This window comes from Colletes gigas, unplaced genomic scaffold (genome assembly GCF_013123115.1).
Source record: "Colletes gigas isolate AHSC1104 unplaced genomic scaffold, ASM1312311v1 Colletes_gigas_Sc00002, whole genome shotgun sequence".
Taxonomy (NCBI): Eukaryota; Metazoa; Arthropoda; class Insecta; order Hymenoptera; family Colletidae; genus Colletes; species Colletes gigas.
In genome coordinates, this window is record NW_025106631.1 from 10,997,090 (window position 1) to 11,141,268 (window position 144,179).

The 144,179-nt window shown below is 35.4% G+C and overlaps 1 protein-coding gene across 1 annotated transcript; it reads right to left on the bottom strand.

The window, feature by feature from the left end:
* Positions 1-13,675: 13,675 nt before the first annotated feature.
* Positions 13,676-16,598, bottom strand: LOC122400851. The gene is made up of 4 exons (XM_043402565.1): positions 15,224-16,598; positions 14,881-15,152; positions 14,435-14,775; positions 13,676-14,366 (listed from the first exon to the last, which is right to left on the bottom strand). The coding sequence occupies exons 1-4, from the start codon at positions 16,596-16,598 to the stop codon at positions 13,676-13,678; spliced, it is 2,679 nt and encodes an 892-aa protein (XP_043258500.1).
* Positions 16,599-144,179: the final 127,581 nt, after the last annotated feature.

Sequence of the window (144,179 nt, forward strand, 5' to 3'; positions counted from 1 at the left end):
GTTATGCCGGAAGAAGAAGGGAGATCCAGGGTTCCACGACAGAGAAAGGGTAGTTCTGGTGCCCGAAGAGCCCGAGGCCCCCCACTAATTGATTTGTGCTTCAGCAGCCCTTGCTGCCATAACCTTTCTCCGTGCCCCTTGTTTTCCCTTCCACCCCTTTACTTGGTCATCTCAAGATTCAAACGAGCGATACGTTCCATCGCTCGTTTTGCATACTTGGAGCAATTAATCGTTATAAGTATTCGATGATAATTCAAATTATTAGAAGACATTTCTAGACCCTCTTCCAGGGTCTGGACAAAAGTTTTGTATAATTGAAAATAAAGAATATCGGTAACTAAATAATATTGGTTGTACTTATATGTACATATAATTTCATTTCAAAGAAATTAATTAAATACTATAATATGCAATGTGTTTATCCACGAGTAGGCAATCTACTAGAGAATGATTCTGAATTCCAAAATAAAATGGAATTGCATTCGGGGTCTCGTGTTCGATTTATTAATTGCTGAAGATACGCTGAAGAACTGAATAACGAATACAAGTTTTAGATTCATTCGTAAGTTAACTTTCGTTTGCATTTCGCATGTAAATTCATTCGTGCCTTACAATTCGTTAACGGATTTTTTATATCGACATTCAGGCAAACGAAGCTGTGAGAAAAAAACTTCTTGACGAATAAATCTAAACGTCTTGTTCGTTACTCGCGCGTAAATATTACACAACACAGCAGCCTAAACGTGTTGAACAATGCGGTGGAGCGAGGTTCGAGATGCTGCGTAATAATATTCGTCGTTAATTATACGGACGAACGATACCTTCGAGTAGGTTGCTCGAGGTGAAAAGCCACGGACCCTTTGTCGCAGCCCCGAGCTGTCCACTTTGCTTTCGTCCGGCATTTTTCTGACTTTACGTAATATCCTGAGCGGCCTGCCTAATGCAAACAAGCTGCCGTGAAGCGTGTGCCTCCTTTGCGATAATGTGCTCCTGCGTGCAAACGTGTACGATGGCCAATGTGTGACGCGGCAGGAACCTCACGTTATTAATTGTGGTTGAATATCAAAAAGATCATAATTGCTAATTGCTAATTGTTAATCGCTGGAGAAACATTATTGTTTAGAGAAATTTATACTGGGCTTCTTGCCATTAAATGAAGCTACGATTTCGTGTTCATTTAAACACAAACATAGTGTCAACGTGGTATTACACACGTTAAGGTAATTTAGTTAGAGATGGGCCAGGTTAGTAATTCTCAAACTATTTATCAAATGTGTCGTTACGGATTTTAAAAAATTCAACAAATCAATTTCTGGGAAGTCAATAACACATACTCGCAAAAAATAGTGTTATTTTTATAAACTAAGCTTTGATAGCATGGAAATATAATTCAGAACGGTAACATTGAAAGCAGTCTTGATGGTGCCAATAGATGGCCCATGACTGGCCTAATTCTGTGTTCTTAATGACTATAAATATTTCAAGCTTTTGGTGTTTGTCATATGACTTTGGCCTTATATAAGTAATACAAATTTTAATAAAATATGTGCAATATTCATAACCAATTATTGAATTTACACGTGTTGTCCTCAATAGTGAAAATAGAAAAACAATTTTTTTCTATACAAAATTACGTGATTTGAAATCCTTTTTTGTATACATTGCTACGTTTTACTAAGATATTTTATCAGAAAGAATGACCTCATCGGTCAATTTTACTAAAAAATAATACTTTTTTAACCCTTCGACTACCAACGGAATAAATATATCAAGTGAAGCCAAAAGTGTATTTTATTTTTCCTTGAGTTTTACTTTCCATCACTATTTTGACTTTTACTTTTTAGATTTGTCCGAATTTTTTCAGCGTAAAATATTTCGTGGAATATTTCTTTGTCTCTTGATTATACTCATATGTCCCACTTCCCCATCATTCCCCTCCCATTCAAATATTTCAATGCATAAATAATTTATAATAGGCCTGCCTAATATATATATAATAAAAAGAAGCTTAAAATTAAAGAAAGAAAAATGACAGTCTAAGGATTAAATAGAAATTAATATTTGCTTAGGAATTCATAAAGGAGCAATCGATTTCTTAGGCTATGTTTTTATTTACCTTTTGCCCACGGGCTAAATAAAGTAGAAGCATGCCAACCATAGATCGATAAAAGTTGTTCATTTTTTAGCATTGTGATATAACTTCATTGGATATTTTTGATCGACAATTTGAAAATGTTAGAACTCAAGAACTGTACAGATTTTTTTTTTATATTCAGAGCAATATTCAGAGTTTTGATGTGAGTTGAACGTCTTCTACAGGATAAATGCGTAATAAATTAACTGAAACGTATCTTTAACAATAATGTCCAACATTGAGGTTATATCTGTGTAAGGGATATTACCACAAAGGGAACATTTAATAATTATTATAGGTTGCAATGATATTTTTAGTTTTTAACCAGCATGTGAGAATATTTTTATTGTGTAATATTATTATGTACATTATAATGTACTAGAAATCATTCACTTGAAATAAAAAGTGTAGACTGAGATTATAATAACGAATTCTGAGCGATAACGTACAACTCACAGCCTTAAAAGAAAACATTATTTAACAATTTGTTGCTAAGAATAATATTTTCTGAAATCTCAGGCAAATAAGATAAATTCGTCGAATTTATAATTATAGTTGAATAATCGGTTTTCGAATTTTCAAATAAAATTCGCCAATTTCATTTTTAATAATTCAGAATGAGTTGCACATTTATCCAATTTAATTGTCTTTGACAAGAGGAAATCTCAATGCCGTGGTATTTTCTGAAAAAGCGTACGATCGAGAGTTAAGGTGGAGTATACGACGAAACGTCAGAGTTCATTGAATAAGAAACGTTTACGACGTATCTAGCGCCAATACTGTAGCGTATAGTATAAATGCACGCAAGATATTTAGTCGGATATCGTGGCGCCACACCACCCAGGGGACTCCCTCATTATTTGCTGCCAGGATGAGCCTTTATTAGCAGTTATCCTGTTCAGTCTCGAATCTATACGTTCGCATATCCATAAATTCGTGTTTACGGTGACCGTATCTTATGCAAATGAGACGATTTAATCTGTCGGATATTTCAGAGTATTTTTAATAACCCTTCTTTCCCTTCTTCTTCACCTACTTCGTTCTTTCGGAGTGATCAATTAATGACGATGCATCGTCTCAGTTCTGCGATCTTGTCAGGTTTCGGAGTTTAATAATTCCACGAATACTCTTCTATCGATGCATAAAAGTCTCGAAGAAAGATTTAAATATCTGATCACGATTGAATTTTTGTTCCAACAAGTTTTTCTGTTTTCTCGTCGAATACACTACTTGTGATAATTAAAGGTTCTGCATAAACTCCCTATCAACTTATTTATAAAATATTCCACGTCGCTAAGATAAGCTACTTTCTAGAATATCTACCATGATAATCTTTCGATGACGTATTTCGTCAGAAGCTAACTAGAGGAAATGTCTATCAAATCTATTAGAAAATATAATATTATGAGTAACTTCTAAAGCATTGAATAGACTACTGTGTAGCGGAGCCATTCGAATAAGTACTTTCCCGATGGAACAATGAGGCATCTTTTCTGTATAGGAATTCTGAAGTTTATTATAGGGTTAAAATGTAATATATTATGAAGCTACACTATATTGTTGCGAGTTTCTAAAAGTAAAAAATACTCTTCTTTGTAAATCGATAGATTGAAATCTCACAACTAATGGAAGATTGGTTCTACATCGATATCTGGAAGAAATGTGAATATGGGGAGAAAGAGAATACTAAAAGAAAGCTTAATTGGTCGACAAGCTTAGGATCCTCTTAGTATTGGTAATTAGGAATAATTGTACACGTGTGGCTGGTATAAAGACAGCAATATAAGCAACGTATATAAATATCCAAATATGTGGACTTGTTGATATTTTAGAATATAAATTAAAGAATATCATTTACATAGAGAAAAAATTTAAGGAGAAAAAACACTTAACCATAAAATCTTAAATTACAAATCTGTTGTCTTTTAATTTACTAAGATAATTACACTTCCTCTTTTAGAATCATTTACAATGTTACGTCATGTTTAAAAAAGTGCAATTCTTGGTAAGCCGCCATTTAAAATGAAATTTAATATTCAGAAGAAAATAAAAATATTTGGTTTCCTCTGAAGATAATGTATATACGTGTACTAGAAGCACATATTTTCCGAACACGTAGTTACGTTGCAATTAATTTTTAGAAAACCATAAATATTTTACGTTTCCAAGTTGGTTAAACCTTTTAAGGGAGTATAAGACTCTAAAAATCGAAATATCTTTCTTCCCCATAAATGTGTAGGTTGAAGTCTTAAAAATAATATGCCAGTGGTCCCATATCGAAATTCCCATTATTAAGCAAGTTATAGCCCATTAATGCCAGCGATACACACAGTCGGGTATTACATTATGAAATTTTATACACGTTTTTCTTGAAACAATATTGTTTTATACGGTATAATATACCTATTATCTCCAAATTTTCAAAGTTCGTATCAATGTTTTTCATTTAATTCCATATCTGTTTACGGACGATTTCTTTCATTTTCAATTCCTTTCATTAGTTATTATAAGCACGAGTCATCAATTCACCACAAAATCGTACTTACATAGAAAACCAAAATTTCCAGGATTAGCCAGGCTGATAATAAGGCAATAATCGAAAGATTACGACAAAATTAAATGTTTTGTCTTATCTCTGAATCATATGTATACTTTTGTTTCTGCAACATTTCGTTTCAACATTTAATTGATTAAAATAAATAAGTTCAGAACAAAGCTCAGAAATAACACCAAATTCATTGGGATTTTCTTAATATCAAAAATAAACTGTCGATTGTCTCGAACAGCTACCCTGACTCCAAAAGTTTCACGAATTGTTACATCAATGAAGCTTGACAGATTAGCAATTTATTGATAAGCATCGTTAAGTTTCACAATCATGACAACACACTGCTCATCAAGTCTTGCATATTAAAATCAACATATGTTTACATTCACGAGATATTCGTAAAACAAATCTATTTTTTTTCGTGGTCATTCCTTCTACGAACAAATTTTAACAATATTAAATAGTATACATTTGAAAAATCGTACGTCAAGGGGTTAATCACGTGCTAAATGTTGCTATAAAGTGATCATGAAAATAAGTGTGAAAAAATTAACACGTTAACTGGTTTAGGGACAATGAAGGGAACAAAAAGATTTCTTAGTGCTTCTGTAAATCGGGTCCAAAATCATCGTGTACAGTGAATCGGCCCGGATAGAGCAGCAATTTCGCTCGATGTTTCGAGCCGGCAAAGTGCGATAATAAGCCCGCGGGCAGTCGGTGAGAATTTGCAATTCGCTCCGCTCAAATTGAATACTCCGTAGGCGGAATCTGGACTCTCCGCCGAGGGTTAACCTAAGATCAGCGATCCGTGATATAGTTGGCCTTTGTAGCCGTCTGTATAAACGCTCGTTTACTTCGTTCTACAACGAATGTCGTTTCATCGTGCTTCAGGCGCTAGGAAACGAACAATACAATCTATATTTCAGGAGAGAAAAGACGCACGCCACAGTTCAAATGATCATAGTCTGATCGACAAATATGTAACCAGGTTCATTCCTGTTATCGACAGCATAAGCACCATTGGGTGTTATTCTTTTTTTCTTTTGCAGTCTTATGCTTGAAATATTGGTTTTTGAAATTTTAACAAAGACATTTTAGTGGATTTTGTAAAGAAAACACGATGAAGCAAAGAGCAATTATTGAATATTTTTATTTTCATTCTTCGAAATTTGTTTCCTTTACAATCTACTGACAATCAGAGCATAAATGCATGTTATGCAAATTGTAAAGAAATCACTGACTAAAATGAGTATGGAGTAAAGTATCCCTTTACACTGTTCCAGGCATAGTGTATCTTTTATATGCATTGGACAATCCAAGTAAACCATGTGCTACATATTTCGTTCACTTGTTTTCATTATGCCACTTGCATGTGGTAATAATTTACTATCTCAAATTTTATTTCTTTCTCAAATATGTGCTATATGTACAACAAATTTGTGCTCATAGAAATTGTATATTAATAATTGTGTATTAATGTGTCACAAAAATGTGTCATGTTTTCAATTTTGAAGATTTTATATTACTTGAAAAGGATTGCAAAAAGCATGGACGAAACGTTCTATCGAAGACAGTATTGCTCTAAATGATCAAAGAACAATACTGTTTACATATCATTCTAGCCTTTATAGGCAAACGAACATAATATAGAAACATAATAAAAAAATAATCATTCTACATTTAAATAAAATGTTCAACTCAACTAGTAATATGAAAAATATATTTTCATATATTAATGTATCCAACATTTAATTTATATATTTAATCGTTTATCTATATATTTAGCAATCTATCACAAATTTTGAAAATTCATTTATGCTCCATAAAGATAATGAAAATTATAATATATGCCATGCATACGCAAAATACATATACAGGGTGTTCGGCCACCCCTGGGAAAAATTTTAATGGGAGATTCTAGAGGCCGAAATAAGACAAAAAATATCACATACAAGAATATCAATTTCTTTACTGAGGATTCGTTAAAAAGTTATTAAAAAATTAAATTAAAAAATTTCAAATCGTTCTGGAAAAATTATTGTCGTTTGCGGGGGTCAATTACAATAATTTTTGGTGAATAGACCTACCCCCGAAATCCTACACACTTTCTAGAAAAAAATTCAGTACGGGCGGAACTTTACACGTTAATAACTTTTTAACGAAGCTTCCGTCAACAAATTAGTATTCTTGATTTTCGTCTTATATTGGCCTCTAGAATCCTCCATTAAAATTTTTCCCAGAGGTGGCCTAACACATTGTATATTGCTCTCACAAAACAAGTTTAAAAATGTGTACTACTTTAGAAGTTTATCAATTAAAAAAGAAATATATAAATACAAAAATCGATAATTTATACGTCAAATAAGATTTGAAAACTAATTTGTTATTCCATTTTGATATCGTATTTCTTTATGGAGAATAAAATTTCACTGAATCATTAAGAACTGCTAAATATGAAACGGAACATTGATTGCAGAAATGCAAATCAAGTGCTTTGAAGTTATTTGCCCAACATTCAGTCTCTTTACCTATTACTTGCACTGTAAGATTATTCATTTAATTTCATTTATCTTTCATAGTGACACTATAACGTACTAATTAATTCTACGAGTAAGTTTATAACCACTATTCAATCCAATTTCTAAAACAGCTTTAACGTAATATTAAATTTATTATTCGTAGAAACTTATTTGCAAAAAATAATTTTAAAGTTAATCGAACGCCCATGGCGAACAATTATTAGGAACACGTTTGTAGTGCATTTATTTTATAAAAACAGAATTACTTATTTAGTCATCGGTAGAGTTATTTGGCGCGTGCAAGAGGCTCGAAATATAATTACTTCTTAATTCAAATTGTTCAATGTGTACGGGCACCTCCTTCCCCGGGAAGTATTAATTAAAACTGCTCGCCAACTGCATTTCAATGCGAGAAAACTCACTTATGCCATCGAGAGACCGCCTACCTACGATATTCTGTCAGATAAATTCTTCCTTTTTCTTCTTTCCTGCACTGATACGACGCTGCACCGTACAGAACCCATGGGTTCTAACATTTATAGCGACGTGTTGCATATAGGGAAGCTTCGTTAAATGCGGAATAGCTACTTGTCGGCGTCTCCTGTATGCTTAAGGTTATACATGAACCTTATAATGCCCTTCAACGAGGCACGTTAACGAAAGATATGGTCGCATTCCCTATCAGGGAATCTTTGGAAACCTTTTAGTATCGGCATTCCTTCGTCGGTAAACGCTGGTTCTCGTCGCGCCATGAAAAACGTCGTTACCGTCTTGGAAAACTCAATACGACAGAGTTTCTAACGCGCGGAGAAATAATTAAAGTATCGTTTGAAACGCTCGATGTTTAGGTCACATCAATTCTAACCGGAATACGCGGGAATCGAGATTCAGCTTCATAAATTTTAACGATGAGAACGCGATCCGTGGCTGCAATTGCTCTGAGAAGAGAACTCGCGCGTTTCCAACAATCAGATACAGAAACGACGTTTGATTCGTGGCTTTTAGCACCAAATGAAACTTCTCGGGTTAGATCTAGATTGGAAAGTTAAAAATAATAGAGTGCTTAGGTGCGAATCGAGGAGATATTCTCATTTGGAAAATTATCCCTTAAAAGTACAAATTATGAATTTTCTTTCTTCTTTTATGATGTTCGAGAATTATAATAAATTGACAGAATTTTTTATTACAGGATGTTCTATACCTTCTACATGAGACCCTCTTCAACTAACGACGTATAAATGTTAAAATAGAAGAATATAAAATTATAAAAACGAATCAAATATTTGAAAGTGATAAAAAATACCTATTTTTATTCTATACTTTTCTTAATGTCTAGTACTGTAAAAGTTTTAATGACTTAAATTCGAAACGTGTAAAATAGCAATTTCATACATCGATACCGAAATTTGTGTGGATTTATTCTTGTTCTTAAATATCGATAAAAAAAAAAGAAAAAAAAACATTCTATATTAATGTAGTCTTCTTAAATGATCTTAAATGGAGCCATTCGTACCTTTAAGGGCCGAATTGAGCATTAAAGTGCCATTAGAAAAGCCAACATGGCGACTCATTATCATCAGAGCTTTCACCCTTTCTTCTTCTTCTTTCCTTTTCTTTTTCAACAACTTTTTTCTTGCACTATTCACTTATGAATAATAGTTTATTAGTAATACCAACATTTCTTAAAGTACACAATTTTTATATCCTTTGTATTTTATTTCGTCAAACTGAAGGTAACTCGAAATAGAGTCAAAACGTTTCGAATTAAACTTAAATATTGCACTTAATTTTTTAAGGGTGCAGTCTTATGTGAGACCTCAACAAAATTAATTGTTTTTTATTTCATTTTTTGAAACTATATATATTTAAGAATGTACTGTTAAATTTTGAGAGATAAATGTCAAGTATTGTGGATTGTAGAATATTTTTTCGCGGTAATTACCGGAGTTATTACTTCACAACCCAGACATTACTGTTTCGAAATTCTGCTGTTTTTAAAAGTCGAAATTCTAGCGTTTGTGCCATCTGGGTGCCAATATTCTGGAAAGAATTCTCAATATATGAAGCTGGGATTGATTAGTATGATCTTGCAGACTTTAAATGCGTTTCTCTCGAAATGTTATTTTCTTAACTGGCGTAGATAAAATCTCAAAAATTATACGTTCGATTGCTTTGAAATTTTTACACGTTGTTGTACACGTTGTTTTACACATACGAATAGCTCTTACCTGTACCAAAATTATATTTTTATAATGAGTATATCGTATACTTTTATTAAAAAGTTTGCAGAAAAAATGACAAAATTTAGCAACTTTTAATTTAAGCTGTCGCCATTTTGCCATTTTCAAAATAAATGAATTATTTTGCTACGGGCGATAACAAGAAACCTACCGAATAAAAATCTTTTTGATTTTTTGATTTAGTCAACCTTGAGAGCTGCAATCACCTACGCCAGTGTTTAAGCATATGTTTACTGTGGGCGTAATAAAAACATGAAAAGTTTATTTTGTATTCCCAAAGGATAGTTAAGTAAATTGCGAAAATAAATTATAGCGTTAGATGTAACATTTAGTTAACAAAAATTAATAAAGGTGGTTAAATTTTGCAACCTACACATGAAACTGCCTCCTTAAAATTTGTTTGCGTCGAAACTGAATGAATCAGTGAAATAATTGTAATTGTTATTCTAGTGTACCCTGTGGACGCTTGCTAGCATCCCGCGAGATTGGTTGCGCGGCACCATTCATATCGTAAACTGTGATTATCGCGGGGAAGTTGAATCGCGTCAGAAAATCGGAAGATATTCCCGTAGGCCCCGTTCAATAGCCGTTCTACGGCCGCGAAGCTTTGAAGAAATAAACGACGTTACGACGATAAATTAATCTGACGCATCGTCGACGGCGCTCCGGACTCGCGGTGTACCGAATTCGCAGGCTGTTCCTCTCCCTTCAGTCCCTTCGTCCAACCACTTATCCATGATTTATTCAAATTACATCTCGACACGCGAAAAAAGGAACGTTTTTCCGCGGCATTATCTTCCGTTCTCCCCGTCTGAACACGAACGACAATCCTCCGTATCCGTGACAGGACAATATAACTATCATCTCTTTGAAGATTAACGATCTTTTCAGGTGAACCGAAGGGCGATGTTATACAGATCGACCGAACGTCTCTGTTTGCTCTGGCGTCTTTGTCTACGCGTTGTATCCATGTTATTCATCGATTAGAAACGGTTATTATTTATGTGGGAACATCAACCGGTCTTCTATCTTTCGTTTATTTCATCAACATTACTCGTTGATTTTTACATTAGAAAGATACGTTAATTTCGATGGAATTGGAAACAGGAAGACCATTTTGAAGTTAGAAATCGTTAATATCGTAATGAGTACCTACTTGAAACTGTTCAGTCAAAGTTTTAAAATTATTACAAAATATAATTCTAATTCAAGTTAGAACGCGATCGGGGCTAGATGCAGCTGAAACGTTATCTTGGAATTTTATTATGATTATAATTTGATTAATTTCACATTTTCAGGACTATCATCTGATGCGTACTAAATTTTCGTGACAATTAATTTCTACTGTTATGAAAATATGTTTCAATAAAGAAAAGAATCCCCTACGTGGACACACTTTGTTCGAATAGTAGAGCGCTCAGAAAATTAATAATAAATAATTTTCAATCGCTAACTTTCTCATACGTAGTTTAGAGTCTGTTTAGGTATACCTTTTACATACGTACCTTGTTATTATAGAAGGTGTTCGGCCACCTCTGGGAAAAATTTGAATGGAAGATTCTAGAGGCCAAAATAAGACAAAAATCAAGAATACCAATTTCTTGATTGAAGCTTCGTTAAAAAGTTATTAATGTTTAAAGTTCCATGCCGACCGGGAAATTTTTCGGCGAAATTAAACAATTTCAAATCATTCTAGAAAAATTATTTTTAGTTGCAGGGATCGATTACAATCATTTTGGTCGATAGATATACCCCCGAAATCCTACCCACTATCAAGAGAAAAATTCCTTACCGAAAATATAATCTGAGGTCTGAAATGATTCCCCGAAATTAATATAAAACATTATAACTCCTGAACGTATTGGACGATTTTAATGTTTCGAAATGCAAACAACGCATATTTTGGTGAATAATATGTATAAATTGCAAAAATATTCGAAAAGTTGAATTTTGACCTGAAAATACCCCATAAAAGTGGTCCAATTTTCAAACAGCCATAACTCCTACAATAGTGAACGTATCTCATTGAAATTTAGTAGGGGAGTAGAGTTCATGGATACCTACAAAAAAATATTTAACAACTTTTGTGTACAGCGACAACTAAATTTATTAAAAATGGAAAACGAATTTTTATGAAAAATCGACAAGGAGGTAGGTGCGTAAATTTTTTCACGAAAAAAAAATTTCAAATCGCCTGGAAAAATTATTTTCGGTTACGGGGATTAATTACAATCATTTTTTGTGAATAATCATACCCCCGAAATCCTGCACATTTTCGAGAAAAAAAATTCAGTATGGGCGGAACTGTAAACGTTAATAACTTTTTAACCAAGCCTCCACCAACAAATTGGTATTCTTGATTTTCCTCTTATTTTGGCCTCTAGAATCCCTCATTAAAATTTTTCCCAGGGGTGCCTGAACATCCTGCATAATATATTGTTTCTTTGCTGTTTTACAAGTACACGTGTTTACTTTTTGACGAATAACGAAGAGAAGCATGATTGGAAAAAGTATTGATGATGGAAAAACGCGTTTTATAACCCTCTGTTTACATTATCAATACTAAAACAAAAATTATTTTAAACGAGCATGGTGAAATTTTCTCTTTATTTTGAGCAAAATAGATTCGTGGATAATGATGGTTACTTCACATATCTTTTCAATTATACGTTATTTGTGCAAATTGTAAACAATTTTAGAGAGAGTTAAATTTAAATAAAAAAATTAGGTTAAACATATTATGTAAAGTAAATTAAATTTAATTCGTTGCACGCTTAAACCACGCGATAAATACTGTAATTAATACATTATCTTGAATTAAAATAATATTAAAGCATGTGTTACAAAATATTACGTATACGTTTCTGTTGATTTTCTCTTTTTTGTTAATTCCTAAAGAGGACAGCGCAAAGTCGGTCAAATCGACTAAACAGTGAAATAGAAACGTATCTGTCGTGTACGTCGCGACAACACTGGTATGGTTGGCTCACGACGAAGAAGTATAAGCTGGTGGGGTTTTTAAATTATTTATTGCGTGAAGTGCGATTGAACTCCACGGCGGGGAACTTTGACAATGGTTGTTTGGATCTTACTGATCTTCGGATTTTAGAAGTAATCTCTTTCGGATTTTTTAGAGTGATATCGGTCGTAGCTCGCGGGCTACCTTATATACCTAATTTTGGTGGGTGGAGACGCCGGAGTCGGAATTGAAAATTGGGAGTGGTTTATCAGGATTGGCTAGTTGGGGAAAAATGTAGGCTGGGACCTAGGAAAAGGAGTGGAGGTATGCATAGGGCTGTTTTGGAAAAGGAAAGTCGGTTAAGAGGACACCAGGGTAAGTGAAAACATGTGGGAAATATGGGTGGTCGAGCGGCGCCTCCAACCACCTAGCCGACGTTTGGCCTTGAGGGTACCACTTGCCCAGGCGACGAAAACTGCCTAATGAACAGGCGAGCAAGTGATTGGGCCCTAACACTTGGGCCTACCCTACGTATTTTATTGCGTCGCGACGGGACGCTCGAGAGTATGCGACGCAACATACCGGCCCCCTTGAACTATTTAGTTCAAAAGAGAAAAAAAAGGGAGAAGAAAAATTGATGAAAGTTTCGGTTTACGAATAGATTGTTGTAAGGTGCAAGACTTTCTAAAACAAGAGAATACCAAACTAATGTACAACCATGTATGATTATCTTAATGTTTAGCGTATTAAGTAAAACGTTAGTATATACGTATAATTAAAAACGAGCCCTTGATTCTAACAAACCTTATGCTAAATGGATTAAATTCTCTATGTTATAGCTACACGCAATGAGAAATAGTAAAATAAATAACCAAATTAGATTAACATAAACACACATGCATCCAAGATTAATAATCATACAGCTCACTTCATGATATTCATGATTGTCATACCATAGTTAAACGCGTTGTCTTTATATATTACTTATTGAATCGTTAATCGGTAAAGGACAAATTTTTTTTACAGTTCTCTTATAAACTCCGTCGGTAGTTTTTACAGTCACTACTCGCACGATTTTATCATCACCAGGGTGCAATTCACTAATTCGCCCTAATTTCCAACGCATAGGTGGCAGATTTTCCTCTTTAAGGAGCACTAACGTTCCCACCTTTAAATTGCACGATGGATTGTTACGCCATTTGGCGCGAATGTTTAGTTCATTCAAATAGTCCTTGTACCATCTGGTCCAAAAATGCTGTTTCACCAAACGGACAGTCAATTATTCGCGATGGCAGACACGTCTTGCTCCGGTAAGCCAATCAAAGACTCACCTATTAGGAAATGGGCAGGGGTAAGGGCTATGTAGTCATTGGGATCGGAAGAAATCGGTGTTATAGGGCGTGAATTTAAAATCGCTTCAATCTCTACAACATACGTATTTAACTCCTCGTAGGTAAACAGAATATCTCCTATTGTACGAAGTAGATGATACTTAAATGACTTAACGGCAGCTTCCCATAGTCCTCCATAATGAGGAGATCTTGGAGGTGAGAAATGCCATGTAATGCCCTTGTCGGTTAAATATTTGATAGCTACATGTCGATGTTCTTCGGACCTTAATAATTCTTCCATTTCGGTTAATTTATTTCTAGCCCCTACAAAATTTGTACCATTATCAGAGTAAATGGTGTGAGCATAACCGCGTCTACTAAAAAATCTTCTCAAGCTAGCAATGAACGCATCGGTTGACAAATCGCTAACAACTTCGAGGTGCATTGCCTTTGTTACGAAACATATGAAAACGGCAATCCAAACCTTTAATTTCTTTGTATTGCGGAATTTTTTCTCTTTAATATAAAATGGACCGCAAAAATCGATCCCGACGATTTGAAACGGTCTTGCTGAATTTACACGATCTTTCGGTAATTTACCCATTGAATACTCTGGTGTACTTTGCGGATTAACTCTAAAACATTTAACGCAATTTCGAATGATGTGCCTTACTGTATTTTTGCCATCAATGGGCCAGTATACCTTTGCCTCACAGCGTTTAACGTTCCCAATATACCTGCGTGCATACAGCGGTGGTGCTCGTTACGAATAATGAGATATGACACGTGATTAGACTTAGGCAGAAGAATCGGATGTTTTTGCGAATATCTAATGTTTGAATTTTGTAGGCGACCACCGACGCGAATGATACCGTGTTCGATAAAAGGAGACAGTGCATACAATTTACTGGTTTTAGAAACCATGCCCTTGGTATTTAACTCCTGAAATTCTCGCGTGAAATGAGTTCTTTGGATATTCGTAATGATACTATCCTGAGCTCTTCGAAGCTCGAAAACCGATAATGGCCCCGTATTTGACTCTAGCTTTAAGGCATTTTTACAAAAACGAAAACAATATGCTGTTACTCGCTGTACGGTTGTTAACGAGGAAAAACACTCGAAATAATTTATTTGACTTGTGCAACTAACTAGCGTAACTCGAAGCTCTTGTATATCTTTGACAGGGATTGGTATTATGGGCCACTTTGATGGCAATTCGGATAACCATACTGGACCATTTAACCAGAGATGATTTTCGAGAAATTCTAATGGTAATTGTCCGCGAGATATACAATCTGCGGGATTGTCCGATGATGCTACATGTTTCCAATCCTTCGCATTAGTACGCTCTTGTACTTTTGCAACGCGGTTCGCTATAAAGGTTTCTAGAGTGTGCGGTGGTGAATTTAACCATCCTAACACTATTGTTGAATCGGACCAAAAATGAACCGCGCTTAAGGGCCTTTTTAATGCTTCCGCGACTGCTCGATACTGAGCAATTCAGCAGCACATAATTCCAATTTTGGAATTGTGATCGTTTTTAACGGAGCTACGCGAGACTTTGCTGCTATTAGATTTGTCGTAGTGCCCTTCTTGGCATCTGTACACCTTAAATAAATACATGCTCCGTACGCAGTTTCACTTGCATCGCAAAAACCGTGTAACCGGCATTCCAGTGTGTTATTTCCGATAATTTGGCGTGGCACCACAAAATTGTTAAGTACAGGCAATTGTGACATATATATATTCCATAACGATAATATATCCGACGGAGCAGTGTTATCCCATCCTACACCGCGTTTCCACAATTCTTGCATTATTAGCTTTGCTTTTACCACCACAGGTCCAAGCAAGCCTAAAGGATCAAACAATTTAGCTATATTTGAAAAAATAGTTCGTTTCGTTATTTGCGATCCCTGATCAGTAATAGTTACTTTATAGCTAATCGAATCATCGCGTGGACGCCAATAAATGCCGAGAGTCTTTTTTACCGTTTCCATATCTAAAAATAAAAATTCTTCCGAAGCGAGCTCTTTGAAATTTGCAATTAATGAAGGTTCATTCGATGCCCATTGTCGCAAATTGAACCCTCCCGTCTTTAAGGCTTCGACTAGTTGATCACGTAGAGCTATAGCCTCGTTTAGCGTTTGTGTGCCGGTTAGAAGATCGTCCATATAAAAATCGCGTTTTATTGCGTTTGTTGCTAAGGGGAATGATTTTTCACTATCACTTGTTAGTTGATTTAGGCAACGAACTGCGAGAAATGGAGCACATGCAGTCCCATAGGTGACAGTATTTAATTGGTATGTCTTGATTGCTTCAGTAGGATTTTTCCGCCACAATATTTGATGATATATTGCATCATCTGGATGCAGTCTTATTTGCCTAAACATCTTTTCGACGTCAGCGGTTAGTACATACACGTGCGATCGAAAGCGCGTAATTAAAGCAAAAATATCTTCCTGGATTGTCGGGCCTACCATAAGCGTATCGTTCAGAGATATTCCCGTATTGGTCTTAGCGGATGCATCAAAAACTACCCGTACCTTCATTGTAAGGCTACTATCTTTGACTACTGCATGATGCGGCAAGTAGCATCCAGAATTTTTAGCTGCTACATTTGTTACTTCTGTCATATGACCTAACCTTTGATATTCCTCCAGGAAGTCTACATATTTTTCGCGTAATTCGGTATTCAATTGAAGTTTACGTTCCATCGCGTAGAATCGTTTTAGCGCACTTTCATATGAATCGCCTAGCTCGCCCCTTCTATCATTAAATGGTAATCTCACCATAAAGTGACCCGACGAATCGCGCTGGGTTGTATCTTGAAATGATAGTTCGCATAATTTCTCTTCTCGCGACATTAACCTTTTTTGAGGGATTTCCTCGAGTTCCCAAAACTTTTGAACACAGCCTTTCAAAAAGGTCTTCAAGTTTCTGCTTACGTAATTCTAACGCGTGCATTTCTAATTCTCCTGCATCCCTTACATAATTTTTTATTCGCGTAATTTGTGCCTTGAGCACCGTACGTTGCTTAGCAAGAGATTTTAAATCTAACGCCATAATTTATAGAATCGACTCTGTCCTCCTTCGGTTTCAATTGCCCCAACTGCAGGTAGAATGTTGAATTCGTCACTCGCTGGAGCCCTTTCGGTGTCCAGATGGTTCCGGGGTTGTTAGCCGGTGGTACAGGTCCGCAGGTTACAGGCCCGCCGGTTGTAGGTTCGCTGGTTGCAGGTACGCCGCTTCGCAGGAATTGTCCAACGCTGATACAGGTGTACCCGTCGACCTCGTTGTCCTCACCAATGGTTTGACAATATAATATTGCCACTTATGATTCCTCGCCAAGGAACTCCGATGAATGCTTATTGCATCCGATAAATGTCCACAGTCGTTGATATGATTCAATAAATGAGCGATCAAAATGACTGCTCTTCGATTTTTAAAATAATAGATGATTACGTTGCACTTCACTTCAGATTGTTATGTTTGATAATTGCTCTTAATTAAGCACAGTATCATAAATCACAGTACTAATTTACTGCGATCCGGCTCGAAGGACCATGTCGTGTACTACAGTATCCTTTATGTATCTTGCCCTTACGACCTATAAATCCACATGTTTTACTTAATGGCATATTACCTGCCACGGTACCAATTAGATTCCAAGAACATCGAGGCGGGTCAATTTTCCTTCGATGGCGCGATATGTAAACAACATTCGCGGAAAAAGTAAGGTCCATCGCGATATTGGAATTCCTGGTTTTAACGTTGCTTAGAATTAACATACGATAGTGGCTCGTTAACGTTCACCATCACGCCAGGTACAACCCCCTCTCCTCCCACAGTCGCGGTGCAATCTACGAAGAAACTGTAATGCAGCGGAAAGAAACTGTAGTGCGTGCTCCTTTTGCTATCGAACTGGTTTATTGATAAAGGAAAATCATAGCTTGCAGAATTTACACGAGAAGACAACTTAACGAAACAAGCGAACATATAAGTAAATAGACTGTAACAGCAGTTACGCGTGTTCTTGAACTGATATTGTATGCCGTTAGATAGAGTAACGTAAGTCCCTATCAGAAGGAAACAGAACTGCGTGAGAAGACACGTCGTTATCTCTGATATCATTCGATTCTAGGAATGACTATTATATTTACTTCGTATAGATACAGAACTTCTGAGATTGTACAGTCTCTGATTACTGTACAGAGTGCTTCAGAAATAGACGCTTAAACGTCTATTCATTCAAAAACTGATAGAAATGAACAATTTTTATTTTGGACAGAGTTTGAAAAAAATTGAAATTCTGGATTCATTTGTCATTAGGCAAAGATGGACAGAATTTTATTCAAATAATAAAATATACACTAGTTGTGTAATTAAAATTGTTATTTTTGCTAAACAAATACAAATTTTTTATCTTTTATTTGTTATTCGAAATTTTGTTCATGTTTGTCTTCAGATTTTGAAGTACTCGTCATAAAATATTAACATAAAGTACTAGATTGACGAAAAATAATTCATTAAGTATCATTATTAATAAGGTTGTTGAAAATAATAATAAAATGCATAAGGAAGTGATTCTGCAGGTGTAGGTAGTAAGCGTTGTATCGAAAAGTATGGTGTGGTTTGCGACAACGTGTAAAATCTTAAAATATAATGATATACATGTTTGTTTCATAATAATTATTACGCTTATTGTTAGCCATATTGAATCAACTTAGAAGTAGAATTAAAATTACAATGATCAATGTCTGTCGAAGCGTGAGAAATATTTTTTAAAAATTCAGATGACAGAAATATCCACAACGCGTATGGGCCAGCTGACGGAAACTGTGAGAAAATTCAGCGACTCGATCGAGCAGTCCTTAAAGACGATGTCCTACTAAAATCGCATTTACTTTGGTCTATCGTCGATTGACAATTCAAAACACTAAATATTTATCAGCCAATGGATCTAATTAAGGTGAGATTAGATGAATCGAAGAAAATTCAGAACTCAAGACAGATTGCAATATAGATACGTGAGGTTTCTTACTCAAGTATGTGGAAGATTTCCTAAGAAAATGACTAACTTTCCCTCGGTGACGGTTACAACAGTACACTTGTTCCGGATTTTCAAGCTTCTACTTTATATAATGATTGCAGATGCTGCAGATTGAAATTATTTTCGTAATTATTGTATTTGTTGAATGACTTTTAATATATCATTTCGTGTAAAATACACTGCTCTTGTATCAAGGATCTGAAACTGTAGGAATTGTATACATAAGGAAAATTTCCTCCAAGTAGTCTATTCGATTCATGTATTGTAATAGTCAATTTACTTAAATATAAGTGTGTTTTGTCTTTCGGAACAAACTGATTCTGTTGCTTAAAATCCTGAAAATCGGTAGATCGTTATTTTTTCTTAGTTAATTGGGTTTGGAAATACAACATACGCCCCATTTGAAATCAGTGCTAATAAACAGTATATCGATATCATAACGATATTTTTGATATTATCGATAGTAGCACGTCTACCCAGAACACTTCTGTTTCATTTTATTATATTTACTATATATGTATATGAGTCATGAGAAAGAGGACTCCTAAATATTTCCGTTATTTATAGTTATATCAAAAGAATTCTAAAAATAAAAGTTCATTGTTTGAAGAAATGCATTTAATGATAGAAAAAAATTTCTTTGAAAATTTTTAAAAAATGTAATCAGGTATTTTTTATTATAGTTCATTGTAACCGATATCAATACGAATTTATCGACCTAGCATACTATGACCTTGAAGTGACCTCTGAGTGTGAAATTTAAGTCTAATTAACGAAAGCATTATCATGTAAAATTACCTTATTTGAATCACACGAAATGTTCAAAATGATGACCTTCAGCACTAATACACGCGTGCAATCATTCAATAAGGCTTCGGACGTCTCTATCAATCATTTCTGACGAAATACTCGCACAAGACACAATTATTTTTCCTTTCGTGTTCGCTGGAGTGGTTAGTTCCTCGCGGTAGACATCATCTTTCAATTTTCCCCCAAGAAGAAATCAAGTGGAGTAAGATTAGCCGAACGTGCTGGTAATGATATTGGTTTGTTACGTCCAATCCAACGATTTGAACATTTAATATTCAAAAATGTACGTTTAGAAATAGTTTCCTAATAAAAATACCGAACGTGTCGTTGTAACTTAGAAAACTTTTTTAGAAAATTTCACAGTCGAATATCACCTCAAGTATGATAAATTCGTATTGATGTCGGCGTACTGTAATGAAAAATACATGATTATATTAAAAAGAAACCCTAAAAGATCAGTAAAACTTTTTTAATACACTTATAAATGAGCCGTTTATTTTGAAAGTGGCCTAACTCCATTTTTCAATTTTTTCCGGTTACCATGGTTACATGTACAACTTCATGTTATTTATCAGTAAAGCATTTCAGGTTGCTTATATTCCGAGCAAATACGATAATTCTTGACACATAAGTTTTCAGAGTTAGTTCAATAATTGAACCGTGTAGTTTGAAAGTGGCCTAACTCCATTTATACTTAAATCAAGATATTTACTATTGATAATGTCGGAAAGTAGTGATGAAGGTAATTTTAATTAATCAGTATTTACAAGTTAACCTCAGTTTTTGGACAATTGCGTTGGTTGAATAATTCTCATGGAGAATCAATAAACTGGTTAAAAATATGTTGGATGCGTTTTGTCAGAAATGAACCGTATAAAATTTTCTATAAGACATCAATGAATGAGAATGAAAATTTTAAAGTCCTGAATTTATTACCACGTCAGGGTAGACCAAGAAAGTTCGAAAATATTGTATTGACACCACTGTATAAAAATATCAGACAAATTACAACAGCAAAATTCAAGGACATAACTGACCTATTACGATATATACCACCGGAACATCATGATTTCTTCAAATCCCTTTCACACGCACAAAATGTAGATGAGTAGTAAATTGTTTTGTAATAAATTTATGTTTGTAATTTTGTACGTTATGTAGTTAAAAAATGTTTTGAATCGCATAAATTATGTTTCCGAAGTGTTTTAAAGATATGTAAAATAAATTCAGTATTGTTTTTTTCAATTTGAAGCATCTTAAATTATGTTGAATGGACTTGGGCACCTTCAAATTTTATAATGAATCCGGTTGTTAATTTTGAAAGTGGACTAACTCCATTCTTGATAAGAAAACGCATATTATTCACTTAATAATTGCCACTATTTTAATTGGAACTATAAATTTAACACCCTTAGATATACTTAAGCAGTATGACTCATTAGTATCCTATACGTATATTTTTAAATTCATTGAAACGCAAACCCTTAAATATCTCGATTTGAAGATAAATGGACTTAGGCCACTTTCAAAATAAACGGCTCAAATATCGAAAATATTTTGGGTCCTGTTTCTCGTGACCGACTGTATAGAATAAAATAACTTCGTACGATCGAGGAACGTACAACAATAAATCAGTGGAAGATGTTTAGAATAACGTCGCGAGTAAATGATAAATTAGACGCATGGTAAATTCGAATTCTGATCACGTAAAATAAAGGTTGATCACGGCGAAACGCTAACTTTGTTGGATCGTATGAAATTCCGCGGGAACTTTAAACTCCTTCAACGAATGTCAATTGGGCGAGCACCAAAATCTCCAGAGATTAGAGGAAACAATAACCGTGTCACGACTTTATTCCATTATCGTTGCTATAAATTTCCTACGCGGTAATGCGCCATTTAACGCAATTCTTCGCGTAAAAAGAAGTAGCTACATACTAATACACAATTACATCAATTTGTAACAGCAACGTACGCTTAATAACCCCCGATTGACTGTATTCCAAGTCTGACGACGCGCCATAATCGCAGAAAAAGAAGAAAAAAAGAAAAAAAAGAGTTTCGCCAACAGCCTCGCTACTCAGCCGGCTATTTTGTCCTTCCCCCATCCAGAGCAGACGCTTCCTGTTTCTCGTTTCCGTCAAATTGACGCTCTCCAGATCGAGATAATCGAAGCATCGCTCATTCGAACGCACGTATTTACGCCCGAGGGTGGATCGGGGGAGTCCCGTTGTATCTCACCGCTATTAACGCGACAATACCGGAACCAGTCCGTGATGTATCCTGTCCTTAACGCCTCTCTCTTCACCGCTCCCATTTCTTTCTGTTCCTTTCGCCTCTCTCGTGCCACCGAACAGCCTCGAGTGGCCGATGCTTTTTCTCCCGGGCAATTTATCAAGCCTCTCCGATGTTTTTGTGTCTGTCAAAGTATGGCGCTGCGTGCGTGTGCGGCCACGATGCTTCTGCGGACCCGTGTACGCACGGAAACCACGTGACACTGTCGTGGTGAAGTGCCAGCTCGACGAAAAGGGTTTCACCGCGATTCCTTCTCGCGAAGAATTACAGCGATCCGGTGCAAGCGGCGCGCTCGCAGAAGGATTTGATACATCGCTCGATGTCACGCTTCAATGTCATTGTTCGACGTCGGCTTCGAACCTGCACCTGCACCAGCTTAAAAATGGTAATCGTCGCGCTTAATTAAGATAACCGTGTTACGTACGCCGCGTTGATGGGATTCGATACCAAGATCCGAAGGTACCACTTCGATTAAACTCTCGCACCTTTCCATTTCGTGCGTTAGGACGGCACGTATCAAATGTTTTTCCGTTGTTTCAATTAGCTAGGCCCATAACATCTATATTAGTGGATTTACACTATTGTCAATTTTTTTAACAGTTGTAAAGAAGCATAAATGTTTCAATAAAATTGGTTTAAATTGCTTTAGTAAATTGCATTAGTTGTAAATATAATATTATACATTCTATTTAATATATTTATTTACCTTTATTTAATACAGCAAAAATCAACCGCCACGCATTGCTTAAAATTATATTAAAAATGCATTTTATACGATAATCGAAAACGAAATTTTCATTTTAAAAACATGACCCATGGGTAGGTTATGCTGCAGCCAGCGTTTTAAACAATAACTTCTATTTTTTGTTGTTCAGATTTGCATTTATAGGTATGTACATAAATAGGAAATAATGAAGGAAAAATTATTTGGCTCCAGTTTCAGAAATGTAATGTATGATTTATTTAATTCCAGTACAGCAAATTAAACTATGCGTATGTTAACACTCTATAACTCAAATTATGTTTGCTATCTGAAACAAATTATACAATATGATCATTAATAAATACTAATAACGAGATATATTGGAAGGTAAATTTCAGTAAACATAAATTTTCAACTATACTCATCACCCTAGTGTGAGATATTGCTAAATAGTTGTTTTATACTGATTGTTTGAAGGTCATACCATTGTGTTAATATTTTATTTTAAATACATTAACAATAGGATTAAATCAGACTTGAAAAATATTAATAATGGGTATATGAATTTAGGGTCATGTTGGGTTATAGAAGATTGAAATAAAACATTTTTTTGTCATTTGTAATGAAGCGATATCTAGACTTTTAAAATTGAAGATCTGACGAAAAACACTATCAATACAAGTTATAAATACACATGCATGAACTTTAGGTAACGCGTTTTCATTTTTCAAACTTTCAAACGTGTGGTTAATACGTTGCATCAATTTATTCCGATTTTAAAGCTCTACGCTATACAATTTTTTTTTTACATAATCTCACAAATAAAAATCAAAGGCTGTAAGGTCAGATGATCTTGGAGGCCAGGTAATTCTTACTGTTTAACCCACGTGGGGACCCATTTCTATATTTTCTTCAACAATTGTTCCAACTTCCTAATATCATTCTTGAGGAAGTATGCATTACACGGTGACATAATTTCACGATGAAAATTTCGATGGTGAGTACAGTCGAAAAATGTTTACTGAAATTTATCTTCCAATATATCTTGTTATTAGCATTTATCAATGATCATATTGTATAATTTTTTTCAGATTGCAAATATAATTTGGGTTATAGAGGGTTAATATACGCATAGTTTAATTAACTGTACTCGAATTAAATAAATCATACATTGCATTTTTGAAACTGGAGCCAAATAATTTTTCCTTCGCTATTTCCTACTTTAATATATGCCAATAAATGATACAAATCTGAACAACAAAGAATAGAAATTATTGTTTAAAACGCTGGCTACAGCATAACCTGGCGATGGGTCATGTTTCTTTAAAGAAAAGTTCGTTTTCGATTATCGTATAAAATGTATTTTTCTTCACAACCAATGATATGTTTCAACATTTCTGTAATTACTCTAATAGAGTATTTAGTTCTTTATTGTTCTTCCTGTAAAATAGTCATGACGGACTGGCGACCAGTGGGCCACCGTTGGCCCTTTCCCGCCATTCGCGTAACATCCCACTCGAACGCATACATCCTCGCCACATTCATACTTTGCACCATGCTATCACTCTCATCGCTTGCGTTCTTGATAGTGGGGGAATTGACTAGTTGAAGCGACAGTCGTGTGCCCCACAACGGGGAGGAAATTTGTCAGGTCTGGCTGCAAATTAACGACAACACTTCCAATTTCAATGCCGACTTCCTTGCCTCTAATCATTTTTCTGCTCGTGATACTTCACATTTGATATTCCATTATTGTGATTTTTGCTTTGTGCCTATGCAACTTAGCCTGCTGACTTTTCCCCAAGTCTTTTAATTCAATCCATTTCAGAAATACACAATATAATAGAAAACAATAGTTAGATCCGTAGAAATGAAACGAAAGTAAACGGTGAAGTTATAAAGTTAAAATATCATAAACATTGTTCCGTGGTATGCAAATTTATTATTTGAAGCTGTGTAAAAACCAAAACCATGCAAAATGTATATAAAAATTAACATACAGTGAAATTATTAAAAAATATAATTCTATGAAAATATTAGATTCTATAGATTGAAGTACAAATGGAGTAGGTGTATCCAAACTTTTGGCAATTAGTATACATACATATAATACAAATACAAATAATTTGTATTTCAATAAGAACTTTATTCAAAACATCCAAGAAACACAAAATTACTATAGTTACGTGTACATAATACTCCGAGAAATTTTCCTTATTGTTCGGAAACCTAAACCAGTACACAGTGAGTGTCATCAGTAGGGAGCAGCTTCCTCTAAGTAATTTATATATTTTCTTTCATCCGATATTTGTCATCAAAGAGTGGCCATTAGTAGAAGAGCGTAACAGAAGAAAGATCTTTCGAAGACACAGCAGGAGGCATTAGACCATGGCTCCCATTAGCTCGACTGGGTTTTTCTTCCGAAAAGAAATTAATGGCTGATCTTCGCGCTATGTGTGGAGGCATCGAAGACTGAAATTTATTACTACAAGTTTTACTTTCATTAGTAATCTAGCATGAATCGATATTAACATTTACCTAAAAAATATAAATACGAAGACAAATTTATCCTTTAACACGCGAAGAAAGTAAATTTACAAATTAATAAACCTTTAATATAATTTTTCAAGAGAACGATTGAATTGTGGCATGAAGTTCTTTTGAGACTTTTGTTCCTTTCTGTTATTAGCATAGGGTGTAATCGTACAAAGTTTGACCTTGAGAAAGTCGGTCAAAGAAAAATCTCCACTGATCCAGAAGTGTAGAATCACACTGTGGTGGTCATGATGTAAATTTTGACACCCTGTACATTTCCGTTCAAAAGTTTCAAGACAATTGTTTTTTGACAAAGCTCTAATATTTGCCGTAAATTATAAATTTCCACCTACCTCTAGAATTAGCTATTTGATAAAAGATTAATGTAATAATTTAATTAGTAACAAGTCGTTACAATTGTCGCAAGACAGTTGAGCGGTAGTGTTCGTAATATGAGTAAAATAAGACACTAAAATTTGCTTCCAGTTGGCCACTATTGTAACATCTTTTCCTTGACGATAAATTTATACCAAAGTCTCCACAAATAGGAGACTGTTCTAAAGATTAATCATGTCTAAGGTAGAATCTACTGAAGAAGCTTTATTAAAGAGTCTGGCTAGCAGATTCGGGACGAAACACAGTAATATTGCTCCTCATAACCAACAAGGACTACCAAATAGTCTTTTCTGGCCAGTAACGATTGTTATTTGCGACGAGCAGCGACGAAAATTTATGAAAAGTGTAATTATTTCTCTTATCAGATAAAAGATCATTTTGAAAATAAGAGTATAATAAAATAATGGACAGAAAACAAGAAATTCTTGTATAACACAATACTTATAATAATTGTTTACTTTATGATCCATCTGTGGAATTCAGTTTCCTGGCAAAACACCAATTTATTATAATCTTTTGAAAGAAAAATTGCGGCTGAAATTACTCTACCAGTGTTGTAATTCGAGTTAAAACGATTTTCTTGATTTTTGTAACTTAATTTGGTTACAACGTAAGTTTATGTTTTCTGGAAAAAATTAATAGAAAGTTTCAAACTATCATTTGAGACGAAGAAGGTAACAAGTATGTAAATCATTAAACCGTATTTAAAATTATTTGAAAGATTATTTAAAGTTGTTGCGTGTGGCTGCATGTTCGTCATTAACCATACTTTAGGTACTGGAACGAATGATGAATAAGTCAAAATATAAACAGTTATAGAAACTTAGATTGAAAATAAGAAAATGTTTGCGCATCAAAGTTTATGCAACGGTATTTTTCAAGAGAAAGGGCTAAATTAGTTTGGCGTGGGAACTCGTCCAATTTGAACCCCATAGAAAATCTTTAGGGTATATGTAAGGCTAGATTTCTTAAAATAAATTGTATCGTCAAGAAATAAATGATAAAAGCAATAAAGTTGTAGTTTCACGACTAGCAAATATTAGCAAATTATCAGAAATTAATTGATTCCATGGCGAAACGTGTACAAAAATTCATTGATATCAGAGAACATATTTCTTATTAAAATTCGCACAATCCTGTAGATGTAATTTATAAATAGAGTAAGGAGTAATGATCCAAGAATCCTTGGGGTACATCAGATTTGGCATCTATTTTACAGGAGCAACAATCATAAATCAATTTATTCGAACACGGTTGTATATCGCAAGACTGTAACAGCTGATCGTCTAATGGAATTGACACGACGCGCAAAGTGAACGCGTCCATGGCAATAATTCGCTTAATCGTATTGTACGAACCATTTATTTGTTCGAGCGGACAATTTATTTTTAGTGCACGGGCCGCGACTTTTATTAAATGATCAATCAAACTACGTCGTGGCAAGAAACGTCGCGGTATAAACGTCGGTGTTAAGCGCTATACCTTGAAGCTATAGTGGCTGATAGTCGTTCGCACTCGCGGTTGGGAACCACGTGAGTGGCACGTGACTAAGAGGATGTAGCAATTATATCTTGACTGCATCCTCTCCCCAGTCTTCACTCTCTCCGCCACAATCGCCTCCTTCTTCTCAGTCCTCTCATTCTGCTTCAGCGTCTCCCTCAGACGCGGGCCGCCTTCGTAACGCAACAATTAACGTGGCTTCGTGATATCAAAAATGACCCTTCCTCGAATCCGAAAACCGGCGGCCTCCCGTCAAAGGCGGCTGCAATAAATTCTTATTGCCGTTCATCGGGATATTTACGGTTCCCCGAACGCCGACATCCTTCACACTCTTATTATTTCATCGTCCGATTTCATCTATCGATGGCTGTCGTGTGGGTCGGCCCTGTTCGTGCATCAATTCGTGACTTCGTACATTTTTCAGCCACCATCCTTCTGGGAAATGTACACGCTTCGTTGCACGACATTTATGGAACTGGATTTGTGGCTGCCTCTAGAACTGTCGAATAATTGAAGTCAACTGAAAATGGTAGGTTGGTGAAAAAGTAATCCATTATTTTCATGTTCAAATATGTACCGTTTTGTTCTATAATTTGTTGCCATTCGATTTCGTTCCGTTTGGCCAAGACTTCGCAGGTAGAAATTCGATCCATCATTTTTTTTGCGTCAATTCGTGTGGCACCCAAACACCGGGCTTCTTTTTTAATCCAGTTTTATGCAAATGGTTTAAAAACTGTTTTGTGGTTGATCTTTAGCTCCTGGGCGATGCTACAACTGCTAACATGTCGGTCTACTTCGATCATTTCCATGATTTTATCGACATTTTCGATGACGGACCTACTTGTGAGAGGTGCATCTTTAACGAATTTTCTCTTTGTTAACTCTCTTTGTTTTCTCTTTGTTAACTTCCATCTTTTACACCCTATAACTCACAACTGAATCAACCAATCAGAAAACCTTAAAAGAATTTTTTTAGTACAGAATGTCACTTTACCAATGACCACAAGTCTTAATTTATTTGGTCAATACTTTACGAGAGTATATCACTGCAACCATCTAGGTGAAAAATAATGGATTTCTTTTTCCCCAACCTAATAGTAGAGTGAAAGAATTAGACAAACCAGGAGTTTTCTACTAAGTTACTGTAAAAAAGAATAGTCAGCCGCCATTGCTTCCATATTCTTGTATTTACAAAAGCAATTTTGATCAAATTTATAGGTTTTATTTGATTTCGTTGATCAGTTAAATTTAATTTTCTTTCATGAAATGAATATATTTCCAGTAATCTCAGCTGATATTAATAAAAAATTCAAGTTATTTTTACTTTCTTGCTGCAACTCACGGATCACCTGACGAAGTGCACGTTTCATTTTTAATAGAATATTTCCTTTTCATAATTAAAAAATACTTATTCGACGTTTAACTGGGTAATCGGAGAATATTGTTGTGATATTGTATCGTGTACAGCAGGTTTAAATTAGGCCCGCGAATAATAAGTCAACGGCAGCGATACCAATACGAGAAATTGGAGCGGGCCTAGACGAAACGTGTTTATTGTATGTGCGTATGAATGGAGAATTCGGAGCAAGAAACGGATGTACGACGAGTGTGAGCGATAAGTAGCACAGAAAAATATATCTTATAGAAATCGATATACATCGGAGTTATTTTCATCATTATACCTTGCCGGTGACCAAAATACAACGTGATTCGTAAAATATGCCAGGAAGAACAAGGAATATACTTCCGAAAAGGACATACCTCCGATTTTTTTTATACTCTGGATTCTTACGTATTTTGACGTGCTGATTACGAGTATGATAGTGTAAACTGGCGCAAATTTTATTTTCATAGCGGAAACCATGAAAAACCATAAAAATCATAGTTTTTTATTTACTTCCGTAAATAATGGGAATTTTGAAAAATACTTTAGATAAAAGTTGTAGACTTTATCAAAATACACATTTTATGTACTATTGATTTTTGTCATAAAGACAATAGTTTTTGAGAAAAACGATATTAAATGTTCGAAACTTCATATAACTCATCCAACACAAATCAAGTTTTATTGTTAATTTCATAAGTTAATACTCGAAAGGGATACAGCATAGTTAGTCTCTCGCCCACGTGTTTTCTGAATCATTGGATTTTTAACTTTCCACGCGTAGCGAGATCCACCCTCTGCAGGAAGCTTCATCCCCAAAAGGAATAATCCAGATCTAACCCAAATCTAAACCTGAACCTAAACTTAAACATTAAATTAAACGACTGTACGTTATAGAAGAAATGAAACAATCTCATATAAACTGAAAAATAAACCTGTTTGTTCTAAGAAACGAAAACAAAGCAATTAAAACAATATCATGAAAACTAAAAAATAAATGTCACTTGCCCCCCCCCGGGTGTATGTTCTATTCTACATAGATATTTTTTATACTTCTTTTGTTAACAACTCTTTATCGAACAATGACCGCCGATTAAGTTATAAGGAAAAGTTACTCAGAGTCATGTCTCTGATAACATATGTAAAGAACATTGCAATCGAGGGTGGCTCTGTATAAATGAATAATTACCTATCATTTTTCTCAGATAGTATTATCTTTATGACAAAAATCAATAGAGCATATAATATGTATTTTGATGAGGTCTACAACTTTTATCTGAAATATTTTTCAAGATTCTCATTATTTACGAAAGTAAATAAAAAAAGTATGATTTGTATGGGTTTTTCATGGTTTCCGATATGAAAATAAAATTTTCATTATCATACTCGCAATCAGCTCATCAAAGTACGTAAGAATCCAGAATAGAAAAAATATCGGAGGTATGTCCTTTTCGGAAGTACACCCAGAACGAGAAACCTAGAAATCCGAGCGTGTTGCTGTAAACGAATTGCGAGCAGAGTCAAACATGGATCAAAATGCAACATTTTCACCAAGATAACTGTCCGTAGGATCTCCATCAAGCACGTGATAGCCGCACGCACACGTAAACGCACGTCTGACATGGTACAGCAGCCACCTCCTTCTATAACCCGTGCGCACGTCGACTATAATTATCCTCAGGTAATCACGACCCACACCACTGTCTTCCAACGGCCGCTTACCGCAGTCCGGCCACCGTATTCCGCAAAATTAGTATTTCCATTCCCCGTAGAAGAGAGGCGACCGGGGAAGGAGAGAAAAAAAGGATGAACTTACAGCAGCGACTGGCTGATCTTCTCGATTCAGCGTTCTTCTTCCCTTATCCTCGTCCTCCCTGCAACCCCTGGCCACGACTTGCTCCTATCTGCCGCCGCATGCACCGATGTGTTTATTTTTGCAATTTGCCCGCTACGTCGAAGACCAACAATTAGATTTCCTGGGCTACGTCGTTCGGCTACCGTATAAGTGCAAGGCTCCCGAGATCGGGCTCCGATCTGCCGGCCCAAAGGGTCCGCGGATGCGCCCAAGGAAATGGCAAGGACCACCTACACTTGCCTCGTGCAATTCCTTCTTCCTCTTGTCTCTTTGGTTCCTTCCTTCCTGCTGGATCACCGCCATGCGTTCGTGAGTCCAACTATCGGTGAACACTTTCCAACTGACACTACCTCATGCCCAAACTGCGACACGATCAAAGAGAACTATATGAAAATTCAATATATTTCTTTTTCTTCTACGCGACATTGGTTTAAGCATTGTCACGTCTGCATGTTTTATATTCAAATTTTTATCGTAGGAAGAATAATCGTTGTCTTGCTGACCTTATGTTATTATAAAAAGTTTATAAATTCTGCTATTTAAATTTAGCGACAAGTTAGGTTTGCTAGCCTTTGCATCTTTACAGCTTCTACATATTTATTTTCCTTCTGCGCGACACTGGTTGAAACATTGTCACGTCTGCATGTTTTATATTCAAATTCTAATAAAAAGAAGAATAATCGTTGCCTTGTTGGCCTTATGTTATTATAAAAAGTTTATAGATTCCCTTTCTATAAATTCACTGACTGAGCTCATCTGTACGAAAAACCACAGCTAATCAATTTGTCAAAAATTCTACCTCTACCAGAATATTTCTATCAATTATAGCATTACGAAAACAACCTAATAAAGAAATACACCGCGACACATCGGATCAAAACAAGACGTAATACAAGCAACACAGTCTTAAATATGCCTTGGAAAACTCTTCTGTATATACATTATTCCTTTGTGCAATTTCTTTCGTTTATCCGGAATAAATTAACTCGCACAAGTAGGCGTGCAAGACACACGTATGAACTCCAAATTCATCTCGAATAGTGAGCGTACACATTAGAGCTTCGTTCATTACAGGAAACCGAACCTGAGGAAAGGGAAAGGAACACCTGGCTATTTTATATGATGCAAATTCACGAGAAATATTTGTATGCTGCCAACTGTGTTTTCGTGAAAAACGACGTAATTAGTTGTAATCAATATACCGACATCTACATAGTACTTCCAATATTACATACTCAGATATCGTAGGTTTTCTACATTTAACTAAATTTATTTAAATATATAGCTTGGTAAAGGGCAAATCTTGTTGAAATTCAACAAAAAATATAAAGAACTGTGCTAACCACAACTCGATTGCAAAGTTCCAATTGCAAAATTTGTCGATTTTTTATAGGTGGAAGTGTTTCGGAGATATGAAGGTCAATTTTGTTTTTTTAAATAGAATATTATATATTTTACATAAAAAATATCGAATTCTGAGTGAAAACCTGTTGACCTTTATTACCTCTAAACTTAATAGCTAACGAGCAATTTAGTGAAAAAGTGTTATTTCTTGACAATTTTCATTATTCTGCAGAAATCTGTGATAAGGTTGAGTCTTCAATTTGATGTTACTTGAAGAAAATTGTCAAGAAATAAAGTGAGATTACTCATTAGTTATTAGGTATAGGGCTAATACAGAACAACATTTGTTTACTTAGAATTAGATATTCTTTCACATTTTGATATAAAAAGTATAGTATTCCATTTAAAAAAACAAAGTTGACCTTCAAATCTCCAAAACGCTTCAGTATATAAAAAAAAACAAATGCATTACATAGTGTAACCCTTCAAACCATGCAACTTTTGTTTACAACATTTTTTCGTGCAACGCATATTTTGGAAGTTATAGAGGTGCTCAAGTTGTGTGGATCACCATGTACGTATGTACGATCGATTTTGGACACTTATCCAATTTATGCTGCACTATTAGTTGAAGTCAGTAATATGTTGTAGTAGATCAGAGTAGAGGAAAAATTAAATAAAGTATAAATGCAGTTTGTAAAATATTAATTTATCGCCGGAATATATTATTTATTATGAAACAAATTTATATTTTAATCTAATATTGATTTAGTACATCCCACAGCGAAATGAAATAACATTGTAATGTGATTGTTTCTATATTTGAATCTCTTTCTTTTCTATTTATTACCCTTTTCTATATTTGAATCGATTCTATTGTATCACAACTGCTACCAAACCTCTTAACGCTTCCAAATCTATCAGAACCTTCAAGACACAAGATATTCAAGACTCTGAGAACTTAACAAGACTTTCAACAGTTTTAAACTTCGAATCTTCATAACAGTACTGTAAAAATGAGCTCCGAGTCCTGAGCTTTAAGACCTGAAGCTGCGACTTGAACCGTAAACGCTACGAATTCCCGAGATTTGAACTTTGAGCTCTGAATACTGGAGTTCGTAACGTTTTACTCATTAAACTTGCAGACTCGAACCGTTTAAATTCTACATATGTACACCGTAGACTTTTATTCTATCGTTGGAGTTTGCGATGTTCTGTGGCTATTTGTCACATAGAGTCACAGAATGTTCAGGATTTCAATAAATGTATTATGTTAGTATTGAATCAATTCTGAATCTCTACGTTGAATCTTGTATTTTAATTCTGTAGGCATTTCCTGTGAACACTAGAATACTAGGTGTCAGATTATTGAAATACATCGTGTGTGAAACTGGGAAGTTTATCTAGTCAACAAATAGCAGATATGAACCTAATGTATGGGCTTATTATTATAAATAATATTTTGATAAACAGAGAAAGTAAAACAGTCAATGGTAAAACGTCTCCAGGCTTATGTTTAGAATCAAGGAGGCCACTTTGAACACCTATCGTGAAGGTAAACGCAGGTACAATATGTTCAAGAAGAAACTCACTGTAATTGAAAAATAAGGTCATATTGGACAGATGTTTATATAAACTTTTGTTATTGGATTCCATCCCTGAAATAGGTCCCACATACTATAGGAGACACTATACAACACTACTTGATAGTCTTAAAGTGTTTGAACTATTCGGCCCATCGCTACTTATAACCCATAGGCTGGTTAGCGACGTATTGGAATCTGGTGTATGACCCGAAGGAGGCATCTCGAGGGAAGAAATACATAAAGACGAAACCGCAAATGAGGCTGGAAAACGACAAAGGGATCATGAATTTGCACACACTCGGTGCAGTTCAATTGGTGTCTTTGTCTCTTCGATAAAGGGCGCCGCGGCAGATATCTCTCGGGGTATATACGCACGCGGTTTGAGGTGGAGGCACTAAATCAAGGCCCCGCATGCTTTGGATGGCGTCTAACAAATGAGCCAATGACAACCAGCCCGGCCCTGGCTCGGCTCTCTCGTTCTCTGGTATTCCATCTCACTCGAACCCGCACGAACAAAACGATAATGTATTCCTGCGCGCGCGAGAGAGCACGGATGGGATCTGGACGGATTGAACGGATACTATACGCCGTTTCGAGGCCCACGCTATGGAACGATGATCGAGCCTGAAGGAGAAATGAGGCGGAGGAGGGTTAGGCCTGGGCAGAGGAGAAGAGAGGGTCAGTTGAGCCTTTTACACGTCACCGGCAACTAATACCTCGACGCACGCTAATGACGGCCAATAATTTAAAATATGAATTTGTATAAATCACAGGTAATCGTTAATTTCTCGGAATGTTAGATCGGCTCCGGTCCATCAGCCGCGCAGGACAACGCCGGCCCCTGCGTCTTTGAGGTTCTCGCTGAGGTCATTTGTGCCGGGGCCTAGATTAATTGGATTAATTAGGCATTACCGTGCCCCGGAGCACAGTGCTGCATTAGTCGAGAAGGAAAGGGGGATGTGTAAGGTACGCGGGAAGGTCTGGCTGCGACCTTCGTCCAGAGATCATCTCAGGGGATTCGCGGACTCTTTGATTTTGGAGCAAACTGATTTCGTCTTTCGTCACACGACGACGGGGACAAATTGTTGGCGATTTTTAAGCATGGACTGGTAGCCTCGGGGCTTGAATTTTGGCTCGGGATTTTTCTATACTCCGTACGAAACTCACGACTGTCTATCTTAGCGAGGGACGCCGTTCGGTCGCCAAGACTCCGTCGACTCCGATCGAAGCCACTTTTCTACTCGCGCCATTATTCATACATTCTTTAACATCGTTTATTTTCCGTTATTAAGGTAATTAATTTATTCACGATATCTTGGGGAATTTTTTAAGCAACTCCGATCGGAGTCGCCAGCAGCGAACGTTCCGCTCGGAGCCTCGGTGTACATTCTCGGTTAATTTCTTCGATCGTCAAACGGATGACGAAGTCACGGCCTCCTATTTCTGTTGCATGGCCAAAAGTCATTACTGGCCAACGAAATTTGACATGGTTTTTACTTTTATTGCGCGACCGTTCGCCTATAATTATTTCCACATCTATCACTCCAGCTTGGCAATGACCAGCGCGCGGCCGTGGCTCGAAGATTGAAGATCGGCTCGGTAGAAAAAAATGAGCCGCGAAACCGGGGTCTTTCGAGCAATAGCATCGAAGAAGAAGAAGAAGAGGAAGGAGGGAGGGAGGGAGGGAGGGAGGGAGGGAGGGAGGGAGGGAGGGGACCGTCTATATGGGCATTCGTTGTCGACTGAATGCCAGTCGGTTTCCTCTTGTTCGACGAGAACACGAAAGGCTTCGATGACGTATGGTTCGTGGAAGAAGGAGGAATAAAGCGCGTGAAGGGAGGAACGAGCGTACCTGTGATTGTCCTCGCTCGGGATGAAAAAAAAGTGTCATTGTGCTCGAACGAACGAATGGTCATTTGGCCCGAAACCGCTTGACGTTCGTTCGTGTTCTATGGTCGCATGAATTGATGAACGCTTGACAGTCGTTAACGATTTTAGGTCTCAGGTTCTGTTTCAGAGCAATAATCTCCTCCTCTTAATATCTCTAACGAATGAATTCTTTTCAACTGTCCGTCATTACTCTGTCTCCATCGAGTCTTAAGAAGTCGCGGCATTCGGTTTGGAAAGTTCCGTCGAGCGAAAAAGATGGACAGAAATTCTAGTTGATCCATTGCTGTGGGCCATTCTTCATTGATAAATACTTCCCCGTCATCGTGTAACGTTCGCGGTCCGACGTTCAAACAAGACGATCAAAATATTCGAGCTTCGGATCCGATAAATGCTTCTGTAGAGACTCCACTGAATATTCCGTGTTTTCGCGGAATTCGTACGACTATACCTATCTATAGCGGGCGAGTCTGATGTATTTCTGAAGCTTGGCGAGCGGCCACCATTATGCACATGATAATTAGAATGCGTTAGCGCGTGTCTCAATATATCCGCACGTGCTATACGCGCGCCATGTGAGTTGGACTAGCTAACTGGTCCCTGCCCGTCCACTGGATTGGATCTGTACTCCCGCAGTATCATGGGTGGGTAGTGACCAGTTCTTCCTCTCATCTGTGACTCCGGACGTGACTGCTGTATACGCGGTTTCTACCGACGCGTGCTACCCAAACGCGCTGTCCGTCTGAGCTTCGAATAAATTGGCTGATTCATCGCGCGTCAGAGGTGGATCCGCAACCACCTTAGTGCCCGTGAACAACTCCACAGTGACGGCCACACACTCACCTACAAGTTATATTTTAATTTTACAAACTACATACAGAAGTAAACTGAACTCGTAGACTTTTAATCTAAATGATATTTCATTCGATAGAATCCTATACACTAGCATTTTTACCATAAGAAAAGTGTGTGATCTTTCATGTCAAGGACACGAAAGGTGTTTTCTTTCGAGAAACTTAAAGGGATTATTAGGTTGTCCCATAAGTTCATGCCGTTCGATATATTGAAATTGACGAGGATAGTAATTTAATAGAAAACAAATAAAATTTGTTAGTTCGGGGGATTTCTGAAATTTTAAACTTGTTAACATCAATAGTTCATACAAATTCGAAAGAAATGGAATTAAAGCCCGATGTTTGGAATCCACACTGGGTTACGGAACGCAATTCTCTTTATCGTTCTTGAGCCTGATTACATGAATATTTTTGTTAGCATATAATAAAATCGAACCTTATAAGAAATAAAATACATACGACAATCTCCAGGCTCATTACTGCATAACAATTTGAAAATGTCAACGTTTTAATTAAAAGCGTTGAATTTCATTTTAATAAAAAATGAAAGAAGTTTTCTAGTGATGCGACGATATCGACTTTGTATCGGAGTTGTTAAATGAGAAAAGGTTTACTATTTTTCATAAAATTTCATTATATGTTTAAAATATTGTATATAAATACATGTCGTTGCTCACTAACTCAAAAATTTTATTGCTTACTGTCACGTCAGTTTTTTTCTGTCATTTTATTGTTTCAAGAAACGATAAGAACATAATTCTCTTGTTGTCCACTAACGGAGAACTTGTTTTCGAACAGTTACTCCTGTCATAGCTCATGGTAAAAGAAATGCGTGCAGTTAGTGACACAACTTGACGTTCTTCCACGTGATTTACTCTGTTGTCGCTCATCATTTCGCATTTATTTTTATTTTACTGTAACACGAGATAAACATAATGTACAAGATAAAAAGAAATATTGCTGTTATTTGCTTTACTAACGAATCATTATTTAAAAGAAGAAGGAAAAAGGAAAACACATTCTTCGCGGAAAGAACGTCAGTGTAGTGGATTACTAATGTTTGGCTATAGAACGTAAAAAAACAAAGACGTCGTTTTATGTACTATTTTTCAAATTTTCACGAAAACTATTAACTTCGTATAGAACTACGATAAATGGGACACATATTGAATGGGACATTACAATTATCTAAAAAATTATGAATCTTTCTATGATAAAACAACCCTTGTTTTGTAACTTAATATATTACGTATATTTAATCGCACCTAATTTCATGTCACAACTGGTCATTCGTAACTGTATTAGACAATTACTTTCGTTTATGTTTGAAAGTAATATTTTTCTTTTTTTCTCGTAACGTTCCTTTTAATTCAATTCTTATTTATTGCATTCGATCAGATATTTCTTCAAGAATATCGACATATAACATTAAATAAGCTTTTTTTGTCGTAGTAATTAAACAAGTTATATTTCTAATGTTCTTGCAATATCTATTAACGTCTGGTGAAATATTATAGAAACTGAGTGATATAAGAAAACTACGACCAAACATGAATGCAATATAGAAAGAGAAGCAAGGGATGATGATGAATGTTAAATTTGTAAAAAAAAAATATTTACAAATAGTCGAAGACTGGCATCCATGTAATGTCTGTAATATATGGGTACAGGAATTATACTAAATAAAAGGTATCCTAAACTTTTTTCGCTTGTTATGTCATTAATTTTCAAGATATTTTTATTGAGATATTCTTCTTAAGCTTTTTTTATGGAAAGGATTATCTTTGTTATAAAATAATAAAATGAGATAGATACTAACCAAAGACATACACAATTAACATATTCTACGTGAAATACATGGTTGTTTTTATTCTACAAAGAAAAGACCAAATCAGCATTGCAAGAATACTAAGAGAACCCGTTTGTATCAAAATATACGAAACATGCAATATTCCTAATTCCTAATTGTAGCTTGCCCAAGATATGATGTACTCCGTAACAAATATAAGATAGAAAACTCACTAAAAAAAAAACTTAAATAACGATAAAATACATAGTTTATTTAATTTTCTCAAGGAAACGACAACAATGAAAGAAACAATGTAAGATATCCGTTCTACCGCCAATAACCACGTAATTGATACGATATTAATCTTCAGTAAGAAACAGAAACTTATAAGATTAATGCCAATATTACTTTATTTTGTTACAGATACGTCTGATCCATTCAGTACAACCAATTTTTATAGGGGAGGAAATGCACAGTTTCAAAAAGTTGAAAATAAAACAGGTAAATTCATCGTAGAAGAAATTCATTGATGCATTCTTATAGTAAAATCACTGATCTTTCGAATGTTTTAAACTAGAGTCAGATTAATCATATAGTTTTTCTGTTATCTTATCCTAAAGATAAGTGCTCCCCTATTACGTATTTTTGCTTTGTATATTCAAACATTGAATAAAATATTATTTATTTTAAAATACCATGTGTATGTTTAGGTTTGCTCCTCGCTATATATTTCTCAAGACAGCCCGAAAAAGATACAAAACTTTGTGGTAGAATGATGAAATAATAAATAACGCTTCATTCTACAATATGTGTTGTACCATAAAAGTAAATTCATAAAACCAGCGAATGTGTTATTTTATATTTAGCTTTGCAGCTTCTGAAAATTCAAAGCTTTCCGTTTACAACCTAGTACCAGTAAGGTCGCTATTTAATTAATAAATTGCTTACTTAAATCCACATGACCACCAAATTAACACTTTAGGGCTTTAGAACCTACAAGACCCTCAACGTACCAGTGCTCCGATGTTTTATTATAACCCAGGTACAGCTCAAAACATCTGGGCATCAAGGGTCTATCTGGGCCCGTTGCCGCTTCTCGGCAAATACGGCCAGGTTAATATTAAAAAATACCGCGATATGGCGTCTCCCATCATCCAACCTTGTAACCGAAATTATTGGCTATCGCGTTGCAAAGTAAAGTCAATCAACGGCGAATATTTCTTCTCACGGCGTTGGTCACGCCCTTAGCGAGATTACCTCTTTTGGGCAACCGCGATACCAAGATCATATTGAAAACAAACCTTAAAAGAGATAGCCAGAAAAGGAAAAAGAATCACAAAGTTCGCCTTCGTTTACACACGGTGAATCAACATTCTTACGGATACACCTTGCGGGAGCGTTCCAACCATATCACCCCAATCAGTCCACACAAAATTAAGTTGTCATGTTTTAAAATTAAGCAAACTACAGCAATATTACTTTTTGTCTTGAAATTACAAAAATGCGTAAACAAGATTAGAAATGATGAGAGACGACAGAGTAAATCACGTAGAAGAACGTCAATTGTGTCACTAACTGCACGTATTACTTTACGATGAGCTATGACAGGAGTAATTGTTCGAAAACAAGTTCTCCGTTAGCGGGGAATTATTGTTTCTTGAAACAATAAAATGACAGAAAAAACTGACGTGACAGTAAACAATAAAATTTTTGAGTTAGTGAGCAACGACGTGTATTTATATACAATATTTTAAACATATAATGGAATTTTATGTAAAACAATAAACCTCTTCTTATTTGACAACTCCGATACAAAACCATTGTATCGTCGCGTCGCGAGAAAACATTTTTCATTTTTTATTAAAATGTAGTTCAACGCTTTTAAAATATGCCAAAATTAAGTTGGCATTTTCATTTTGCAATTGTATAATGCAATACGATCGACGTTTAATGCATATAATCAGTCTTTGACACGAAAAACACACGTCAACTTCCTCTCTGAATATACTTTTGTAAACAATATTTTTCCCTTAAGCCTTACTTTCAAATAACAATCTCATTCCTTCACACTCACTTTCACTTACAGAGGATCTTAGCACATCTCTGTGACGTGAAATCAATTAATATAATACATCTGTTCGTGGATATTGCTTTGCTTCACGCTTCTTCTACCAAACTGTATAGCTTGGTATATGTTTTTTTCCGCGTTTTTTGGCTCTTTACACAGTTTTCCGCATCCACAACTTCTCAATAGGGTTCAGATCGAAAGATTGTGCTGCCCACTTCATTACATTAACACATTCGCTGCCAGCCACGAATATACTCGTTTTATATATGTGTCTGTGAGTTATGCATTGCCAGCACGAATATACTCGTGGTACTTCAAATATGTTATAACATAAAATCTTTTGAATTTGCAAACCTTTTGTGGCTACACATATAAATATAAGTGTTACTATTGTCAACCACGAGTATATTCACGTTTAATTTTGTGCATGAAAACAATTATGTATTACAAAATATGTGTACTTATCATGAAATAACAGAATTTAGATAAACAATAACACTCAAAACAAAAATAATAATAGGAATAACTTCATATAATTTAGGTTTCGCAGCGAATAGGTTAATATTATTGTCTTAAGATCGTTCTCTGCTTGATAGATTGATATTCAAAAATAGTGTTAACACTATCAGCTTTTGTATTCAACTTCTTTTTATTAGAAGAAATGTAATTTTTCTTAAAAGTAATAGTGTTGTATAGTAATAGTACTTTTCAATTATTGAGAATTAAAGTCTGAACGTTTCTGTTGAATATAAAGAATCGCTGATACGAAATCCACTCGGTTTCATTCGTATTTTGGTGTTAGTAAAAGATGACGAATATGGTAGACTCTTGCACAGGAAATCGTTGAAACTCTGTCTGATCAGGACAAGGAGGCTTACTCGTTTTTTCGTAGCCCGGCAGACGTAAGTGCGTACCATCTGCAGCCTGTGTAATTCTCTCAAGTTTTAATATCAAGTTTCGGTATCGAGTGCCTGTGAGATGGTGTCCATAGGTAAATGAAGACAGGGCTCTGAGGAAGACTCGGGTTCGGAATCAACCAGCCAGACAGCGTCTTGTTTCTATCTTGTTTCCTTAATAAACGGAAACGGGACGTAATCGTATTATTTGTTTCTACCTTTAAGAAGACTACCCTCGTTCTCAATACTCGACTCGGGAAGAGAGAGGGAAAGAAGAAGAGGAATGCGAAGATCTTTCGAGCTGGAAGGAAGACTGGGAAAGAGAATGGAGGGAATATTTAAGAAGGTATTAAACCTCTCCTCTCTCCACCGCACGGATAAGACAGCATTAACGTTGTACTTTATTCGCGAGTACTCGATGAGTTCTGAAATATGGAAAGTATCGCAAATTCCGGTTTCAGGTAACAAAGTTCTTCCCCCGATGTCGATTTGCACAAATAAGAAGAGTCTCCTTAAACCGAACAGGAAGGAATCAGTAATATTTCGCTAAAGTTTCCCAAGGAATATTCATGTCCTCTTAACCCCAAGAACACCTTAACTGGACATTCTAAAACCTCTAAAGTAATTGAAACCGTTCAAAAATATAGTTTTCTCGATCAATATATTTATCAATGTTCTCACCATCTTCGGAATCCAAGGATACAAAATGAAATCAAAAGTTAAAAATAAAGAAACAATTCCTTCTATTTAGTATTAAACTATGTGCACGAGGATTGGCGTGGGTTGTATGTAGAATAATAAATATAAACTGAAACAATAGAATCTTGTTCGACTTCCCTGCACAGAACCATCATTTTTTGTCTTCTTATTTTATATTTATACCTTTATTTTAAACTTGTAGTTTCTTTTTGTAACCTCAGACTCTGAAAACTGTGACTCTAATAAACATGTCCACTTTGCTCGACGAGGCTATGCATTTTTCTGTTACAAATCAGTTATTATTCTTTTTTTTTCTTTTATTAGTTTGTTTAAGAACCTTTTCTATCAGTTTCCCACCTGTTTGTTTTATTACAAATTTGCTTGACCAAGGCCAATAAAAAAAGAGAAAACATCGACACGCATATGATTGTAAAGACATGAAGACAGCACTAATTCTGCTGTTGCTCCTGCTGCATCCTAAGATTATTGAATGGGATACAGGAGCCTGGTGTTGGGTTACGAACCTGAAGGAAAACGCATTAACAGGTTTGCTCAGAGTAATAGTCAATGTATCATTGCCCGAACACGTCTGAAAGGCCTCGTGGATACCAGAATGGGAAAAAGCATATGCTCGATTTTTCTGGAAGTTTGGGAGACGCGAAGAGATTCTTGAACTCACAATCAGTCTGCCACGAACAGGTGGCTGATATACACACATTTTCAATGACTACGATCGAAATATTAAACCGGATTTGTTCCGTTGAACAGATTCGATTCGTAAAATTAAACGAGACAAGCTGCAGCCTGAAAGACGTGTCATTTGCTTTCAGAATATATCATAGTTACGTAAAACGTCTGGCCGTTTAAAAATTCTTTAATATGTCGAAGTGTATTTGAGAGATAGGGTAATTTAAAATTTTTAATGCAGTATTTTTGCAGAATACGTAAATGAATATCTAAAAGATGCTTAGCTTTATTAAAATGGATAAAACATATACAGACATATTTTCAAAATTTCAAATTTTAAAAAAGTATAAGAGAAATCGATATGCAACATGAAGTACTAGAAGATCCCCTTAAATAACTTCGAATAAATTCTTCCAGAAATAAGGTATTTTGTTATGCTATCGTTTGTATTATATTAATGTCTGTTTCACAAAAACATGACTAGAACAAGAAAATAATATGTCCTATCAAATATTTAGAATAGTGTAGCCGTCCATTAATTTCAAATTTGAAGAACACTAAAGAGGTGATTAAATCTTGTGTTTCTTAACTATATAATAAAATACGTTTCGTCTCTATTGGACATTTTCCTATTTACAAGGGAATTTCAGAAAGGAAAGGAGTACAAATTATGTATAAAGGGAAATACATGTGCTACTTGTATAAAATCTAATGACTAATTTAGTTTTACAAGTAGTAGAAAATGTTTTTATACAGTAATAATAATAATTATTATTATTGGTATCTTCAAAATTATATTTTTTCATTAAGCTAATAAATATTCTGAAAATAATTTATTTTTTTATTCCTAACGATAATGTTGCACTTATACAACATACATACAGGGTGTTTGGCTACCTCTGGGAAAAATTTTAATGGGAAATTCTAGAGACCAAAATAAGACGAAAATCAAGAGTATCAATTTGTTGATTGAGGCTTCGTTAAGAAGTTATTAAAAAATTAAATTAAAAAATTTCAAATCGTTCTAAAAAAATTATTTTCAGTTACGAGGGGCAATTACAATACTTTTTGGTGAAGGGACATGCCCCCGAAATCCTATTCACTTTCCAGAAAAAAATTCGAGAATGTGTGAAATTCGACAAAATTAAAAAATTTCAAATCGTTCTAAAAAAATCATTTTCAGTTGCTGGAGTCAATTAGAATCGTTTTGAAAAAAATTCGAAAAAAATTCAGTACGGGCGGAACTTAAAACGTTAATAACTTTTTAACAAAGCTTCCATCAACAAATTGGTATGATTTTCGTCTTATTTCGGTCTTTAGATTCTTCCATTAAAATTTTTCCCAGGGGTAAACGAACACCCTGTATATTTAAACGGCGAGTATTCTATAGGCCAGTTTAATATCGATATTGTCGACTCCAAAATAACAAGATACAGCATATATATTTGTCTCGTAATTTTAAAATAACGATTGAATGGCCTGGGCGTTAAAGGGTTAAATTAACAGTATACGACGACACTCCCGGAACGCCGAAAGATACGAGGGAACGTATTAAAACTGCATGTGACGATACTAATGAACAGGTTATAAAAAGGAACAGAGAATCATTCGTTAAGCGTTTAGAGTTGTTAAAATATGCTTTCCTTCATCATTTCTATCATTGTTGTATCGATATTACTTTTATGAATTTTTTGTTATCAAAAAATTATTATAGTCCGTTCTGGCAGTTATTTAACAAGAAGTAAATAGAGGAAGTGTAGCATATTTGGAATACGAGTTTGTCTAAGGTTAATAAAAAATTACGATGGAGAATGGAAACGAAATTGCACAGTTTCATAGGAAAATCTTTGATCTATGTGAAAAATTATATAAAATAACGATTTAGTTATGGTGCAGGTAATTTGGAATAGCAGTATTTCAATTAACATTCGCTTAACATAATTAAAAAAACAAGTAGGTAATAAAATTATTTTCTTTCACGACGTAATCAGATACAAATATTAGAGCATAGAAACAATCGTCTTCAATAAATATCAGTTTCATATTAGTCTTCAAATTAATCCCTTGCTATACAATAACGTGCCTGACTCGTCGCAAGTTTTTGATGTCGAGTTTCACAATTATGAGGCTACTCACTCGTCATCAAGTCTTATGAATTAAAATCAACACATTTTTGCATTCACGAGGTATTCGTAAAACAAATCCATTTTTTTCGTGGCCGTTCCTTGTACGAACAAGTTTAAACAAAATTAAGTATATGTTTGAAAAATTTTTTGGAATTAAAATGTAAGTCAAGGGGTTAATTTGCAGTAATCATAGGTGCAACTTCCAAAATCATAATTAACACATTGAACACTGCATCTATTTTTCTCCTCTTTTATCTTTGTTGTAATTTATATTCAGATTGTTGGTATTCCGAATTACCAACAGTATTCCAAAAATACTGCCTTTAAAATTACCCATGCTTGCAAATGAATCTAGCAACATTACGTATCGATTTATAAAGTCATGAATAAAAACAAGTACATTTTGATGCACAATGATAAGCAGTAGTAAGTTCCTTTCTACCCTCGAAATTTGAGAGTTTAAGGTGCACGTCTCCGTTAATCCAACCGGAGCTGCATTTTCCTGACTGGTAACATTATTCCTATCGTTTAAGATGGAAAATGTTTCGAACAAAGTAGCGTTAAAATTTGTGTTGTAAGCTGTCCCTCCACAGACTCTTCTATTTCGATGTATCGTTACAGTGAAGTTGGAACGGAACAAATCCAGTTCTCTTTCGCCAGACGGCGTCAAAGTTGAATTTCACAGCAGTAACAGGAACGATTAACAAGAACCATTGAGAAACTGTCGCCCAACACCGCGATCGTAGTTGTACCAACCTGCAATCCCCCTTTGCAATTTCGCGTAAATAACTTGTACATTACGCAGCGCGTCTCTGCCGAAAGGAACGGCCGGTGGCTGAAGGCTCCGAATCGGGCACGGTTAACGATTACAAATTGGTTGGCCGATCGGTACCTATTCCCGGATTAATAGAGCGATAAATAATCGAAAGCTGATTACCAGAAGCACCGTCGGTATGTACCCAACGTTGTCGACGAAACTGTAAGAAGTCGTCGCGGCGCAAGGAAAGAAAAATAAGGGAAAGAGAGAACGCCGGAGCGGCAGTAGGCGCAAGGAGAAAGGGCAAGGAAAAAAGGAAAAGAAAGGTCGGATCGGTACGACGATTCCTTAACGGCCAATGAATCCTTGCACCCGCGATACACCGACCCCGCAGCGAGAGCTGCTCTTAAGTTATACCAGGAGGAACGTAAACCCGTAAACGTGCCCGAGGCCAACATATTACGCGCATTAATTCGCCGTGCTTGACGTGGAGGGCGATTCGTAATACGCGGCCAGAAGAGGGACACCAAGAGCAAGTAGAAGAAGGGCTGGGACATAAGAGAAGCGCAGGAAGCGGCAGAAGCAAGGGAGAAGGCTCTGGTGCGATTCTAGTTTATAACGAGATCGGTAGGGCTACGTCCGATATGTATATACGCGGCGTTAGATTTCTCGGTAATTATAAACTTAGATTCCAGTAAATATTCCCGTCCACCCTGGCCGACGGTAATTTACGAGATTAACCGTGCTGTTAGCGCGAAAAGGAACGACACAGGGAAAGGAAAGGACGTTTAAACATGTTTTTTGAGGTAACCGAATGATCCAGAAGCAATGCACGTTCGACCGATGGGAAATTAATTTACCACCACAGGATGTAATTGCACTTCCATAGGGTTGAGAATAAGCATTGCATGCATGTATTTTTAATGAAAATTTGTATCCATTGGTGTAGACCCCTCCCTTGCAAAGGTCAGTACTACCTGCGGAGGGCACTCGTTTATTGCACCCCCTGAGCGTCTCTTTTTTTTGGCAAGCTAAGAACAGCATTTTCGTTCTGTAAAATTACATTAATTAAATACATACTTAGGTTGAAACTCTGTCGTATTTATTTAGCAGATAAATATTTAACACATAGAAATACCAGCCTAATATTTATACAAGCAACAATTGTTTCACCCTGGAAAAACGAAGAAAACAGGTCTTTAGTCAGAAATTCCTGAAAATAAAAATGTTTGACACTTAACTGGTGTCGTAGGATATCTTAACACCTCAAACACAATATTTTTGAAAAAATAATTTATTTATAATGACTACCGTGTTATGTTATCTTACATATTATCCTAATTTATGGATGTAATTATTTTATGCTATTGGATGATTCACTTGCATTCTGCATGCGTAGGGTAATGAATGTTGTCATCTGGAGGGATTCGTTAAAAGGATCGATATAGATGATCCATTGGTCTCCGAGAGTTATTATAGTGTACGTGTGTGGAAAATGTGCGAGATTGAGGACGCCCACGTGCAAATTAGAACCTACGTTTATTTTTATTGTTTTATTATTAAAGATAAATATATAAGGACTCCTCTAGTGTTTCGTAGAGAAATCTGTATTTCTTTTTGCACCTATCTTTTAGCAAATATTAAGACTAATTTGGCAAGCATCATAACAAATACCTTCTTTTTATGTAAATCTAAAACATATGTATTATCTTAATTCAAGCGATGTTCGAAACGATGCTCATTAACGAAACTTCGAACAAAATAGCAGTTTGTAAAAATTTCAGTATAATTATACTTCACAAAAATCTCTTTGAACGGTCCACTAGTGATAGAATAAATTAATCTAATCAAGTTACGTGTTTAACCCTCTACAAAAGCATTTGTCAGATGACAATTAATCTGAGAACTTTTATTTGTTGTACTTCCAAAAAACAGAAATGAATTTTACAATACAAAAATGGACTCGTATGTACACAAATTTTGAAAGCAAGGAATCTGCACTGCAATACAGTTATCAACTTTTTAATCTGGGAAGGAATTTTAAAGATTGAGTAACGCCAGTGCAAATATTAGAGTGAACACAGACAACATTGAACACATAATGAAAACTACATGTCCGCAAATGATCGAACCAAATACATCAATTACTTGTGGTTGGAGAAATGATTCCTTGATTCTCTTTAGTGTCTGTTGTGGCCGTCCTTGATCGACCACCCGTTGTCCATCGTTATGAATGCACATCAAGGACGGTCGAAAGTATCGTTGATTTGTAAGATGATCATACGTTATAGAATACAATTTCTATACAGATGGCCATGTCATCGGCTAAATATAAGAGTCACGAAAGTATACGATTAACACATTGCCAGAATAAACCGTAAAATTGGCTTCAAAACCAAAACTTTGATTTTAAAGATTGAAAACTATTAGTTCTACCAATTAATTCTCAACCCTTGCATTAAATTATCTATAATATTTATTCAAATTGAACTTCTTCTCCCGCCATGTTGGTGTCATAAAGTAGGCAAGGAATACCAAGTTTAGAACCATAATACTCAACTTTGCAAGCGACATATAAGGTTACTTAATATTTGAAATATTTTCTACCATTTCTCAACTCTATGAAACCCATATCTCAGTCAACATTAGTAAAAATCATAAAAAATGTAGTTCATAGAGCTGAAAAAAGTATCGAAGCATAAGGAAGTCATATTGAACATGTAACGTAGTTTTATCAGTTAGAATTACTGGTAAATAAAATTCATTTTTGATTTTGTGTGACCTTGAAAACCAAAAAAACCGGTTATGGTTGAACTCATCTTAATGCAGGCTTTCAAATAATATAAAAAAGTATATAGGATTCTATTCAAAAATTGAAGGTCATCTTTGTTACTTGAAAATTATTGCAAATATACAAATATAACAAATTAGTATACACTAATATATTGGCCGTAAAAAACAACAAATTTTTTCATTTTTTCGATACACTCTCCACTTCCGAGTTAAAAACTGGCTGATATTCCCGCGAATACCGTGTGTAGATACATATACAGATTATTTTTATACTTAAAATCAAATTTGACTATTTATAAACGTACGTTAAAATTACCATAAAAAGAATGAAAATTAATTTATAGATCTAATACATAATCTAAAATTTATCGTAGAACTTATTTGTATAACCTCGCTAAAATTCATGAATTCTATCTTTTATTTCTCTTAATATCTCAACTTAAAAATTAATTTGTTTAGTTCCGTAGTGAAGATCCCTGTTACTCATTGGTACTTAAAGTATTTAATATGTAAGGAATTTTTCAAAATTTTAATCTAAAATTCGTTTTTTATATAAATTTAAATCCAAAAGTCAATAAGAATACAACTAAATCAAGCACTTAGATCTATTCACAAGTTTCGGTTCAGGGAATGTTGTCAATTTTAGAAATACAAAGTGTTGTATAATATATCCACATGGCTTCAGATTGTACAATTTATCGCAATGGTGTTTCATATATTTGGAAAATGCTCTTCCTAAAAAAACATTAAAATTACACTCCTCAAAATAAGTGGCAGGTATAAATTGGTTCAAGAAAACTATTCTTCAACAGTTTTCAAATTCTGATGAGAAATGTGTTAATAATAAGAAATGTTTAAATTATAGTAATAAGATGTACATCATTCTTCCACTTTGGACATCAGTGCCTTATGGCGTAAATCATCAAGATAATCATTAATTAGGTTTTAGATGAACAACCATCGAAACAAACTTAAAACATGATTCTAAAATACATCTAGAAATAATAAATGTGACTTCTATTTCATACCAAAAGTCTAATTATTACATTATGCTGATAAAAATGCGTTGCAACTGTTAACAATTATAACCTCTGTAACATTGCTCAAATATATTAATCACATATTAGTAGAATTAAAGCGTTTAAATGAATATTCTAATAGGATAAGGGAATGCAATGGCACAAATTCATAGATCAACATTCCTCGCTCTGGTATTCGCATATTAACGATCACCGGGCACCTCTTATTCTACAAGAAACAAATGTGCTATTTCGGAAGTTGCATTGCACACAATTTCCGTCTGTGAGAATTGCAATATCATTGTACATAACAGTACCTTATTTAAAATCGATTATCTTCTTCCCTTTTTCTTCAAGAAAAAGCTTTTAGAGAAACTGATCACAAATAGTAACCCTTTTGCACTTTAAGAATTCATTTTAATAGAGGCGACCAGCTTCTTCAATGCAGTTTGAGGGTACCATATTAGGGAATCAAGTTTGTCCTTTTCCTTACAAAAATTTATACATGCTTGTTATTTACATTGTTTTCATTAAGTTATGTTACCATACATTAGAATTCAACAAATTTTATTCGCAAATAAAATATCTTACATTTGCATTTTACTCGTCAAAATTACAGTCCGGTCAAAGAACTTTTTAAACCAATATCTGGATGTGCGAAAGTGCGGGGAAAAAGCTAATTTACGAGTGAATCTGAAGTTTTTATTCGTTACTCATCAATTTTGTTCCAACTTTGTCATACATAAACCTTCAATCGAGTTGTGGTGGATACTACGTATGCCACCAAAGTGAAATCTCTTTCATTTTCAAATTGGTCGTGACAATAACGTGTCGTTTAAAAATCTGATTGTAAACAGGATACACCCTTCTCCCCGCGTTTGAATTTAAAAATTAATGTTGGAGGGTAAAGTAAGGAAAGACACAAGTCATACTAATCCTTGCCAATTTCCGTGTATGCCCTATAATGAATATCTCTGTGTATATTTGCAAGAAGGGGATGGAACAAAGAGTATTCATAGCCTGATTTAAACAAAGACGCTAACCGTCCTGCGACTGTCAAGCTAACCGACGTCACGGAGCTACTCGAATGAACGTTGGTAGAACGTGGTCGTTTGTAATACCATGGAATTAATCTATGCCCGCGTTGGTAATAATAAGGAAATGTTTCAATCTCGATGATGTATAGCACACAGTCCTCGTGCGTTCACAGTGGGAAAAGGGTCTTCGTTGTTCCGAACGACGACGATTGTCGCTGAGGAGTGATCAATCTCGTCAACGAATCAGGGATTGGGATCAAGGAACCCTTTATGACAAGCCATATCCTCGGGAGAAGCCCGTCTCGGAACAATAAAATTCACGAAATCAAATAGTCCCGATTGTAATGAGTGATTTATAGATTATAATTATCTTTGTTTCGCAGAACACAACGCGAAAGACAAATTCTAGAAATTCGTTCGACAGCAACCACTTTAGAGTCTACTTGTAGTTACTGAAAAGCTGGGAATATAAAATTGAAAAACTTGTTTGACATCTATGTGGTTCAGAGTCTTTTATTACTATTATAGATAAATGTAAATTGTTATCGGTACAGTGATTGTACGTACATCCAGTAACTGCTTTCGACAATCTGTGGACATCAACGCAATGATCTATTGTATCGTAAGGATGTCAGGGATGGTCATAGGCGTGTAGTCAGATTCAAATATTCGAACACTAAACTTAACGATATAAACTATATTATTTAATATTACTATAACTATTTAACATAAAAGAACATGAAAAAAACATAAAAACGTAAGCGTAATAACCGTAAGTGATAATAGAATGAGTTTCTGCTGTCAAAGTCGAACCCTCTCAATTTCTAATTACATATTTTAAACAAATGAGGTCATCCAAATACATATACACTTCTTATAATATCTCTTAAAATGATAACTTCACGCTGTCGAAAGTTGCACTACTAATTTGTTGGCAGACATCCCTACTTCGAGCCTTCATATTTTCAGGAGTGGTAGGTTCCTCCTGGTAGATCATCGTAAATTCCTACCGAAACGAGGAACGTGCAATGCTAGTCAGGATAATACTGATTCTTTCAAAACGACTGTAACTACAGAAGAAATCTTGGGAACATTTAAGAAAGTTTTAAATGACAATAAAAGGTCATGAAAGCTGAAGTATTACAAATGAAAACATGCAGTAGCATTTGAGATGGTAAAGTTCATCTTGAAATTTTGAAAGCACGTTCATTTAGAGATTGTGGCCGTTTTAGGGTGTCCTACTTTTTAAAATACCGAATAGTTTATGATATAATTGCTTCCAAAAGTTCAAATAGAACACCTAATAAATGAAAATTCGTGCCATTTAATGGCACTTTATAAAGATTATTGGCGATTTTACAACCGTTGTACATTCTTGAAATAAGAAAGAAATGCAAATTTTTAATTGTAAGTGCCTTTTATAGCTCTATCATGATGGTTGCAAAAGAAATTTTCTGAAAAGTTTTACGTAAAGTAATTGATTTCTCTATAGAATTTTTCATCTTACATTTGTGATAAAAAACTACAATTTGATACAATGAAAGTGTGGACAATTTCAAGACAATCGAACGAATATTTCATAATTTCACATAGTATTAAGAGCTACTTCCAGGTGTTTAATGATAGCTTAATGATAGTCCGAATATTTCCAATGATTTGACTAAAATCAAGTGTCTTTTTTCGCAACATAAAAAAAATTCGAAATATTTTGGAATTAAGTTTTCCGGAATTGCACAGATAAATTAATATCTTCGTTTATAGATTTAAAAATGTAACCATCTCGTTACCGGTTTCAAAAACGTACGCTGGAACATAAGACGGGAAACTTTATAGGAAAGTAAGTATTGTGTCTGGTTTCCCACACAGAAAATCCTTTATCGCAGCAAACATAAGAACGTGAGTCGTTGTTCGTGATTCACGTGCAACGAACTCGACGGGATTTCTGATTTATCTGGATAAGTTTGCAGCGCGTCATCCCCTCGCTGGCAGCCCTCCCCCGTTGACGGTACCCCCTGGAGTTTCGGTGTCCTGCTTCGACTTTGATAACCATACGATAGTTGCTTTCTGCTCGTGGGGTGGAAAGCAGAGACGCGCGGTACGGCGGTTTATCTTCGATTACGAACGTCTTGGCTCTCGGTTTCTCGGCTCCAGATTTATGGCGAGCGATTTGTCGGTAGCGCCCAGATTAGAATTAGTTTGCGGAGCCTCAGATCCGCGTTTGTTTGTGATCCGACACTCTGTCGGGGTCGTACCGTTGAGAGATCGGGATCTTTGCCGAGAAAAGACGTAACCCTTGCTCGTTCGTGATCCCAGAACCAGTTGATCGAAAGCAGGGGAAATTAAAATCGTGCGGCTGTTATCCGACTATGATGAAACGTACGGTATCGGCACGATCGTTCTCTAGTGTGACCTTTCGCTAAGACCACCTGTCAAGAATTCCAATTTATAAATTGCTACGGAATTTGTTGACGACGTTTCGTTATCGAAACCGACTATTAACGCTTCGCACTCCACTGGATCCGCTTCGGTCTCCTTTGTAATTCGGTTTCCAAATTTATTGCTGTTTTAGATTCCCTATAGGATTTCAATTCAAAGATTGTGGAGGCCGGTGAAATTATATTTGATTGGTTTATATATATTTGTGCAGTTTTTGAATAATCTGCTGATTTTTGTTCTTTTGGCTCCCAAATAATATACAATACATGTTTTAAGTTCTTGTACTTTTCTCATCGTCTTTTAATGGCACTGTTAGATGAGAGCATTACACCTTTTCGACTAATTCGCGAGTTGGTTGTCGTAAGTCGTTACAAAGCAGAGCTTCCAAACGTTCCTCAACCAACTGAGATGATCAACCACAATCCGACTCTAATCATCATATATGGCAAAATTGCCCTGCTGGAATCGTGAAAATCATTTCTGTGCTGTTCTCTCAGTAACATAATCTCCTCCGTAGATGGCACAAATGTTCCGAGCAGCTTCAGCAGTTGTACAATCACGATTAAACTCATACAGTAATGTATGTCGGAGATGTTCATTTTTGTTAATCTGCGACTCCATAGTTTTTCTATCGATCTCACTGACATACGGATTTCTCCTTGTTATTCGTCCATTATACTCATCATTTCTTAATATTCTACGCATTGTTTTAGTACTGGTTTTCTTTCCACTTTCATAATAAATTTTTGAACCCAACAATGAAGCACTACAATAAGGATTTCCTTTAATTCCTTGTACAATTTTTCGTTCCTCCCTTTCATTTAAAATTTGAGATTGACCTTTCCGTTTCATAAAGATTTGATCTTCTTCCTTACATCTTTTAATAATGTCAGAAATGTACAAATTGTCTTTTATCAAAACTGGTATTCCCTCCTTTTCGTGACATGTTATGTTTCAGATTACAGATCATAGTTAACACTTCGAAATACGATTTTGTATCAAGGTAGAATGATATTTTGACAATTTGTACATAAAACAAATATATTTCGCAGCCTAGACACTGTTGAAGAATTACTAGATCTCAGAATGATTATTAATGTGATGTGAAATTTATTTGGCAATTAAACATAATTGTTAGGGAGAAATTACCCATGTATTTTTAATTTACAATAAATGATATATCCCTTTATAGAATAAGCAATCATTTCGAGTGCTAAGCAACAAATACAGAATAATACTCTACCCGAATATTAATGCACAACAATTCAATTCAAGCTTCATTCATAAATGAGTGATGGTAACACAAATTGAACGATTTAAATGAATGAATGAAATTAAAATTTTAAGCATGTGTAAATTTTTCTGGGTAGTAAGAACACTTCCAATTTTCAGATACGTAATAAAGCATTTTTTCATGTTTTTCCCCTCGTTTTTCACTGCGTCTAATTCGGCGACATTTTCGCTTCATTTGTTCACCAAAGAGTTATCCCGTGTATTATATAAATAAAACTAAAAAAAATTGTTTAAATGCTAAGTGATAAAAAAGCTCGAAAAGATCAAATAGAACGATAAGTTACGTTCCGAACCAGAGACGATCTATAAATTCCTATGCGACGCGATAGTGTGTGTACACAAAGTAAAGTGTAAGCATATCGCCCTTTCCGTAGGACTTTGGTAGTTTGCACCCTTCTACCAAGCAATATTAATATCTCTAATCATTCACCAACCCTTCGGACCCTTATCAAGGGACACCATAGACGTCGGTTGATACGTGTTATTCAGATTTATCCCATTTGCCTTTGGGACCGTATTTATCCGTAGAACAAACCGAGTACACGGCCCGATAAAGCGTTTGTTTCGCGAGCAGGATTAATGTTAAGCCGCAAATTAAGGGTTCGAATATTTTTTGCCCGTGGCAAGCAATTCCCAAGAAACTACCACCGAAGGACAAGACGATATCTAGAAAGAGACAAGGAAAGGGTGCGATTACTGTAGCTTTCCTTTAAAATATCAGTTTAGAGAAGTAAGAAAATTACACTCGAGAATTGATGATGACCCAAGTGCATTCTTTAGCGAATTATCAGCTTCTATTTCACCGGTTACCGCGCGTTACTAATAGGCGACAGTTTTTCTAGAGCGGTAGTCAGATAAGATTGTCTCGAAGACGACGGATCATTCATGGAACATTAAAAGCAGGTAGAGACAAGTTTGGCGGGCATATAGAGGGAGCAGATGTTCGTCCATTTAGCCACCCTTCTCACCTTTGGCCAGCTTCGTCTGGTTATTAATGAACTCGCTGATAGGAAGTGTCCGTCTCCTAGCGAAGAATCGCCTCCCAGAGCAAGGCTGTCACGTATTCGGCTTCTATTTCCCTTAGCTAACGCTCTCTATATGCAAATACGTCCGACCGGTCCCTCCACGTGTCCTCTTTCGCGTGTTTCCTTCACGTATGTATGGAAATGCGTATTATCGAGGCCGCGTGTGTCTGTGCATCTTTACGCGCCATAGTGTCGGTATGAGTGCATGACCTGACTCTTTATAAATAGCGACTTTGATATGCAGTCGCGCCTTTACAGGGGATGAAGCCGCCCCTACGTGTCTCGTGGGCCATAGAGAGAAAACGCTGAGCGTGTTAAAAATTAAAGGGTCAACATTACGTATTGACCAAAGCTCTTTTATCAAGTGCGTTGTGCGTGCGCGGATATAAGCCCTCACGCGAACAAAATATTTCACCTTACGATTCAAATTAATCGACTTAATGAACGAGTTTCGTTCGTCACCGGTAAAGTGCGTGATTATAAGCTCTGCCTCCGAGCGATATAAAAATTTGACATTATTCGACTCCCGTGGCTGATAATTAAAATTTTATTCGGTAGTTTAACTGTTAAAGCTGAACCCGATGACTCGAGTTAAGTAATAGAATTAACAATTTTCAAATCAAATTAATTATTTGTTTGATCAACAAATTCTAAGGAATAATTCGTATTTCTTACATCTTCTTATTTATTTCTGTATATTTACTGAGGCAGAAAATAACAGAAAAAAGAATTATTTGGTTCTAGTTTGGAAAATATAAGCCATAAATTATTTAATTCAAGTGCAGTAGATTAAAGCATGTTAAAATAAAACACTTTGGTTTTTAATTTGTGGAGTTTTAGAAGTAATGGAATTATATGGATTTTTAGGACTCTGTTAATAAAATTATAAATTTACAAAAATGCTACGTTGTACATTTTAATCTGCTTAGTGTCGTTTACATCTAGTTTTCAACAATAGTCCGCTAAAATTTTAGATCAGGTAGAAAGTTGTCGGATATAAAATGTAAACATCGTCAAAAATGATCGCTTTTAAATAACAGGAATTAGAATTGATTGTTTGGATAAAGAATGTATATGCTGTTGACCAGTGTTATCGATCCGTATGCTAGTATACTCAGAGCTATCGTCGAATTTAATATATAGATAGTACAAATAGTTATTTAATCTGCATTGAACAATCTTTGTTTTTTAAATGGAATTTAATTATCTCTGATCTATCCAAAAGCGTAAAAGTTCATCAGTGGAACAATCTATGACTTGAAACTTTTATTCAAACTTTATTCGTCAAAAAGTAAATTTTTATTTCTATAACCATTAGTTTTTGAAATATTTGACTAGAAAAGTTTTTTGTTCAGAACTTTGGGGATAGTTTTATGTCTCTTGAATATTCATATTAGATAATGCAAAAATACGTGTCGAATATTTTCCATCTGTGTGTCGAGTTTTACAAAAATTGGAGATTGTTAATTCGTTTGTGGTTTTCGACAGAAAGGAGTTGATTTATTGACCCATATTCACTCTTTCGATGAGTTGAACACGTTCGTATGTATTTTCACTGCTTACGCCAGAAACATTCTATATGCTCGTCCGTCTCTTCGTGACACAATGGTGTATTCGATAAGGAAATGGTAGAGAAACAATTGCTGCCGGAAGCTTAGGGTCTACCACGAATGATATTGGGACTGAAACAGCAGCTGGGTAGCGCGATGCGCACCTGTCGACCTCTTCAAAGGAACAACAGGAGCAGATAACAGTTTCCTTCCTCTTAGTCAAATATCGTTCGCTACTGTGAGTTTCGTCCATTTTCTGATACGATTTTAACTCAGAGAAATGTTTTTCCACCTTTACTCCAGATTACAATCTTTCTAAGAGTTGGTCGATTTGCAACAGGTGATCGAAATATTCCTATTATGTTTCGCATTTTTTATTCGAGATTATCATATTAATTAAAAATATGGCGAAACCTCGTGCACGATCTTTTCCGATACGGCTCATTATCCAAGACTTCCAGTGGATCATTCATTAAAATGTTGCAATAATTAGCACCCCTCATTCTTTAAAGTAGAAAAATTGGTCCTGGAAATCGAATAAAATTCCTTATTATACAAACACACATTTACATATTCATGTACATAATTAACGATTGTGTATTTCATTTATTTTGTTTGTTTAACAAAATTTTATTTAACAACGAACCAAGGAATCGATTAAATATGCCCGAAAAATAATGTGTTTCGCTCTATTTTTGGGAAAAACATCAATTTTTTGGTAATTTCGCGAAACGCATAAACCGATTCTGATGATTTTTAATGTATATTATAAAGAACGAGATTCTGTACAACTTTTATTTGAACAACAATTGATGATTCGTACTATTATACTGATTCTACAGTTTCTCTAAATTGTATTTTTCTTTTTCTTAAAAAAGTAACAAAAGGGATTACTTTTTCACCTTCCCCCGATCTATATTTCTTCCTAAGGTTAAAATACAGCGTTTTATTGAAAACCCGGAAAAAATAAACTTTGAGGCAAAGTCACTGAAGTACATATTTACCATTTGTAAATTATAATCATACTATAAATAGAATCGTACATATTTGAGATTAGAAATATGTCTGGATCCAACCTAACCTATACGGGAATCTTAAATGGATCCTAAATAGGGTGGCCACTCAGAATCAAATTGCCGGACTGTTACACGATCAGATACTAATTAGAACAGAGGGAAATCTGAGCCTATCTTAATTGATGTTCAAAGATTTTTAGACACGGGTTTAACTGCGTGTAAATAGAATCGAACGCTCATAAATCATTTAACGAAATACTCTAACATAAAATATATATTTTTGTTCGAATATATTCTTCACAACTTTTAGATTGGCGTTTTATAACAATTCAAAAATTTATTACAAGTTATTATTGTGATAAAAAAAGTATTTTTATCCCAAAAATATGAAAGAAACAAGCGTGGGAAATTAATTAACATAAGATTTATACAGTAAAAATTCCATTTCCATAATTTATAAATATAATTCCTTATCTTAGAAAAAAAATAATATTGGAATCTGATTCAATGCTTAAAAAACGCCCTAAAATCGATCGATTCATGACGAAATACTTATTAATAACAGAAGTATTAATTTAGTTCGTGTTTTTACTAATCTGTGCCACTGTAGAGCGCCAAATTCGCCCGTGATTGCCACGTGGTGGACAGCCTGCGTGCAAAATGCCCTCCCATGCCTGTCACGGGCCGAACTGATAGGGGATTAAAACCACGATACACGTAGAGAAGAAGATGAACTCGATATATAGGTATGTGACGATAGAATCACAGGGGTTTAAATCAAAATCAAACTGGGCAAGGTCATAGTATATAAGATCGTTAAATTCGTTTTGACACGAACTGAAATAGATGAAGATGACCTTGACTTTCTTGGAGTAAAGAAACTGATTCATTTTTGTTTGTTACATTCTTCTGTCAGACCGTTGGAAGTGCTCGAAAAATCATGGCAACAATTACGTGGAACACCCTGTACAACCGTTATAAATCGGTTATAAGAATCGGGACCGACACCGATATACAGTCAAAATCTTTATTTTCCATAACTGTTATAAGATCTATTCAGTTCTTCTTGACTGTTCAAATCAGAATCGATATGTAACCATTTGAAACAGTTATTTTCTGAACCTTTTCAAACCCTGGCATAAAGAAATGAGAAGTTTCTTGGAGATATTTTAAATTACGTACTGGTGAAAAGAATAACCGTAATTCAAACCGTAACCAATATAGTATCGAAATGGAATCGAAATAGAACCGATACTTGAACCCTAACCAAAACCGATATCACATGAAAACCGTTATTCCAATAACAGTCGTAACACTATTCCGGTTCTTGGTAACTGTTGTGAGAATCAAATTCGATATTGTAACAGTTTTGAATCCCTGGTTAATTGTCAGGCGAAGACAAGAAAGTGGCTGACATTTTCTGTTTACAGGATTATCCAGCAAACTTGCAGACTTACAGGAATTCGTGAAGCTCCATTCGTTGGGGTGACTCGGGGTGATAAAGAGGCATCCACCAATCATGGTTCGGGTATATTCGGTCAGAGGTGTACATTTTAGACGCGCGAATGGTTGGCTCTATTAGAGTCGCCATAAGTTACAATTAGGTCAGTTGGGGTGTGCCGGTCCCTTCTAGATGTAGGTGTCAACGCCAGGGGTGTGAGGAAACTCCGGTCGGGTGGGTAATGGTGAAATCGGAGTCACGAGTCTGACGAAGAAAGCTAATAGTCTGTGGATCTTTGAGACATCCAAGCAGCCTGGTCTATACTGATTTAGAGTTGGTCTAATTTCGGCATAGCAACGCCTACTGTCGTGCCTTCTATAACGCATAAATAATTACCACTTCGCTCCTTTGTCGTTACATTGCTACATTCTCCCCTCGGCCAACCTATGCTCCTTTGTCTGCTCGAATCGTTTACGAGAACAAGATTTATCGACTGGTAACGTCTGGCCTGCCGGAATCATTAGAGATCAATAATTCATGACTATCAGAATGCATCTGTTTTCTAGAAAACAATGAGTAAGACGAGAATAGCAAGTCTGGCTAGAGACGACAACCCGTTGCAATAACTATAATTACATCGCTGTAACCTCTGCCAATTGACTTCGCAAGAAAATGTCAAAGACTATATTTCGTTCACACTTCCATCCTTCTAATTTGACGTTTAATGGGAGGAAGAATTATCGTAGACGTCACGTTTCTAGTAGCCTGACCGTTTTCACGAGGTTACGGTTAACTGCAGGTTAAATTTCAGTCGCGGACGTGATAAGTCTGGATTAGATCCAAACAGACGTTATTTGGAAAAGAGGAATTGGATTGTGTACCTGTACATAACGTTTAATTTGCTACGGTATGTTTCAAGAAGCAGCGATGTGCAAATTGCTGTCACGGTGTACACATTCTGTCGCATTTCCGGCTTAAATCAACGCCAAGATACAGAAAGATTTAGCGTCGTTCCAGCGTGCGTGTCGTTGCATGCCAACAACCTGGCCATTTTACGGTCGAATAGAGGAACGCTCGCTGTTCGATAAGTTTTTCGACGTAAACCTTGACGGTTCCGGCCGATCCGACGGTATCGACGACCACCTTGTTCCGCGGGAATAATCGTCGCGAGCGAAAAATCAAAGTGGACGTTAAGATAGTCAAGCATTTGGTTATCTTTACAGCCGACCACGAGTCTTGGTACTCGCCTATGAGCTGCGCACGCTGGAAAACGAGCTTACCTGGACAACGCAATTTCCAAAGGAACACGACGTTGCCCTGGTCCCCGTAAACGTTTTACGACACCGAGTTATAATTGTTTTATTATCGTCGATCGTAAACGATCAGGCAAGTGAAGGTAATAATATGCAGTAAATAGTTTTAATGGACAACCTGGGACTCGACAGGACGTGTTAAGACCTAGCCGCCGTAAAACAGCAGGACGTCAACGTGTTTTCCTGCATCGATCTCCGATTCGCCTCGATCCAACTTAATTTATCTCGGGCCCACGTGGTGGAAAGAGGACAGGACTGTACGCGACGCTTGTGGACAGGCGATTTATACCGATTTTCTTCGCGATGGCAACGATTCGTTGACGGTAAATGATGTGTCGGGGTTCATTGTTTTCCTGCAATTAAATATCGATTCATTATTTAAGGAAACAATCTCAAATTAAATAATCAAATAGTTATTTGTTGCGCTATTCGTTAAAAAATTGCTCCTCTAACACATTGATTGCACGTCACCGACACATGGGTGGTTATAACATTTCATTAAGAAGGTAAAAAAATTTATTCTCAAGACAAAGTGTTAGAGAAAATGAGTATCGATGGACTATTTTTAAAGATTCCAAATTATAAATAAAGGCTGCAATTTTTTTACTGTTCTTTGACGCAAGACTTTATTTTTATTCTAATATTAATTCTAATTTTTATCAAACTCTAACCTTTTTCGCCCCCGTTCCGCTTCCTATAAACTTAGAGGAAAATCGACAATGGGAATTTATGACCACATAGGAATACAAATATGCAGCATTTGAAGCAAATCCATACGAGGGGAGGATGGACTTTGTCGATTTCGAATAAAGTGCTTTCCGAAGAGCACACAGTAGGACATATCTTTTTATTTCTATAACCCTGACAAAATATTTTAAACCTATAAAAAATATACAAATTTATTTATTGATGATGTACATACACAAATATTTAAATACTTTTCATACAAAAGTAATTTCAAGACACGCTAATCTATAATGAAACAAAATATGATTGACAAAGATCAAGAAATAATATAGAAAAATGTATTGTTATATTTTCTTTAGAGTTTAAGAGAAACTTTTCTACTGTTAAATTTCTTTGGCACATTTTAGAACCAAAGAATAAATCTTTAACGCAAATTATTACATCTTGTAAATTATGATTCTTTGATACTATTTTTACCAAAAATGCCAAAAGTCGCGTTCCAAGATTTGTCCTTGAAATTACTTTCTAAGTTTAATCGTCTTTCCTCGGTAACATGACATTAAAAGTAACATAATTCAATCAACAAATATTTCTATAGGTATTTACATCCAAATACAAAGGTATCATAAGATACCTTCTGGTTGAGATAGAAATGCATAAAACCGCGTTAGAAATAGTGTTAAAAGTGTAAATAAAAATGACGTGATATGGTTATACAGGGTGTTCGGCCACCCCTGGTAAAAATTTTAATGGGAGATTCTTGGGACCAAAATAAATCGAAAATCAAGAATATCATTTCTTGACTGAGGCTTGGTTGAAAAGTTATTAAAATATTAAATTAAAAAATTTCAAATCATTCTGAAAAAATTATTTTTAGATGCGATGGTCAATTACAATCATTCTTGATTAATAGACATACCCTCGAAATCCTAACCATTATCGAGAAAAAATTTCCTTACCGAAAATATAATCTGAGGCCTGAAATGTCTGTCTGAATTTTCATGCGAATCTTTAAAACATCATAACTTCTGAACGGATTGAAGGATTTTAATTTTTCAAAAGGCAAATGACGCGTATTTTAATGGGGAATAGGTAGAAATTCTAAAAATATTGAAAAAGTTGTTCTCTCACCCCGTAAAATGAGAAAAATCCCATAAAAATGGTCCAATTTTCAAACAGCCACAACTCCGGCAATAGTGAATATATTTCAAAGAAACTTTTTTCTGAAGTAGAGCTCATGGGTACCTACAAAAAAGTATTAGACAATTTTTCTATAGGGAATGAAACAAAATTACTAAAAATCAAGAACCTATTTTTAAGAAAAATCGACAAGCAGGTATCTAAATTTTTCGACGAAAAAAAAAATTTCCAATCGTTCTGGAAAAATTATTTTCGGTTGCAGGGGTCAATTATAATCATTTTTGGTGAATAGACACACTCCGAAAGTCTGCGCATTTTCGAGAAAAAAATTCAGAACATGCGGAACTTTGAACATTAATAATTTTTTAACGAAGCCTGCATCAACAAATTAGTATTCTTGATGTTCGTCCTATTTTGGCCTCTAGAATCTCTCATTACAATTTTTCGCAGGGGTCGGGGAACACCCTGTATAACACTTGGCGGTTGTTTTACATTTAGAATTAATTACACGTTTGCTCAATGAAAATATATTACAAATAAGATTGTATTAATTTATTTTATTGCTTCTAAGTCTATTAATTACGTACACAGTTTGGAAAACACTGATAAGAACTGTTGGCTTCCACAAAATTCGTGAAGCCGATTATTTAGCAAATAATAAACGATATATAATAATAATAAAACAAGTTAACAGAAAAATGTTAAATGCGGATATATAAACGGTTCAATCGTACAAGTTCTTGAAAAGCTGAATTTAATCCTTTAAATCTTCAATTTTGTGCTATTAAGTAATTTGGGAGGTATAAAACCCTCGTGCTATCAATATTTGAAAGGAATAAAGAACGCGTCTTAAGTTGTACGACAATAACAATGTTTGGAAGTCCAAACAAAAGCTATGAATAGAAATTTCTGTAACACTGAGTTTAAAAGGTATCGTAGAAAATGATAGCGATCTGACACATTTTCCACGTACTGTACATATTCAATGTTTTCGTTTCGATGGTCGTTCGATCGACGGACTTCTTGGAGAACCCCTGCCGTTCTATTCACAATCACGGATTTGATTTAGCGATGGAGAGGCAATATAATGTCTCTAACGAGAGTGTGGCATGAGGATAAGGGTAGAAAGGCAACAGAGGGAGCGAAGAAGTAGAAGGAGGACAGCGCATAATGCCATAATGCCAAACCAACACAGTCCCTCCCGCTCGTCAGTATCTTTGATTAGAGGCTCTATCTTCCTGATTTGCTTCTAATAAACCTATGAAACCGCCAGGGGATCAGACTCCACTGCGAAATAGCCGAATACGTGATTCTTGAGGATTCTACCCAAGAGATTGACCATTTTTATCGGTGATTCCGATATCATTTGGGATTATCAAGAGCCTAAAATTTCACGGATAATCTGAACCTGGAACGAATTCGATGTTAACGATTACAAAAATCCCAAATTGCTGTGACGACCGCATTTTCCTTTTTAAGTATATCTTATCAAAGCACAGTTTATTTCATCGTTGCGGATAAACGAGAAAGATTTCTACGTTTAACAGCTTCGTATACTTTACGACGAATAAGTATTGAATTTTGTCGTTAATATACGACTACCCGATATTGCGCGGAAAGTTGACGGCGTGTAAACTTACGTGGCAATTTCGAGTCTGGAAGTTCCAATACGCCGGCCGTTTTTTCCACCGTTTCGAATCTGAATCCTTGGAAAGCGAATGAGCCTCTTTCGAGAAGGGAAACGAAGGAGAGTGGGTTGACGGCTGCTCGAAGGCAGGCATTATATACACTGGGAATACCTCCCGCTGGCTGCAGAAATCACTGGCGGGACTTAATAAGCGTGGAAAGAGCCGAAGAGATAGAAGATAGCTAGCTGGATGATGCGAAAACTTTGGTATATTAGCCGCTTTGGCGATCCGCAGCGCTTTTGCCGCGCCGCGGAAACTTTCGGGATACGGGCACGCGTACCAACATATTCTCTGCCTCCCGCGTCCATATCGAACGAACTTCTCATGGAATATGTTTTCACCGGAGTTTCAACGAAGAAACGAAATATCACGGATCTATGAAAGCTGAATATTTGTTGCGACGAAGATTCGAATCCAAAGGAAACCAACAACAACCGTCCGCGTCTTCCTCTCGGTCCAAAAGTATATACCTACACTCGCCCACAGTGAAAATCTTACGCGTCATATCGTGAAAAGTCCTACCTCGATATAATAACTAGATAAGAAATTCGGTTGGAAAATAATTCTTATTCTAACGACTAATACTTAGTAATTGCTCGCACAAAAAATAAAAAGTTAAAAATGATTACAAAAACAGTTCGTAGAATAATTCACTTAACGTATCATTTTTACACGATTTTAAAATTATACAGAATTAAATAATTTTTTAATAGTTTGTGTACTTTGGAAAGAGTTTGATATATGTCTGTTAACCAGTATTTGCATGTCCTTTTTACACGGTAATCTTTCATTCTGTAAAACGAGGGTCAGGTGTACGCAATTTTAAGTTATTCAATTTTCGATTGTCTAAAAACAGATTTATACTTCGTAGGAAAGTTCATTGGTATTGGCCTGGCAGTAAACGCGGTAACCCTTTGCACTCTATTGGCGCCGCCACGACGACATACATAACACGTGCCATAACTCAATTTTCTTTCCCGATAACACAAATTGAATTTACAAAATATAATACGAAATATTGCATCGATATTTTCCAGTCGTTCGTATTAATACAAATTTTCGGAGTGCACAGGGTTGAACACCGGTGAAAACATAACTTCAAAAGTTCAACTTTCACTGAAAATGCTACTAATGGAAATTAATAATAGGAATGTATTTACACCACGTATAGAGAAGTTTCTTCTTATTGATGTATTTGAACAGCGATTAACAAAATATGCGAACAGACTGAGTGCGTTTCCTCGCTTTTAAATCCGCCAGTCCCACGCGGCTCGTGTTTAAGAGGTCAAGAGAGGAAGAGAGAGAGAAAGAACCGGGATGATCTTGACTCTGGCCAGACTTTATCGGACGTTTTTTCTCTCTTCCATTCTTTTCGTTCTTCCAGTGGCAAAGAGTTAATGAACGACGAGCACTTTCGCTCTCGCTGTTTGATGCAGTGGCGTCTTGGCCCACGCGTCACCATAATTACGTCGTGCACGCACGCGTGTCCCATACTGCGTGATCGGAGTGCCAAGTACACTCGCAGCTTCTTTTCACTCGGTTTTGGTCGATGACTCCGATCATGTTCTGATCGCTTCTTTATTCGAAGACTTCTCAATTTACTGTCGGCTGGCCAAGTTTTCCAAACGGAAAAACCAGGTGTTTGTTTCTGGAAATATCATACGATTGGCTATTTTCCATACAAGTAATGTTAACATAACAATTAGACTACGGATCTTTATGCAAATTCACATTTTTATTAATAGAATTGATGAAACGGAAGCTTCGCAGAGGGCTGTCTCAACCCCTAAATATAATAATTCGTATCTTACTTTAAGTATTTCTTATATTTTTGAATATTAAATGCATTCTGTAGTTTTTTGATTATTAAAATTTCCCATAAATGCATAAACATCCGCAGTCTAGTAATGATACATTAGAAAAATAGAGGAATCGAACGGGTCGTACTTCTTGGAGGACACGATAAATTAAAACAGATCCTTAAGGGAGTTTTCATTGCAGTTTTTTCCCTTAGTAAATATATTTATATTATAATAATTTTATTGTAAAATTAATTTTTTATATATGTAAGTTTGTTAGAGATATTTGTTTAGAGTATTCTTCTTAAAATCGATTATTCTTTAATTTCATTTTTTGAAAGTATACGTCCTCAAAAATATTTCTGATAACGGATGTTACTGGATGGGGAGATAACGACGTTTTCTTTAATGAATCGTCTTTCTACAGTAATGTAAAACTTTAAACGCGATTTTTTCGAAATGATTGTTATGATATCTCATGCTAGTGGATTGATTGATAATAAATTACGATTTTTCAAAACCCAGGCATTTTATCATTTTTTGTTTAAAACATTAAGGACGAAGAAAAACAAAAAATAGAGAGCCAAATGTCCATTTTTTAATATGTTTTTATTATTGTAGTATAACTGCGCCCATACTGAATAACATGCATTTTGATGTTCCATTTTTGATAAGCAACCGGTCCAAAATTGTGACAATCATGGTAGCACCTATTTTTGAAAGACCTTTACTAAGCTTATAATAGCTTCTAAAATATTGAATATTTTTGTATGGAGAAAATTGCAGATATTCTACAAATATAAATCTAAATATATATATTTAAACTTGATACATAAATATTTTACTGTTTCCTCCCAAAAATTCTAAAGAACCATTAAAAAATTACATTCTAGATCAGAATACGCCTTTAAGGGGGTACACTACCCAAACAGCTTATAAAAACAGGTGGATTTTAAGTCTATTTTCTGAGATAACTATCAAGTAGTATCACGAGATTTTCTTAGATCACGTTAAGCAACATCTTACATTTATTATCGTGTAAGATTTATTAGCTTAACTTGTAACACGGCGCAGTTATATGTATAACGTTTTCAACCAATATGTTTGGTTGAATCTCATCAGCTGACACCTAATAGAGCTCAGAAAGTATCCATCGGATTCATTTCAAAGTACACATTATTCGTCATAAGGATATTTCAAATGTAACTTACGATTTTTCAATTTTTAGAAAAAATAAAAAAATGGCGACTTTGAAGAGAAATTTATATAAAATAATATAAAATGATATAAAAACAATATAATTTATAACGTACTCAAATTTGAAGTTAATCGGATGAATGCTTTCTGTGACCCATTAAATGCCAGCTGATAAGATTCTGTTAAGCATATCGGTGGAAAATGTTATACAACTCCTTCATTTTATAGGTTAAGATAATACTGTACAATAATAAAGGTAAAATGTTGTAAGATCTTGTTTCATCACTTAATAATTATCTCGGTAAACAATTTTAAAATTCACTTGTTTTTATAAGCCGTCTGGGTGGTGACATTGATATTTAAAAGATGTCGAATAGTTAGGTCGGGTGAACGGATGGACCATTTTAGAACTCTAGTATCCTTTTAAATAAAATATTGTTGAATATTTTTACGATATGAATAACAGCATTATCTTGTCAAAAATGTAATGCTCTGTCTGCAATTAGAATTGTGTACTTATTTCATTACTCGTATAATAATTTAATACACTTCTCACGGCTTGATATAGAACTTATTTTTTATTTCCTGTGATAGACAATATAGATACATACGATGATATTACCATTGTCCATTTAATGGCGGCTTAGACGCAGTTCTACTTTCTTCAAATCATGAAAATAGTAATTCTATTAATCAGGGCCAACTAAATTAAATTTCTTATCGTACGTTTCTTAAACTTATTTGCACTTACGTTTTTTCGACAATTCATCCTGCATTTTTTAGTTTTTCCATAACTTTTTGACTTTTTAGAACATTACTACATACATCATAACAACTTCTATTTAATAATCACACAATTTTGTCAATGCTATAACATTTCTTCACGACCTATTACTTCATTTTTTTTTTAAATAAATGGAATAATATTATAAGTAAATTTCAGTTTTTACTTTTATGTTGACTCGCAGTCGAATAGCTACCGACAGAAATTGTAAGAATAGAAAATAGATCAAACGTCTTATAATTTCAGCTAAAGTCAGCTCATCTATACATTTTTTTTAATTCAAGACTATGTATGTACTCTCATTCTGTAAATGCACGTACCACGTGGAATATATAAAATCCACATTTTTTTCTCTTAAATATAGAAAATCTAGAAAGTGTCTTATATTTTTGTTCACTACTGTAAATTAGTGTAAATAAAATATAAGTAAACAAAATTTACAAGACAGTTTCATGGGCATCTCAAGTAGTTTTTGCAAGATGCTGTGCTGTGCAAATGAAAAGATTACGCCACCCACGAAGCACGTGTGCTTATCTATTCGGTGTTCGTTATGAATGTTTAAGATCAGCTCTGTGCAACAAGTACGAAGGGTATCGGAATGACGTTATGATGTCACGATGACATCATTGCCCGGGAGATCTACTGCCGCTGCACCGAGCAGAGTCGGCCAACGCTCCAGACAGGATATTGTCGCGGCAGTCATTCACTAATTGATCCATCGTGGTGTTTTATTTTACACCGTCCTCGGGCGGTTCTCAATATCTGATTGACGTTCAACCGTAGAACAGCTGTGCGCGATATCGCGCTATCTGTAATTGCATTAATTTGGAAGCGGAATGTAATTATGCTCGTCACGCAGATGTCCCATGCAGCGCGGACGATGCAAATTTTTTTAGCCACGAGATTGAGACGTTGCGCGCTTTGCATTCACCACGGAACGAACCCGTGCCATTATTTTGCATTTGCCGCGATTATACTTATCCCTATCTCTCAGGAAGGCAATAACGATATGGTTGAAACTTGCCTCGACGCGTTCTTCGACACGCGCTTCGAAGATTTGTTCGCGAGCTTGATCCTCTAAAAAATGTCGATTTAAAGTTGTTGAGGTTATTACTGCACAATGTATTATTTTAATTATATACATATGTTTTATTTATAACAAGTAATGAAAAAAACAATTAGCGGTACGACACGTGTTACATTACATTACAGATTGATCTATAATCAATAAGTGATTCAGTAGGTGGATATCGATTACCTGCTCTACTATATCGACACAAGTGAGATTTACGATTATGTTTTGTCTTGTTACTCCTGACAAAAGTGAAAAACCTTTACGGATGATTACTAAAGATCAGGTTGTAAAACAGCTACCGCAGAATCGCCTCCACTATCTATGACATAACCAAAGTACATATACAGGGTGAGCAAATTTTTAGGTGGTGATTTTGCTTGAGAAAATTAGACGAAATTATAATACAGGTTTAGGATCTTGAAACAGTTATGAAAAACTTTTATTCTGAGTAACTGTTGTAAAGAACATAAATTGCGGACTATATTGGTTTAAATTATAATTCTTGCATCGACTCTCATATAGGTTCTATTCTAGTTTTGAAACGATTTCAAATTTATATAATGTAAATATTTGCTGTTTCTAACGGTCAGATCAGATGTTGATTATCTTATCAAGATATTTACGACATACATTTACATTATATAGATTCGAAACCGTTTCAGGACCTATATACGTAAAACCTAAAAATAACGGTTATAGAACATATATGATAGTTGATACAAGTACTTTAATTTAACCCGATATTATACTGTGCTTACGTGGAAAGAAGGCTAGGCTATGTTGACATACCCACTCTAGTACTTGTCTACTATGTTCTCTACTACTACACGCAATAGCCACGTCATCGTCTTCGGCCAATAATGGTCAATGCGTGCAGTAGTAGGGAACGTAGTACTACTAGAGTGGGGATATGAACACAGCCTAGCCTTCTTTTCATGTAAACACAATAGGTAGTTTGACTTTTAGGTTCTTCATAACAGTTTCGATCATAACTTCTGTACAACAATTTGAAACAGTTATTTTCTGAACCTTTTCAAACCCTGTTTTGAATTAATTTTTTCATATATTATAGACGACAGAGAAAAGGTTCTTTGCAGGTCGCAAAGTAAAAAACACCCCATTCGATTTTGTTGATATGTATAGCGATGATATAAAAATTTGCCCGCCTATAGGTAAACATTGTACACATATACGTGTATTTTATATATTTTTTTGTATATCCTAATTGTCAGGAGTAACAAGACAAAACATAATCGTAAATCTCACTTATGTCGATAAAGTAGAGCAGGTAATCGATCGCCACCTGCTGGATTACTTATTGATTATAGATCAATCTGTAATGTAATGTAACACGTGTCGTACCGCTAATTGTTTTTTTCATTACTTGTTATAAATAAAACATATATAATTGAAACAATACACTGTGCAATAAAAACCTCAACACAAATATCTGTGAATATCTATGCAGTTTGTAGCAACGGAAGAAATGAGAACCGTTTCGGTGACGATGCTATTAATTCATAGAATTCATAATCTATTAGTTACGTTAGCGGAGGAGCGTTAACGAGTGTAATGGCATCACACACCATCTACGTGTCATTTAATTCCGACACCCTCACACCATTGATGATCTCATACCGCGGCCGACTTGACTTCGCTTAATTGTTTGTTATCATTACCGAGCGCGTGCTATTGAAATTAATGTTGATCTGTCTCGGTTAACATGTGCGCTCCCATAAAACCTGCTTCCGGCGCGTTGGCCCAGCTCGCTTGATAGAATTAAGCTGCATACGCCTCCTGTCAGCGTTTGTACTTTTGAAATAACCAGTTTTTCGACAGGCCTCACTTTCGATGATACTCTTTCCCTTGAATTAATGCGAACTACGTGGACCACCTGGAAATTTATTTTAGGACACCGGTTTACAATTTTTTTACAGAACTGCTACCCTTAAAGCGAGACAGAACTTCCGAACGTCTAAAATTTACAAGCAAAAAGTTTTCGTCAAACTTTATTTTATTAATTTATAATTACGTTTTACTTATTATTATTACAGTTTTTTACTATTCGAATATAGAGGATGATCTTTGAAAATGTTACTGGCTAAATTAAGTACTTACGAAACACTGGTATTAATACAAAAATGATATATTTGCGATAATGTGATACGGAACAAAATATTACGTTTTTGAATATTTACTATTCATAAGTATTTGACCACCTTCACTTTATCAGAAGTATACAGAATATAGCAGCTGTTACTTCATGCACGTGTACAGATAACAACTAATGTAAATAAAAATGATAAGCGACATCGACGTAAAATTAGTAGTTTTCGTGGGTTAGTATTAATTAAACGTTTACTTTTCTTTATACAAAGCAATGTTTGCCCCAAAAAATATTATTACGACACACGAATCATACGCTTCTATACAAGCTAAACCCTGATAATCCATGTATTAATACGATCGGTTCTTTAACTTATTCACAATGTGCCTTGATTTAATATTTTCTTTGACACCTCCTACTAGTTAATACTATTTTAAAAGCTCCTAATTATCTTTTTACAAACTAACTTAAGGACATTTCTGTAATCGTATTCGATTCAAACATACATACATTCGTAGTTTAGAAAAGAGTAAGAATCTCATGTTCTTATAAATAACGAGCAAGGAAACAATATCTTGTAACACCTACAACAATTCATTAATACCAGAATTTCGTAAAGCGTTCTTCATTGTTTCGCATTCTGTTCCTTTCTACTTTGAATGCAATATCGTTTCCCGCGATCTAAAGAGATCATGAAGGAATATGCAACATGATAACATCTTGAACAAAATGTTTGTAGCAAAAACAGCAAACGAATTACATAGTTAACTTGCCAGGTTTCCCTTGCATTTCTACCGGAAATCCAATGCTCGTGAACACGATGTTATTTAATACGCTCGGCAAAATGGAATTAAGAGTCAATTAGGCATTCTTCATTAAATTTCCGTATATAATTACTGGATCATTAACGAAAGCAGCTGAGTGTGATATTTAGGGAGAATGAAAGGTTGTTGATTATTAGAGCTGCATCTTAATGTGAGTTGCGAACCAATATCGCGATACATGTTCCTGAAACATTTGTTCGCCTCTTCTTTTCTTCGAATTGCACGTACATACTTCTTAATTCCAGATAATTATGTTCATAAGAAAATTGTATTTCATTTCAAGTTTCTAAGAAATACATTTCAACATCATGTGTTTGCAGTTCAGTAACAGATTCCCTTCTTAAGCCGTAATTACAAATATCGAGGCTTCCGATCCTGCTCAAGCTTCCATAAAATTGAGAGTCATCCCATTTTCAATTGTATTACGACAAACTGAATAATTTTAATTCTGAAGTCCACGATTAAAAATGGACAAAAAATTTACCTAGATATAAATTTCAAATAAAAATTAAGTTTTTAGAATTTTAGAATGAAATATATCACAGTAATATTCACAATGCTAAATATGTTACAATATATAACATAATACTATTATACGTCACTCGTTTTCGTCGTCTATGATTTAAGTACAATTTGGCTCATCTCATAAAGTAACAGTTTTACATTGCAATTATTATTACTATTTTAAGATTTTAATTATTCCTTTTTTTGTTAACTGTTCCTCTTACATTTTTTAGTTATTTATAACCTTTCTTGTTAGTTTATACTTGTGTTATCTACTGAAGATGATCTGCACCGAAATCCAACACATTGAACCAAATAAGAAATTAAATATTATATGGAAATGCTTTTACTCTCAGTCTTCTTCCTTTTTTAGGTAACTGTTCCTGCCACAACTTTTTCTGTTTACTCACAAAATTTCTTATTATTTCTTGGAGACGATTCGAAAACGTGGAATCGAATAAAAAATCAAATCTTATACGCAAATCAGTATCTTTGCTCTCAATACGGGTGTTTCAACAACAGACATTTACATTTCTGACGTTTGCTGAACTCCAGAACAATTTCTAACTGAATTCTGTCCCGTCGATCGTAGAGAGAACTTCCTCTCATTGATGGACGATAAACGATTCTAATCTAACGCGATCAGCGAGCCAACGCATAATGTGGTCACTGACCCTCAGCCAATGATTCTGATCTCCTGACCCGAGGTTGTTACATATTTCATCAAACGATCATCGAAAATTGAAGAATCGTAAACTGTTCCGCGAAAGCAAACAGTCATCAGCTGACAGTTCTTGTAATTTGCAATTGATTCTCAGCCGCGATTTTAACATTTACTGTCGTCTCTGTAAATTATCATTGTGGTACCTTCTTCTATTCAAAACTGCTTCGCTACTGCGAATTTATCAAGGTGTCGCTACTCACTGTTATCTAGTTCTAACGAAGAATACTTCTCTATCTACAATTACTTTCGCGAAGCTTTTAATTATGTATTTAACACTATTCTATTACCTAAATTAAGTATCTTTTTTAAGTATCTAGAGTATCTCAAGGATCTCAATTTCTGATTTTGTCACATTGGTCTTCAAAAATCTACTTTCTCATACCAATTTACTATATGTATACAATACGTTTCTCGTTTAAACTTCCAAGTTACAAATTAGGATTTGTCGGCCCGACAAATATCACGAGTGTGAAACGCAGTTGAATGTTGGAGCAGTGAAACTAGCCCCGGAGCATGATACGTAACTTAAAGTACGGGAAGCGTCGATCACTGGGTCACAGTCGATCATTATATTTGCAGAATAGGTTTCAATATAATGCATCTTCTTCGAAAAAATCGTGGAATAATCGATGATATCAATTTCTAAAGAACTGAAGCGAATAACCAACGCGACTTAATGATCATCGAACAGCTTTCAGAGACTGCTCGAACGTGCATTCGCGGTACTAAAACCGGCTATTGTAATCGGACACATCCGCAACGTACACAGACGTTGATCGCAGTTTATTACGAATCGGGCACGGTCCAGATACGGCCGATCGTCGTTACGTGTGCTGGTCGATCGACGATATTATTACAGATTGCCTGAACGGCCTGTGAAATTCATGATGAACCGTTTAATGGCTTTCGACAGCCGCGAAAATGATCCATTATGTTTCGACGCAGCAGTCTGGTCTTTCTCGATCAATTTCAAGTTTCGATGCAGCGAGTCGTCCGATCGGATACCGATTCAATTCACGACAAATAGTTGATTCTTGCGAGTTTTTGATCCACTTAATAGACACTAGAGTGCCCATTGGGGTTGAGTATATTTTCTTCACAAATAAGGAGTATAATTTTAAGGGGTTTTAATTTAGGAATGAAAGCTAAACGGAAAGAAATATTTAAATTTATCTAATATTTTTATTCGTAATTCGTGGATAAAATTTATCCGTCTCTATTGCCTATTAAACAGTTAGATGAATGCAAGGTGAAAGACTATAAATTTAGAGTCCTGCAGCAGATTGAGGCCTAGCTAGATTGTATTTTGTTAAGATTATTTCATGATAATGAAGACTATTTATCAATCGTACAATATGGAATATTCGCAAAATATATGTACACACATATTTCTAAATAGGCAGATTGAAAAAGTGTTTTATTTTCAAATAAAATTATTTTATTTTGTCGACGATATTAATCACGATTCTAAACAATCGCCAATTAACACATATCTGTGTGACAAGACTTTTCACTAAAGAATTAAAAGAAGTAATACTGAAGTCAAGATATTAAAAGAAATAAATTTGAATAAGACTCATGAATTTTAACGAGATTACAAAAATAGGTATGTACTAAGGCAGTTGTCTAATTTGCAATTGTTTAAAATTGAAGTTTTGATATTGCAGAAAAGTGTACGGTTTTGATCTGACAGTCAACGTGTTAAATAATAATCAGAACTCAATATTAAGATATATAGAGAACACCTTCAGTGTCCGAGAAAAGTCATAGTTGATCGAAGATAGGCGGTTCGTGGCCAGAAAAGTGTTCCATTTTCGAATCGTCTGATGGCTTGGTTTTCCATTGTATTCTTTCTCGAGATTCATCTTGCACCGCGCATAATTAGACTGAGTTATCGGCGCCAGATTCGGGGACAATGGCTGTATAAATAATCTCGTCGGGAGCGGTCCGCGTACGTGGGCAGATGCGTCTCGCGGATACAGGGTGGTCCTGACTAAATGCAACGTGGATCAGAACAAGGCCGACTCGGTAACGAGCGCGTCGCGAGGCGCCTGTTACGGCCGCGGTTGATGCACGACGATCTGTCGCGTTTTTGACGCGAGTCGTTACTTGCCACTTTTGCTGCCATCGCCGAATTCCTTTGTGCTTCGCCAGTCAAGGAAATTCACCACAATGCTTTACATCTCTGGCGTCTAATCGTTCTTTCAACGATTAATAAACCAATTAGAGGTAAGTCGACCTTATTTGGTCCGTGCTGATAAATAAACGACACAATAAGTCTTTTATATTTGGGTAGATGTGGCAATGTGCGTGGCACATTATGCAATACAGTAATGATTCTTAAAATGAACACGTGATTCGCAAGTTGAACATTTGTACCACTCCCAACGGGTGGGATCCCCCTTGGAGCCAGTGAAGCGTGAAAGACGATAATTAAAAAATTTGTATTTCTATAAAAAGCAATACTTTTTTGTCATTCGTTTTGACTCGCTGTCCTTTTCTTCGGTTGTCGACTACGGCCGTCGACAAAAGATATAGGTAACTCTAAGCCTCAACGATATCGCTGTGTAGAAATGCTGGTATCGAATTTCGCCTTCGCTGTACGAAAGATGAACACGCCAACCCCGAAACGTTGTTCATTTTAAGAATCATTAGTGTATTCATTATTTGACTATTTTGCTTCGGGTCATTGATCGATTAAAACCAATAATTATTTGATAAATATAATTTTGATGCACTGTGTTTTAAATTTCCCTGTAAAATTTTTAAACACTAGAAATTCCCATATTCGAATTAATGGGGATACAATAGAATGATCCCTATTTTTTAAAACTTTATTTGTTTAAGAAGAAATGAGAAATTGATCATTTTTGCAGTGTTTAAAAAACTCATATCTAAATGATATAACTTAACATAAATAACCTAATATATTCAAACCTCGAATGCTTTGACTCATTTTCTTTAGCATGTGCAAAATTTATATGGCGTGATATCTGCGTTATTATCATTATCTTTATCGCACCAAACACATTTCATTGCATCACTGTTATCACACTCACTACATCCCGGTATTCTACATGATGTAGTGATAGCTTAGAAAATATCTTTTTCTATAACTCAATTACGAACCATGTCATGCACCACCTACATCCTGACACAACCAAACACGGGCGAACCACGGCTATATAGCATCAAACACATCTAAGACAGACAGATTCTCGAAAAATACACAAAATAACAAATAGTAAAAAATTATGTCGAGACTTTCTCTCAATACCTAATATAATATCAACAGTTTTATCAAACCTGTTAATGAATGGCTTTTTCATTGGAACTCTTGCATGTGCACCATTATTTCTTAATAATCGATGACACAATTTTGGATGCACTTTTTTCTGGAACTGAGTAGCCACCATCGATGCCAATTCTGATCCAGAAGTAAAAGAATCTTTGATTTTTAATGTAATTGCCAATCCTTTTCTTTCGATTAGCTTTTTTAGACGTCCAGAACGTGGCTTGTTAATAATGTTACTTTATGTATTCAATTTCTTTACAGTATAATTTGACTACGTATCCCATTTTTTTAATTCAAATATGTACTATTGTTCGCATTAGCCCTACCGCTAATAAATATTCTGCATCTATTGACTTTTTAAATAACACTTTCTTTTAAATTACACATCATTAGATAACACATCTTTTGAGAAATCTCGAGGTCAGATAAATAAATTTTTGTAATTTTGTAATTCACGCACAAGGAACTAAAATTTTCGTAAATCAATGGGTTCTTTTACCCGTAAATCAATAAATAAATATAATGAACAGTAGATATGTTTTTGTTTACGAATTATGCAATTTCACTATACGATTTGTCTTCATGATGCCAGTTTAGTATTAATTCTCTTACTAGTTTGCTTGTTTAGGATTTCTTGCGATACATTTTGTTATATTAGGTTGTTGCATATGAAATGTCTGATTCAATGCTTCTTGAACTTCTGTCATTATTTAGTGATTAAAAGATCTCATTAGATCCTATTATACAGGGTGTTCGGCCACCCCTGGGAAAAATTTTAATGGGAAATTCTAGAGGCCAAAATAAGACGAATATCACTTTCTTGACTGAGGCTTCGTTAAAAAGTTATTAAAAAATTAAATTAAAAAATTTCAAATCACTCTGAAAAAATTATTTTTGGGTATGGGGGTCAATTATAATCATTTTTGGTGAATACATATACCCCCAAAATCCTACCCACTTTCGAGAGAAAAATTCCTTACCGAAAATATAATCTCAGGCCTAAAATGGTTCCCCGAAATTTCACCTGAATCTTTGAAACATCATGACTCCTGAACGGATTGAACGATTTTAATGTTTCAAAATACAAACAACGCGTATTTTGATGAAGAATATGTGGAAATTCCAAAAATATTCGAAAAGTTATTCTTTGACTCCACAAAATGAGAAAAACCCCATAAAAATGGTCCAATTTTCAAACAGACATAACTCCTACAATAATGAACGTATCTCACTGAAATTTAGTAGGGAAGTAGAGCTCATGGATACCTACAAAAAAGTGTTAAACAATTTTTGTATACAGCGCCAACCAAATGTATTAAAAATGAAAAACGAATTTTTAAGAAATATCGACGTATGTAGGTGCCCAAATTTTTCGACGAAAAAAAAATTTTAAATCTTTCTGGAAAAACTATTTTCGGTTGCGGGGATTAATTACAATCATTTTTTGTGAATAATCATACCCCCGAAATCCTGCGCATTTTCGAGAAAAAAAATTCAGTACGGGCGGATCTGTAAACGTTAATAACGTTTTAACGAAGCCTCCATCAACAAATTAGTATTCTTGATTTTCGTCTTATTTTGGCGTCTAGAACCTCCCATTATAATTTTTTCCAGGGGTGGTCGAACACCCTGTATATGAATTTAAAACTTGAAGTTAGTTGAATTGAACAAGTTTAATAGGTTGTCAATTGTTGTGAAACAAAATGATAGAAAGCGAAATAAAGCAAGACATGGATAAAAGTCAAGATCCAATCAATTGTATGAATTCAAATTAGGTCACAAAGAATCGGGAAATTTAAGGAATATTAACACAGCTTTTTAAGAAGATTTTTAAAAAAAGTTAATGAAGAATTCGTTGGTTCCAAAAACTTCTAACTGGCGATTTTGCGCCTGTTCTCATAAATAAACACAGCATATATATTCTTTTATGATAACGCCCGATCCCCTTGTATAGATCATATCATTCTGTTCACGAATATACATATAGCATTATGGGGGAAAATACTCAATGATTACTGAAATATTTGCAATTGAAGCTTTATTATTTGTTGAAATATAATTTTAGCTTCACCATTTAACAAATGTGTCGTAGCGTTGATGGTAACGCACTATACTTGTCTTTATTTGTGAACTGTGACTACATGTATATGTATACGTTCAAACTGTTTCATCATGTAGGCGTTTGTTTGTATTTTCTGACAGTTCTTACTGAACACAGTGTACACCTATCTAATTAGTAAATATTACGTATGAAAAGTTACAATTATATTTCAACAAATAATAATACTACAATCACAAATATCTCAATAACCATCGAGTATCTGTCCCCATAAAGCGATATATTCGTGAATAGAATGCCTAAATTTACAAACGTGCAAAGTTTCAATAAAATCGGTGACCCGAAGACCTTGCCCTCTTCTTATAAAAGAATGGTGGTAACTAAAGGATCGTCGAAGGTGAGAATTGTGTGAAGTGTACGGACCTGCTAATCATCTTTCCAGTTCTGCACAGTATTCACCATCTTTATATCTAAAGAAACTTTACTTTGCTTCTTTAATATCCTATTACTTCTGATTATTGTTTAATATTTCGAGAACTACATAGCAACTGATCCAACGACCGAGTAGGGACTAAATGTTCTTTAATTTTCCATCTACCTAGAAAACGTGAATAAAATCGAAGCCAAACACGTCACATGCTGCTCTTTTGACTATACAAGAATCCAGAGCTTCTAATGACGATTCTTCGTGTCATTGGAAGTAGGTTTAGAACGATTTTACGTAACACGCTGAAACCGGAAGTGAAACGCTAACGTTGCTGGTTAATAAATGTAACCAGTCGTTCGATAATAAAAGGCTAATGAGAATAGGTGCGTGCAAATGCTGAGAGACAACGCCCCAATTAACATAACGCGTCGTGCGGAGACATTTATTTATTTATATTCGTCTCCAGAGAGAAGGGGGCGGGGGCAGGTCGAGTTTTATTTATGGTCTATCAAGTTAATTAATAACACTCCGTCTGGTCTTCTGGCGTATACGACTTGTCACGTGGAAAAATTAATTCGGTCATTAACGGATCGTATCCGTAAGAGTATGATTCGTGCCCCTCGAGTCCCATGAGACGACCGGGAAATATGAGTTTGGATCCCTAGGGAGTTTTGAAAAATATCGATTAATCAACCAGAAGGCGGGGTTGCTGATATCATTGACGGCGCACGAATTGTACCGTTTTAATTCTGAAATGGAATTCCAGAGAAAGGCAGAAGGTCGTAAGTCTTTACTGGTCAAGTATTGTACCGAACGACACTTTTAAGCAGTCTTCGCCAATGAAAGAAAATTAGAATAAATTATTGCCAAAAGAACTGTACCTTATAGAGAAGATCCTTAGATCTCTCGATGGAAAGATATTCTTCCTGAAGATAGCCAAGATTATAATTTTAATTCTTTTAGTAGTATATGTGGCGAAGAAATTATGAACGATATTATAGGTTAAATCAATGAAACAATTGCATTACTACAATGGATGGAGACACCTTACACTGTCACCCATTGTAAATTAAAATTGTATTATTAATTTCGTATCTCTCGATCAACGTTTTTTATTTATGTCATTTTCTTCGGAAGAAGACAATGATCTATAGGATCGATTATGCATGTTGACATCGTCGAGCGAATCAAACTAATTATTTCTGACTATCGCGTAGAGAGACCAAGATTAGTGTGAATTGTCAAGCTTAGATTCTCGTATGAAGCAGAAGAAAAGAAAAGGAATAATTTATTCCGTAGCCATAAAAAATGATGTTCACTAATTGCATAAACCAACAAGTGTAACACGATCCAAAGTGTCTCCATAGTCAAGAGGATGGATAATTACCATCGCACAGGTCCGAAAGACCGGTGTAACATGATCGGGCTGCTTCTCGGGAAAGAAGGACCTTTTCAGACGGCCGTTTGAATTCGGCGAGACCGTCCCCGCTCGAAGGATACCATCTCCTTTAAACCGTAGCCCTCTATAAAACAAAAGTCCTCGTGGCCTCTTAATGACCTGACCTAGCGTGTTCCTCGAGGTCGCAGACCATGAATGTGCCACGTCGTAAAATATTGGACAAAGCCTTGAATCGACATTTTTAATTTACACATTTAAAAAATATCGAACGTACGGAACCACTTTCAAAACTCCTGTCTTCAAGGTCAATACATTTTCATCAGAAACGTTATCGATTGCATCAAACAAGAAGAACGAAATCTGTACTCGTTTCAAGTTTCTTTCGAATCCAACATTACTTGAGCTATAGCACAGTCAAACAAAATCTCGAAAGGCTGATTAAAATTTAAAAAATAAATTCTACGAATCTAAGATTGTCGGATATCTAAATTCATTACAATTATAATTTAGTTTCGCTGTATAAGACCCATCGGTGATTTTTATTGCATAATACAGGGCATCTATCTGGTTTTGATATCGTGAAATAAAATTCTGCCTGAATTCGTCTCCCTTCGACAAAAATTTTTCTCTAAAGCCTGTTCTGAAGATGTCTGAAATTTAAAACACAACGATACAGCGATCTATTATTAAAGTCGATACCATTGATTACTCATTAAGATAAAATTTTATACGTACAATGTAAAATATAATGACACTGTATAATTCAGTTTGTAATTTACTATTTCGTATTCGTTATTCGACATTTCAATTCAGATAAGAAGATTGCCCAACTCTGACCTTTAATGGTAATGAAGAATATAAATCACGCGGCTGTCTGTCAACGGTAAAATGAAATCTGCAACCCGAAATAAAAGCAGTAACAATTTTTTCACTTCGGTTCTAGTTATTTTAGAGCAGCGTTCAAACCAGCCACAGAAATGTCGCACCTTCGGTCTTAACAACATGATAGAGTGCGAGCGACAGCTAACTTTATCATTCTTGAGCATGGTGGGTGCGTTAACTGCAGTGCACGCTAGTATTTTGCTGGTCCTATTAATAGATACGTCTGTGTCTATGTAACTGCGGCATTACGGATATTAATAGCCCATAAATTCAACGCTATTTCTACAGGTAAAAGTTGCACAGTGAAAACTCTGAAGCAACAATTTCATATTTCGAGGAAGCTGACTCTTAACGGAGAAGAACCTCTGTTTAAAAAGAAAATTACCGTTTTCGAAGTGCAATCAGTGTTTAAAACTAGAAACGTAGTTTTAAGTACTGCTGGTATATTGAATAAAAAGAAGTAGCAGGTGTAACATATGTAATTGTTTAATAATGATCTAAATGCAAAAACAAAAATGATTTTTTACGAATTTACAGAAAAGTAAGATAGAAGCTTAAGTATATTCAGTATCTTAAACATTAGGATAATATTTTTCTTATATCCAGTTTGAAAGTAGAGATATACAGGGTGTCCCACGCAATTGGAACAGGCTATACCTCCTAAATGGTTGGGAATAGAAAAATATGTTATAAGTCAAAGTTAAATGGTATCAGACGATGCGTAATACACAACTAATTTTATCGCGTTCATTTTTTTTACAAACTGGAGTCCAATTTACGTCAATACGGATCTTTCCACAAACCAAAACGCGACGTGCCCAAACCAGTTGTTAAAAATGAAGGTAGTGTGATAGTAGTGCCGGCGAACGTCGAATTAAATCCACATGCGTATGTGAGAAATCTGGCTAGAGAATGTGGAATTACAAAATTCTCAGTTCAACGCATTCTAAGAACACAGAACTTTTATCCTTATCGGTTTTCCGTTGGGCAAACATTGTGGCCTGGAGATGAAATCCAAAGAATGAAATGTTGTCGATATTTCTTATGGCGTATTCAGGAAAACTAAAATTTTGTATTTTAAATTCTGTGAACAGACGAGGCGGCATTTACAAACAATGGGATGTTTAATCGACACAATGAACTCAGAAGGAACACTAAAAATCAATTACGGTACAGTGTAAATGTTTGGTGTGAAATTTTTGACAAATGAATTATCAGTTCACATTTCTTTAACGGAACATTGACTGGTCAAAGGTACCTAAACTTTCTGGAATCCGACCTACCAGTCCTCTTCTACGATACAGAGATTCCTCTAAGTGTACTGCAAAACATGAGGTACTTTCAACAAGAAATATCCAAAATTACGGAAAGAGACATCAGGAACGCAATGCGCAACATCAAAAAACGGATGGAAAGATGCTTGGACTGCATTGGAGGACCGTTCGAACACTTGTAACGTAAGTACTCCGGAACGCTTGCTGAGAGATCGAAATAATTCAGAGAACTTTTCGATAACTCCCTAATGAAAAAGTTTAGGGTATAAGTATGTTAGTACTTTTATGTAGAACATAAGAATCTACATCGACTGGTGCAGTAAAAAATGTAGGTTTCCATTTTAAAAAAACGTGCAGTTGCATTTTTCTAATGCACCAATGCATAAAAGTGCATAAACTTAGTTGCATATTACGTATCGTCTGATACCATTTAACTTTGACTTATAACAAATTTTTTTTATTCCCAACCGTTTAGGAGGTATGGCCTGTTCCAGTTGCGTGGGACATCCTGTATACACGTGGAGACAAATATGTATATTTCATACAGGTCCTGAGATCAGTATCCTTTGAAAGTATATTAACAGTTACTTTCTGTACCATTGTATTGTAAAAAACTGTATCTACTATTTATGAAATAACATAATTTTTTCATTGATTAGCTATATGAAAGTATATCTTAATAAACAATATTAAGCTATCATTTCATCTTTCATAATTCAAAACTTAAGTGCTGAATTTTCTAGTTTCCTATGCTTTCATTTTGGAGTTATTATAATTACACTGATAGATATTGGGCAGATACAGCCAAAATGGTTTGATCTATTCTAGGTGTCTTTGAAATATTCGGAATTAACATTTTTTGGCGATGGAGACAAAAGGAATTTTATTTAAGAATACATTTTGTTGAAATTAACTCATTAACTGTCAGGTTAATACCAATGGTTCCTACAGAAAATCTGTTTTTAGACAATCGGAAACTGTACAACCTTAAATTTATTATAGCACTTACTTTTGTAACGCCATCAACATTTAAAAACTATGTGAACTTCACGAATTTTTCAAAAGAAAATTGTACGAGATATGGTGAAAATTATTGTTAAGCTTCATTCAGCTACAAATGAAGAAAATATACAAATTTTTAAATTGAATTTTTTCAGTTATTATCGTCAATAAGCAGTATTCCATGGGCGCTTACAAAAATAAGATCACCTGACAAGCATTATCACAACTCTCTAGAGAATTACTCGAAATAAAAAAATCGAAGTAATTATTAAAACTTATTTCAAAAGCTATGACCTTATTTGTTATTGTTAAAAAATGCATGATCCAAAATGCTGTAGCATTAACATAAGTTTTAATAATTTCGTCGATGTGTTCATTTTAGATAAATTTCTATATTAATTTAAGTTAAAGTCAGCTCTCATATTGGCTCTATAACCGTTTTTTATTTTTATTAGGTTCTATATAGGTTTTGAAACGGTTTCGAATCTATATCATGTAAATATTTGAAGGTCTCATTTATCTTTTTAAGATATTTATGACATATCTATATTATATAGATTCAGAACCGTTTTAGAACCTATATAGAGCTTTAAAAATAACGATTATAAAACCTATATCAGAGTTATTGCAAGAACTTTAACTTAAACCTACATAGGTCAACTTTTATATTTTTCATAATAGTTTCGACCAGAACTTTTATACAATAGTTTAAAACAATTATTAAAGCCTTAATACCAATCCACGATGCTTCGTTAGTTATCGACACTTAACAGTGTATTTTTATGTTTACGAATCAAATTTTATCACCTGAAAACCATGTAGTAGATGTCGAAACTCTAAAATTTAAACATCAAGATTTATCCGAGGAGTTAATCTTTATAGGGACGCAACGATACATAAAAATCGCGTACTTTCCAATTAATTTGACCGGGAAATATGTCTGATATGTGAAGAAACACGCAGACATAAAAGATACGCGAAGGGGGGGGGCAGGACCGCGTGTATCTGCGAATCGCGGTAATCGGAGACCACGTAACTCGAAGACTCACTGTACTCGCATTACTTATGGGATGACTTGATAGCACTCCGCGTAATGCACGAAAGCATCCATCGGAAGTTGAATCCCTGAAACATTCAGCCACCTCTCCGAAAAACACAAGGTGAAGCCAGAGTTTCGGTGGAGAGGTTCGTTTTCATTATTTCGCTACGTTTCGTTATTACGCTTCCGTGGGGGAGCGAGAGAAGAAGAAAAAAAAAAGTGGTGCATCGCGATGCACCGAGGCTGTGCACCGCCCGGACACAATGGGGCACCATCGGAGAAAGGTCTCGCGGCTCGACTCTCTGCGGAGCCCCGGTATAATGTTTTATGGCTGCGATCAGCCGTAGAAGTATGAAGTGTCGATAGAGCGAGGCAGAAGCGAAGAGCGGCGAAGATCAAAGGGCCCGTAGACGCCGCGCCGCGTGGTAGCTCGGGACACGGTCTCTCCCTACCCCGAGTCTATAGCTCCAACTCTTTCTCCTTTTCTCTGTCCCGTCTCGCTTATGCCAGCGTGATTTCAGCTTTCCTCGCCATCCTCCTCGCGCGCCGCGAGAAACACGTCACGCCGAGACCGACTCGCTCTTTTCCATGTCGAGCAAATATTTCTTTTGCGCTTGCGAAACTCCTTTGCGTCTCCGACTTCCTACAGTGGCCGAAATTTCTATAAGAACACTATGATTTTCTACGAAATATTCCTTTATTTTATAAATATCTGGTACTGGTATGAGGACATCTTTCGCCAACCACCGCATCGTTATTTGGGTATAATAAATCTAAACAAACTTACGTGTTCAACGCTTGGTAAACAGAAATAATAATATGCTGATAGAGGCAATGACGAAATTTGTATAAGAACAGCAAGTAGTTTTACTTCATCATATATGGAAGTAACCTCGATCTCATCTTATTAAGAGTAAGTATTGACACTGAAATGCAATATTCATATGAGAACATTAAATAATTCTGTGGTGTATTAAAATGCCGCTAGGAAAAGTTTTGTCTTCGTACGAGGAAGCAAAAATAGATGTATATCACGATACACGATTTTCTATTCGAGAAATTGCAAAAAAAATCAATAAATCTAGTACTTGTGTACATAATTACTTAAAGTTAGGTATTAAATATGGCAAAAACTACTATAGTGGAGGCAATAGAAAATTAATCAGGAGTGACCATTCTCGAATTTTTAAAGAAATAATAAATAATAATACAACTACCGCTAAAGTAAAGAGAGATCTAGATCTACCTGTAACTACGCGACGTGTATAGCAAATATTGCATAATGATACACGGTTTAAATGGACATAAATGGTAACTAAGCCACTGCTTACTCAAGAGTACAAAGCTGCAAGATTAGAATTTGTAGAAAACCATATGATCTGGGACGAAGAATGGAAGAATGTAATATTTTCGGAAGAAAGAAAGTTTAATCTTGACGGCCCGGATGGATACAAATATTATTGGCACGACTTACGAAAAAATAAAACCGTAAGCATGAGTGAGAAATTTTAGCGGTGGAAGTTTTATGGTTTGGGCAGCATTTAGTTAGAATTCGAAAACACCAATTTGTAAAATTTCGACAAGATTGAACGCAGAAAAGTACATTGATCTTTTGGATGATATTTTAATTTTATTTATTGAAAAGCATCATGAAAATAATGTTATCTTTCAACAAGACAACGCCGCGGTATACAGCGCGAAGAAGACACGAGTGTGATTTAGACAAAAAGATTTGCCACTTATGAAGTAGATCTCTCGTTCTCCGGACCTAAATCCAATGGAGAACTTGTGGGGAATTTTATCACGTGCAGTATATAAAAATGGGAAGCAATGCAATAACATTAAAGAGCTAAAGAGTGCAATAAGATACGAATTGAATAAAATTCAAAAAACAACATTACATAAACTAATTAATAGTATGAAAAAAATTTCCGTGTGTTAATCTTTAATATCTTGTTTACGATAAAAATAAACTATTTCCTCCAGATCTATACATTACTTTTCGGGTTTCTATTACACCTTAATTACTTCCAAGCATTCCTTTCATTATGTTATCAACATTATTTAAATTCTTATTAAAAATAATAGTGTTTTTATAGAAATTTCGTCCACTGTACCTTCTTTTTCCTGTCGATGGATCACGATATTTTCGAAAACGTCACTGCACTCGAAGAATCCGCCATGCAATTGCGCCATCTTTACGTTTAACTCCTTAATTCTCGACAAAACTAAGGGGAGAATTTAACAATTATTCACTGTCACTTATGTATTAGATGCGTGCAAAAGTTTTAGTCTTTTTTTTCAATTTTTTTTTACTCATAAATAGCACGAGTATAGCAAATTAATCTTCTCAATATTTTCCCTCATTTTATACATATGACGTTATGCCACCTTTCTGCCATGTTTCGGATTCCGACACGAAAAAATGACATCGATTTCAAGCAGAGATTCTCAATGGAGACGATTTTGTGTACACTAATAAATATTTCAAAATTTTTCCGTACTTGAACTGCAACAAACTTTTGAGCAGGATGTAGATACATCTGTCTTTCTTGTTTCAAATTTGAAAAATAAGGAAAAATGTACGATTGTACGTTTAAAAATCACCAGGCATTATACTTTCTCGATATTGTATCTCGTCAGTCAATCGTCTCTTCGATGATAAAAAGAAACAGAAGAGTCATATTAAGTAAATGAGATATGTGTATTCTCATTTTAGTTAAATTAAAGAGAGGCAAAGGGGGCGATTGAAGAAGAGAGATTGAGGGATGCGATCAAAGGAAAAAGATTTAGAGAGATTTACATTGATTCGAAGATTAAAAAGTATTTCTACAATTTTATTGGCCGAATAATTTAATTGTCCACAGTAGCGGTCGCCATTAACTGTTTACCTCGGTTTTAAAAGCTCGTACCAGAACACACCTTTCCTATTCTATCAAACACACAAGAGATATATGTATATCGTCCATAAGTCACCGGACATTTTGCTCGCCCACCTTGGAAAATGCAAATTAACGTACAGATATAATTTCCCGAAGTGACTTTATTATCTCGCTTTCTTACATTTAATCATTTTAAGTTACTAGTTTACCAGAAATTTTCTAACGCTCGTATGAAATTAAAATAAACGTGCATTAAGTAACATTGTTCACGGAAGCAAGTTTTGAAGATAAATGGGTTCAAAATTAAAGACGGACTGTAAAATAAGTACATATTTATGATTGCCGCCTTGTGCAATGAGAAATTATCAGATATTTTTCTTTTTTACTGTTAATGTTTAATAAATTAAGTTTACATGTGTCGTGTGATAACAGTATAATACATGTATGTGTGTATTGTGTGAATTCTGTGAGATTTCGTAATAACGTGATTCCTTAATAGGTTATGGGTCTAGAAACCACGTGTTAAGTGCACAGCTCTACAAAACAACTAACAAGGACTCATAGATAATATTACGGAAATTTAGGAATGATATTAATGAAAAAAATACTAAAAAGCAATTGTTGGTAGAATTCTACCATTAATTTGAACGATTGTTGTCAAACGAGTTTGATACACTCATAAAACGAAAATTTTGAATTATTCGCTAACATTTTGATAAAATCCATGACATATAGTATGAGTTACGTTTCCTTTAGAATGATATGAATAAATAAGTGTTAGTTTCATTTTATAATTTACATCGCTTCATAGACTTAATTTGTAATTCTTAATAGTGTAATTCTACGTTCGTCGAATGTCCGGTATAGCTGACTAGTCCGAGATTACTCATGAATACTTGCATTTGAAATTCTCGTACAGGATCCATTTTTCGTTGTTCGTAATAATTTTCTATAGAAAATCGTTTTTACGTTATCTAGGAAGTAGTGATACACGCGTGCACAAACGTGCGGCGATACTGCGTCCTGAGAGTTTTATTGGTATCAATCATTCATGGAATCGCCGCTTCAGATGAATGAATATCAAATACTGTTGAACTTTCTTTATTTATAATAAAATATACAGTGGGTTCTCGCGTATGCAGCAATATATAAAATTTGACTAAACGAGCTGAGCGAACTGGAAGAAAAGACAAAAATGAAGGAAAACAAAAACCTGTTTTTTACTCTCCATCACACACACACAAAACATTTATTCATTCGGGTATCATTGACCTTCAACAAATACACAAAAAAGGAGCAGATTATATCAATTCAATGTAATTATACCTGAACGCTTAGAATAAGGAGTAAAATTTTTGCGTACACCTAATATAAATGCGTCCAGTTTAAAGAACCGTGTTTCAAGAAAAACGTGACTCAAGTTTTAAAACAAATTATTTATGTCATAGCGTAGCATCTTCGTCTTCGTTTCAAGTACATTTCCGTTGAAGCGTGGCAACTTCGCATGTCGCTCTTGCTTTTCGCCCAACACAGGAAAAGCTAAAGTCGATTGTACATAGTTAAATAAGACTTTCATCCAACGATTTTAGTTTCAGTCGAAGTGCTTTTCTGAGCATATTTTCAAATGAGAACTTTAAAATCCTCGTTATTATTTTGAGTGAGATCATCCAAGCATCTTCTCAAGAGTTCTTTATAGCTTAAATCCGTGTAAATTAGAGTGATAGTAGCAATTATATCATTTGTTAGAGCAGGATTATCCTCATAATTTGCCAAAGCATTATTGCCTTTCCGGACAGTAACGATGTCTCGGCGATTTGTCTGTAAAACTCTTGATATAAACTTACTCATAAGATTTCTACGAATAGCAAATGTCTACTTGAAAGAATAACAGAGGATGAGTAGTACGCGCCACTTTGCATTTATAAAGCAATTATTCACATAATTCAGATATACATACAACATACAAAGCGACAATTCGTACACAGATGAAGTCTTTTAACGCCCAAATAACTAATTAAAATGCCAAGAAGACAGGCAACAACGTTAAATATAAATTTCACTAAACTTTTTCATGGAGACATTTTTGAGACTCAAAACGTTAAGTTCTTTTCTATGTTTGAATGTTAACCGAAGGTAGGAAAAATGATATCGACATTAAAATTTCGTTAATTGTCATGTAGGTATTTACGCACAAAAAGATCGAATAATACCATCGAGATAAGGAATATGTATGTATTGATACATTATTAGAGGGCTCTTTTTGCACTGACCGCGAAAATATTTTACATTTGTTTGCATTTTCATTTTTCGTCAAAGTTCTATCACTTTTACGCCCATTAGTGTATATAAATCTATAAAATTCGAGAGGTCTGAAGAATTCTTTCGATAAATATATAATACAGTCCAGATTTTAAATCACCTTCTCCGGAGTACAGCCTCTCTCAATGATATATGCTTCAATAATAAAAATATCAAATATGAATGCATGGAGATGTTTGCATTTAACCCTTAAGTGGATTGTTGGGCCGCTGCGGCCCTCCGCAAGTTTAAACTAATAATTGTCTAATATATGTCAACGTAATTATTTGAAAATTTATGTGATCCTCCATTAGTTCGTTATTTTTTAAATGCTTTAAAAGAAAGTTGATTTCGATTTACCAATTTGGTAAAAATTAACATTAAGTAAAACAATTCTATTGAGATTGAGAGTCCACTGAAGGGTTAAAGTCCAAGTACAATATTATAGAAAAGTTGCTTACGAAAGAAATCAAGAAACAATTAATTGGCATGCTTATCACTAAATAAATTAGTTTCGAAATGCACAATACTTTATGGGGCATTTTAATACCTGCACATTTTATTCGAATAATAGATAATCAATAAGACCGACGTATAGTAGAATTTTTTATTTTTACTTAACATGTAACGGAGTGGTTTATCTTAAATAAAAATGTTGTCCTCGTCTGGAACGCACGTGCTCGATTCTCGCCTCGCGTATGCACCAGAGGTTGTGTCATTTTCATAATGCGGGAAATTTCGTTGAAAGCATTTGATGAAACGTCGAAGAAAATGCCGAAGCCACTACTGGGCAGAGCGCGAATTCGTTCTGACGACGGAAACCCCAGCCAGAACGTCGCGTTTCGAAACTAATAACGGCCAATTGTCGGCGTATCGCGTACCCGGCGTAATTGGAGGAATAAATTGAAAAATTAGCAGAACGGCTCGGTAGCTCTGACTCATCAGAGTCCCTCCAGATCCGCCGGTCCGCCGATAATAACGACTGGAATGTCAAACGGTCGGTTCGGCCTGCGAGGAGCGCCCCAAGTCCTTAATTTCACCGCAAATTGCAAACGGGCTCTCATCGGCGCCGTTTCTAGAATGTGCAAATTTTACCGCGCCCATCGAAAACGCGGTAACAACAAATTCAACGTGTGTCGCGCGAACGGAACTGCTTATGCTCTCTGCTGCTTTTGGGCTTAAAGGAACGGAGAGTTAAGGGAGCGTACTGTAAACGCATATTTTTAGGTCCTTTTTGATATAATTTTCTTGCAAAGTATACGATTCTTTTTACTAAAATATTTTACACGTATTTATTGATATTTGTGAAATGTATATAAATTTTATCAAAGTGTAAACTTAATAATTAATCATTCTTCATAATAATAATTAATTATTAGAACGCAGTTAATAAAAAAACTTAATTTCATAATTTCTTTTTATCACTTCCGTGGACTAAATAAATAAGGAATATATTTATTTAGTCTGCGAATATATATTTAAGAATATAAGAATATATATTTTTTTCATAAATATGAAAGAAGCGAGACATTTAATTGATATTCGTACAGCCTATAGTGATATGTGTGATGAAGATGTACACCAAATTTTGTGCCAATCGGTCAAATAGATGTTGAGATATCATGGAAAGCAATTAAAACAATACAGTTTTGAAGAAAACATTTAAAATTTGTTATTATTTTCATGGACAAAAAAAATATGAAAGAGACGAGGAATTCGGACGCTGGATTTTGGATACATATTTTTCAAATCATATTCTTTAAGAAAATATAACAAAAAATCAATTTTTTTTTTAATTTACAGTGCCCCCCCTCCCCCCCCTTAAAAGAAATTCTAATTTAGATATCAATTTTGTATGAGTTTTTGGAATTTAAAACAAATAATAAGAATAACACTTTTGTATCAGATTTCATCGCGTGTTTGACTTACGTTCATGAAGTGTACACAATTTTTTTCATTTAAAAATATTCAAAATTATTGAAGATAAAATTGTTTCAATGAAGCCCTTTCTGTTGAAAATGCCTGCAAAATTGGTAAAAAATATTTAAAAATAACATTTTGGGAGTACATACTTTAAAGCTGATTTATCGACTGCATATGTATTGTCACATTAAAAATGAATCACATGTTGTGATATTTCCCTATAACTTCCCTATAACCTTGTTGGTTTTGCAAATTTAGTAATATTCATTAGTAGAAGTATTTCTAGAATGCTTAAGCAGCTCAACGTATTCGGCGAATGTTATTTTCGTGAGCTTTTTGTGTTTATCAAGCGCAATAATGCGCGCTACCGGTACACTTGCACTTCCTTTCATTGACGAAATTGCAAGTTTTCTGGTCACGCGTAGGAATGTGTCCTATTTTCATACGTTTGTGTCCAATCTCGGTGGTCGAGTGTCCTATTTTGAAAAATCTTTGATAGCGGCATTGTTGGAAATCAAAGTAAACGGAACGTTAATTAAACCATCGAGCTTTGCTTGTTCTGTAGAAATTCTGGAACTATTACACGTTTCTGTTTTAGACTTGGACAAGCTTTTTGGAGAAATTGTATTTTTGAAATATCATAATACAAACGGGACACAGTCGTACAACTGTTATGGTGTATTTTTTGTTAATTAGTTGCTTATATTCGCATCGACCGATCGAATGAATTATTAGCGACTTAGTAAGAATTATTGAAACAACTTTAAAACCTTTTAACATTTTAATGGTCGCGCGTTTCACTCGAAAACTGTTTCAATGCGATGTAAGATCCGTAACTCTTTCGACCCGATATTTTTAAATTGAATATCTTATAAATATTTAAATATTAGTTCTGCATAGTTTTTTCACACAAATATCAATTTTAAATTGCAAAGACAGTATCCTCATATATTTCTTCATCTCCAGTCGTTACAAACTATTTCTGAAATTATGAAAATTGAAACTTCAGATCAATTTATTCGAATTTAAGTCGATGAAACAACTTTCTATACTGACATTGTAGATCAAAGTGAAGTATACGAACGTACTAGAAATATTATTATAAGGAATTATAAATGTGGAGATATCATAATGAGTACAGGAAGTTGAATCGATGATGGCATAGTGACTGAACTGATAAAAACGCATACACGTGACAGTTGTCGTCAAAATGATAAAAAAAAGATTCAATGAGAGATAGAGTGTCCACGTAACCGATTATTGAAAAAAGTCACATATAGGTGACAGCGACCGTTAACCATTAATTGACATGCAAACACTTAGTATTGCGCGTTTAATATATCGGAGAATTTTTTTTTAGTAAATACAAGTGAGTAAATATTGTGTGACTAATTCTGATTTTTGAAACAACAACTTAATTCTATTGTGCTATTTTTTGAATGCTACGTGTAGCCACTTTTCCAATTAATCCACGGATTCGACGAAGGTAGCAGTTTTGTAAAAGCTTAAAGTCTCTATACCTATAATGCTTTCTATGTCTCCATCATGTAAATTTCAAAATAATCATTACATTTCCCTTTATAATAATTTATACATTATACATATTTATAAACTGTAACAACAATTGATCTGTAATACAAAAACTATTCTATTGCGACGTTAAACTTATTACGTTATATTTTATTCTTATCTCTGTTTTTTCTTTTTACTCAATTGTATTTGGAATGTTCATATGTTTGATACAATAAAGACGTATTATTATTATTAAAGTAATAAGAAAAATGAAAATAGTTTTTTTCCAAAAGATAAGTTTGTAAAAGTTGATAGGTTTTCGGATAAAATTGGGCCGAAATCCGTAAAGTTTTCAACATTGTTAAACAAAAGGTAGTAAAAGATTCACCTGGAAAGAACGGAGGGGTCGAAAACCTAGCAATTGATGAGCAAAGGAGGCGTTTCTGCCCGTAATCGCATAAATCAGAGCAAAAGAGGAAGAGAACGACGAGAGGCAAGAGAGAAAAGAGTAACGGAGAGGCTGTGGGAGAGATAAAGAGAATACCGGGCAGGTATGTATACCTGGTGGGTTCAGGAAAACATTGACACGACACGAGCCAACGCATCCGTCCCGCCGATGACACAGCGGCGCACGTGCACGCGGAGTAGTCGGGCATAAATAATACAAGACGCGGACAAAGATGCCGCCCTCTTGACCGTTTGTTTAAATTAAAATTATCCTCGGAACTGAGCGAAGTTCGTCTCTTCGTGTGTCCACGCGCCGAAGCGCGCGGGCTCTTTTATTTCAAATGTTAATGGACGCTTGTCCGTGCGATAGCCACCTCCACATCCGCCAATCTGTTCATGGATCTACTAGTGATTCGAACCTCCTCCACACGACTAGCGATGATTCGAATCTCAGCTTTTAAATGATTCGAACTTTTTAATATTACAAAAATTAAATCGAGTATCACTCGAAACTTAAAACTCTTGAAAGTCTCGAGACAATTTTAAACACATGGAGTTGTCAGCCATTTTTTATTTCTTAGTTCTTGATATTTCGATGAAAACGTTATTGCAATAGCTTTTTCAATAAGATAACATCATTGAACAAATCGTATTTTGTATTCTTAAACAGTTTGAAATACTTCCTGCAAATGTATTTTCACATGCCCCTTTTCCATATTTGGAACAGAATTTTCTAATATCTCGAATCTTTCCGCATGCATTGTACTCATGGCTCTATTCTATGTAGTATCAAGTATATTATTATAATATAGGTAGTTATTGTGTAAGAAGTCGCTTATTTTTTTGCTAAATGCCTCCTAGTTAGCAGATGTATTCGTTAATACAACTAGTAACTGAAGAGGATCTCTCGTAATTATACACATTAATACCATCTATTACTTCTCTTTGGTTTATGATGAGTTCAATATTGCTAAATCTAAAACATTCGATGTGTGATGTGCTGACAAACGAGTTGATTTCTGTTGTGAAATAATTTGTAAATTCTTGGTCCTAATTACTTTTTTATCATTTTACTTTTAGCAGCTATTATAAATGTGTTATTTCTATTAGGTGAGAGTGATATGAAGTCATCCTTTTCCACTCAAAATGGCAGAGAAATATAGCACGAGATTGGCGTGGTAAGTTTCTGACCAATTTTTATCTTAATTGATGTAGTTTGAAATTGTTTCCTGCTAATTCCCAGTAATGAAATATGTATTATTATTGTATGTACATTCTTTCCGTTTTCATGTGTTCCCTGCATTAAACAGATATCTATGTTGTATGTTTTTAAGAAGATTTTTAGTTTTTAAGTTTCTATTTGTAACACATTACTGTTCCACGTCATCATTCGTAAATTAACTATGATTAATGACTTCAGTTATAATTTCAATTAGCGTACTTAATTGATCCATCATTTGTTCCATAAAAAGTGTTAATATATTAGTTAATTCGCCTATTGCTTTAAAGCGTTACCCATCGCATTAACGTTTGAGTTTCAGTTTGGTGTGTTCATTGCTTCGGTGTTGGTGTTTGCACCCTCGTTATTCCTAACTACATTGGCATAGATTTGTGAGTTCGTGCGAACAGGGCTCACAGCTAATGTGAGATTAATCCTTGACCTTGGTTTAGGTAATGATTCAGGAATGTTCTACACAAAACAATTTTACATCTGAATTCATGAAATGAATACAGTAAGAAAATAATATAAAGTGCAATACCATACACAAATAACTGAAAATATAGCAAATACGGACGATGATACTACGCCACTCATTCAACCACTTGATGTATATGGATGTTGTGGCTAAAAAAATGTTACTCGAGAAATTTCTGACCTTGTAATTATAGTCGCAAAATTACTAAATTACTTAATTAATCAAAATACAATTGTCCATCCAACACCAACTATGAGGTCCGCGTTACAAACCATTATTTGTTTTTTTATTTTCTATTTCATTTTTGAAAAGACATACTATTTTAGACTCCACACCTTTAAAATAAAATTAATTTCTTTTTTAACCCTAGTTTTCTATTTCTGACATATACTTCTGACACAATTATACACACTGTTCATATTTTCTCATAAATATGTTTTATCACTGTGACTGCTCGAACGAGACTCGTACGATTCTATTATTTGGGTTTCTGTATATTTTAATCATGGAGAAAGTCCAACAAAAACTTCTGTATAAATTACATAACAGTTCTACTTAGATCATGACTATGCTTCACTATTACTCATGTTTAGCGTGTCGACGTTGGATCATAGAATAGTAAGAGAACGGATCAGATATTTCCTTCCATTAAGTTTCGTTAACTTGTATGTGAAATATCGAATTTTCCAATATCTGAATTACAAAGGTCGTAGGTATTTTATCTGTAAATAAATATGGCAAACAATTTGGATTTATTTTTTGGTTTTGAGCAATTTTTTAAAAACATGGAAAATACTAAAATATCGTAATAAGTACAGTTATTCATTTATACTAAATTTACATTAAACTTGGAAGAAATTTAATATTCGCCCTTAAATAAATTAATAATTATGATCAACGAAATTTAAAGCAGTTTGAACGGACGTTTCACATTACCGGAATTTAATGAGTGCTCCAATAGCGTTCTGATACACTGATACATCTTTCCTCATTCCTTGCTGCCAATAAATATGCCGCATAATGACGAAATATACAATATATTCATGCGAGTGTTAATTAATTAAAATATGCAAACCATATGCAAAGTGGAAAGTATATTTTTAAACCTCCCTTAATGACGAAACAAATTTCAGTTTAAGACTCGCTCTTGTGTTCTCTAAAAAATTGTACATTTACATAAATATCCGTGGTGTAATGATAAGTAAGGAATGCTCGTTGGAAGCGACGCTTTGAAATGTCAGAAAATTGATCGTAAACGGTGAGTGTCGTTCAACGTTAAACGGTGAAGAGTCATGCGTAGTGATGGGATTTGAAACACTTCGAAAGTCTTGGTAAGCCATGAATATTTTAAGTTTTAAAACTATTGATAGAAAGAAAGAAATAGATTAGAAGATACCACATTGAATAAAATATTATTATTACACTCGTAATACAAGTATACATATTACACTATGCAGCTATTATGTATATTTCTATGTTACACATTACAAATACAATGTTATAGTCACGCTTATTGCATGTCTTTAAGTGTATAATCCTGCGTGGCACAATCATGTTGTCAATGTGTTAATATTGACTTATTTAAAATAGTTGACCACAGACATTTGTGCGTAGAAAACTTGTCAACAGTGCGTTAATTGACAATTTATCGCGTCAAGGCGTTTGTCTTTCGATCATTTTCCAATTGCAGGCTTTTTGTGATCCAAAGAATCGAATCGTAATTCATAAAATAACATCTGGCCGTGATTATTCAAGCATCTGCTCATCAGGGTCATCCTGGTAGAGTCGAGTCATTAAATTCGTTCGGACTTTTATTGGTTACGATAGGAGGGCCCGGCATGGTTATCGAGGATCCGATGATATAAAGATGAGCATGGACCAGGTTTCAGAGGTAGCAGGTTGAAATAGAATCATCAGGTATGCCGGGCATGACCTTAAATCGACTCTCCGATACCAATCTCTATCGATAGCCACGCTGGAAGACTCAACTGGATTCTGGAAACACGGCAATTCGTCGAAGACTTTATGACGGTCATTTCAGACGTCCTGTCGATTTCATCCGTGGCTAATTGAACGTTTTCTCACAGGGTTCAAGCGATGGAGAGAAGAGGAAAAGATTCGGAGAGAGGACCCCGAGACGTTCCTTGAAACCTCTTTGCGATCAACTCGCCGATCTACTCGCATAGGCCCAAACTAATTTTCCAATTAGCAGTGCAGGTTAACGTTGCTGTATAAAATTGAACTTTAAACGAGCGTCGCAACTGTCATATAGTACCGTTATCTTATAACTGATAATAAGCGTATATTCTCGCACCGCGTTAGAATTTCTGTATCTAATGATCGGCAAGTAAAAGCTAGATCTTATCAGGTTTCTTCGGTGCATCCGATCGCAAAGTTGTTTCGTAGCAGCAGTTTCAGAGAAAAGAATAAATTCTATGGTCACCCAGTTTAACCCTGGCTTTCTATAGTCGAGAATTGCAGTACCCGTTCATTATCTGCAGATTTTCAAAACCGATTTCCTCGTACGCTTGTACACACGGTGGTTTGTTAAATTTTTAATTTATTACCTTATCGTTGTTCGATAAATTGAATATGGAATATCTTTTTTAATTTAATTAAAAAATAGTCAATCTATATCAGCAGCACTGGATCCCTTCACGTCTACTTAACATTATACATATAGTATTGGTAGATACCAAGAGTGTCAAAATGACTTGTTTAGCCATTCTTAACATTATCCAGTATTAGAACATCATATTCTATTTGGTTACTTTTATCGAAATATATAAACGATCAATTTTATAATGTAGTTTTATTTTTTCTTTATTTTTTGTGTAAAATTTATATGTAGTATACGTTTAACTTTTGATTTCAGAAATTTCTCATAAAATTACCATGCAGTTTAAATATTTTTTTAGAAAATTAAATATATTTCAATAACTATACGTTGTATAAAAATTGTAGAAACAAGCGTGTATGTTATGTCTCATTAATTGTTAGGTACATATTCGTTTTGTTTATGACGTTGTTGCATCTCAAAACATATCTTCAAGTTAATCTAAAATAATCACTTATAGAGAAAGCACAATTTTATGGCATAATACATGTTTTTTTCTCAAAAGTAAGTTTTTTTTACCCCTCCGATAGAAATAATTATAGGTACTTCAGTCGCTGGTAGTTCTAGCGTAAAGGATTAAGATTTAAATTTATAAGGTAGTGTAAAGAAAGAACTGATATTCATTACCTTAAAACTAGACAGACCCTTTAATTTAACGTACAGAGAGCAGAGTTGGGCAAAGTATAATTTGAATACATTTGCCATAATACGGTTACATGTAGTCACACAGTAATTGCTGTCTAATTTGGATGTAATTATAATTGTAAATCTTTAAAGCGTGTAAAAAGTATCTAATTATCGTGTAATTACAGTGTGATTATATGTAATTTTATCGTGGCAACTGTAATCAAATTACATTTCGCCTACATTTGACAGAGAATTCTTCAAAGGGTTTGAGACACATATAATGGGTTAAAAATAGGTTTATACAGGTTTTGCAAATTATATTCACCCTTTTGCGAATCAAATTTATCTGCTAATTTATTTTCTTAAATCATTGCAATAAAGATAAAATCCGATGTAAAGTTATTTTAATGATACTTAAATAAAAGAAAGAAATTAAATGATATAAAGTTAACGAGAAATACTTATTTAACACTGAAAATATCAATTGGTCGCTGTTTGAGTGTCAAGATCACAAGAAACGACGAAACGACATCGCATTACTCTACCTTTGACCTGCTCACAAGGTGAATTTGACTTACAAAGAGGTGAATATGATCTGCAAAAGGGTTAATTGAGAGTGAAAAACTTGCGAGAACGGAGCAGCGTTTTACCGTGCGTCCAGAAAGAGAAGCATTTTGATGCCGGTTTAATCGTACGAAGAGAAATGCGACGGAGCTAAAATTTCATAATGATTGTTGTACTCTATCGAGGTATAATGCTGACATTCCAAGCAATATAATCTTCCCGCATGCGGCAAAATTAATTCCAGCAACCCCGAATTCTCTCACGGGATGCGGGTGACCACAAAGATGCTCCGGAAAATGTCCTCCGGAGTACCGGCGCTGGTACATATTAACTCCAGACACCCAACGTCTTCAGCAAACGTTGGTATTTACGCGTTGGCACTGGTGATGGATCGGGACTCGATAAAAGCACATCCAAGTTGCGCGAAAAGAGAGTCGGGTCGTTCGATTGCGTTCGTCGTGGCAGTAAATGGTCCGACAACAGATATTCGACGAGTGGATTAACGAGGGATCCACGGCGATTCGATTGCTCGTTTACCGAGACGATCACACGCTTGTAAAACGCGAAACTCGTTTCTACGAGATTCGCAGCTCTACGCGCAATTTACCTCCCCCTCCGGACTGCGGTAAAGCACTTTACACCGAGGCCCGGAGCCGTTTTATCGAATTCTGATCTCCTCCTGGCTTCTCTGTCCTTCACCGCCGCTGAATGTGATCCGACTGATAGGCAAACACGATGCCAGATGTTGGGCCAAGGCAATTTGCGCAACGATCGATTTATGACGGTCATATACGTGCACGATGTTCGCTGCTTTTCCTGTTTAATGGAGCTCCAATAAAGTCGTTTCTGGACGCGGCGATCGCGGATTACAAGAGCCGTCTGCAGGGGCTGGCTTTTTGATGAAATTTCGAGAGGTAAGCCGGCGATCCAGTGACGATAACATCGCGAGTATCGTGTTCCAACGAGCGTTATTTATGAAAATTGAATATTTCCAGAAAGCTTAGTTTTCGATAAACGCGTTTCCAGCCCGAAGGCACTCGCGGACAATTTGCTGCGACGGCTCGGTGATAAACAGTTTGACCTCCGAGATCTCGAAAAATTCGTCAACGATTCAAATGCCCTCCAATTTTAGCTTTCCACCCATTTTTCCGGCCCGTAGAAGGATTTTCCTCCTCAAATTTTAGTCAACTTTGCATTTTCTTTTATTGGAAGCAAATAAATATTATTTTAATAAATGAAAACTAGAGTAACTGAACCATCGTGTACCTATCAACGTTGGTATTTTATGTTTTCTCAAGTCTTATTTCTTAACTGTAGATATAAAATAAACTTGTGTCTCGTTCAAAATGCATATGTTATGCATATGTTCAATAGCACCTTCTGGATTATATTTTTGTTCTAGTCATTGCAATAGTTATTTTTGACCTAAATATCGTTTTGTTTTGCGTGAAATTGGCAAACAAAAATCCAGATTAACCATTTACTTACAATGACGAGTCTGACTCGTCACAAGTTCTTGATGTCAATTTTCACAATCACGGGGCTACTCACTCGCCATCAAATCTTATCTATTAAAATCAACACATTCTTACATTCACAAGATATTTGTAAAACAAATCTATTCTTTTTCGCGACCATTCCTTGAACGAACAAATTTAAACAAAATTAAATAGTATACGTTTAAAAAATTATTTAGAATTAAATCGTACGTCAAGGGGTTAATAATCAAGAATTCCAGATATCAATCGTGGAGCCAGATAATGTTGCAGATAATGTTGAAACGTGACAAATACAGTTTGTGATACCATTTATAAAAAATAATTTTATTAATGACACAGTAAAGAAAAAATTAAATTTGCAGTACAACCTGCTTGCGTTTCCTACAGTTTCAAAAAATTAGTTGCATCCGTTTGATAAATTGAATCGATTTAATAGCAATCTGTCACATAGTAAAAGTTTCCCCGTGCATCGAGCGATCGAGCAATTTCGAGGAAATGGTACAGTGTCGAATAAAATTATAGGACGTTTGATACTTTTCAATAATTCTTGCAATAAAAGGAGGTTTCTACACATTTTGTATACTCTATATATTGAATATGTTTTCTGAATCGAGCATTCGAAATTTCGAGTTTATATTTCGTATACGAAGGAACAGTTCTATGAATGTGACGATTTTAGAATAGCCGACTCGCTCAGCTCACCTTAATATTATTGAAAACATTTGGACAGAAAATTAAAATTAAAATAAAAATAAATAACAATAAAATAAAATTAATAAAATTAAAATAAAAATAAAAATTTTGAAAAGAAATATAAAGTTGGGTCCATTTTAAATCAAATCCTAATCGATTATTAGACATTGTACAGCGAAGTGTCGCTAAATATTAATATAGCATTTAATACAGTATTTTTGTTCAAACAGTATTTTCGTAGTAATGTTCTATCATTTTGTCAAACTAAAATTAGTACGTTTCTACATTCCTTTCCTTAACTCTTTTTGTGTGCGAGATAAACACTTGAAATTTCATATGGATCGATGCAGAGGGCACATCCAATATATAGGGTGTATAAGATACGTATGTACTTCATTTTATTACACGAAACATTCAAATATATGGAATGTCCTATCATTTAGTTCGGCACTGTAGATCGTCGAGATCTTGATTCCGTCGATACCACGACGGAAATCCGTCAATGTCGACGGCCGCAGGGAATTTCCGTGATTCTCCCTGTTCGACACGGATACCTTTCCCCTGCCTTTCCACTTCTTCGCCTCCTTTCGGGACTTTGTCTTAGATGCTGCGATGAGATAAGGCCTGGAAGGTGTAATGGATCGCCACACGACCAGCCGCTCCAACCCCCGTAAGGAACACAGGCAGAGATCGGTCAGATTACAGAGAAGCAGGGCATAATGTCCAAACAGTTGCTCGTCAACAACCGTCTAACGGTCCTACAAAACGTCTACCATTGCCGATCACATGCCCGACAGTCGAATTCCTCGAACAGTGTAGGATCGAGAGCCGAAATCTTCACCGAACTGCCATAGATACCGTTACAAGGGTACGGTGTGAGCTTTCGTGGCAGCTATCGATGTTTATGTCTCTCCAGACATGGTCCACGAGTAAACCAGAACTAAACTGGTCCGAATTGAACTTCGAATCGACCGAAGCTGACGTTAGTTGCTCACTTTCTTCATGAACCGTCACTGACAAGTGTTATTAGCCATGACCAGGGCTTCTGTCAGGATTTTAAAACTGTTACTTTACGGAAATCTGTTATTGGAAAAACGGTTCTGATGTAACAGCGATTTTAGTTACGGTTCTGGTATCGGTTTTCTTCGGTTCCAATTTCGATCGAAGGTGCTGTTAAAATAGTATTTATTTTCATATCGATATAACTTTAATTCTAAATATAATAGTTGCGTTGTAGGTTATAATTATGTCCATTTCTAAATATACGAAAATTGTATATATTTATTATATGTATTTTAATTTCCTATATTTGTTTTTTAAATATCTGTTACATATAGTTATTCAAAAAATTGAGCGTACATATATATTAGTAAAGAAAACAAGCAGGAAAATAAATAGAAAGAGATATATTCAAAAATAAAAATGCAATACATATATTTTAGAAGATAATTCGTAAAGTAAAATGAATTCTTTGGTTGTTTTTAACAAAAAACTTAAGAGTGTACTTATTTTCGTTACGCAAAATTATGCATCACTTATTATTTGTATTAAAATACAAGAAAATGATTTTCCAACGAACGTAATGAAAGTCAATAAAATTTAGGATTATCGAAGAAATTCGTAGGCGATAGATTTATTGTCAAGCTTGTTATAGACGACGCTCACTCACATCGTTAGGACGGCTATTGAGATTGCAAATTAATAACGAAACAGCAATTGCTGGTGAAGACATATGTAGATCTCCTAGTTTTATCGACTGCTTCAGCTGCACAAAAAATAATATTTATTTCATAAAACCCGGAAAAGGTAAAAACGAACGGTGAATTTATACCTCGTGTAAGGTACAGTCACATAGAGGACTACAAGAAAATATTTTATTTGCGCATGGCTTCGGTGGATGTGATAAACTATCTTGCCTTTTACCAAAAAGGCAGACTGACGTGCTATAAACTATTAGAACAACGATTTAACTTACGTGAGATCGTCGAAAAGTTTAATGATACGAGTAAAGCTCATAAAAAAATTACTCAAGCTGGAGAACGGTTTTTCCTTACAGACGACGCCTTCCAGGAAGTCTCAAATAAGGATCATTTACATATTCTAATTTGGATTACAGCGAAACCATTATAAATAGAGATAAAATGTACTCCATTTTTCTTGCGCAAAATTTAATGAATTTTATATTATGTGTTCACTATAATTTCGATAGTGCCCATGGTTATCGAGATAAAAACAAAAACCCGTAATGGCACTCTATGTAATGGCTCCAACGTAAAAGATAAAATTCCGGATTTTTTATGTTTACCAATTTCAACATTATGAAAATTAATTTCGCTATTTTGCTTATTGATTTCATTGGATTAGAACGCTCGCGCAGCATATATTGCGTTAGATACGACGTTATTAATCATTTGTTAAATAATCTCAAATTACTCGACAGTTAATTAGTACATAATAGTTTAGCAGATTGTTCAAGGTATTAATAGTGTCGACGTTTATGACAGGATCGGCCAGATAAGCATTACCGACGAGTTTAAATATAGGATTTGAATAGAAACGCAGTAATATTGTTTATTATACCAACACGCTTAGTAGTAACTATTGGTTAGTGAAATAATAATTGACGAAATCACAATTGTATATTCACAACACTTTATGTACAAAGAAAGACTACTTTATAAAGCCTAGATGACACCAATACAATATCTATTGTATGATAACAGATGTTACGATTAGCCCCATCCTCGATTTCCATATTCCAACAGTAACAAATCGTGAACCGATTACGAAAACATAAAGTTTTTAACTACCTTTCTTGTGCAAGTCTGAGACTCCTGTAAGTATGAGTTCTGGGTCAAATGCGCCACTTTTTGGTGTAAGATACTTTTTTCAAGAGCAGCTGACTTAGGTCGAACTGAAGTACTGAAATAATAATTTTATATCAACTTTAATTTATAATAATTCATGTCCAATTTTGATAGGATTCATAATACAAAGGGGATGGTGAAGAGTGGTCCAATAAACTTTAATTTGTAACATTCGTGTAATTTTTTGTTTATAGTAGATACTCCCAATAGCAGATTCTTACATAGAATCGAAACGTAAAAAATCGACCAATTTCTTTGTCAACTAAATCACTAATCAAGATTTAGAAATTATGCTTAATTATTCTAATAGTTTCGTAGGAAGTGTAATTTTTCGGGAGGTATATTCAAGCAAAACAAATAGAATATACAAAATGAAGGACAGAATCATCTTCTTCGCGCGACTAACGGCGGATTAAAAACGATGCTTGGAAAAATGCAAACACTGTTAGAAACGATCGGATCGTAAAGGAGGTCGTATTAATCTCGACGTCATTATACAACAGAAATTCATTCGAATATTGGCTAGCAGAAAGCGCTAATCACAAGGCAAGGATGAAATCAAACCGAGGATGAATCAGTCGGCAGGAGAATGAATTATCCCACGGTAGAGGCTCGCCGATGGATATTCGATTTCGGTAGTTGACTTGCGTTCGTACAAACTTGTTGGACGAAAACGGTGAACGTGGATCCGCGAAAAGACGTGCCACACGGTGGGTGTGTGCGCGGAGGGAGGAAGAAGGTTGCAAGCACCAGGGAGGAAGAGAGAAAGAGAGACAGAAGGAGCAAACGAGCTGCAGAGAATGGAAAAGGACGGAGGGATCGCCGTCGCGGAAGGGAAGAGCGGAGAAGGAAGAGATAGTGGCGAGGGCGGAGGGACGAGAGACACAGAGGGAACTTGTTATGCTTTGAGAGATATGGCGGAGGCCTGCGGAATACATAATTTTGTAAAGACAAAAATGCTGCGGTCGTGCCTCGGTGGAGTCGCATTTTTCCTTATTTCACGAAATGTTCAGGCTCGCCTTCCCTCCCACCCTCTCTTTTCCGTTCGTGGCCTGCTCCTTGTCCAAGCTGTTCTCTGCGCATCATCCCTCTCCCGTTCCTCCAGTAATGCGCCGCGGAATGAGAAACGTTTTGTAAAAAATGTATCCGCATCTTCGCAGCGCCGACTCCAGCGGTCGCATTGCTGGGGCCACGTCGTGTGCGTGTTCTTGAAACGCCGCGAGATGAATTCTGATGTCCGCGGTTTGCCAATCTGAAAATCTACCGATCACAGCAGACTTCTCGATAGCAGCCTTGAACTTTCGGAGCACCAAGAGACAGTTATTTCAACCCCATTAGCGGCCGATCTCGGCCCAAGCTGCTCGAAATGCTCGATCCGGATCGACAAAAATAATAAATCCGACATGTCATTACCGAAAGGAAAGTACTAGTCAAGCGGTGACCAAATCTTCTATTCAAACGCATGTTTTACGTAGATGCTGTAATTAATAGTACAACCGGACAGGGGATGATACCTCATGGAAAAGTAAATCAAGAAGAGGGAATAAAATGTTTTTATACGAAGCTATTTTCATTTTTTCTCGAGTTGATCACACGGTTCTGTTTGAATGTTCATGTATCTGTTATTCGACAATCGTCTCCTTTGCTAATTGTTACTTGCCACTGGTGAATGGCCCAATTTAAATTCGTACGTACTTGACACATGAATTTGATCTATTATTTGCTTTCATAATATACAATGTGTTCCAGTATTAGTTGTATAACCGGGCAGAGGATAATATTTCACGAAAAAAAGTGAAAAAGAAAGAATAAACCTGTTTTTTTCGAAGTTTCGTATTCGAGATAAGCATGTTTGAATATTTATCAAGTTCGCGTACACTGAATGTAGGTTTCCAGTTGACAGACTTTTGTTTCTTCTCGTGTTTGTATTTCTAAACAATATAGTTATCTATTTTCTGTCAATGCTACAATTACTGTCACTGTCGATATGTATTATTAGCCTCTTTTATATTGAGCGATGTCAAGATACACTATGTGAGAATATGTATACGCAAGTTGTTTATAATGACAACGTTATTCAAATCGTCGATGTCCCGGTAGGCAAGAGAAGTATTGAAGAATTGAAGTACAAACATTTATGATACACTACAAGTCCTAGATAATAATTGATTTGAAAGAGTACAATTATGTACACAGCAGAATGGTTAAAACATCGAACAGTTTCTACACCAATAAACATAGTGGAAAAAAGCAAATTGTTTATGTTTATAAACATACATACGAACAGAAATAGAAGTCCGTCAACTTGAAACGTACATGAGTATCTGTAAATTTAAAAAACTTTGAAACTCGATTTTCTTGAAAATGGAGAATTATATAAACAAATGTTATTCTTTTTTCGGCGTTTACTTTATAAAAACCCTGTAGAGGTAAATTGCTATAATATATATATTCACATATTACTGTTAAGTTAGACAGAATAATGGACACAATTCGATTTGTACGTAATTCTGCCAAAATTAAATACAACTGTCTTTAAACCAGTTATCATAATTCATGTTATTTAGCCGGCAGGAGTGATATGCGCTATACGACTGTTTTTTTAAGTATTGTTCATAAAATTTGAACGTACGTGTTGTTCATGAAGTATAGATCTAGACTTTGCACCAACTAGTCAAGAATCTGACTACAAATCTGTAGAATCTGACTACAAATCTTGCACATTTTTATCATTTATTTAAGGTTGTTGTTGAGGTTTTTACTGCACAATGTATTATTTTAATTATATATGTTTTATTTATAGCAAGTAATGAGAAAACAATTAGCCGTGCGAAGCGTGTTACATTACATTACAGACTGATCTATAATCAATAAGTGATCCAGCAGGTGGCGATCGATAACCTACTCTACTTTACAAGTGAGATTTATGATTATGTTTTGTCTTGTTACTCCTGACAGTTGTGAATGAGTTTCATAATAGAACAGTTTATATCTCGTAATCAAATATATACTTTTCCTTCATTGATCTCCAGAAAAAAGGCCAATTTATTATTTGGAGTTAACTTCTGTTTACACCAAGTGTAGGGAGTGCACTTTATTTTATTTTTATTTTATTTATTCAATAAACGGGAAACCTCATTAGTGTACAAAGTAGAACACGATAATCAAAATAAGGTTACAAAGATAATTTTAATGCGATTTAGGTAAACAACGTAAGGACAAAATGTTAAAAAAGTTTAACTATACAGTTTCCGAATGATTTAATAATGTACGTAAAAAAATCCAACGTGGTACAATAAGTCGCGATCAGACAAAAACGATTGAGTGGATCTATCGCTCCAAATCTGGATTTGTTGACATCAGGAAGAAACGTGCACAAGAATCTGAATGTCCTCGTGGGAGCATAAAAATTGATTAACTCCTAGAATTTTTGTCAATAAGAAAAAATGTGTAAAAATTGGAGCTGCCTTTTTATTGCAGCAAACTCTTAAATTGCAAAACTAAGAAACATTATTGCTACACGCTGGGAAACTGTCCCTCCGTGTCTCGCTTGTTTCCTGCTCTTACGCGTAGAACTCGACGGTTGTCAGGATCTATGATCTAAAGGACGCTGATTCCCTGGTAATAATTTTCAAACTAAGATATCGTTGGGGTCATAAAGAACGACAAACTATTGTCTCGGGGACAAAATGTGGCCAATAAGTGGTCGACTACGAAAATAGGCGAAACGTGCGTAACGGTCCTTCGAGGGAAAAATTTCCATAAACTCTCCGGGTCCTTTCGTGTGATCTCCTAGTCCCTTCTTCGTCGTTGGATTCTGCTCTCCCTTGTCTCCTCTTACTTTCACGCATAGTTGAGATCCCTAACTGATTTTAGTGGTTTCCCTTTGACTTTTTGACGTCTTACAAGGGCCGACAGCCATTCAAATACTTCTGTAACCGCGTGCCGGGTCTGTCGCCGCTATACCTAACCTCGGTTAACTCTCTGGAGCTTCGGTTCTCTCTCCCTCCCGCGGTCACTCTCTGTTCCTCCCCGCCGCCACACTTTTTCCGTATAAACTTCTATCCGGGGATGAGTTTTACAGGCAATGGGAACAGAATTGGCCCAAATGGACGTCACGAGACACAGTAAATTATCACAATTTAATTGAATTTTCTTTTCTTTTTGTATTTAATTAATTTGTATTATATCATCGACTAATTCACCTAACGAGGTTTAGGTAGTTTATGCATTCCCGGTAATTTTGTTAAGGTAAAACTAACTGTTGGCTACAGATTTGAGCAAATTATGCAAATTGTTTTGTTTAAATAAAGTTAATGCATTTGAATAAAATTGATGATAATAATTTTACAAGACCAGTGAGACAATTTTGTATCAGATTCAGAAACAGCACTTTGCACTCTCTTGCAGTAAACAAATGTTTACGTATAACAGAGTCGGGGAAATTTAAGAAATAATAGATACCAGTTTAAGAAATGCGTCATCTAGACTCTAATTTACAAATAAATTTACGAATAAAATGTAAATGTGAGTTAATTTACGAATGAATTTAAAATTTTTATTCCTTAATCGTGAATAAAATTTGCTCAACTCTGGTGTCGACTGGGGTAGTACAACCAAGCATGTGTGAAATCCTTATGAAAAACTAAATTGTAAACATAGAATAAAGATTCTTTGTTTGTCGTTTCGTTTTCAAGAAAATAAAGTTTGAAAGTTTTCCGCATATTCTTGATTGAACCAACAGTCCCTACATAAATTACCCCCTTAAGTAAAGATGTTGAAAGTGTAGGAGAAATATATTTAAAATGATGAAAAGGGATGCGGCGATGTAGGAAAATATAATAATTATAGAAGAACTGATTTTACAAATAAAATGTAACTTCTGCGGTCTATAAGCGTTTCTTATTTGTTTCGAGTAGAGACTTTGTCAATAGTTCGAGACGTTGCACATAACTGCCTGTCGCTCACCGGAATACGGGACCCGTTACATATGTTAGACAAAAACCAAAACGTCCTTCCTGCGCGGAGAGAGAGGGGCTTTGTGTACACCGTACAGTAGCGATATACATACTGGGTATACCAAAATACAAATTTGAAAAGACGGTTTAATGCTTACAAAAGGAAAGAAATGAAAAGTCAGACTTTTCCGGACTTTAGATTTGTTGGAAGTCGTTAAAATTGTTTTCTGATAATTATAACTAACGGAAGGACTTTGGTTTACGCGCAAAACAGCAGCGTCTGCATTTTGGGACGTCTCAATTTCCTCAAAGGTATAACTTCGCTCAAACGGCGATCTCCCGAACTAGGATCAAAGTTTTCTAGGTCAAACCCTCCACAGTGATGTGACCCAGTTCTATCCAGATTTACCCGACACCTGCATCCGCCCTTGCGCCGCCGCCGCCGCCGCTGTCGGTCCAAAGAAGAAAAGATTCAAAGTCCGGTCAAAGTGTTCGTGAGATTCACGGAACCGCGAGACGAGCTCGCAACTGTGGACTTGCATTCTGGCACGTATAACAGTTTTCAAGATGGGTATTTGATAGGATGCGGACACGTAGGCTACGTATACGCGGCGACTCCGTAGATTAGGATGATATAATTACGACATTAACATAAGTCACCGGGCAGGCACGGCCGTGGAATAGTAATCGTGTCGAACACGTGTGCGCGTCATCGCTGTTTCGTTTTACTGCACTCTGTTCCTGGGGACACTACCGTTTCTTCGAGTTCACGTGTGCACGGTCAACCATATCTTTCTTCTAAATACCGAGACAATTTATTGCGATCCTTCGCGACCGACACTCGGGCTGCTCGTCGAACTTTATGCGTTCGTTCGATGCACGTCGATCGATAGAACGATTCTTCGGGTGCACGTTTTACGAGGATAGATTTCTATAGAGCAGAGTTTGAGCCGTGGGACAAAGAAAAAGCGGAAAAGAACCTCTTTCACCTGTTAGCCTGTTTTAAATGCATCTCCAAATTCCCGTGAAATTCGCAATTCAAATGTCCCGGAGGTGGGGTAGAAAGAAAAAATCCGTTCCGCAACAATCAACGAGCAAAAAAAGGCACCGCGAAATCAGGAACCTGGCCGGGGCACATCGTTCGGAAAGTTGGTGAACTGATGAAGCAGTCGAGCGATCATAAAAGGTAGGCAAGTTGAGCGTTGGCTGATGAAGAAATAAAAGTGTACCTCCGTCTTACTCCGCTTCCCTCTGTCCCCGGTCCAACCGGTCGGAAGGTAGAGAAAGCACAACGATAGGGTTGCGGAGGCAGGCAGATTTCGCTCCCTCTCTCCCTTTCTGGGTTTATCCGAGTCACCGATCGCGTAGATTCCGAGAAGCAGCCGAAACAATATCATAACTCGTCGACCTCGGGAGCCCAAGACCGTAAATAGAAATGCCTGATACCACGAGACTTGTTGGCTGACTGTTTCGTATTCCTCCCGCGCAAACGGGGCTCCATGATAATTATGATGCACCTTGGACTCCTGCGATCGGTTTTTGATGTCTCTACGCCGCCGAAACGGCCTCTGGTACCGGTTCGACCTGATTCGTGATCGAAATCCGTAATTGATCCTCGTGGCGATTCCTAGACTTCTGGACGTACAGTGGCGGTTAACAAATGGTTATAGTGTGCCCCAAAAAGTTTCCGTACACCACGCTTTAATTTATTTCACAAACTACAGAGCATGTCAAAAATATACACGAAAACTAGAATATTTCGTCAATTCGAGGAACTGTTCTGTCAATGTGATATGGTATTGTGTGATCGAAATCCGTAATTGATCCTCGCGGCGATTCCTAGACTTCTGGACGTACAGTAGCGGTTATAGCGTGCCCCAAAAAGTTTCCGTACACCATGCTTTAATTTATTTTACGAACTACAGTACGTGTCGAAAATATACCAACTCACGGAAACTGGAATATTTCGTCAATTCAAGAAAGTGTTCCGTCAATGTGATACGGTATTGTGTGAATTAATGTGAACGCAACGACTATTAGATATTTTTACGTATGGTCGAGTGTTTGTTATTGACGATACTTTAGGTATTGGAACGGATGATAAATACTGCAGAATATAAACAACTGTAGAAACAATGTTTAGATCGAGAATTGGAAAATGTTTGTCCTAATGGTAAAACAATTTTCCGACTGGATATTCAGCTCCGTGTTACGCATCAAAGATTGTGCAGCGGTATTTTCAAGAGGAAAGTCTGAGTTGTTTAGTCTGGCTTGGAAACTCGCCCGATTTGAACCCCATAGAAAACCTGTGAATTATATTTAAGGCCAGAGTACTTAAATTGAAATTAATTGATTACATGCCGAATCGGGTGCAAAAATTCATTGATGTCACAGGAGAACATATTTCTTATTGAAAAATCATATTATATTTTTCCATAAAACTGCTTCTATGGAGAATAAATTATTTTTCTAATGCAATAACCTGTGCTTGTAATTTAAATTGACATGATATTTTAACAAGAGTTGATGAGAAATAATAAAAAAATATCAAGTTTCAACCGTTTCATTAATATATCAATCTTTACCGTTTTTATTATATTACTACTACTGTGATTGTCTACTCGTTTGTTTTGTTTCTCTATGAATCAGCAGTGTTGCTTATACGTTGTTTTTTGTTAAAATAGAAGCGAGTAGAAAAGAAAATGCCCTGTGAATTGTAATTTACAGTTAAAGAAAAAGCAACGATTAATGCTTTTCGTATTCAAGGCAAGGGATGCGGCTACATTGTTAAAATTATTGGTTAATTCAAGAGTGCTGTGGCAGATGTTAAAGGAAACGAAATACAGAAAAACATTGCCAAAATTATGCAAAAATATTTACCTAGGTATAAATTATTTTCTCTTTGGGGACCTAAAAACGGGTAAACCATTTTTTGATTTACTCTTCTTTTTTTGTTTTGTCGACAGTCCAAACGAGAGAAAAGAGAAAATGCAAACAATAGAAAAGTATAGGAGCCCTCAGCTTGAGAGTTATGAAATCTTCAAAAACTATATTTATTATTCATTTTACACTACATTATTATAAAGCATTTTGAGTATGCTCTTATATAAATAAATTAACGCGACTTCGTTTGTATACTTTCGTTTAAACTGGTAAAATTCCTAAAATTCAAAGTTTTATATTTTGCGAATAAAATTATATTTAAATTATTCTTCAGATCTTTTTATAGGAATAATAATATCTATGCATTATTTAACGACCATTGTCATCAATAAAACTCACACGATCTCCCAGGACAAATTGTTTAACTAACAGTGTGCGTTCACCAATACAGTCTTAGAATTTTGAACTCTGCAATTGTGTCCTATTTTTATACAGGAATAGTTGAGTATTTAATTGTTATTTTATCGAGACAAAGAGCAGTCGAACATGTAAGGAATCTGTCCCCATTACTGAGTGTACACTCATTAGCGATCTTTTACTTATTATGTTTCGCTTAAAGCAATGACAGGAAAAATAATTCTTACAAAATCTACGAATATTATACTTAGATGTTATTTCTGTTTCTAGTGTATTTATTTTTAATTGAATTAACATGTAGATTGGGTTCTAGTCATTTGCATAAAAATTGACGGATTCTACTAAGATAAGATTTCGATAAACTTTCCTTTATTTTCATTATAATAATAATAATTCCGACCATAAACATGGTCGGAAATAAGTTACATTGTGGACAAGCATGTGCCAGTTTTAAGACAATTCGACAATTGGTTTTCAAAATATAAGTAAAGTAGATAACTAATACTTATATTTTAACATACATTAATATTTATTATTTATTTTAGTCATTATTAATTTTTTACTAAGAAATAGCATAAATATGTTATTTGTAAAAAAAATAGTTTAATAATGAAATATATAACTTAAAAATGAATAATTTTACATAACGTAATGAACAATAAAATATGCAATTTTCATCCATTATTAATAGTAACTGCTTATTATATCACTGAATACAAATGTATCAAAAATTGTTGGTCAGTAATAACGGTACAAGATCGTCGATGTACGGTGCAAACTTGTTACTAAAGGAGCCACTATATCAATATTCTTATGGGTCCAATAATGGGGAAATGTACATTCCTGTACAGGCTAAACTATCGTACTATAGGAATAATGAATGCAAAAACGGTATCTTGTCGTGAAATCTGTTGGACACTGTCTCGATCGTGAAGTTTAGAAGAGCTTGATCATCATTCTCGACTAGTAAGTCCCGTAATAGCAACCTCGACGAAAATAAAGTTATTCAATGGGAACTGGATCGCTTTGGTCATCCTTTCTCAGATTTTAGTTCCATTGATGATTATATCCATTCTCCACAGTCCGATTCTTTTGACATTCGTCACGGATGGCTTTGGTTAGCTACCATCGCCTAGTGGGACGAAGAATAGACACTAGGACCACGGGCTGCGCTCGCTTAATCCGCGAATCGAAGCTTTCATGCATAATTCATGGCTGCGCCTCCACCTCCTCGGTCCGCTGCGCGGCGTCTTTTGAATCGGAAACTTTTGGAATTCCCTCCCGACGGGAAATTTATCGCGCTTACGGCATTTACGTCGTCGAGAAAACTCAGCGTTTTGTAGCAACGCGTTAGCTGGAGTAGGAGAAACACGCGACGCTCCACGAGATCTATTTTTCTTTTTTTTTCTCTCAAACATATTCCCCGGAAAACACGTTCACGTAAAGGAACTCGAAAGCGGATAAAGCGCATATCTTCTGTCTTGAAACACATTTAATTATTGGACAAAGGACCATCGTCATCTTGAAAGATCGTCATTGAAAAACGTCACTTTGCAAGATCTGTTTTTGCATACCTCTTCAGGGAAAAAGAGCAATAAAGAGCAATGAAACAAATCCCTTTTGTAACAAAATACAAGTAGCGAGAGTCTTGGAGAGCCAGCTCGGCTGAAAGGTACCTGCGTATTTAATAAGGACGATGACAGTGGCAAGGAAGCTTCGTGGATGCTGCTTGAGCCTAGGACTTCGTTTCGTAAAATAAAGTAGAAATGTCGGGACGTGCTTAGTAAACGATAATAATCACAATTATTTGGTAGAAAAGTTGCGACGAAATATAAATACGAACGGATTACGTTGCGTTAATATAGAACAAATTTTTGTGCCCTTTTACGTTCGCTTTCTTGGAATAAAATAATTCGTTAATGGGCCTCGATCGAGTAAACAACGTGAATTTCGTCTGAAAACATCGTTTAAAAAACCGTTGATTCCAAGGGTCTAAGAAAGTTGGTGACAATCACCATGCGTGTCCATTGTTGCAGCGAGCCTCTTCTCCGAGCGTGGCTAATGGATTTATGGTCGCAAAATTCACCGACCAAACATGTCTCGCCTTCGTACAATTTCGGAGACGATATTAGCATTAGAGAGACGAGTGCAGTCGCCCTCTGGGCAAGGTATGGCCCAGGTAGATCATCCTACGCGTTGCTCCAACAACGACAAACCACACCCGCCTTTGGACAATGGGTGACGCACTACACTGTGGTCCCACTCGCCTCCCCCTTTCTTGAATTATGGCTTAGGTGGTCCCTGTGCGCCGTTTTAACTATCGTTCGACCACGATCCTCTAGATCGGCGATCTCCGTGCCGTTTGTTTTTGCGAGGGCTCATCTGCGAAGCAGGTAGATGTATCGAGAAATCAATGTCGCGGGGAATCAGGTAGAACGGCGATCCTTCTATAGAGGATTATTTATCGGAAGATGCTGAATCAAAGACCTTCCAAGATTCTCCTAATATTCTGAACGAGAAGAGATCGATCGGATCGACCTATAAATTCCTCTATAATTTTGATTAATACGAATATCACATTTTTTTTTTAATTGATTGCTGTGTAACTCTCTATAAGATTATTAACAACGCATATAGATGCGCAATACAATTAGGATATATATCTACATTTAGATTATCTGTACACACTTATCGATGAAAAATTATACATTACAGAAGAGCAGCAGCTGTTTTAGATTAAATATATACACAATGCTTCTCTAGAAATTTGAAAATAACCATTAGCGAGGAGATACTTGGTTGAAAAAGAAAAGCGTTAATCATGTACAATTTAATGAACGTAGTTTAGCAATCATTTTATTTCTGCCAATATCAAACTGTGGGCATTGTCAGATAATACGAATATCACATTGACTTTTGATTTTTTAACTTAATTTCTTCGATGCGAATAGTTCACCTAGTTTGGCATCGTTCGTTCGTTTCAAACGTAAACCAAACCCAACAGAAAATAGATATTTTTAATGAACATTTTATATTCTTCATAGCGCAACGTTAGTATGGCAGTTCTAGATAGTGGAATTTGGTGGATGCAGACCAAGAATTAACAATTTGTAAAAATCTTGAGTTTTATTGCTGCCTGAAGCAGCTAGTATTTATAAAATTGTACTTAGGCGGGATTTACGCAAAAAAGTCTGGAACGAATCAACCGCCTAAGTCAAGGACCTACAGTGCTTTGCAATATACATATAAATATCCTAGTGTCATTATTATTGAATATAAATGGAGACTCACGGATGAATGCCTTTTTAATGAATCACTGGTGCAGGATGACAAGTGATTTTACTTTATCCCATGAAATGACCTACGAAATGATAAGTCTAATAGATTGATAGTCCCACCAGACCTGCCACTAATTGTGCAATTACCACGACAATGATTTAGGATCACTATAACATTAAATGTCATCGCTTTCAACTTATGGATTGTTTTGCATCGCTAAAGATTAATGAGGTTGCGTTGCCATTAATCGCGGTAAAGTCTTTTCCAGAAGATCTTGTATTATGATAGATGCCTTACTGCGTAAGAGTGTACAATACATTCAACAAAATGCATAATTGTGAATATTTTTCAACGATATCTAATTTTTCACATTCCCAACGAAGATAAATCCTCAACACTTTCTTTAAGCATTTGTTAATTGAAATGTCTAAATTTCTGACGATCGAACGATCGATAACGGGATTAACCTTTTAAACTTCTATGTCGATGATTTTTGTTATGAGTAAAAGGAATTTAGAAAAGGCTAATAGCTGTGAATAGATCATAGTTTAAATTGGTAGATCAATATCCAATTATTATTTTTCATACTAAATTGATATATTTCGAGGATTATTCTAGAGTTCTAGGTCATTTCTATAATAAAATATGCACAAAAAAGTCGTAATAAAAGAGATCATTTTATAAATACAGAAGAAATTCCTAGAATGAAAAACTATAATAATTGTATTACTCTTCTATTTTATTTTACATACTTTTCATACCTTTACTTATCATCATTCTTTCTTTTTCCGAGTTTCAAAAAACTGCAATAGGCGGAGTTCCCCTAAGACCAGTAGCGATATCTTTAAGGTGTGAAACGCTACGCGATTCTTATTTCGTGTAAACAATAGTAGGAATAGAACAAAAAATTATCAGGTTTCGTCATACTCTAGTCGCATGGGCACAGGTAATAAGATCAGTTAATTATTGCATCTAATTAGCAGCCAGTCGATTTGATAAATTATAAATTACTATACCGATCAAATTTTGTAGTTTTCTAATTATCTTTGTATTTGTACATACAGTACATTAATTTTTACAAAAAAAAGTTTCTTATGATTTTATGAGGATCTTCTAGGTTCTCCCCTATTACAGGAGAGTGCAAATCTGAATTTTGCTAATTCATATTCGTATTAATGACTTATTATTTTGTCTTTAGTGGTTAAAAATTCACTTAAACAATATAAAGGATAAGAAGAAAGGTTTGAGGGATTGATTATTTAGGTTGTGAAATAGCAAATATTCCACATGAAGAAATAAGGAATCAGCAAGATTTGATTTCTACGTTGGGATTTGAAGACCCTAGAGAAAAAAGGATGAGGAGCCATTAGATCCACATATTGACAAAAAAGTTGCGAAAGTATTTCTTTCCCTTTGTTAAAAAAGGAGAATTAAAATGAGATGCGTGATATCTATTGTCTTGAGACAAATGTATCTACTATGTATGCATGAATGTAGGTATGCATGTGTCGGAGCAACAATTTCATTGGCCATTTCTCTAGGGCGACTTGTGTCAGGTCCTCTCGGGCGACCAAGCCTCTGACTCGTCGTTTTATGCATTTTTTGCTTAAATCTTTGAACGATATAAACTAATAACTGATAACTAGCACACAAACACTTTAACAGCATGAAGGAATGTTCAACGTAAATGGATGAGTCCTTTGCAGGGCTTTCTTTTAACTTTTCTTTCAGGTCCTTTCCGTCTGTAAACCCTTTTTATTCTGACCTTTTCTTTTTTTCAAACGTTCCGGTAACCAGACAGCCAACTCGACTACCTTCAAAGGCCACATCCAAACGTCAACGCCAACCAGACGCACGTTTGCGGTTCCGATGACATTCTTCGCATTGATTAACCCCTTAACGTACTATTTAATTCCAAATAATTTTTTAAACGCATACTATTTAATTTTGTTTAAATTTGTTTGTACAAGGAATGGCCTCGAAAAAGAATAGATTTGTTTTATGAATACCTCGTAAGTGTAAAAATGTGTTGATTTTAATATATAAAACTTGATGACCAGTGAGTAACCTCATGATTGTGAAACTTGACATCAAGAACTTATCACGAGTCAGACTCGTCATTGTACGGCAAGGGGTTAAATTTAGGTATTGATGAGGGCCAACATAATTTTAATTACATAACGTGAAGTAACATGCATTTTGATAACCAAAACTTTTTAATGGATTCCGACATATATAAATATGAACCGCGCTGTGAGGAATGCTCTAGAAGAAAAATGTGAGCAATTGTTCAAGTGATGAAGTAATTTGTAATAATCTGTTAATCATCTAAAATAAAACCTTAATATAAAATTAACATTCTCAGCTTGTGCTATGTTTGGTACTAGAAGACTCCTTTATTGGGCTTAATTATGAGATTGAAGCTACGTTTTTACATTTTCACGTCAAATTGAGACGTATGGCCTCTAGAAAGAAGCCTCTAGAAAGGTTGTTTTAAAGGTTGATTCCAACACAGAGAAACAATTTGGCAGGAAGATTCGGTAGCGTGGCTCATCAACCCGTCACCGTCACGTCGACAGGCGACTGTCCACGATCCGTAGAATAAGTCAATCAGCGGATCGATCACAAGTAGATGGACCTCCAGTCGCGCGACGTGAAGCTCCTGACAAATGATTCTGCCGATACGATGGCACAGCCGGAGCCAGTGACGTCTTCATACAACTGGTGGTCGTTCCCCGATGCTTGTCCGTCACACAAATCGCCTAACCAGCCTTGCAGGATGTCACCGATTTATTTTACGAGATGGCCCATCGTCCTGGGCGCGCCGCGCCCCCTGTTCACGGTTATATTGAGTCCTTACGCGACGCGTCCCACGGACTCCTGATACACGAACACGTATCGATGGTTTATTGGGAACCATTACCTTTCTACGGGGTCTATAAGTCCTGTGGAGGAACGCGGCTCCGAATATCGATACAGGTTTCGGCCCGGGCCCCGGGGACAAAGTGGAAAAAAAGGAAAGAAAGTCATAAGGCATCGCAATCACGTTCGGCTCCGAAGATCGAATGCTGAGATACGACGAAGATTTCGAGCTGGCTTCCTCGGTTCGGTGATATGTACTATTTCGTTCCGTGGCGTCCCATCGTATTTTTCTTCGTAGCAGAGATCTTTCGAAAAGACTGGCCGATCATCTGTCCATAACGTTCTTCAAAATTAGATTATTCGTATCCGCGCAGGTGTGTGTGCACCGACAAGTTGAAAACCGATAAACGTTAAACTTCAAGGCCAACCACCGCTGATGCAGAGTTCGATTGGTTACTCGAGTTTTAAACTTTCGACATTTTAATCATTTTTATAAGTTTCCTAGACTATAGGGATTAGACGATTAATTAGGTGGAATATTACATGATCTCGAGAAAACGCATGGTTCCGCCATCACACTTTTTATCGAAACATTTAGTTGGCAGCAGGAATGTTGTATGTATGTATAAGTATAAGATACTTACCTAAAGGTGTCGATAACGAAGAATTAAGTCTACGTACTTGTTACGCGACATTTGTGACTGCTAATTAGTACTAGGTACATACTTCTAGAATAATCGCTAAGAATGTACATAAAACCACATGCTCAAATCCTGTAATACAGAGAGTCGTAAACCGTTAAGAGCAAAACACATATATCGATCTGAGTCAATTTATTCTCTTAAAACCCACCAAGGAACATTTTACAAACTTTTATTAGTTTACGTTTTACTTGTTTTTTCTTTTCTGGGAAAAGTTTCGAAAAATTTCGAAAAATATAGGTAGCACAAGTTGGAGTCGCGCGAGAAATGTGGAAAACAATGAATTAAATTTTGAATTATTTAAATCAAACGTAACAAAAACTCTTTTTTGATGAATTTTAGGCTCCCCCTTTTTCCCTGGAAAGAATTTCGAAAGCACCAGCATAAACCAAATGGTTGGACAGCTTCCAGGCGGAAGGACCTCGAGAAAGTAAGTCTGGGCGAAGCAGAATCAGGTAATTTTCCATATTGTAGCCACTGCCGGAAGGAGGTCCTCCGAGCAACCTCGAATTACCGTCAGCAATTAGAAAATTGCGTCAGCTGGACGGTAAGTGCAATTCATCACCATCGGTTTCGAACAATCGACCTTTCGAATTCCTTTGTAGTCGATGCTCTACGTGTCTCCTGGATTGCTCCGGATTTCGACTCCGTTTTACCTGCCCCGAACGAGGCAGGTAAGGAAATCATTCGTAAATTGCGAAAGCAGAAGGCTTCCCCAGGTACACAGGGTGTAACTTTCGCCCAGTAGGAAAAATTGCTGAGCATATATCACCCGTGCTTCCCGGCGGGGCTCCTGACTCGATGGCTAAGACGATATTTGTCCGGGCTTCGAGAAATAGATCGACGATCGAGACCATTATTTAGAAACGTCCAGTCGAAAACGAGAATACGGATTATGGCGGTTGATTCTAGACTAAATTGCATCCCGTTAGATGCACGCTATGATTTATTGACCGTATTATCGAGCGAATTCGAAGAAAGATAACGCTTAATTTTAGAATAGTTTTTTTTATCGAAATCTGATTAATTGGATTTATTTAATTTTTCAATAATGAATTGCATTTTTAATTTGAAATATATCCTTTGAAGGGGGGAAAGAGAGTGTAAATTAATCATTGTTTACTGCTACATATCGTCGTCTTAGTCTATTATTTATCGAGTTTAGAAATATTTCTGTTTTCTATAATTTATTCATGGTCAAGCATCCTCGGCTGGCTAAGAATACCGGTTTCTATCAACGATAAATTTAAATTGCCATGTCTCGCGAGGCAATTTATCTCGTCTACGATTCTTCTTTGGGGGTGTAGCTTTTCAAAAAAAAAGGTTTTTATATTTTTAAGCGCTTCTTCGTTTGAAACGCACAAATTGGTACGTTAACTGCCATCTGACTATGTTGGTAAAAAATCCTACTATTTAGACATAAAGCACTTGAATGAATAATGGTGCTTATTTAATCCTCATTGATTTCACCTATTCAATCGAAGTAGTTTATATTCGGTCTTCACATTATGAGAATGTGTACCAAATTCTATATGTTTTCGTTTCATTTCACCCATTTTATTTAGAGCGTTGAAAAAGAATAATAATATTAAAGCAGTCAGTAATTTTTACAGCAGGGTAAAATAAATTTACAATAAATTCCTAATTTTCTATCTTCATTTTACATAAATATGAATTTGCATAAAAATTCGCAGTTAGAAATGAAAATTGGTTGTCAATCCGTGATTATTACACACATTTTCCGATACAAGTCTACAACCACGAGTTTTATGGAAAAATTCGGAATAAAAATCGTAACTTTTAAATTAATCATTTTTCGATATCAGACACCTAATACTTCTTTAAAGAGAACACAAAAGTATATATAATATTTTCATTTTAGGAAAACGAATTGATTTTGATTCTTTTAGTAACAAATTTTTTGCCAATTTTTACTATTGCAATTTCGTGTCAACCGATTATTACTACCTTTTGATTTAAAAGTATTTTTATTTGTTTAGTTGAAGTGCCTCATTTGAAATATCTTAGCAATCATTTTTATTATACGGGTGTACGACACAAAATTTATAACTTTGCACCTGTGTAACATTTCTTTGTTTGTTTTAATTAAAATATAAAATATATAAAAGACAATGTCTTATCTCTGAAATTATATTAATTTGATTAGCATAAAGCGGATTCATAATTTGTATATCAAACCGTAATTAATACCGTGTAGTTGGACTGTGGATGTATTAGCAATTATTGTCATAATTTTCTTCGTTTCGAGTAAATTTAGACAGCTAAATTTGGCATTAAATTAAAGTTTAACTTGTATTTAATTAATATATCAAAAATCAAGGAGGTATTTATTGATATTTTTTTTTAAATTCAATTCCAAGTTGATGGATATTTATCTTAAAAAGTTGGAACACATTGTTACTACTGTAAACAAATTATTCGACAGTTTGAAAGGTACTACAGTACTAAGTATAACCTATATAAATCAACTTGAAAACACAAATATTCAGCAAATGGTACGTATTCAAAAAAATGCAAATGGTATCATTTTAACAAGAAATTAAAAAATTCAGTGACCACGATGGATAGTACTAAAATCTACATTTCTTTATTAGTATCTGAAAATATAAAAATTTGCAATACATATATTTCAGTTTTTTTACTTTGATTTGTTGCTGGACACACTTTGCGTTGCTACCGTCATCACTCACACGATATTTTACCCATCGACGGGATTATCGAACTGTCCTACGTGTCGATTTTCAATCTTATCCAAGGACACTGGGACGGTGGCGTCCTCCGGACTGCAAGAAAAATTGATACGTGGGCCCCTAATGGCCCAACAAAAACGGACCCAACAGGGACGCGACAACAAAAGCGTATGCATATTATGAATGGATGGACGAGGCGAAGGAGGAACGGATGCCAGAAATATATTGCCTCGGTGCACCCACTCTCTAATAGTTGCACACGTGGTCTCGATATAGCTACCTGGGGAGGATCAGGAGGGGTAGAAAATGCGCGGAGGGGGCGGAGAAACGTCGAGCAAGAAGACGGAGACGTTGGGCAAAGCTGGAGAGAGAAACGCGAAGAAAAACAACAGAGACGGAACGGAGCAGAAAAACGGAGGGGAAGCGAGGAGGGAGGAGATGGCAAAGGAAGAAAAAGGAGAATGAAGTTGCGAAGCTCGCGCATCCCTCCTTTTATTTGCCTTTGTGACAAGGAGCAAGCGAGACCCTGCACGACAGAAAATTAGTAAAATCCGGCGGGTAGCGCGTGGAACTGTCTGTCCTGGTGCCCGGCGTCGGATTTATAAGGAGCGAAGCCACGATTTATGTTGGGGCCCTGGTTATTTATCGATTTCGATGGTGCACGCGATATCGTTGCACGGATATCGATACGTTCTTGCCTGGAACGGCAAGCTGGCTTCAGTATTTCTTCCTTTCTCTCCTTCTTTTCCGTCTTCGTTCCATTTTCGCCTCTACTTTTCTTTCCATTTCGCATTTTTCCTTCACCCTCGCCTTCAACATTGTTTAAACGAGTCGGTGACGTGGCAAAGCAGTAGTAGTGAATTAACCCTTTAACTACAGGTGTCATCGATAAACGATTTTCAGACTTTAATCGAGTTCGGACGTGGGAATCGCTTTTGAAGACTCCATTTATAAACAGAAGCTCGTGTGTTCACCAAATCGCAATTCCCATACCACGATGAAAACTCTCATCCCTTTTCTCGTTCATTTTCTTCGTCCCAGTGCTTGTAAACGTTCTGAAAATAATTGTTTCGAATCGTTATATAAAAATTATGAAGACGTTAACAGTCGAACTTTGTCGGTTCTAATTAAAATTCTCACATCAATTTTCATATAGGTTTATTGCAATCGTTATTTTTTAGGTGCCACATTGGCTCTAAAGCGGTTCTGAATCTATATAGTGTAAATATCTTGAAAAGATGATCAACAGCAAACATTTAAACTTTTTCATAACCTGTATAAAACTTAAAAAATAACATTTATGAAACCTGTATGAGAGTTGATGCAAGAACTTAATTTAAATCGATATAATTCGAACTTTAGGTTCTTTAGAACATTCAGAATGAAAGTTTTTCGTAACTGTTTCAAAAATCTAACCCTATATTATAACAATTTTTAACCCCTATTTTATCGTAATCGACAAAACATATCTGCAGAACAGTTAACGTTTTATTTTTCTAAAACATATTATTTTCTACAAAATAAATATTTCCTACTAGCAAGTTCACGGAATTCTACGATGATGTGTAATGCCAGTTTGATCTGTAAAATTTACTCTAAAACTCGTCGGGAACACGAATCAAGAAAGGAAGGAAGTAATAAGAGCAAGAGGTCATCGGTTGACATGTTGCATCCTTAAAGACTTTATAATTTCCCGCTTATATAATACAAGGGACCAACATCAAGAGGTACTTGGAGCTTCTTGAGGAATTAAAATTGGAACAATACCGGGTACGATAATATCTTGTGACGGGAGAAGTCTAGTACCTACTGCGCGACACTCTGGACACGTAACGATTACACGCAACAAATCGGGTAGGTTCGAGGCATTAACGTTTTTCTTTTCTACTTGTAAAAGAAAACAATGTATCGTCGTGAATTTGTCCATTCTACGTTTAAAATACTAATGCTTGTAATGCAAGTGTTGGGTCATTTCTCTAATGACAGGTAGGACTAGCTAAATACACATAGACACATCAAATAACTAAGTATTATATTTCATTATTCAAAACAGTCCCTCATTACAGGTGTACACTTAATATATCTTGATATAAAGTCTCAAAATTTCTTTCACATTTTTCTGAATATGCGTAACGTCTTGAAAAAATTCTCCTTTCATGATGGTTTCTAGTTTCGAGAAAAGCTTCAAGTCCATAGGGGTCTAAGTCTGGTGAACAAAATGGGTAGTTAATTTGTATAACACCTTGTTTTGGCTAAAAACGTTTGCAAGAATGAAAGGACTCCAATTTCTCTTTTCTCTGTACTGTAATTTCATTCTTTGAATTTTTTCGAGATTACCACTAAAAAAAGGCAGCTTTATTCGACAAAGTTTCATCTTCATGCATACATCATGATTTTGTATTTTGTTGAGCGAATTGAATACATAAGCATCTATGAAGATGAAACATTTTCAAGTAAAGCTGTTTTTTTTTTAGTGGTAATCTCGGAAAAATTTCCGTAGCTTTTTTACCTAGTTTGAAACTAGAAATTGATATTTATTTTCTATAGAATTCTATAAAATTCAGATTACGAAAATATTCTGTTGACTTCATTACTTGAAACAAACATGACAAGACTTACTTAAAACCCGTTAGAATGGGTGTTCTATTGCTAATCTGGAAACTTGATTGTCGCACCTTGTATTACGACTAACACTGGTCTCTCAGACGTTAAAGACTTTCTTCTTCCAGTGAAATCATCCGTCGACATTTCCTACGATAGATTAATGCCATAAACGGGGGAGCTCTGAAAGACGAAAGATCAGGCCGATTACCCACAGTGAACGGGGCGCAGTGTTAGGGTTGGGAGCGGTTTGCCGTGCAATTATTAATTCCAGGAAATCGATAAGCTCAAAGAGGTTCCTCCTAGAGCCGTGCTTGTAATTATTGCCAGCAGAGTAGCAGGAAGAAGAAGAGAGCAAGGAGCAGGAGGCAGCCTTCAAAGCACAATGCCACCCTCTAATCACGCATCGACTTATCGGCAAGGAGAAGACTGGGGATCATGTTTTACCTACACCTTACGACATCAACAGTTCTTCCAGACTACACAAGAGCCAACTTTCCGTCAAAGCTCCAACTACGAGAACCACTTTCGTCCACGTTTCTCACCTCCTTGGAAGTTCAATCTAATGACATTGTGATTTATTTAAATATTTTCGTTACAGCTAATACTGCAAAAAGAACGATATTGACGAGAAACCATTCTATTTCTTAATTATTATTTGTTTTTCATTTTTTAAGTAGTCTTGAATAGAGCAAAAACAAATGAAATTATAAATGATACATCAGAAAATGTACTGTCAAAGTAGTCGTGCTTGAACTTCTAACAAGCAGTTTTGAATAGTACAAAACCACATGAAATTTGTCTCGATAATTGGATAAATTATATAACTGAAATTTTACTATCACAGTAATCGCGTTTTAACTTCTAATAGCTTCTGAAAATATTACGGATATATTATGAATTTTCTAAAAATGTAAAAGAAAATTTTTTCGATCCTGTACTGTAGGTTTTTCCTCGATTCAAATTGAATTTACTAAAGATTTTATAATCTTTATGATAATTTCGTAGTTGTTAAAGATTACGCTAAACAGTTCCTTCGAATAAATAAATAGTTGGAATGGAGCACGATATGAATCAGCTTTGATTATCGTTGACTCAGAACTGCTTTAGATGAATTATATATACATATTACTTTTGAATACAAGTCTATGAACGCTCGTGCAAAACGATAATAACTATTCGTAAGCAGATTAAAATGGCGCTAAATATCCAAGAAGGTTCGGCATTAGATCTAGATTAGGCGTCAGGTTGATCAAGTGTTGGATAGGTATAGTTTACAATATTAACTTCTAATGTGATTATTCACATCGCGTTGTATCACGTTCGTTTTTTAACAATATGTACAAGATTGGTCAGAGGAGCGAAAGCATGAATTTTGGAATTTTTAATATAATTATACTTTATCGCCTGTCAAATAATCATCCCAATACTTTTACATGAACAGTACTTTTGACATTTGAAGAAATTAGCTGTTTAACGGCAGGAAAAATACATAGTGAAGTTTAATTTCCAAGTTCAAATTTATATGTATATGTATAAAATAAGACTTTACGTTTTCATTAGAAATTTTAATCTATATGTCGTTTCGTACAGAGTCATTTTCAAAATGTAAGCATAGAAAATATAAAATTATACAGTCAACTATAACTATTAATTGCTATTGACGACCCCCATAATGAAACGCATTTAAATGTATTAATCTATCAAAAATGTAACTCTTTTTAGTTGCATTTGCTAATAACTTATCCATAAATCGTATATAATGTCTCCCTTCACAATATAAAACATGCTTCTGACAAATATTCATCAGAAGTTATCTTACAATAACTCTTCAATAAATATTCTAATTTGAGCTCTGCATTTGACTCTTATATTTCTATATCAAGACGTGATTAGACTTAAAACAAAATCGGTCAATGGATATTGATGGTTATCTGTTGCAGTTTTAGGTTCTTCTGAACCCGTCATTCATAAATATTCTAAAAATGTTGGTAAATTAATCTTAAGGGGAAATAAATTTTACATAACAAACATTACAGAAACGTTTTCTCAATTATTTTTAAAAAATCTTATTAACTGCATACTTAAACCACATTAATAATCTATATCACAAATGTTACCTATACGATAATTATATTTAATTAAAATAGTATTAAATTGATGTGTTGAAAGTGTGCTCTCACAAATTCGTCTCTGTTAATTTTTACCACAGTTTTATTTTAATTTCAAAATATTTTTCTACTCAAGGTTTACGAATTATTGACCGAACAATGTTTGCCTTCGAAAATGTACGAACGTCGCTGCCAGCAGAGCAAATTTTCAACAATTCGCAGAGAATAACAAAGTAATTTAAGCGGACGAGTATATTTGAATTCATTATGGTGCAGTTTGCGAAACGATTGTTTCTCATTGTAGAGAATTTGCGACGTTAATTAACGAATCGATTGCAGTGTCTCGTTAAAAATGCCTAAAGGTAAATCTCTGGTTTATTATCCGGAACGTTTAGCTTTTTATGAAGCAGACCGGCAGACCCTTCGATGGCTCTGCGCCAAGCTGCTACCGCGTGATTAATGCGTATTTATGTGTATTTTCCAGGGGTTGTGAAATTTAACAATGTCGACGTATTTTCCTAGAACATGATTTTGCTCGTTGCATACTTTTCGAGTGTTTTTGTAATTACGACTACTTATACTGGAGATGAAAAGTTAGTCAACTGTAACGACTTAGATATTTGAAACATTAAAATTCCATGCTCGAAAGGATGAGTAATATAAAGTAAAATCTTGTTTTATTTAATTCGTCAATAACAGCATTAACAAAACAGAATTTCAAAGACAAAAATTAGATACGTAGTTTATTTCGATAAATGTTTCTGACTTTACTGTAGGCCCCCTTCAGGATGTAAAAATACTAATTTAAATTAAAAAAATGGTAAGTAAATAAAATTTAAAAACAGTAAGTATACACGCGTGGAGAAACAACTGATTAAACATATTCTGGATTATGATTTTAGTTATGTAAATACTCTTATCTTATTGTAACGAACATGATTTGAGTTTATACCCTATGAATTGAGACCACAAATCGTAAAAAAAATTAAAAAATATAAATATTAGCTTCTTAGTATAGTACGTTAGTACCTGAAATAATTTATTAAAGGTTAAGTGTCAACGATTAGTATAAATTTGTCATGATATTAGAATTTCTGGAGGATAATAAAGAAGTAGAAAAGTTATCCCAGAAAATATTACGCATTTCGAAACTTTAATTTATTAAGAGACAACTATAGCAACCCAGAATTTCAAGCATGACGATCTATGATCTCCTGGCATCGTTCTGGGCGCAATTGCATTCCTCCGTAATACCATGCTGGTTCTTTGGATGCAAAAAACTCCGCACATCCTCGATTAATGTCGGCATAATTGTTGAATCACCTTTCATTCAAAAAATGTACCATTACTCGAAAAAGATCAGACATCTAGACTACTCAGTGAGTAAATTATGGTTTTAATTACATAATTGTAGTATTGTTTCCAATAATTGCGCAAAAACAACAAAACTTTGATGTTTTCGCAACTCGTTCTAAATATAAAGAACGAAACAATGAAATATACGTTTTTGTGACTAACACAAAAAGAGTTTTCGTTTAAAGTATTAATGCATATACTTCGATTCGATAGACACTATAGTTTTGATTTTAATTTGCATATTTATGTTTATTTTTTACAAGCAAGAAGGAATTTCAAGGAAAACGCTTGATATTTATGTCTTTCCTTAAGATATAATATTCACTTTTGAGTTGTGAAACATTCACCGCGTACCTCTATACTATTTTAATCGTTTTGACATAGTAAGTATGGTTTTATTCAAATTTGAGATGTACTCAACATCCAACTTTAACTTCTTTTATTATTTATTATTTGAAAAGACAATTATTCTTCTCTTTTCTTTTTACCTCTATAATTTTGCTTAAAATTGTTTACTGCAAAGGATCCGAATGTGACGTCGAAACGTTACATTTCATTTTTTAAAAAAATTTTCATTTCAAATTGGATTCACACGTCATACAAGGTGGTTTTTTCGTCGGCATATTCGAAAGGAATGCCGCCACCTAAACACCGAAACAATATGTATGTTATACCGTGTATGTTTACAGTCGTGGTTCGATGCAGAATTATATAGATAGTCCATTCTTCTAAAGTTATTTTATTTTAATTCCGATTTATTAGAAATATGATGTCTTCGATTCGTTTTTATTATTTGATACCAACGATTTTCTATCGAATTTAATATAATAGTTTGACGGTAATATTAATTTCTCTTCACTTTTGTTGAAAAATATGTAAATAAATTTTTGTATTAATTTCTCAATGAATACTAGTTCCTTGACATTTCCTAAATTATTTTGAATATTTACTAAAACAGTTGTTGCACAGGTACCAGAACAACTAACATGATTATTGCAACATCCTTTGTTTTAACAAATGAAAAACAATATATTTCTAAACTAGAGAATCTGAATAAAGATTTTGAAGCCTGTGCCAATACCTTTGTCCGCGCATAAGATAGTTTAAAAGCACATTTGTATAATATCAGTCATGTTTCCTATGTTATTAATTTTATTCTGTTTTTGTATATAGACAAGTAAGACATTCTAACTGATACATACAAAAAACAATGGTGTTGATATTTACAATGTTTATATTTACGAAACAAATTGATTTAAAGAAGAAAAGTTTTGACATACATATTTATTTATTACCTATCCAAGTTTATTACATAATGAAAGCAACAATATAAATTAAACAATACACAAAACAATAACAAAAATATATTTTTTTAGCATTTTCTGGGTGGACAAAATTATTGGTACAGAATAAACAATATATCGTCACTGTTTGTAACGATTTCCAATCGGCATTTCAAAAAAACGAAGAGGAATTTCCGTTAATCATTTGTTATAACACTCGATCGACGAAACTAGAGATTTCAGTTATTAAAGAGCAAGTATATTAAATTTGTATAAAATAAATAAATCATACAACGAAATTGGAGAAACTACAAACAAAAGTCGTACTATGTGTTCAGTCACAAAAATGTTTTAAAAATGAAGATAAGTAATCGCCCTCCTAAACTAACAATTCGAGAAAAAAAAAAGTTATAAATATGATACCGGTTATTGTGTCCGTGTAGCACGAAGAAAGCCCTACATCAGTAAGATAGATCAAAAGAAAAGAATAGAATTCACGGAAGAGTTTGTTACGAACGATACTGATTTTTGGGACAAAATCATGTTTTCAAACGAAAGTAAATTTAATGTTTTTATATTTGTCGGCAGAATATTAGTGTGGCGAAAATCCAATACGAAGACGGATAAACTGAATCTGCAAACCACTGTTAAACACAGGGTTCACGGTTTAATGGTGTGGAGGTGTATAGCATCGTTGGGTGTAGGAGAACTTGTATTCATTGATGAGACAATGGATAAATATGTATATTTAAATAGCTCAAGCAAAATATAAGATAATATATAACGCTGCCCACACATTAAATATACCACCTCAGACCGGATATGAATTCCATTAAGCATATGTGGAATGAATTGGAAAAAAGAATTAGGAAACAATGTCACGAGCAAATTTGAGGCTGGAGAATAATTCTGCAGGAATGGAACAATATAGAGCCTAAATTTATAAATAAATTAGCCCACTCGATGCCTAGAAAATTAAGTTAAATTCTAAAAAAGAACGGACTGTAAACAAAGTATTAGAACTTTATTACGTAATTACAATAGTTATAACTCATAAATTAATCCACTCATAAAATGCTCAAAAAATACAGTTTTTTTATTATTTTATTTACATTGTTGCCATGATTACATAATAAACTAGGATAAATAATGAATGAATATATCAAAAAGTTCTTTTTTTAAATTAACTTATGTAGTAATTATAAGCATTTGTATCATAACAATAAAAAATACCAATATTTTTATCTAATTCCGTGTTACATATTCCCTAATATTATATCAGCCGTTTAACCGTCACGCTTCCTTTTACGTTGACGGGATAGGAACGAGGAGAATCAAGATAATTTGATAATTTGATTAAAAAATTCTATAAGACGCGAAAGAAATCGTAAAAAGACCGCGCTACCGAAAGCCAGCTGATAGCGACGGAGATATCGGTCGCGGTACGACCTCTAGGAACAAGGCTCTGACCACGGTGGGCCCTATTCTCCGTGGCTGTGGCATGGTGTGCCCTATAAGAAGTGATCGTTACTGCACGCCGCCCTATAATCTACACGGGCTAATGACGTCCATTACGTTACTGCGCGCCTCGGACCGCTCGCGTCGTCCGCTCGCTTGGCCACGGTCCCGATACGCGACTCTGTGTATTCTCGCGCCGGTACCACCGCAAAGAACACACGGAACACACAGAAGATTCCGCGGCTCTAGACCAGTTCTCGGTGCGAAAGGGCACGGGCCACACGATTCTTCGAATCATTTCAATTTTCTGTCAACGCTTCGCTGGCTTCTTTCTCGAGCCAAAGTCTCTTTTCGATCTAGATTTCACGTTGCCACGACGGATCCGTCGCTACGTTTCGATCGAAACAGTTGTCTCTCGCTTATGTCATTTTTATAGGTCGCTTACCCTATGGCGGCGGCGCCTTTGCGGCACCATAATAGGTGCCGCTGAACTTAATGCTTCGACACAAAACAGCTCGTTTTAATTCATCTGTGTGTTCGGCGTGCTACGCGTCGGAGGCCGCTCCTTTCTAGGATTCCTGCGTCCTTTGAACTCCCGTTTCGACGAAGGGATGAAATCCGGTATCGAAAAGTGTCAACGGTCCCTGTTCCGCGGAAAGGATGCTCGATTTCGCGTAGTTTCGTTATCGAAATGACAGACTGGTCCCCGAATTGATCGTCGAGTAACCTAATGGTTCAACGGAGGGCAACGGCTTCCTTTTTCTACCTGGTTCGCTTCGCTTCCACGCCCTGCTCCATCGTCCCCCGACAGCCATAACTCGGTCGAGCGAAACAGAAGAGCGCGCGCGAGCGAAATCTGTGTGTGGCCGCGCGCAGGCATGTATAAATACGCGAGGAGAGCCGCGTATAACAAGTTATGGCAGATAAATTTATAGCATCTCCAGTGAAACGCCATTACTTTAAATGCACCCCTCTCCAGGGCCGAGTGTGCTATCCTCCGCAATCCTTCTTTCTGCTTCTTTTCCCTCCCCGCGCGACCTCTCTCGCCCGTCCGCGGTATCGGCTTTTACGATTTTTAAATAGCCCGCGCAAATGCCTTCAACGTTGCAGGAACCGCGCCTTTTGTCCGGCCCTCGATCCACGGATTTCAATGATCTCCGTGGATCTCTTCCCGGTAGCTCGGCGATTTTACGGTCGGTGCTACGACGCGAGATGGACCGTTGTTGGCTCTCGGAGCTCGCTGTTCTCTCGAGGGCAGCCTATTTAACACGTTCCCTGGCAGATCAATTTTTGGTTACTTTTCGTTCAAGCCGCGCGGCCCGTATACGCTCCATGTCGTTACGATTAATTACTTTGCTTCCGACGTATGCCTTGCAATATTTATAATAGTCCAAAAGCCATAATTATCAGGAGAAAGGTGTCGAGTTCAAGATGGATTACAGAATTATTTTAACATTAGGCCTACCAAGAGGGTCAAAATAACTTCTTTTGTTGTTTGTAATAATAACTACTCAGTTTTAATACATCTTATTTTCTGAAATTTTTAACAACTTTTATTGGTGTAGGCACATAAATAAGTGATTTTATGAAGTAGCTTCCTTTTTCTTTGTTTTGTCATAAGTCATGATAAGACATAATAAGTCATTTTGATCCCTCCGGTAGAAATAATTATACTTCAAACATTGGCAGTTCTACTGTTAAAGATTAAGATTTAAATTTATAAGGAATTGTAAAGAACTAGATTCAAAACACGAGGTTGTTTTATAACCTATCCCAATTTAATCCTAACTTAAAGGTAACGTAAACGAAAGTTTAGGGTTTTGCCAAGTACAAGAAGAAAACGAAAATATAGTAGTGTGGGAAATAGGAAAAAATAAAACGAAGAATTGCTTGGTTAAAGATGGTGTAAAGTTATCAATAAATGTGTTTTCATTTATTAAAATTAATCGAATTTCGTGTTCCATCCACATTCATTAGGAATATATGTATTTCGTGAAATGAAATCCATATCGACCTAAATTGAATCATCTCCTTCGCTAACATTTTTCAGTTATAAGGTAGGATCCCCTAGAATAAAATCAACGAGTCCCTCAGGTTTGTGAAACGTAAATTTTTTATATTCCTTAGTATTAAATTTCTATTTCGCTTTCGTTTCAGTGAAGATTAAACTACAGTCATAACGTTGATTTCTTCTTTGGCTGAGTCACGTGTTTCATTATTAGATTGCGGATGTTTAGGTCAATAAAATATGTCAAAATATGTACGTGACATGTGTCAAATATGTATCAATAATATGCCAAATATACAGGAATATGCAAAATATATTCAAAATATGTTCAAATAATTTTATTACTTAAACATAATAATAATCCATTATAATTTAAGTTACAATATGTTACGAGTATTTTTTCAATATTGACAAGAGTTAGTTGACGACGTTTATCGCTTAAAATCAATTTATAAGCTGAGAACAAACGCTCTACATTACAAGATGTGATTGGAGCATATTTGAATTTGCTGAAGTAGCATGCTGTAATTGTTTTAGGTTCTTTAACAATCTGACCTCATAAAATTACTTCAGAATTACTGGTTAATACTATTCGCAGCATCTTTGAACTGTTGCCATTAATGATTCGCTCCAGGTAAACACGAGATGTATAAATAGCTATGTTGTCATTTGTGTACAAACGTTGAATTAGTAGACTGAGATAGATGTTCGAAAGCCCATATAAGCATTAATTTTATGCAGAGAAATGCAATAAACATATGACATATGCAAAACATGCAAAATAAAAAATATATTTTTAAGAACCTCTAGCGATGAAACAAACTTCTATTTAGGTTTCACTCTTTTATCTATTTCCTAGAAACATATGCATTTCTTTAAACGTCCGCAGTCTATTCATAATAGTCAAACGCTATACAACAGATGCTATTTAAATAAATACCGTTGTAAGACAAACAGAGTGTAACTCTGAATATATTACCAAATAGACGAATTATAAAAATTAGCGCTTATAATGATACATCTGTACTACTTGCATCCCTTTGGAAACTGTTCCGCGATCGTCGTAAGCTTGAAAACAGTCTGTAAATAGATGAATAAAAGTAGCGTCGCGGCACACGTGCCGCAAGGAAATCGCAATCAGAAATTCCACGACAAAGAAACTCAAAGTTGCGTCGACGGTTGGAAATCCACCCTATTCCCGCCCTCTACGAGACGATCAAAGTTCAACCTCCATAATCTGGCCTAATCATGGCCCGGTGCCCCGACTCGCTAACTTCTGTGACGTGTGCCAAGTCGTGGCGGGGATTCAAGAACGTTGGGGAGAACAGGGGCTGGACGGAGCTGGAGGGGATGATGGCGGGGGTATCAGTATCGCTGCGAGTAGGTTGCCAGGCGGGAATAAACCGTTTATCCCATATTATAATTAGTTAAATTCTTCGGGACGTGGAGGTGTCTTTACACGTCAGTCAGCCCACTTCGCTTCCAGGCTCATCCACCCCCGTCCCCGTCATTCCGCCTCCTCCCTCAACGGCACGATCATCTCCAGCGCAGACGAGCCAGCCGTTCCGACTTAACTCGTTCGCCCGGCCAGGTCGAGAGGGGATACGTAAGATATTAAACTATCTGAAAATTAGTTAAATCTTGTTTAAAAGTTGGCTGGCGAAGTATTTGCTGCCGGAGAAAATCGACAGCGGCTGCTGCAATGCGGCTGCGATCTGACGCAGTTCCGGGGTAAATCTGAGAATATTGTTTCCTCGTACACAACATGCTTATATTTTTCTTTTTATCCGTTTCATGAAGGAAGATAAGCAAATATTTCTTCAATATCTGTACGACCAAGCAAGATTCATAAACGTGAAGGTGACTAGCGAGGATCCAAACCATAGGGTCGAAAACGTTATTGCTTTGAAGTTTAATGACAAACCATTAACTCTACTGTCGGAACTTTTTAGAATTGTAGTATCAGAGCACATGATCGATAAATAACTTTTTATATTTGAAATTTTCTTCATAATTATACTCAACACTACAAATTGTCAAAGAGAGACTTAAATTTTAAAATGAACCTACGAAGGAATGTATGTCATTTTATCAATTTCTTTTTTACCACTTTTGTGATGTTAATCGATTTGGCAAATGAGCGGCTCAAATATAAGTATATACGACTACCGATTAGAAAATAGATTAGTCCATTAGATCATTATGACACGCGATTGAAACTAATAGATCGATAACCAGTTAAATATTGCTTGGTAATTAGTTTTCCAACTGACGTGACAATAAAGTTACTTGAATAATCGAGTAAAGTATTTTATTTTAAAAATTAAACAAATGTATAGTATATAAACTATGTAGTATATTAATTCTATAGTTTTGTGTTAATTTTGTTATTATTTTGAGAACACAAAATGCGGCATGAAATTATTTATTTCAATGCCATATTGCGAATTTGGAATACCGAAGATAATGTAATTCGGAATATTACAAAGTGTAGCAATGCTTTCTGCCATGTAAATTACAGTGGAGACAAAAGAGGAGAAGAGTGGGTGCATTGTGAATGTGCTGGTAATGACTCCACAAGTTATACCTGTGACTACCGCGAGTAAATGTTGAGAATTTATATTTTATATTTATCCAAGATGATTGTTCGTATCTTATGACTTTTGTCTAACGAAATCGTAAAAGAAAATAATTTCATTATCTACTCGCTTTTTTAGTTTTATAAAGCGAAGAAATACCGTTATCCCAAATTATCTGTACCGTAACAATATAGTTACAGTATATTATTACTCAAGTAGACCAAAGTTTCAGATACTTTTTCTTCTTCATTATTACTGAGAGTTTGAAACAAAAAAATTTATCGATTTCCCTATGATATTATGTAATTTCATTTGTTCTTAACCTAATAATTGTCTTTTTTTACTTACCCTAAACAAACTGGTATTTCAATTATGCTGCACTTGCTCTACTATTAATCAGAACGAGTAGTTTTGTTTGAATATTTATGATTACGATATATTTGACCGGTCGCGCGAGTCGGTGTATCTTGCCGTCGCATCATTCTCCGGGAGTATGCATCACGGTGCAAGGCGCATTCATACTTATATGCAAGCATTGCAGTTCAGAAGTCACCGATATGCAATAAAATAGGACTCAAAGCCGAACTCGATAGCCGGTGCTCTCCGGGGGCGTGATAATTTATTCCAAGGTTGTACCGGTTGAAAATCGAAGAGTTCGGTTCCCGTTGAAATCGGAACGGCAAAGAGGATGAGCCGAGCACGCGTGTAATCGAAAACGTCCAATTCAGAACGAAAGATTAACACGGTATTATTATTCTGACAGGATTTTAATTTCGTCCGCGGTCAAGCAATACCCTGCCCGTGAGAAGTTCCTGTTCGGTTTTCGATGGAACTGACACGGGCATCAGGTCGAAGGTGGGTGTATCGATATTGACGAGGGTGCAGTCCGCGTGACGTTTCGACCCAAAAGGCCAGGGAACACCCTGGCTCGAGTCTCAGCGGGGGCCGGTCACAAATTATAACTGCCGGACGTGATGCTAATCTGGAGAAAGTTTGGAAAAGCAGATCTGATTGATTTTAATTTATACCATCCCCCTGAAATGGCCCAGTACGATAAATCGCTGGAATCGGGTGCAGTCTATTTTCAGGAATTCGAGCCAGTTCCCTGCATCCTCTAACACGACAGGTTCACGATTCGAATCTGTTGTCTTTTTGACAATTTATTTAATTCCTAGGGCGAAAGTAACAAATTTAAAGTCGTTAAAGATTGAGCAGTACTTACTCGAGGAGCGTTGCTATACAATTTTACAGTAGCATGATAGTTTTTTTTTTAACTCTCAGATTGTTCTCTTGTGTTTGTTTTAACTTGTTAATCCAGTTAATTTTGTAGTGACACCAGCCACTGTAGTTCAATAAGACTAATAAAAAGAAAGAATACATTAATACGAAATAGTGAAAAGGATAGATAAAGGTAAATAAATTTGCCAATATTATAAATCGTATATTATTTTCGTTATTATTCAATTTAGTTCACCTTGATTAATTCGGTACGTACTAGTTGAAGTTATTATAAGCCGTTAATGTGAATCGTGTATTATTTTCACTATTTAATTCGGTTCACATTATTTCTGAAGAAGACCGCTGTCGGTCGAGCACATTAGTCACTCAATTGAGTAATAATAAAGTTCGTTTAGATTGCTAAAAAATTCTGCAATTTGTAAATATTCCATCCAAAATGTTTAATTTTTCCAGCCAATTTGTTTAATTTTTCAAATTCAAACTTATCCTCCTACCGTTCACAAAAAAAGAAGAGAAATGTACACGAAGATTTCCACTTTACGAATTTCCTTGTTTAACTTCCTGGACCTATTCCTCATCTGATCTAAGACAGTGTATTATTTTTACTATTTAATTTGGTTCACATTATTTCTGAAGAAGACCGCTGTTGGTCGAGCATATTAGTCACTCACTGAGTAATAATAAGGCTCGTTTAGATCGCTCAGAAGTTCTGCAATTTATAAATATTATACCGTTCACAAAAAAGAAGGGGAATGTACACGAGGATTTCCACTTTACGAATTTCCTTGTTCAACTTCCTGGATCTATTCTTCGTCCGATCTAAGACAGCGCGATACACGGTACCATGGGTATAACGGCGGATTATATTCGTGGGCTTCTCCTTGCGATCGACGGATCCGACCGAGGGGGAAAAATTTATGAAAGTAATCCGGCCTCACTTGACTGCTGATCGGCGTGGGAGCCGGGCAACTATTTTATTGTAGGCCACGCTCGATGAGAAATCAAACTTTCCGACCGATAAAATACGACGCAACGGATACACCGCATAAAGAACGTGGGGTGTCACCTGTCCGTATGTTCAACAGGTAACTTGCCATTGTCAGACGACTTTCCGAGCGTGTGTGCCGCGCGTTCCTCACACATCCGTACGGTGGATACGCGCGGGTGTGAATCTGTGAAGAGGGAATGTGTCGATGCGGAGGGAGAAACGAAAAGAACTACCGAAGGGACTGGTTCTCATCTAGTGGACCTGAAAATCCGATCGATTCACGGGTTTCACGCCAACCAATTGCCGATCTTCGGTCACGATACCAGCTCAAACAGGATTAGAGACTCGTAGAATCGGACTTCGATAGGAAACCACTCTTGAATTCGCGAATCAGAGACTCGAAACACATGTAACGGCCACACGAATTCACAAACGCCTTTGAAACGAGGCTTTCGATTACAAAAAATATTGTTTTACCTATTTTTCCAGTCATCATTCACGATCAATGTCCATTTATGTAATTCCATTACAAATTTAGTATCCCAAATAAATTCTTTTTCACCTTTTTGCAAATCAAATCTTTCTACAAAATTGTTTTCTTAAGCCATTGCAATGAAGTTACTCCAAACTACAAATTTTATTCCATATGTATAATAATACGCAACAAAAAATAACATGAAATACTTTTTTAACACTAAAGGTATCAATTGTTTGCCTTTTGAGTGCTAGCTCGCTAATTACGAATAAAATTATGAAAAGACGAAAAAATGACATTGTATTGCTTTGTCACTTTTTAATCACCCACAACGTGAATTTGATCTGTGAGAGAGTTAATTTGAAGTACAAAACCTATGTCTTTATTCCATTATGTAATCACATAAAGTTGCATTGAATTTCTGTCTATAATTTAACGAACCGATATTTGCTAATTAGTAGAAAATATCGTCAGTGCATGATCGACACGTGGCTGCTTTTCGCGTTACATGCTCCAAATTTTTTCTGTGCCACTTGTTGGAGGAAAGTTAACACCAAAGTTCTGCCGCAAGTGTTGCACTACTTGTTGCAGCAATGTAAACGTTACATAAGAATGATCAACCGTCTACATCAACTAATCAAGTTCTTGCGTAGATCATTCCTTGTAACGTGAAAGTTACTGCCACTGGTCGGTTATGATTGCACGTTTCTGTCAGTTGCACGTAGAGTTGCTTTATCATTTATACCCCACATGCTCTGGTCCAAGATAGTGTTTCCATGGTACGAAATAGTTAATATTGAACTGTACAATAGCGTCCAATTATTATTAAAAATCACACGATATAATGTTACAGGGAAAGATATTTAAATTACAATTAAATTAAAAATTACAAATAGATAAGGTTTTAGCTAGGCATTTTCGAACAGGAAGTGCATTGTACGCTTTATTTTTTTTAAAAGAGTTTTTTTTTACTCAATTGTATCGAAAAAAAATTTAACTGATCGTTTGTAATATTTAAATGAATTAATGAACCTGATTTTTGACCAAAGGAAAAAACCTCCTAACATGTGTGCTTGTAATATTATTGCTTGAAGATATTTTCTCTAACATCCTTAAAAGTATTTCCTCCATAGTAAATTTAATTATTATTTAAATTGACCCATATTTTATTTTATATTTATCATGTATCTAGTATATAGTATTAATCATTGTTTTTTAAGGCACGCGAAAGAAAATTTTTAACGTCGAAAAATATGAGTGACTTAAACACTTTATTTTATTAATACGATTTTTATTACAGTGTTACAATCATAAGAATATATTTTTCTTTTGGAGTTCGTCTTCCAGGACTTTGGAAACCACTGCTGTACAAAGACGCCGGACGAGATAAAGCGCGAAGTTTATTGTAGTGTGTTGTGTTGTTTCCAGGAATATAAACAGTAATGTTTATTGATGGCTCGATCGACGAATACAGTGAAAACTATAAACAGCTTACCGAATAGAAGTAGGATAAATTTTAACGGCGCAGCGCATTAGCCAGCCAACGGCAGAACTAATTGCGGATCAAGATCAAAAATAATCGCCGCTATCTGCATTGACGCAGAAACGAGTTTTCTAATTGGTGCGAACGATAGAACCAGTTCCGTGCCGCAAAATCTGATCGAAGACTGCTCGTAAATCTTTTCTTCTCCACGGGACAAGTTTCACGCGCTATGGTGTTATTGATAATTCGACGTGCTGAAATCAGATATCGTTCACCGACGAGATAGTGATTACGATAACGATTTTAAGACGAATGAAGTGGTACTTCTCCATAAACTCTGTTAGTTATTCCATTTGCAACGAAGCCTGACCTAAAGGATTAAACGACACGTTCAATTTCAGTGAACGGAACGCGTTCTTTATAACATCGATATTTTTCCTCGTTTCGGGCATAATAATAGCCCTGCTATTATGACATATTTGACTCATTGTCACTCCGATCGGACACTCAGTCACCACGTGCAATGGACCTCGATCAAAGGGCCCATAAGAAATACCACTTCCCAACTCCAGAAAACGCGAAACGATCGATCGATATTTGTAACAATAAATTTTCTTTTTAACTTCGATCACCGTACCAACCCGCCTACACCCTTGCACACATCAATTATAAAGCACGTCATTCGTCACTTACAACCAGTCACGAGGGAACCGCGATTATACAGGGTGTTTCGCATTTTTCTGTACACACTTCAGCAGTGTATTCTACAAGTAAAATTAAAACTAAAATGTTATATGACAAAAAATCCATAAATAGTTTTTTAAGAAGTTATAACAAAAGTATGAACTGTGAAACCCAAAGTATTAAAATAACAAAAAATATTTATAATAAAATAAAATCAATCTTTTGTAAACACTCGAGAGTTTCCTTGCAATTTACTGAACATAAACTTGAACAATAGTTGAAAATTTTATGACAAGAAAAAGTTATCATCGAAGAAAGAATATTACAACATCCGAGGTAAATGATAGAAACTAAATTCTGATAAAGAAATGTTTAAGTTATCCACATAATTCTACGTTAAAAATATTTGTTCGTGCCTCAACTAACATATGCACTCTTTAAACAAAAATTTAGTTTGTTTATTTAGTAAATAAAAAAACATCACATTTCATATTTTGTCATAACTTCTTAACAAAGCATTTACGAATTTTTTGTTATATAACAATTTCGTCTTATTCTGACTTGTAGAACACATTGCTAAAGTGTGTGCAGAAAAATGCGGTACACTCTGTATAGCATCAAACACAACCAAGACAGACAGATTCTTGAAAAATACTCAACAACAGTAAATAGCAAGAAACTCGACTTTCTCTCAATACTTAACACGATATCAACAAAATTATCCAATCTGCCTTCTCAACGAGGCTTAATCATTACTTCGAGCAAAACCAAAACGTTTCGATACATCGTTGCAATGGGATTTACAAACCCCCAAAATTTAATTAAAAAATTGCGATTCGCGGAACGTAATAAAATTGGTTTATTGAAAAAATAATTGACAATTCTATGTTGTTGACATAACTTCGTGCCTGATAATATAGATTATGCTTAATGATCAAACTATGTTCTTAAAATTTGAAGCACTAAGGGAAGTCATTTTAACAGCACATAGAGACAGATGAAGGCGCAAATGTATTTATAACAAGTTGGAAATCGGACTTTCTTATCTAAATAACAGCATCGATTAACGAGTGGAAGAAAAACAATTTTTGATTGAAGTTATAAAATAAAATTGCACGTTGAATTACCTAGCACCTTTGTACTAAAGAAACAAATTTTTTTGTACTAATTGTCTATATTTGCTTAAAACAAATCTACAGTTTGACTCAGTTTCTGCAATCATTCTGTATATTCATAAAGCATGATTTACAAATAATAGTGACTCTGTATAAGCAGAGTAGTGTGGATAACATCTAACAGTAATTATTTTGATTTTCATATGAGAGGCCATTAAGATTGTTACGATATTTTTAAGTCTGTGCTTAAAACAAATTTTTGAGGAACCGATAAAATTACCGGTGTTTCTGTACTTCGGTTTTTCTAAGAGTTACAAAGATATGTATACCTGAAAAATAGCGGTAAAATACCAGTATGAGTCTTCGCCTCGAATACGTTAGTTTTTTGTTTCGATTGGGACACGTGTGAAACTCAGGCGTTGCGTATCGACTGCTTCATCGATGGCTGTTGATCGTCGACCTTGGATCTGACGCTCGTTCCTCCTAACACAGGATAGATCGAAGGTCGGTCGATACACATACACCCGAAATCGAATGCGTTCACCGGCCAGGTATTCCAATGAGACAAACAGATCGAAAGAGAGAAAGGCTGGAAGATGAAGAAAAAAGGACGACGGCGCGAGGAGATGTAGACGGATGGCGTGCTACAATCGCAGTCTTATTTCTCGTCTACGAACGCTACCAGAGAAGCTACTGGAGCCCTTTGCTTGGCAGGGCGTAGCCTGCAGGCCCGATCATTACCGACATTGTCCGCTAATGGATATTTATGAATGCACCAATCAACGCTACCACTACCGGGCTTCAATGCAATCAGAATCGATTATATAGATTCTGACCACAGACGTAACCTTCGATCGTCCTTGCCAGGCCCTTCGACTTTCCGAACATGGTTGCTTACGTGGGCGGTCTTTCGAACAGCTTCGTGGAATCGGGAATCAGAGGCAAATTGTTGGAGTTGCAATTGTGTCTGCAACCCGAGGCAATGTACCTTCAATGGCGAGACGAATGGACTTCTTCTTCTTATCTTCATTCGGAGTTGCAACTGATCTTTCGACGAGTCCGACAATCGTTAGAAAATTTGATTCGATAAACGTTCCACCGTTTCGAATCGAAGGTCATTTATGACATATGCATAATACTTACGCGACGAATCAATTTCCAAAACTAGCAAACAAAATATTGTTTCGTATCCTTTGCAATGTTTTTATTTCTAATCGTATTTAATAGCATTATATATTATATGACCAGTAATATTTCTCCGTGTTAAGAATAACTGAAAATCGATAAGGTAGTACGCGATCTACGTTAATATGTACGCAGGTAAACAGGCGCGTGACATCTATTGTCTTGAGACAAATGTACCTACTATATGTATATGTATGTATGTATGTCGTCCAAGTGATGAAGTAATTTGTAATAAATTGTTAGACATCTAAAATAAATCCCTATTATAAAATTAACACTGCGTTCCAGGATTAACTTTTTGCCTCGGTGTAATTAATTGTGTATTAATCCATCTTGTTTTTCTTCCTTTTTTTAAACAAAGAATTATAATTATTATTGAAAATGAATTCATATTGTCAATTTCGAGAACTCGAAATTTTGGGGATTTCGAGCGTCTCGCCCCTAACAACGCACAGTGTGTCGCGTAAATGAGAATTTGGAATCAAAATCATAGCCTCTAAACTAGTTAATTTTCGACATAATACCTCTTGCACTTTTTTAAAGAGAATACAAAGATGCATCAATCGATGCACAAAAATGATACATTTTTGGTAAAAAAATTGAATCGACCTTGATTTTTTGTTGAATAAAAATTGTTTTGCTAATTTCTACTATTGCAATTTCTTGTTAAGTGATTGTTGTGTAACTTTTGCTGGAAAAGTTTTTTGATTAGTTTAGAGGAAGTGCCTGAAATATCGTAGCGATCATTTCGAGTATATGGGTGTACGAGAAGAAAATCATAACTTTGCATTTGTGTAATGGTTTTCCTTTACTTCTTTTTATTTAATATATGAAATAGATACAGAACCAATTTCTTATCTTGTAAATAAATAAAAGGACATTTTTTATTAGATTAATTCCGATTCTGATTCGGAGCAGGTATCAGTATTTCCAATACTGATTTTGATAATTTTCTCTATTTCGGCCAAATTCGGGCAGTTGAAAATGGCGTTAAATTAAAGTTTAATGTGCCCCAAATTAATATAGAATAAATTATCAAGGTATTTTTTGGTATTTATTTTAAATTCAATTCAAAGTTGATAAACATTTAATATACAAAATTGGAAGGTACTATAATACTGTACATAACTTGCAAAAATCAATCAAAAACACAAACTTTCACACAATGGCACATGTTTAAGGAAATGCACCGAAAATTGCAATAAATTTCTGGCATCACTTTCAACACCAAATTGCTAAATTCAGTAATAGTTATGAACAGTGTTAAAATCTACGTTCCTTTATTAACATTTTGGGGTATAAGAATTTAAAAAACATAGACTTTAGTTTTTTGACTTTTGTCCATTGCTGGACACACTGTGCGACGTAAACTGGCTTAGCATATGTAATGTGGTTGTGTGGGCTCCGATTCACGCAGGGTCCTAGGTGGTTAAGTCTTTGTTGGCGTACGTTCTAGGAACGCGTCCTCGGAAGACGTTCCGTTTTGATCTCGCCGCCCACGCGGCCACGTTGTTTTTGTTTCCCGGCCTCGGAGAAACAAAGACCGATCGGCCGAACTAATGAGGCTCCATTCCCTGGGCCCGTGCGTGTGACGTAATCGCGACATTTTTAAAAAGTCACGAATATGCGTTTGCAGTTCGGTACGCGGTGAATGCCGTTACGAGCCGTAACACGCCGTGACCACAGCGTATATAATAATCGCGTGTAGCTGGCCGCATTGTATGTTTACGAGTCGGCCGGAGGGCCGAAAGAGAGACTAGAGGCACGTCGGAGAAAGGTGTCGGGCAACACGTGTCCGTATCGACGAGGATGTATCGACGACAGCCTCTGCCTTCGGCCATTCGCGTGTGGTCGGTTTCGCTACACCGCAAACCGAATCACCCTTCCTTTTTTCCAGTTACGGTCGATTCCCTGTGTTTCCTATAGCGCAGGAAAGGTGGAACTGAAGGAATTACGTAAAAATAATGCGGGGTGTCTCGGGATTTTTCAACCAAATTGCTAGAACCGAGTATAAAGGACAAAAGGAAACAAAAATGTTATGCGAAGTTTGCGAATAAACACTTCGTTATAGAGATATGAACAAATATTAAAAAATTGTTACTAGTTATTTTTAAATTCTCATTTCAAAATTATGTCCTTTTGATCGGGTACAAGCCCGACATCGATAAAAAATTGAATTTGTTGCACTACGAATTGAATATCAGTGTATTCGGCATTAAAAATTAACTCAAATATTTCATTTTAATAAAAATTTTTTAATGAATTAAATTACTTTTATCAACATTTATCTTCAGTTATGAAACAGGTTCGTGTAAAGACAGAGAATAATTTAAATACTAAAACTGAGTAAAATACTAAGTATTTATTTTTTTTTATAAAAGATGCATTTATTC

Excerpts from the sequence above, each read along its gene's own strand:
- LOC122400851 (XM_043402565.1), bottom strand. The coding sequence starts at position 16,598 with ATGTCGCGAGAAGAGAAATTATGCGAACTATCATTTCAAGATACAACC. Across the intron at positions 15,153-15,223 it reads ATGTGCTGCTGAATTGCTCA|TGTTAGGATGGTTAAATTCA; the intron begins GTATCGAGCAGT and ends ATTCAACAATAG. Across the intron at positions 14,367-14,434 it reads TTAAACGCTGTGAGGCAAAG|AGTTAATCCGCAAAGTACAC; the intron begins GTATACTGGCCC and ends TAAATGTTTTAG.